Below are 136705 nucleotides of genomic sequence, written 5' to 3'. Positions count from 1 at the left end.
CACGGGTGGCTGGAGCACATTGTCTGGATTTCTTCGACACCCACTTTATTGCGAAACTCGCCCGGGGTGGCCCGGGAGAGCTTTCGAAAGCCTTCGACCACGCCGTGCACCGACCTAGGCCTCTTAGGCCTAGCTCGAGTGCGGCCGCCTGCACATCAGCTGACAGACGGAGCGACCGCCCGGCCGCCCGCCGCTGCCTCGTCGCCCATCTCCTAGCTGTCCACCGCTATGGAGTATATTGTCGAAGGACAGGACGTGTCCCCCGAGGAACTCTCGGACGAATCCTGGCAGTCGCCAGGCCTCCGCGCCCAAGAGCAACGCCGCGCAGCCTTGCGCCTTGCCACCGCCGCAACTAAGCCCACCACCACGCCGGCTTCTCTGCCCTCGTCGAAGCGGGTAAATACATCGCCTCCGCAGCACCGCCGCCGCGCTCCGCTCCCTCGTCTCCCGGCGGACACGATTCACATCGTCGGCCGCCCAAAAAGCCCCGTAGAACTCACCAAGCTACAGCCTTGGCACTTGTACACCGCCTTGCTGCAAGCAGCGTTCCTGCAAGACCTCCCGCCCGCATCTCGCGACACGGTGCGGATCCACCCCGTCAACAACACTTTTACGCTCAGCGTCGCGGACTCGGCTCGTGCACAAGCATACCTCCGCATCACCTCCCTCACGGTTTCCGGCAACACTTTCACCGTCCACCTTTACGCCCCACCGCCAGACGATGCCCTCAGGGGCATACTGTACCACGCCTTCGACGACTTCACGGACCAAGCCATCCTTGAAGACCTTCAGGCAAGCAATCCTACCCTCTCTGTTGTGGGCGGCCGCCGCATGGGCAAGGCCCCTCACATCTTGGTCACCCTCATGGAGCCGAAACTACCGCGGTGGATCTTCTACCACGGTGTCCAGCTTCGCCTCCTTCCGTTCCGCAACAAGGTGGAAGCCTGCTACAATTGCCGCTCGACCGGCCACCGGACCGACGTGTGCCCCAAGCCGCGGCAGGAGCGGTGCCATCGGTGCGGCGCTGCTCACCCCACACCGCCCGAAGGATCGCCACCCACTTGCAACCCCCGCTGCATCGTCTGCAATGGGAATCACTCCACGTACAGTTCCAACTGTAAACACCGCTACGTGCAGCGCCCTCAACGCCAGAAGGCCCCGGCACCTGACACACACCCCCCGCCACAACAGCCTGTTCCGCCCGCAGCGGTAGTGCGCTCTTCCCAGCAAGCAGCAAGTGGTCCCTCACCAGCTCCACCGCCCAAGTCGGTTACTGCCTCTCCGCCCCCCGTACCAGCGGTGCCTAAACCCACATCACAGCCCATGAATTCGACATGGCCCCGCGGCGCCCCCGGCTTGCCCTCGGAGCCGCAGGTTGTTGCACTGCAGCAAGAAAACGCCTCCCTCCGACAGCAGGTCACTGCACAAAGCGCTCAAATTGCAGCTCAGAAGACCCAAATTGATTCCCTCCAAGCGAAACTGCAAGCTCTTGAAGAGAAGCTGGAATCAGCCATCACAGTGAAATCCTCTCTGCCCTCTACCATTTGCTCCTCCTCCGACATGGACGTTCAGACTCCCGAAGGATGCACTGGCAAGCGCCGTCGACCCAACACTCCCCTTGAATCTCTTCACTTTTCTGAAGAGGTCCAGGTATCCATCAAGACGGCCTTGGTGGATCTTGAAGAGCGGTTGGATAGCCGCTTCAACTCCGTCCACCAGCTTCTCACTGCACAGCACGAAGCTCTAAATTCCCTGCGCACAGACTTCGCCGCCTACCCCCCCGCCACGTCCTTCCAATCTCTACAGTCAACAGTTGATAGCCTACAAACTGCCATGCTTGGAAGCATCCGAGCAAAGCTACCCCTCCATGCCCGCACCACCACCTCCTCCGGCGCCGCCCGAACCTCGCAAACACCGGTCGAGGCAACATCTTCCGCTGTTAAAAATGGCTGACCGATCCATCGTCACCATTTGGCAGTGGAACTGCCGTGGTTTTCGTCCCAAGCGTAACCACCTCCTTCTCCACCTACAACAACTAGACCCCTCGGACGCGCCTGATATCATCGTACTACAGGAAACTCACGCCGACGTCTCCCTCTCGGGTTACGTCGCCTACAACCAAGTAACTCACCATCCTCTGCCCCATCCCGTGACGGCCGTCCTCACCCGGCGGACGCTCGCTGTCAATCGACACGATCTACCCTTCCCTGCAGTCCATCACGTCTTTCTCGAGACACTACCTCAGCAACGTGAACAGCCCTCTCTGTTTATTCTCAACGTGTACAACCCCCCTCGCTCCACTGAAGACGCGTCTCTCCTAGCCTTGCTCCGTGCCGCTGCAGCGAAAGCAGCCAAATCACCCCTTCTTATTCTCGGCGACTTCAACGTCAAGCATCCGGACTGGGGTTACTCGAAGGCAGATGGCCCCGGAAGGAGGCTGTGGCAGCTCGCTCACGATCTCAACCTCTCCCTGCTCACCGACCCCACGCAACCAACGCGCATCGGCAACAGTGTGTGCCGCGATACCACCCCGGACCTCAGCTTCTGCCGCAGCGTGCCCGACGCGCGCTGGTATAACACGCATCAGTCCCTCGGCAGTGACCACTATGTCCTCACCATTCAAGTTCTCACCTCCCCCAGCAAGCCGCGCCCACACACGGCCCGCTATACAGACTGGGACGCTTTCCGAGAACGCCGGTTGCACTCCGCCACTTCCAACATCGAGGACCTCTCGACGTGGACCGACCAGCTGCTAGAGGACCTCGACGCAGTCACCGCCTCGATCCCCACCACGAAGGACTATCCGGCAACTGACGCCCGTCTTGCCCACCTGTGGGCCGCCCGCACCGGCCTTTGCAACCGTTGGCAGAAGCAACGTCACAACCGTCGCTTACGCCGCCGCATTGCGCACCTCGATCGTACGATCGAGCAACACACCACCGCGCTCGCCCGCCAACAGTGGGAGCAGCTCTGCTCGGGTCTCTCTGGTCAGTTGGGCTGCAGACAGTCCTGGCATCTCCTCCGCCACCTCCTCGACCCTGCTTCTGCCAAGTTGGTCGCTCGGCAGCAGTTACAACGAGTGGTCCGGGCTTACCCCGGCGACACTCCGTCGCTGATGGCAGACCTGTCCGCCAAATACCTTCAGCTTCTGCCTCCTGGCACACCTCCTCCCCCTCTCGCGTCCTACTCTGGGGCCCCCAACCCAGTACTGGACGCCGATATCACGGAAGCGGAGGTCTACGCGGCATTACAGAAGCTCCGCACCACTTCCGCCCCCGGCCCAGATCGCATCCCCAACAAGCTCCTCCGAAACCTCGACGCCCCTTCGGCTGCTACCCTCACTTCGTTCCTCAACGAGTGCTGGCGCTCCGGCAACCTCCCCCAATCATGGAAACACGCTCGCGTGGCTTTCATCCCCAAGCCGGGCAAGAAACTCACAATCGAGAATCTCAGGCCCATTTCACTCACCTCGTGCGTCGGCAAGCTTCTAGAACATGTCGTTCTCGCTCGCTTGCAAACGTACACGGACGCACACCATCTCCTTCCCCACACCATGCTTGGTTTCCGCCCCCACCTATCCACGCAAGATGTCCTCTTACAACTCCACCATGATCTCCTCGACCCACCCACATTTTCAGACACAAAGGCTCTCCTTAGCCTGGACCTTCACAAGGCGTTCGACCACGTCTCCCATTCGGCTATCCTTGCCGAACTCGCAGCCCTCAATCCCGGCACCCGCACCTACAACTACATTCGCGCGTTCCTCACCGCCCGCACGGCCGAAATCATTATAGGGGACCTCCCGTCTCCCACGTACGAGCTTGGCCCTCGTGGCACCCCTCAGGGCGCCGTCTTGTCGCCTTTTCTATTCAATCTTGTCCTCCGCTCGCTTCCTGGCAAGCTGGACCGTATCCCCGGTCTTAAACACACCCTGTACGCGGACGATATTGCTCTCTGGGTCACGTCGGGCTCTGACGGCCATATCGAGCAGACGTTGCAACGCGCAACCGACGTCGTCACGTCCCACGTGCACGCGGCCGGTCTTACTTGCTCAGCGGCCAAATCGGCCCTTCTTCTCATGCGGCCTCCCGACCGGCGTCGCTACAAAACTCCCCACCCCACCATCACGGTTCATGCCAACTCTACTCCTGTCCCCGTCGTTTCGCATCTCCGCGTGCTCGGGCTGATCCTACAGTCCAACCGCCATAATACACACACCATAGACAAGCTCTCGCTCTCGGTGCAGCAGACCGCACGTATGCTCGCCCGTGTCCGTGCGCGGCGTGAGGGCATGCGAGAACACGATCTACTTCGCCTTGTCGACGCTTTCGTCGTTTCCCGCCTCACGTACGGCCTTCCTTATACACGTCTCCTAAAATCGGAACGCGATAAAATTGACGTCCTCATCCGCCGGGCATACAAGACTGCCCTCGGCCTTCCCCCCAACACGTCCACCGATCGTCTTCTCCGTTTGGGTGTACACAACACGCTCGACGAGTTGATTGAGGCTCACCGCTCCGCTCAAGTGCAACGCCTTTACCGTTCGCCGACCGGTCGCCACATCCTTTCCTCCATCGGCCACGACACCTCCTCCCACCCTCCGGATCTGGTCTCATTACCCCATGCTATTCGAGCGGCGTTCTACATCAAGCCGCTACCTAAGAATATGCTGGCGGGCCACCACGACGCTCGCCGCCAAGCCCGTGCCGCCATGCTTCACGCAAAGTACGCCGACCACCCGGCCGTCGCCTACGTAGATGCGGCCCGATACAATGCACGCAGGGACGCCTTCGTAGTCGTTTCCGTGTCGCCCTCCTCAGCTCCTTTGGGGCCGACCATCACGGCTGGCACCGTCAGAACGCCTTACGCCGTCGAGGCGGAGGAAGTGGCCATTGCTTTGGCCGCGACCTCGGCTGACGCAAGCGTCATAATCAGCGACTCGAAACAAGCCATCTCGAATTTCGCGCGAGGTCTCGTCTCGCCTACCACCTTACGGCTACTTCGGCCCCTACTGCAGCAAGATGAGCAGTGCCGCATAGAACTGATCTGGGTCCCCGCCCACTCGGGTCACCCCGGCAACGAGACAGCTCACCAACGCGCTCGAGGATTCGTCGACCGAGCGGTGGGCCACTCAGAGTCGGACGCCCTGGTGCCGGAGCCCCTGGTCACCTACCACGACATCACTCAGCACTATCGCCTCGAGCGATATTTCTATTCACATCCTCACAGCAGCCTTCCCAAGCGGTCCGAGATCGCCTGGCGTCGCCTACAGACCCGCACCTTCCCGTGCCCCCTCGTGTTTTCATACATGCACCCAGGTGCCATCGATCCACGCTGCTGCCTGTGCGGCAACGTTGCCTCGTTGAACCACATCCTCTGGGGCTGCCCGGAGGATCCCCCGCCCGCCGACCTCCTTTGCTCACCCCCCACCGAGGGACAATGGGAGGCCCTTCTCTCCAGCAACGACATAGACATCCAGACACGGGTCCTGAAACGAGCGGAAGAAGTCATCGAGAAGCACAGCCTGGCAGCCTTCGTGGCTTAGCCTCCCTTACCCCTCACCCCTTCGATTAATAAAGTTGTTACTCACTCACTTACAATGCCTCGAGCGTGTAGCGAAGGCGAAGGAGCGCATCGAGGCATGTTAGACACAAGTGCCATCCGGCAGTTATCTTCGAAAACGAAGGCGTGCAGCCCGCGGAGAATGATGCGCGCCAGTCTCGGAGGTGATATGGTGTAGAACGCAAATCGACGGGCAGGTGCCACCACCGTGACGTCGTAGCAAAGCGTTGGAAACACCTTTTTGAGCATCGCGTTGCACCGTCAGCGCAGCGCGATCAAACGCTACGTTCCTTAGAGTCACTTGTGTGTGCCTCTTCTAGTATAAAGACAGACATACAAAGCATCGAAACGTTGTTGTGGCGCCTCAGATATGCGCAATAATTGCTTTTTTATTGACAATCGCACAACTATGAACGCTAAACCTTGAGCAATAATGGTGGGCGCTGCGGATAGGGTTGGCCGTTTGGTGCCACTTGAGGTATCGTTAGGGCAGACAGACAGACAAATGTACAGACAGACAGACAGACAGACAGACAGACAGACAGACAGACAGACAGACAGACAGAAATTTTTCCGTCGAAGGTCCACAAGAAAGACTATCGTCTTTAAAATGCACAAGAAAACATTCGCCGCAGTAGGGAATTCTCAAAATGGTACCGATGACATCACGCGAGCCACCTACAAATAATCACTAGTAATCGATCTAGCTGGACTAAATAAAGAACCTTCCGTTCATACAGAGATGCAATAAAATGCTGCTTGTTCGTTCCTGCTCATTCATGCAAAAAAATAACCGCCAGACCTCACTATGGAAAATAGCGCGAGTGGTTCAATCATTTAATTTTCGTGTTGTTACAGTTAATGAGCCTACATGACCACCTGTTTTAAGGTGGTGCCAGCCTTTGACCCACTACATGCTGCCAACGCTCCACCACCCACCAAAACACAATGTTGCCAGACGACAATGCCCCGCTATCGCGCCATATTGCGGTGCACACTGCGTGTACGCCTGGCTTCATTTCGTCCTCGAGAATACGGCCCGGCGGCAAATTTGCGAAAGCGAGCGGATAGACCCCCGCACAATGCACTGCGCCAGGTGGCTTCACGAAGCTCCCGGAAGCTGCGCGCTCATTGATTCATGCGTAATTTCGTCATCAAACAAGGCTGCGCCCACGACGATGCTGCAGGGTTCGTGTGTCAGGCGTGGGCACAGCTGATGCTGGCGCCGCGGTGAAGGCGACAACAAAGTTGGCGCTCGCACATGTACTGGCAAACCACGTACGATGACTGCAAAGACGGCGCAATCGAGTAGTTGGTGCTACCAAGTTGTTACAGAAACGCTGTGCGCACGCCTGTGTCGACGCTGCCTAAAGACTCGTCGCTCCGTTTGCAACGATCGCCGAAAGCATTGAAGTGGGCGCAGATTATGCAGTGAAAAATGGAAGATGACGCTGTAAACAGTTCATGCGCGGACTATATAGCAACAACCGTAACTCGGTAAGCCTTTGTTCACGAGTGTTGAAGATTGGGCAAGTTGGTTCATCGTACTTGAACTGGTATAGCGCATTACGGGGAAGAAGAAACGGCCGAGCAGACCGACACAAGAGGACAGAGCGCTAGTCACAAGACACAAGAGGACTAGCGCTCTGTCCTCTTGTGTCGGTCTGCTCGGCCGTTTCTTCTTCCCCGTAATGCGCTGTACCAGTTCAAGTAAGCCTTTGTTGCAGCTCAAAGAGCCGGTGTCGGAGCACTTGAGTACCTATATACGTCACTCGATCAGCCACACAATATAGGCTCAGCTTGCACTCACTCTGGCATATCTTAGGCCACTCGTAGTGAATGCTACCGCTACTCCTTATGATAGCGATGCGAAATGAGAAGCACGGATATCTGTAGGAGCGCCTCCACAGACTTGCAGACCAAAATCTTCGCAGTGTCACTCTATAAAAGTGCGAAGCAATTCCGTTCGTACTTTTAGGCCACGCTATTATTAGAAGAGTAGGACGCAAATGACAGCGTATTCCCTCTAGGGCAAATACTCTTCGAAATATACTGTACGTTGTGCATATAAAGAAACCGCCTCCAGACATTTTTTTTTCTTTTTTTGCTCACTTCACCGCGATGCATTTCTGTAGAGCGGTGAAGAGTTTACAGCACGAGCATTGTCATATTACAAAACGCGCGCAAGCAAGAGGTTTGCGAGAAGTGAATTTCAGAGCGAATTAAATTTGAATGCAATAGTGGTATAATCAAATAAAACGCCTAAACGAATCTAATACTCTTCTGATAGTTTCCAAATAGTAAGGAAACCTTTTTGAAAATACTCATAGAACTCCACAACAGTTTATTTGAATTAAGTATTCACGAACTGTCACCAAATAATACTGCAATTATGAAAACTGTGATAAGCTGGATACAGAAGCGACCAGAGCCTTCGAAATACTTTTCAACTGTATGTTGAAATACCGCAGAAACTACATTATTCAAGTTGAAACTCTGTTGCCAGCTTTGAAGTAAAAATGCGGCATAAAATCTAAACAATTTTGAATGGTTTCGCTCGCAGGATTTCAAGCTGGACGGTTGTGCCCTCGCGATCTCCGACTTCAGCGTAGCTCCCGCCGACTGGTTCGCCCTCCGCGGTCTCCTGACGCCGTGTAGCTCTCGCATTGTGGCACCCCGCCCTTGGACTGCTTCGACCGGATCCCCACTTTCCTATCTCCTTCTTTTTCCTCTCGTTGGCTGTCTTCTTCTGCTTCTACTTTCCTTCTATTCTTTTTATCCCTCCTTCCCCCCACCCCCTGTAAGGCACTGCGCCGTGTCGCCTGAAGGCAGACAGAAATTAGGTGCCTTTTTCCTCTTCATTCTAATCACTACCACCACCACCACCACAATTTTGAATGGAGCACCATGCATTCAGCTAAAGATTTATTGGAACAGGCAATCACAACATATATATACTCTGGCACAAAGATCATGTAAAAATCAGGCGTTGAAACACCAGCGCTGGTGTTGTTCCCTCTCTTTGCCTGTGTGCACTAAAAATAAGTTACGAAGGAAATGATCAATGCAAAGCAGCTCCACCATAGTAAACCAGAGTGAAAGTGCAGTTTACAGCGAGAATGATACATATGGTAGTGGTTATAGCATCAATATAGCAGCCAATACTTGGGCTGCATTTATTGTGGTAATTAAAGGATTACATGAAGAACAAAAACCTTCAGCTGATCCTATGTTTAGGCTGCTTCAGGATTATCACATAGGGGCCAATTATTTCTAAAATATTTGGTATTTTGTATATGTACCATTCAATTCGGCTAGCGCATGCTATTTGATTCGTTATTCAAATATTCGCACGCCCCTAGTAATGTTGGCGCCACAAATTAGCCGCCATCTTTTTGTGTGAATATAATTGCGCACTTGTAAATAACACGAGTGTTTTTTTTTGTGCTGTATCCCGCCCTTCATTGAACACACCCTTGCACATTCCTCAAGGTACGTAAAATACAAAAAAGAAAATGTACTTGGCTACACGTGATGCCAATTCGTGACATGAAATGGGAGTAAAAACATAGGTGTATTTGGTGAAAATTGCTCTGAATCTTGTCATCCATTAGCGAGAAGGATCAGTTTAGAGCAAATTCTTTTTACTCTTGGCTTACATCAGTAAACTAAGCATGGGCCTGTTCATAAGCACATACTTGTTTATTATTGTATTATTTGTACAATAACTATAAAAACCCAAGGTCATGCAGCACAATTCTGCTGAGATAGCAATGAAATCAACCCAGCAAGTTACAAAAAGTGCCTCTTAGAATTCAGCACATCCAGAGAGAAAGTGCAGTGAGTGCTGATACTTTAGGGCGATTCTCGCCTAAATCACGAGTGGCAACCTGGATAAATTATAATTTTTAGTGTCAATAAAATATATTTCCTGGGAATGTTTGGAAGCACCCAGTTTCTGGCTCAAGTTGAGTCTAATGCCTACATACTCTAGGTGCTTTGTCGCTAAATAAAAGCAAAACCGCACATGAACATTTGAATGTGGTCCTGAGCACAAAAAAAAATGAAATTGGTAATTGTTTTGGCAGAAAATTCTGGATATGTGATGATTAATTAAGGCTGTCAGAAGATGGGCTGAAAACGAAGACAATTACTTGCCATTGCAAAATGCTTGGGGAATGTGAAGTCCACATATATTGCTATTTCAGCTATGTGAATTGCCACATATATTTGTCATGACAATAACACATGCAGCACAACACACCACATTCGAGTGCCTTTTTTGCCTTTGGGGATAAAAATATCTTTTTACTCGGGATAAATTTAGCATAGGCGAGCCTGATGTGTTTTATTTAGATCAAATCGGGTTTCACTAACAAACACTATCAGCACCACTCAGCACAGGCGGCGCAGCAGTGTTTGAGAAGCTCCGCGATAATTTGAGATCACACTGTTAAGTTCGTAGACAGGATGCGAATAGTCTAGTGCTTACAGCAATAACCCCGAAATTTTCAACAGTACTTGTATAAAAGCACATACACCGTACTGCTTGTCAGAATATTGATGGTCGACGCACTGATTACCGTTATCGGGGCAGACTACGTATTGCTAGTAGTTTGACTTTCCATACTTCAGTCAGCGGTTCGCTGAAATAAAAATGTTGGTATCAATCCCTCAACTACAGCAGTCTTCAACATCAGTACTACAACACAATATAAGTTTTCATGTCTCTCCAAGAGATGTTTACATTATAATGTAAATGCAAGGTAAACAGCGGTAGCGGCGTCGGTACCGAAGCAGCAAGAGCAGGCCGAGTATACCGGCAGCGTCGCAGCAGCAATCAGGCAGTCCTAGCTTGTGCCTCGCGCCCACGTGTCGATGTCGCTGCAGTAGTGGGCATTCCTCTTCACTACAACATATATAAATCCAGAAAGATGAAATTTCATATTTTCAGAAATGTGCAGACGTACAACTGCAAAATTTTAAAATGGGATACTAAAAGGTATCTTTTTTTATTTTAATGTGAATCCATTTGGTGAAGCGGAGCAGCATACGAGTGCACAGTTAATGGAGACTATGTGACAAAGCCTATAGATCCTTAGAACAACTTGCATCCCTAGCTGTCTAGCATGGAGTAAGAGCGAATTTTTCGAAACAAATGCCGAAATGAAGCAATGACGTGCTGCTCACAATGACCTGCTTGTGGTCCCCCATTTTCTCGGATTAACAATGGGATGTAAGGAGCTTGTACTACTGCACAGCAGAAGTCCTTGCACACTATTATTGTTAAACAACTGGCGCGCAGCTTATGGTATAACAATTCACTCAAATAAAACACAGTTCATTGTCTTCCGTACTAGTCATAACGCTCTTTCACCTACCCACGCTATTACTATCAACGGCCACAGACATCTTTGTACCAATGTGTTCACATTCTTGGGAGTAGTACAAGATTATGAACTAAAGTACCGTCATCACATTTCACTTACAGGACAGGGAATGGCTCCAGGTACCAGAGCAATAATTAAAACACGACCATTCTTCAACTTTGTTTAAACCATACTACGCCTTTATCCACAGTCATGTGACGTACTGCATCACGTCATGGGCCAACACCTATCCATCTCAAATTCTTTCACTTCAATGTCTCCAAAACCAAGCCATTCGCAGCCTAACATTCCGTACTCAATTCACCAGCATGTCCCCACTTTTTCAGCAACATAGCGTACTAACAGTGTGTAATTCATTGAAATTTAAAATGCGGATTTTTGTATTAAAGTATATTGATGGTTTCACAACAGTAAATGTCTTGCAAAATTTTCAATTGGTGAACGCTAATCTCACCAGGTTTACCTTTAGGAACAAGTTTTTACTACCACAAACACACACTAACTACGGCAAACACACTACCATATGTGCTGCCATACACTTTTGGAGCTCAATACCACTATGCACTAAATAATTGTCATTTAACACTTTTCAAAAAGAACATCATCTCGACAAGCACTGCTGACTGGGCGAGTTGGTGCACGATAAAATGATATTGCTTTAGCGCAGCTCAATATTCAGCATTGTATTGCATTGGCTGTGCATTGTATGACATGTGGATGCACTCCCTTCTTTGATCAGTGTGTCATCTTGGGCCGCAATCGTAACCAGTTGATGAGGGAAATTATTGAGGCGAACGCTATCGAAAAAGGCGTAGGAGGTCGCGGACGACATAATCGGTCAGCGCGCCATCTACCAAGCGAGTACTGCCTCCTAGGAGGCGTTGCTACAGACGTGCCGATGAACGCAACGTAGCAAAAAAAAATTTGCAGATCCCACATACATTGCGAATCGATGATATGTGAAGCACGAAGGAGAGATGTTGATATGTCACTGTAAAATCAGCACAACGTTACAAAGTGGAGGTAAATGATGCCGTACATGACTTCCGTGTTGTGATTATAATGTTTGGATGTGTCGGTTACCTTCCTCATCTATTCACGTCACGTGATACCAGATTTAGTATATGTGGAGCAATCGAAACGATCACGAGCACGCTGTGAACGTGGTATGTTGTCATGTTCTCAGAGGACACGCATGTCAGGATTATCATGTTTGCATCAGTCATATACCTTCGTCATCTATTGACGTCACGTAATACCAAATTTAGCATATGTAAAGCTAGAGAAACGGCCGCGAGCGCTTCATGAGAGTGTCATGTAGTCATTTTGTTACGTGACACGTATGTCATGATTATCATGGTTGTATGTGTCATTTACTTTGTCGTCCGTCCGTTCACGTCGCTTGATGCAGTTTGGTACATGTGAAGCTATCAACACGGCCGCGAGCGCATCATGAGCATAGCATGTATTCATGTTGTTACAAGACACGCATCTCATGTAATCATGTTTGCACCAGTGTCATACCTTCGTCATCCATTCACGTCCGTAATACCAAATTTGCTATAAGTGAAGCTGGCAAAACGGCCGACAGCGAATCATGAGCGTGGCATGAAGTCATGTTGTCACATGACACATTTCTCATGATTATCATGTTTCCACCAGTCACATACCTTCGTCATCCATTCACGTACCGTAATACCAAATTTGGTATATGTGACGCTAGCGAAACGCCCGCGAGCGCGTCATGAGCTTGACATGTAGTCAGGCTGTTACATGACACGCATGTCATGATTTTCATGTTATGGTCTGTCGCTTGTGTTGGCCATGCAATGATGTCTTACCATACCAGTTTGGAACATGCCATGTGATTGAAACCACCGCAAGAGCTGCACGACCATGACATGTAAATCACAACATTCATAACACATATCATGACTTTCATGTTATGACTAGTCATATATGTCCTTCATACAGTCATGTTGTGCCATACTAAGTTTGGTATTGATACCTTCGTCGAAACGGCCAGGAGAGCTAAAAGTCGTAGGTAGCTAGATTAGATAGATAGATAGATAGATAGATAGATAGATAGATAGATAGATAGATAGATAGATAGATAGATAGATAGATAGATAGATAGATAGATAGATAGATAGGTACGCGAAAAGTCACCGAAGTTCGCTAAGAATTGCTTCTCATTTCAAGAAATTGGCAGATCTTACGTACAGTCGGAATCGATGACATGCGAAGCACGAATGAGGAAGGCTTATATGTCAGTTTAAAATCGGAACAACGTTACGAGGCGGAAATCAGTTATGCCGTACATAACTTTCATGTCATAATTATTATGTTTGTACGTGTCATTTACCTTCATCATCTTGTAGTGCCATCATCACCATCATCATTTCCCAATCACCGCGCCGCGCCTCTCGCGCAGCTGGTGCTAGCTCGAGCTGCGCGAGGATTAGAACAAGCTAGCGCACTTGCTGTGTCGGACGTGGAAAGCCACGCGGCTCTGCTTCGGGCGTGGAATAAAGTGGCGAGAGAACGACACAACCACGTTGGCCGCCGTCCCGTGTTCCTCTCACGCTACATTTGTGACCCGGACGTGATTCGAACACGCACCCTTCTGATCTGTTGCCGCACCCTTCTGGCACTACAATCTGTTCACGACACCTGATAACAAATTCGGTATATGTGGAGCGAGCGAAACGGCCGCGAGCGTGATATGAGCGCAGCATGTAGTCATGTTTTACATGACACGAATATAATGATTATCATGTTCAGACGTGTCATTTAACTTCGCCGTCTATTGACGCCATGCAATAGCAATTTGGTCTATTTGACGCGAGAGAAACGACCGCGAGCGCATCATGAGCATGGCATGTGGCCAGGTTGTTACATGACACGTATCTCATGATCATCATGTTGGCACCAGTCACATACCTTCGTCATCCATTCAGGTCCAGTAATACCAAACATGGAATATGTGAAGCTAGCGAAACGGCGGGGAGAGTATTATGAAGGGCCCAATCAACGCCTCCTAGAGGCGTTGGCCCATTATACTACGACGTAACGTTAACGAGCGCACGCTGGGCGCAGCAACGCTACGCTAGCAAAATGCGAACACAATTATCATCGAGAAATAAAAAAAAAGGTTAAGAGTGGACACTCCCGTAGACCCCAGTGGCCCAATCGACCCTAGCACACCTGGTGGTTGGTGAGAGCAAGTGGCGTGTGCTTCCTGTTTCGGTTTCACTGGCGCAAACGTTGAATTACTTTGCGTAACCCACGTTTGGCTATGACGAAAGTTCATGATTTCAGACCACTTTTCATGGCCCAAATGGATAGTTCTTGTAGGTAGTTTTCATTTAGCGATTCCCTGTTTTGTTTTGTTCAGTGGTTCGTGCAAATTGGTCGTGACGTATTTTTATTTCGATTAAGTTATAATAAAAAGAGATGCAGGTAATGATAATTCACTACGATTTTATTCATCGCGCTTGTGTTTTTCTTTTTGAAGAAGTGATCAATGTATATATCAGTCAAGGAGACAAAGTATCCGCAATGTTTTATTCAAAGGCAAGGTAGAGTCTGAGAATATAAAAAGCAAAATATGACAAAGGTAGACAACAAATGCATCTCGCCTTACAAATAAATTGTAACAAATATTGTAACAAATACAGAGAGAACACAGACAACGCGCACATCGCTAGAGTTGGCAAAAGCCGAAAAGCTGGTGAAGTATGACACACCGGGCCAGTGGGTAAGTAAGGGTCTAGGCAAAAACACAGCGCACAATGCTGATGAAGAAGGAAGAAGTGACATATACACAGCAATGAAGTCGCGAATCACGCCTGGGGTTAACCGAAATTATGCATAGAAAAAAAGAGCGCACAGAAACCACACGACACAATATAGCAGAAAGGCAAAGGTGCAGTGCGCTGGCTGTGCTTAACAACAGCTAGCCCAAAATTAAAAAAAGCAGACTTGATGCCTGCTTGTCCTCAGAAAGGTAGGGCTTTGCAGCTTGCTCACTACGTGAAAGACAAACTTTATGCTACAACACTGGCAGGTCTTGTGGCTCTTCTTATGCATCGCCTTCATCAAAAACTTAAGATCCCAAGTGATTTGCATCTGGGTGTTGCTGTGACGCTTGCGAGCTAAAATAGATTGTAGTCATCACTTATCCAGAATTGTGAACCTTAATTGGTGCTACGAGAGCGGAAGAAAATAGCAGAAGGAAACCACTTTGGCTCATTATTTTTCACAAAGGCTCTAGATCGTACGTTATCACTCACAAGCTATATAAAAATAAAACGGCAGTGACCGCAGCCCCATCAAACGCTACAAGTTTGGGTATTCTTTTGAAAATTTTGATGGGCGAGATGAGGAGGTTGATGAGAAGCTAAAATACGAAAAGCGTGATAACGTGAACCGTTCCCACTTCATACTGTGTTCCTTACCCGCTCGAAGACATTTCAAAAAGCGTTTTTGTTATCGATATATTACTTGAGCTGGAGAGATAAAGCATACACAGTGACCAAGCGACCCACAGTAAAGTGTACAGTTCGCCCGCATTTGCTAAAAGATACAGACAGGATACCCAACATTCTTTTAAGGTTATGCAAATCACTTCGAGCGAATACACAGTGTCCTTACTCCTCATAGCGGGTAACCAAAACAATGTATGCAACGAAGGAGTGGTTTGTCCAGTTGAACTGAATATAAGCATATAATACCATAATGAAGTCTGCTGTAACGAAATAACATAACAAAGCTATTGTAGGATTCGGTTCAACTCGAATACTTTAGTGTAAACCCGCCGCTAATTGCTAACCTTTGAACTTGTCAAGCTGTATGCCTGATATTGAAGACTGGAACCTAACCCTATCTAAGTTTCGGTTCACAAAACGCACATGCCAACATAAACGAACCCTGCAAAACATTTTCAGAAACTTCGCGCGACACCCAGCAGAGCAGAAATGAAAAGTGCCAACACTTGACAGATGGTGATACAAAACATCGCACACATTTAGGTGATGTGCAGTGGCCTCAATCATGGCAAGAAAGTGAGATTCAAGTTGTTGTACGTATGCAAAAGCTGCTTCTGATGGCACAGTGAGATTCCCAAAACGTTTGCTGGGGACGTGGTATGCTTTGAGCATTGTGAAATACTGGTGGGTGCCCTTAAGCGTCTCACTGTCGTCTTTCAGTAACTGTGGGCAACTGCAACCGTCACATGCATTCCGAAGGAAGTGTTTGATGAGAAAACCAGCTACATAATATGCAGCGGAGTCATCGATAATATGGGAGTGAATATTGGTCGCAAGTTCAGAGAGACCGTCTAGAGCGGGAAAGTCGTCAGGCTGTGGCTGTGCACACTCCTCATTATCCACAAGAGACGCACTGGTGAGGGAGAATGGCGAGAGCTGCTCCTGGAAGAGGTCACATTCATCATCCTCGACATTTCCGTATTCTGACAGCTTGAAGAGTTTTCTTATGCAGATGTGCTTCAGGCCACAAATAAATTGTGCTACATTGGGGTTGGTGTTGCAACCCTGTTTTTGCCTAATGTGGCCAAATATGTTCTCCAGAGGATCCTGTTGAAGCCTGCGTGTTAACAGGTATTAAAATTGTAATTTTTGGAGAGGTCATCCAATAGTTGACAAATAGCCTGAATTGTAATTTGCCAACCTACGATGGTTTGTGGTTGACATCTGCCAACAAACTGCCATGATGCAATCCAGGGAAGCTGGCCTCGGAGGAAGTCAATCAGCTCTGAATCATTTTTTATGATTGCATGCCGCAGCTTTTGCGAAGTTCTTTTTTTACTCGAGCTGTTCAAGGCATCAAAAATCCTGTCCATACGGTCACAAAATTGAGCTGTAGTGATGGCCGAGGCAGGCAGCACCTTCGCATACACCATTGCCGTGATAGCAATTGAAACTGATGCACTGAGGACCTGAGTTGCTCTGCTGACCTTCATATTGATTGATATGTGGGGTTTAACGTCCCAAAACCACGCTATGATTATGAGAGACGCCGTAGTGGAGGGCTCCGGAAATTTTGACCACCTGGGGTTCTTTAACGTGCACCCAAATCTGAGCACACGGGCCTACAACATTTCCGCCTCCATCGGAAATGCAGCCGCCGCAGCCGGGATTCGAACCCGCGCCCTGCGGGTCAGCAGCCGAGTACTTTAGCCACTAGACCACCGCGGCGGGGTGACTGCTGACCTTCATATTAGAAAAAAGGTTTCTGATGAACGTGCTGTTCAGTCAACTTTCGAGCCAATCGCAACCGCAACTCATGTGAGGATTGTTAAAGGCTTACAATGTGCGACCAGTTAACGATGTCATCCCCAATGTATAACTTGTGCACTTGGACATAATGGTGCGTTGTTTTAATTAAATTCGGAACATCAAAAATGTATTACACCCGCTCACCATTAATTTCAAAAAAAGGCTTTGCTACAGTCACTCTTAGTTGGTTAGCGAGACTTACATTTGAACTGCCCTGGTCACAAATGACTGCTTTCACTGCAATACTAATGCTCCTAAGCTCCAAAATGAGTGACACCAGCAAGTTATGCATAACAGATGATGGTGTTGATGTGTGCCCTATAGTAAAAGCAACCGGTTGAACCCACTTTCTCGAAACACCAACAAGAAGAAAAACCAGCGCTCGATCAGCATTGGTTGAAGTGCGATGAGTGCCATCATCTCTAAACCCTGGGCAAAGTCTCTTACAGCATCATAGTACAAATTCTTTTTGAGTGCTATTTCGTCGAAAACTAAAGCGCACACTCGGTCACGTTCATTCCAAGCTTGAGTATTTGTTGCAATGGAAGAAAGGATTCCTGGAATTGTGTCTGGAGTCATCTTTACATTAGCTAGCCACCTCCTTAATGAACGCCGGGAGGGCAAAGAAAAATATGGAGCCAGAAATCGGTATGATCACGGACTTCGGAAGTTTAAGTGAAGAGAGAATTTCTTGAACCACACGGGAAACCGCTTGCCCTTGCGTTTAGGCCTCAAGCGAACATGTGCAGAAAGAAGTTTAAAAACCTCCTCGGTGACGTGCGGTCGGATAACTCCAAGGGTCTTTGAAGTCGATGACGGTGCTTGGTGAGGCTGTCTCCGCAGTCTTTTGATAGTTTTCCGCTGTGCTGCTACTTTGGCTTGCAGATGTTTAATGGTTTGCTTGTACTTCATTGTTGGAGACATTGTCGCTGGCATGCAGAAACGCACTGCAATAAACAAAAAATGGATGTAAAAGCGAAGAACAACAAATCCTATACGAGCACTTTCCTCGCTCTTTCAGACCCAAGGTGCACAACTTTCTGTGGTGCAAAGTTTTCGATTCCACTACCTAAAAACAAACCATTCACAATGTTGACAATGCACACACAAAAAAAATGAAAATCACTGAGAGCCCACCCTTACATTTTGTAAGTGCACACGTGGTGTCCTTTTGAGGATAGTTTCCTCAGAATGTCGTAAACATAAAATAGCACATTAAAAACAGCTGCAATAAAAGCATAGTCACCATTTTCTCTAGGGCACTGAGGCGTGGAGCTGTTGGCGGAGACGTCTTCTGGAGGGTCTTGTGAAGCTTGTTCAGTGCCTCGGACAGTGCTGTCGGAACAATCTTGCGAGCGGCCTGCGGAAGTCTCTATATCAATCCACTGTGGTGTTGAAGTGAACATACAACTTACCGGTCACACAAGTTCCTTTTGTGACAGCTGAACGACTGGTTAAGGTTTTCTCCGGCAAGACGAAGTCAGCAGAAATTATTTCACCAGCTACAAGGGAGCTGCCACCTGCAGAGGCTTGGTCAACAGTCAATTTGGGTAAAAAAAAGGAATCGCGACACTGAACGCACCCTCCTCATCGGGGCACCTCAATGTGGGGGAGCCGCTTTTTGAAGCCTCTACCGCAGGTCCTGAAGAAATGAAATTATGGCAATGTGTCAGTAAGAGGCTGGAAATAACACAAACTGAAGCTCATCCGCACCTTGCAGTGCAGCTTCTGCAGTCATGTCACAGTCACTATTTGAAGCGACGCTCAGAGAACCTGCATATATGTGCAGTTGGTAAAAATTACAAAGCTTGTAGCGTGGGGAAACTGAAACAGCTCTTTCAAACGCATAAATTGGTCGAACGTGGAAAAAAAGAGGAGGCACTAACTAGGAAACAAGTAATTTGTGATTTTTGGAATTATCAACAGTGCCAGCTTTCACTGATGAAAGGTATATGTACATGTTCACTGAGGCTTGAAGATAACGTGAAATAGCCCTTTAAAGTCTTTCAAACCAAGTTGCGCAGGTCAAGAGCATCAAAAAACGACAGAAATGTAAAGCTACTGTTAGGAAGGTAATAGCCCACTATTCACAAAAATTAGGAGTTTCCAAGGGTTACTTCTATAGTGAGGTTTCTCCATCGGCTACAAAGATCTTCGCGGTTAACTGTCGCCACTGATTCAATACAAGTGGCTGCTAATGCACATATTTTAGTTTCAGTCAATCACTTACATGGTGCAGCTGGTTGCACACTGGGAACAGCCATTCTTGTAAGCCTTGTGTGCCCAGGGTCCATGAAACTTTGAGCAGTAAAATGGTCGCTACAAACCCTGTACGTTGCGTACAATAGGCTGGCCGGCTTACTCAGGAGATCATCGCGTCCAGCATACTGCATCCATGCTTTCATACTGCATAGGCAATGAACTATCAGCTGAAAGGGGACGTGCTTGAATAGTGATTTTTTATTGTTACCCTCACGGAGCAAGTACGAACAGTAAGCCTAAAGACATGCAAACCATACAAAAGCTTTAACACACCTGCTGTCCCGTGGTATGCGGAAGAAACTCGTCCCAGGCTTCTTGTGGGTTCTGCCATTGTTGAAGCACCACGATACACAGCAGTAGCTGCCGTAGCTTGGACCGCCGGACGGCATGGCATCAGCGTGGTCTGAAAATGTTAGTAAGTGATGGCATCAGCGTGGTCTGAAAATGTTAGTAAGTGGATGCTTCGCTGTCACATTACGAAAAAGATATGTGCACGTCATAAGTATACCAGCGAACCCCATTGAATGATTAGCAACTCAATGCACAATACAAAACCAGTGATACATCTCTGACCTATAAAACTCTGACTTACAAAGATCTTCAGAAGTTTCCAGGCCGCTATCCCTTGTAATGCAATGGTATCGCGGCCTGGGAATTTTAGAACACCTTCGTGCATACGCAGTATCAGCAGTGAATTGGGAAGCAAAAACGTAGTTGAAGCTTGTGCGGTAAAATTATATTGGAAACGTCATAAAAAATTGTGGGAAGCTTGCACTAGTGGCACAAGCCTAGCGAAGAAACGAAGATGATGGCCACTTGGCTAGTCCAGATTTGCCTCCGGCACACCAAAAATTATTCGTGTTCCGAGCCTTCGGGAAACGCGCCGTGAAGCATGCGAGGCCCAGCGAATGCTTCTCAATATTTTGCACCGAGCCTATGACCTAGCTGCCCAACTATGCTCAGCGCACAGACGCTCGCGTCCGAGGCAGACGCAGCACGCGTCGCCTCGGCTTGACGCCGTGCTGCCTTTGCTATACTGCATACGTTGCACAATGTTCTTATCTAGCCGACGCATAGAGCCGCAAACTTTCTTTTTAGCGAACCTCCCCGTCCTTACAAGCTTCAGAAAAAGGTTACAACTGCGTGAATGAGACGCCACGTAAGAAACAAACTCGCACACTCGAAGCGCAACGTGTGTGTGTGCATCTTTCTATGTTTGTTGCATGGTGTCTTATTCGCGCAAGTGTAACCGTTTTCTGAAAAAATGACCCAACAAGCCGAACAACATGTCATTCAACAAGCTTCGCTTGAAAACGTGCCTCACCTGTTATCTCACGCACGAAAACGCCGACGTTGACGAAAGCGACGAAAGCTTCCCGCTGTCAGTCATGCATGGGCTTGTCGCTGGGTGGATGGTGTTTATGACAGTACGGCTGAAGAAAAATAATTGCGTAAGGTGTGTTGAATAAATTGTTTTTATGTATAAAGAACCTACCAGATTTGGGCGTATATTTATTATTTTGTAAAAACAATTCTGTTGCATTGATTATAACTGTTTTTGTTTTGCGCTTGCGTCCTCTGACGTTTGGTGAGAGCACTTGTTCGTTACGTAGTCGTGACGCACTTCCTGAGGCCAGGTTTCGCGGAGTGTCCTCTTTTGTCTTTTTCTTTCTCTATGACAATATAGTCTGACACCAGACGCGACCAGCGTCTGTTGGCGCAGCCCTGCGGCAACCCGTGCGAAATGCCAACCACGTTACCCAGGATGCACCACGTCTGTCTTGCTTCGTGACGAAGGGACGCCGGACTTGTCAAAGCAACGCAGTACCGCACACGCGTCAAGGCAACGCAGTGCGGCACATGCCTACATGCCTGCGAGGATATGCCAGGCCAACGCCTCCTAGATTTTTCGTGCCTGCCGAATGAGAGCGAAACGCCGGTCATCTGTGACAACGCTGCCTACGTAGAGGTAAGGGTCTTTGTGCTTGGCCTATGCGATCGGCAATTTCGGCATTTGCAACTAATTTCAGAGGATGCCTTGTATTAAAAAGTTGCTTGCTGAATGACGGCGTCACTTACGTAGGGATAATTATAATTACGTTTACGCCTTTTTAAAGCTTTTTACGTTATTTTTGTTCCATATAAGCTCCAAAAACGTAAAAACCTATTTGAAGACACCCCTACACTCTAAAAAAAGAGCGAGTAAAAAGGGTGTCTTTTTGTCCCCCCAACAATAATCGTCATCTATATTGCGTTCCATCTTTCCGCTATCGCCCCGCGCCCGATACATTCCGGTCACGATCGACGTGCCCGTTATCAGGGTTACATTGCATACTCGGAAGGAAAGTGGCCAGCGCCGATTTTTCAAGATAGGAAGCGCACGCAAGCCTGATGACGATTATTGTTGTGAGACAAAATGACACTCTTTTTACTCGATATTTTTTTAGAGTGTACTTGAGCGGCGCCACCACCGTAGTTCCGACAACTACCGCTTCCAAAGTGATCGCCGATAATATGGCAGGCACGGGAAATCTAGGAGGCGTTGGCCAGGCAGATCGGCGCCTGGCGTGGCATCACCGGCTTGAAGCAACGAAACCAACGCTGGAGCACACGCGCACCGGGTCACGTCTAAGTTTATCGGCGCCATGAGTGTGGCATGTAGTCATGTTATTACATGACAGGCATCTCATAATTATATTGTTTGCACCAGTCACATGCCTTCGTCATCCATTCACGTGACGTAATACCAAATTTGGCATATATGAATCTAGCGAAACTTCCCCGAGCGCATCATGAGTGCAGCATGTAATCATGTTACATGACACGCATGTCATGATTGTCATGTTTTGACATGTCGTTTACATATGTTCGCGTCACGTACTATTGAATTTGGTACATGTGAAGCTAGCGAGACAGCCGCGAGCACAACATGAACGTAGCATGTAGTCATGTTGTTATATGACACGCATCCCATGATTATCGTGCTTGCACCAGTCACATCCCTTTGTCGTCCATTCACGTCCCGTAATACCAAGTTTGGGGTGTGTGTGAAGCTAGCAAAACGCCTGCGAGGGCATCATGAGTGTGGCTTGTAGTCATAATGTCACATGACACGCACGTCATGATTATCGTGTTTGCACCCTTCACATACCTTCGCCATCCATTCGCATCACGTAACGCCGATTTTGTATATGTGAATCTAGCGAGATGGCTGCGAGCGCACCATGAGCGTGGCGTGTAGTCACGACTCATCACTTGCATAACATGTATGTCATGATTTCCACATTAGGGTCTGTTGCCTGTGTTTGCGATGCAATCATGTCATAGCATACCAGTTTGGCAGCATGTCATGTGAACGAGACCACCGCAAGAACAGCAAGACCATGTAATGTAAATCATGACATTCACGACATACATGTCATGATGTTCTTGTTATGACTAATAAAATATACTCGTCATACAGTAATGTTATGCCATACAAAGTTCGGTATCGATACCATTATGCAAACGGCCAGGAGAGGTAAATGTCGTAGGCGGATAGATAGATACATAGATAGATAGATAGATAGATAGATAGATAGATAGATAGATAGATAGATAGATAGATAGATAGATAGATAGATAGATAGATAGATAGATAGATAGATAGATAGATAGATAGATACGCTCAATGTCGCCAAAGTTCGCTAAGAAATGCTTCGCATTCAACAAAAGAGGAAAACGAGGAAATGCGTGCAACTCCGGCAGCGTTCGCTGTAGACTCGCGCACAACTGCGACGCCACAACTAATGGTGTCATCGATTGGCAGATTAGGGGGGGGGGGGGCAAAAACTCAGCGCCAGAGCACTCCACTCTGGCGGAGAGTAACAGGAGGGAATATGCCAAAGGAACACACGCTCTTCCTCACGAGCAAATGGCAGGGCCAGAATGGAACGCGCCACGCGCGTCTCTCTTCTTGCATGAATGGGTACGCTGCGCACAGTGACGCTACGCTAGCAAAACGTGATCTCCGATGCAAGGCGCAACCGACGCGAGTGGCGTTCCTGGGCGCGTTGGCACCATTTCAAGGCACGGAGCGCTAGTAACTTCCGGTTGAATTCGCCGATTTTCGCGAAGTAGAAAAATTTGCTCCGTGGAGTAGATCGCGCGACGAAGCTGCTGCTCCAGATCTGCCAATGGAACATACAGGGAGCACTCTCAATTTGCGAATGAAATAGACTTGCTCCGTATGTAGAAGAAAAACTACTACCGGAAGTGCTCCGAATATGCCAATGGCATAGGGTTTCACACAATAATAGCTAGATAGGAATCTCGCACTGCGATCGTGTACCTCTATGGGAATGATGGGAAGTACAGGCTTAAGATTGGATAGGGTTAACTGGCGAAGTGTCTATGGACTTTTTTCTGCAGTTTCAGTTTCGTTCTTTGCACAGCGTGGGTAGTGGGGTGCGGTGAAAGAAGATGAAGCAGTGCCTTTGTTTTTCGAAGAGGCCGACGACTACTTGATCTCCTGATTTGCTGCGACGTTGGAACTTTACGAGTCGTATTTGACGGTTAAGAGAAGCGTCGTCCCCTCACCGCTGCACATAGATGTAGCGTCTCATGCCAGTACAGGACATTGCCTCGAGTGAATATTTTTCACGAGCGCGTCTTGCCTAAGCTCGTTTTAAATCGACTGCAAACTGATGACGAAACAAAGGAGAGGCACCATCACGCTCCACTGACTCGACTTCACAACAAAACCAGAGGTGCATTGAGGGCATACCACTGGGACTACTGGGACAGACGCACCTAGCGTCGCAGAAGACGAAACGATAAGTCGAAATGATAAGTGTTTCACGCTTAATCCTGTACTGTTATTTCTATAAACAGATAATACATACTTCTGAGACAAAAACAATGAAGTTTGTTTTCAAGTGTTGTGAAAAATAATTCAATAAAGCTTGATGTCAAACCTGGAGTGCAATAGGACAGTGATGCGAACCCCGATGATTGAATTCGTCCAGGTTTCACTTTTGCCGTCTGGTAGCGAAAACTTTTTGCAATAAAGTTCTTGCACAAATAATTGAAGCAACATTAAATTAAATCTGAGTTCATATCACTTTGTTTTACCCCCGAAAAAGAAGCGTCGCGAATCTCAAGAACGTAATCCATTCAAAGCGGATCCGAAGCCTGTACTTCCCATAATTCCCATGGGGGTACAAGCGCCGCTGAAGTAGCACGCCTAGACACTAGCGCCAGATTGTGCTCTGGGTATTATTGAATGAAACTCTGTGGCCAATAGATCACACCATAATTTTCGACCTTTTGGCAATTTAGGGGCCCTTTAAAATTTAGCATAGTCAATTTATGATTAAGAAACACTGAAAAAAATTCACCTAACAATCGGCCAATCACCTGCATTGCGTAAGAGCCACGAGAAGAAGTGAAGAAGAAGAAGGCCTTGCTTGCCTGGTCGTTACTCTGCCGGGACTAGGTTCGAGTATCGACTGCCACATCCTTGCAGATTCGGCATCCGTCAACATGACTGCCTGGCCCAGATCTGTTGCTGTCACATCGTTTCAACGCTGTCGTCCTAAGCTGCCATCTTCCGTTTTGCCTCTACTCGCGTACTGATATCCACAAGGTGAGAAACTACACCATGTTTAATCGTACGTCTCCGATTATAAATAGAGCGGTGTTTACCAAGTTTCCGCAAATTTTGTCCAGTACCTGTGAGCTGCGTGAAAAAGGTTCAGAGCCAATAGCGGAAGGTTTTAATTTCAAAGCGGAAGGCATAGTCAGTGAATACAATCTAAATTTTGAAATTAATTTCATTGACGCAAACAAAGTGGAAAGAGTTGCGAATCATGCAGAAAGTAAGAAATTTCGGCATTTAGTTTTACAGCGTTTGTGGGCTCAAAACTAGTAGTTAGCAAGCAAAATAATAAAAGCCATTCACTAGCTGTCAATGATCGCTGTTATCTTGAGGGAGAGTAAAGTAAGAACTGCAGTCCATCGCCTTTTCGAAGACACTGCTTGTCGTTGTGACCAGCATATACATTACGCGCACAGAGAGGGGTGAGTGTTGGGAGAATAGCTGCCTCTTCAGTCACGCTAAAGAGGGGGGGGCGTAGGGGGGGGGGGTTACTGAGGCGCAGCGTGCAGCTCCCATATAAGACCTCACGACCACTTGGGGTGACCGCTTTTCTTTTAAATGCGAATGCATTTCTTATGGTGTCATCCATTGACAAATTCGCAGGACTTCCGGTAATACTTTCGTCTGCTTCATCTGGAACAAGTCTCTTTTATTTGAGCATTGAAAGTGCTCCGTGTATGTTCCATTGGCAGATCTGGAGCAGTTTTGTCGCCAGATCCACTCCATAGAGCAATTTTTTCTACTCCACTTAAATTGGTGGATTTGATCGGAAGTCTCAAGCACCCCGTGCCTTCAAATGGTGCCACCTTCGGCCACGCCAACGGACGCTGGTAGCGTCAGTTTTGCCTCGCGTAGGAGCTCACGTTTTGCTAGCATAGCATCGCTTTGCCCCGCGTACCCATTCATGCTAAAAGAGAAAGGCGTGCATCGCATTCCATTCTGAACCTTTATTTGTTCTAGATAATAGAGCACGAGTGTTCCATCGGTGGATTCCCTTCTGTTGCCCTCCGCCAGAGGGAAGTGCTTCGGCGCAGCGTTCGTCGGCCACTCCGAATCTGCCAATCGATGACTCCATTAGTCGGGCTATGGCAGGCATCCGGCGGCGGCGTCCGCGGCGGCGGATGTTGCCGACAGGTGTTATGTTTCCGCTCTCACTCCCTCTCCTATTGCAACAGCTGTGGGCGTGCGTAAAGGCCCTTGGTGCGCGTGGTTATCCTCGCCCCTAGCCGCTGGATCATGTTTTGCGAGAGAGTGTAGGAAAGGGTAGTTGCAGTGCTTCGCCTTCCTTCTCTCGCCATTCGCTCTCTCTTCTCTCTGCGCACGCGTCTCACTCTCGACCGTTCACTGGCTGGGCGCCTCTCAAGAACAGCCGGAAATGTGTGCTCGAGATGCTGCTGTGAAACGCCAAGGCAGAGCCGAGAACGCTGGCTCCTAGCTCTCGACCGTTCGCTGGCTGGGCCCTTCTCAAGGCGATTGCCGAAATCTGTGAAAGCGAATGTCAGACGGCAATGGTGCCCTCTTTTGGCGCAATAAATGCATTCATTCGCATTTCCTCACGATTCTCTTCGATAAGGCAGGGGCATTTTTTGCTGTAACATCTGCAAACCAAAGCCACGGCTGCGCATGATGAGATTGCTCCTGCCTATGTTATTATTTATAAGACGCTATCAAACTCCCCAGATAGCGTACCATAGTTGTGCTCCGTTCGTACGTTATTTCTCGCGTCAGCTTGCTATAATCGGGAGCAACTTCCTGTGGCAATGAAGGGAAAGCTATGGGGGCAGAGCTACTGCACATGAACTTCTCCGCGAATAAGTCAGGTGCGGCTCGCATCTCGAATGACGGCCGCTTTCGAATAATGTCATTGCATAGAATTTTCTACGCCTACTTATACAGACATTTGTCAGTGAAATTCGCCACAAGCTTCTTCGGTGAGTAGCCTACACAATAGATGGAGGGTGACGACCGCTCACCGAACGGTGAGTACGTCATTTTCACTGTGAGATGCACCTAAAACGTGCGGCGTTTTCTGACGATCAAAAACGTGAAATGACGCTTCATAAATCAAAACAAATATTAGTATCTCCTTGGTTTTTGGGACTATATCGTTGCAACATCTCTCTATAAATAGCATCCGTAGAAAACAAAGGGATGTTTTTTTGTGATTTTTCACACCAAAAACATAGACGCATTTGTGGGACTATATACTTCAGCTGAGGCATACACCCACTTTGTTCGGTAGCCTTACTATCCATGCCACAGAAAGTTGTCCCCAAATCTAGCTGAAATAGTTGAGACGTAACTGCACGATGACTTCTGGCGTTTCTCACTGTAATGAGGCTTCTGCGGTCGGAACTTATTTTTTGCCCTAATTCCATCTCAAGCAGTAACATGACACATTTAATGTAAAGATTTTCTTACGCCCGTCAACTTTACATTTGTTGTCCGCCTCGGAGGAAAAATGGCTAGAGTCCTCGGCTGCTCACCCGAAGGTCGGGGGTTCGACCACAGCCATGATGGTTGCAATTCGATGAAGGTGAAATGGTGGAGGCCCCTGTACTGTGTGATACGATGATGATGATGATGATGATATGTGGGGTTTAGCGTTCCGAAACCACCATATGATTATGAGCGACGCTGTAGTGAAGGGATATGGAAACTCCGACCCCCTGGGGTTCGTTAACGTGCACCCAAATGTGATCACGTGGGCCTAGAGCATCTTCGCCTCCACCGAAAATGCAGCCGCTGCAGCCGGGATTCGATCCCGCGACTGGCGGGTCAGCAGCCCAGTAAAGGTAGCCACTGGACCACTGCGGCGGGGCACTGTGTGATGCCAGCGCACGTTAAAGATCACCAGATGGTCAATATTTCTGGAGCCTTTCACTACGGCGTCCCTAATAAATATAGCACGATTTCAGGACGTAATACGTACGATAATATTATATTCTATAAATATAGTAATATATATTTCTTATTTTATACTATATATAATATTATATATAACAATATAATATATAATATAGTATCATATATTTATTATATATATTTTACATTATAGCATATATTTTTCAGTCACACTAGATTACTCTGGAATGCGGCTGACTGTTCTGGACCTGCTGAGCAACCATGGAGGTCTAACGCTTCATCATATTCCATAACCAAGCGGGTGCGTCATCATGGAAGGCCCGCAAGGAGGAACCGGTGTTCACCTCTTACCCTGCACAGCTTCTGATCAAGAAACGTGTCAGATCGTCACCGAGCTGGTTAGCTGGAACAATTTTCTCCGCGGCTTGCGAGTCGAAATCCGAGAAGACCACGAGAGATGTAACCAGCTACACGTAACTAACACTGCCACCGCAGCACCGTATGTGGAAAGTTCCGTCACAAAACCATGGTCAGAATGCCTGGAACTTCTTGGGTGGATATTGACGACGCACCGGTGCATAGGCAGCGTCAGCCTTGCGCTTTCTTCAACGGAGTGTAGAAGCCTGCCCCTCCTGAGCGCCCTTTGTCAAAACAGGTGTATCAAAAGCGTTACAGTAGCTAGGATGAATACTTGGACCGCTAGCGCCATTTCCACTATACTGCCTTGCCTGACCAACATTGAAAAACTGCAACTCACGCCCGTGGAGGTACCTCTGGATGTCCTTGTAGGCCCTCTGTGTGCACTTCTGGAGTCGTCGGTGTCTCTCAGTAGCCTACACGTAGAGGGCACGTTTGCGGAAGACAGGATAGTTGACACGCTCTTTAAAGCCTTGTTAAAAAACCCCACTCTAACAGAGCTTCACTTCCAAGACATGTCAGTGCACGGTAGTCTGTATCCGCAATCTGTAAAGGAATTCCTCGCCTCCACTACAATGCTAAAGGTTCTTTACGTGAGCACTAAAACACCGTCAATACAAATGGCTGTACTCGAAGGCCTCTTGGAAAACTGGAGCATCGAGAAGCTATCGCTCGACTTGTTCATGGTGATAGAAGAGACCACGGCTCTGATATCGCGAATAATCGAGACTAAGCCAGTAATACGCATGCTAGAGATTTCGAGACCACTTCCTTTACCACCTGTTCATAGAACAGTTTACGACTGTTGGATTCGTCCTCTTATGGAGAACGACACTCTGGAGGAAGTGAGACTCCCCTTGTACGCACTGCATCCCGAAACGTGGTCCGCTTTCTTCCGGGCGCTGCCAACTAAGGAAAACCTGAAGAAGTTTCACATCAGCTCACCATTTTACCTTTCTCGATTAAACTGGCTTTGCGCAGAGCTGAAACAGAGTGGATCGGAAGAAAAAGTTTCCCTCCAACGTTACACTAGTGCGTACGACATTGAATTCCTACAGTCGAAGGTGTTTTCGGCAGTCGATTTGTCGTTGTCGCAGTATGAACAAAAGTTAGCCGTCTTGGTTCAGTTACCGAATTGTCAGCAGCTAACGTCCGTCCGAATCGATTTTAGGTTTGACGACCCCCGGATATCAATTCCATTAGCCGAATTTTTGAGATCGACTAGAACCTTGCAAAAACTAGACATTCGCGTGATGTGTGTTCGTGGAGCAGGTGGGCGAAACCAATGGTGGAAGCACGTGCTTGAGTCGCTGTCTCTGAACAAGACGTTGACGAAATTGGTGCATACGTCTTATAACATGACCATCCAAGACACCGAGGACATGGCCGATTCGATCAAGCGGAATACGTGCATACGGCGACTCTCCCTATTCTACACACCGCCGGAGAATAGCAGCGCATTCATTCGGCGCCTTTCAAAAGGTATTGAGGAGAATTACAGGCTAACCGACGTTAAATACTCGGGATACTGTGAAGAGGAACTGGCCAGGGACTGGTTTGCTGTCCAGGAGACAACATGGCGGAACTCAGGTCTCGTCTCACGAGCGGCTCGGATAAAGCAAGCATCTTCATTGGACAGGTAAGTGTAAAACAGAAGCGAAGCCATTTTTTTATGTATCATGTGTCCAGAGTTGTAGGCTTCTTGGCGTCTGCTTCTTGTAAAGACGAGTTTTAACTAGTGTTTAGTGGTCCAGTCTCTTACTAAAAATATTAAAATACCACGGGTCGGTTGAGTACTGCATGTATGCCTGTCTTGGGACGTTTATGGTGAAAAATTCGTAAACAGGTGGGTAGAGGCTGCAGTTGGCGTTTGAACAAGTGATCTGTTTGAACAAGGCTTTCAAGGCTATAACAAAAAATCAAGTTCATTTGCCGAAACGTTGACTGCAGTACTTACCTCCTGTTTTCAAATTTGTCATCGCAACCATCGACTGTCTCTTTATTGCCTTGTTTAGGAAGTTTATTTATTTATTTATTTATTTATTTGTTTATTTATGTAAACCCTCATGATCAAGGATATTGAAGATGGGAGTGATTATAATAAACGACGTACTATATAGAAGCAGATCAGATTATCATAGTACACATTTTTCTAATTATACAGGTTCAGCTAGTCGTAACAAGGACATGTATAGTGTTCACAAACTAATTATAAATAATGATTTGAGAAATGTGCTAAGGCTACAGGCATGTACGCAGCAAAATAAAAATCTAGTCATGGATAACGAAATGCATACACTTTGCGCAAAAAATAGAGAAAAAACAAAGGAAAGAGAATCCAGGTATACAATGCTAATTAAAGTTCCTCCAAACACATGATTGTGTTGAATTGTTACATTGTTACAATCTAATCAGCAAGGTTGTTCCTTTCAGTTGATGTTGAACGGATGAAGGACTGAAAGAATCCTATTGTGTGCTATCTTTCAAGGCCAACTTTGTAACGGTGGTCGATACTAGAAGGTATGCATTGTGGCCACAAAATCATTTCGTTCTGAATAGTTTAATGATATACGTTATCAAAAAGAGCGAGACGGGCAATTTTGGACGATCAGATAGCGGTGTTTGTGAACGATGGAATTTCTTGACAGACACACATTTGCGGTACGATTCTAGTTAGACAAGATGGAGCGAGCTGATTGCACAAGTTCCAAAGAGGTACTTAGTTTGTCAGTAATAGAACCACAAACAGCGCATGCATATTCTAGTTTTAGACTTACGAGGGTTATATGACGAAGTATTTTTCGGGATGAAGGGGTATTCAGAAAAGTTACGGCGTAGATAGCCATCTACGCCGTAACTTTGCAATCTGAGTCACGTAGTCAATGTGGGTGTTCCAAGATAGGTTAGAAGTTCTATGTGCGCCTAGATATATATACGAGCGAACACATACAAGACGAAAATCTTTGAGGAGGTGCGCGTGCATGATGTAAGAAGAACTGGACACGCGCATGGATTTACATTTAGGGTCGTTGCTTCATTAACTATTGTTTACACTAGTTACCTACGATAGGTAAATCAGACTGACCGTGAAAATAATCATCGACACTGGAAATTCCGCGAAATAGAACACAGTCGTCGGCGAAGAAATGAATGGTAAATGTTAGTGAAGGAAAATCCTCACTATAAATCAAGAACAAAAGAGGTCCGAGGATTGAACTTTTCGGTGCACTGGAGTTAACGTTTCAGTGTGATGAATTATGGTCGTTAGCAACTGCGAACTGTGTCCGGTCAGATAGAAAGCACTTAATCCACCTAAGAATGATAGTGTCACAATTTAGTAGACTTAGTTTACAAAGTAAAAATAAATGTGAGGCTTTATTATATGCTTTGGCAAAATCCAATCGGCCAAACATGAATGAACGAGAAGACGGTGAAGTTTGTGAGTAAAGATCGCGAGTTGAGTTTCGCAAGATAATGATTTTCTATATCCCTGCTGGGTTGGAAGGAAAAATGTATTGTAATCGAGAAACCTAACGAGATGGTTGGAAAACATGTGTGTTCAAGTAGTTTACAGCTAGTACTTAAGAGTGAAATCAGACTGAAGAAAACGTCCAAGAAAGAGCCACACAGTTCATCTGTAGCGATTTCCGATGCAGCTCAGTGCGAGACCGGCAAGCTCGAGCTAACCTAATGCCATTAGCCGAAAGAGACCGCTCATCACGTTTAAAATTTTTATATCAGTTAATCAAGGGGCACTAGAATGTCAGCGCTAGTGAATGGATTTCATTCTTCTTCGGTTGTTTAACGCGTGAAAGACACGAACTAACAATCACTCCTTTCTGTTCTGATAACGACAGCTTTAAGTATTTTTTCCGAGAGCAGTGACAGAATTAAATAACATTAACAGCAACATCATTTAAGCAACTTATTTCTCAGCGTCTTCATCGTTTCTTGATGGCTGAAACGGGATCATTTATTTTTCATAATTACCGTCTGTTTGCTTCTCCGTTTCCTGTCGCTTTGTTTCACTTGCAGTTACTGTAAATGCAATTTTTGGAGTCATTTAGCATGATTTTGATATCTTTAGTGAATGTGCTTGGCATTATTATTATTATTATTATTATTATTGTTGTTGTTGTTGTTGTTGTTGTTGTTGTTGTTGTTGTTGTTGTTGTTGTTGTTGTTGTTGTTGTTGTTGTTGTTGTTGTTGTTGTTGTTGCAATCTTCCTGTACAGAAATTTTATAATAAATTTTTATTCATGCATTGAATTCCACCCTACTAAAACTCCTGAAAATGGGTAGTGCTACCAATAAATAAATAAACAACTAAATATATAAATGAATAAATGGGACAATAATTAGTTGCGAGACATTATTGTCTGGCTTGTGAAGTGGCCCCACTTTCCCGATTTTCCATTGTATAGCCAGAGTAGATGAATCCAAAGGCTGCTGAAGAAGTTTAGCGAGAATAATCTAACCAATGGCCTTGGTGTTTTTCTTCGAAATTCGGTGCTCATAAGTCATAGCTCACTGATGAGTGATTGCTCAGGGAATCGATAAGTTTGGCAATGCCATCTGTGTCAACAGTCACTGGAGGCATAACACAGTACCACGTCACCGAAGGTTTTTTTTTTTGTGTGTGTGACGAAGCTGACGTTAGCCAAGCCCTTCTCAGCATCCGAGAGCAATATTCCGAAGCGGCGCCAGTCCTTTAGCCCGACCGACCGATCGCCTAGAACAACAAAATCGTACTGGCGAGTGGGTGGAAGGCGATCGCTAGAGGAGGCGGAAAATTTTTTTTTCGCAAATGTATTGTTAAGAGCTGAAGCGTATTGTTTCATTGGTGCATGGTTGCCTCTATATATAGCAATATGTGTTTGCCACGTGAGGGCTTGATAACACTCCAACACTTTTTGGTGTTTATCTTTAACAAAGTAGGAATTTCGGCACATAGAAAGTTGGATTTCGCGTTTTCTAGTGCCGCTAAGTTGGTGTCGAGTGCAGCTTTATAGTCGAACCAGCGTGTAGTGTTAGGTGCGAGTTTGGCGGAGCGATATAGGCGTGTACGATATATGCGAGCTTTCCACACCAAGTGAACATGTCTTTTGTGCTGAACTGATCAAGGAGTAAGACCGTTCTGAAAGTGGTAGGCAAAGAGACTGCGTACATTCAGGAACGTTAGAATTGTTGTTTGAATCGCTTTGCATGCTCACGACTGTCTTGTGGCTATAACAATGGTGCGGCATACTACTGCGGAGCTAACACTCAGAGGCACCTGGAATTGGGCCAAACGATCGTCTTCGCCATAGAACGATTGGTAGTGCAATTGGTGCTTAACTCGAAGGTGGGTTACTACATTAGCCGAGCCTGTTTGCTTGGTCTTTAAACTTCTTTTTTATTTATCACATAATTTCTGCTCTTTAAATCAATGCCAATACAACCATGATTTCATAATAATTTCTTCGTCCCTTAAAATTGTGTGAAATAACGGTTGCGTGAATCCATGCCCATCGTTTTCTTCATGCATTTTTTGGAGATAAAAGTGACAACTAAACTGTTCAATCAATCACAATGGAGCGAGGTGTGGACGTTGGTAAATAGGCAATTGATGCTGCCTTGTACAAACAATTATGCAACATTTTTATTGACAAGAAACAGCGTCCTTTTTTTATGAGTAATGCCAATTTTATGAAGCTATTTTTTATTTATTATTATCAATGTCAGTTATTGAACTTTAGCAGAGTGTTCACAAGAAGGAAATGAGTACTGCCATATCGAGGGGAACTGGTCTGGCAGCAACATCTGTTTTCGCTCTTATCGGCTCACAAGCCTGCAAAATATGTTACACCAGAATACGTAATCAGTGGCTTCCATTACCGACGAAGTTTTTTGCCGGAGAAGTAGGTGCATATTGTGCGACACTTTTTTGTAGCCGATATTCCTTCTGCCGACTGTTAGTCCCCCTGAAAATGCGTCTGATTTTTTTTAATTTACATTCTCCCATTCATGATTATTGCCTTCCATTCACCTGCTATCAGACTTGTTTCTCGAGCTATATTATTCAAGCCTGCAAGTGCTAGTACAAAGTCTACACTAGCGTGCCTCGTATGAGAAAACGCGACTTTCTCGAATGGCAAGCAATGGACCCGTGCAGGTACGTGACGGGAGCCGTGGAGCGCGTCGCCCGACACCCCGCCCTGCTGGACGAGGTCGCCCTGAGAGCTAAACTCGACCGTGCAGAACTCGCGGTCTTGGTACGAGACCGCCTGACGCAAATACGATCCATGGACGGTTTCATGAGGGCCGTTGGAGTAGTAAAGGAGCGTGTCATTTGCCACCCTGCCGAGGACGGCCGCATGCAGCTGGACGACCTGAATGAGGACTGCTGGAGCCACGTGCGGCGGTACCTCGTGACCGATGATGTCAGGCGCGGTGCAGTACAGGCTGATAGTGCATGAATACGGAAGCAGCTTGCTTCTCACGTGGACGTGTGGTGCCCAGTTTAACGTGATTTGACCTGTATTCATTAAAAACGTAGCATCTTAATCTTTGAGGGCTCTTGGGCTTTTTTTTTTTCAAAACGAACCGCCACGGTAAGTAGTCTGGTGGTGATGGCTCTCCAGTTCTGACCTCGACGTCACGTGGTTTAATCCCGGTTCCAGCAGCCGCATCTCGATGGAGACTCGCTGAGAATCTCGTGAGTCAACTGATACTGAGGTGCGCGTTAAAGAACACGTACTTGATGGACAAATTTGTGGAACCCTTCGCTACGGCATCGCTCATAATCATTCGTAGTTTTAGGACTTAAAACGTCCCGTGTGGTGGACTAGTGGCTAAGATACTCGGCTGCTGATCCGCATGCCACGGGATCGAATCCCGGCTACGGCAGCTGCATTTTTGATGGAGACGAAAATATTGTAGGCCCGTGTACTCGGATTTGGGAGTACCTTGAAAAACTCCAGGTGGTCGGAATTTTTGGAGTCCTCCACTACGGCGTATCGTAATCGTATGGTTGTTTCGGGACGTTAAGCCCCACATATCAGTCGATCAAATCAACCTCGGTAGGTATAAAGACAAAAACCCAAGATGCCTCCCGAAACGCAAAAACTTGGCCACAGACGTCGACCGTCGTGCCGCGGCGTCAGCGTCAACGCGAGCAACGCAAAAATTCGTCGAGTGATGACACCTCATAATATCATACCAACGTCACATATCGACAAAAATTGTTACTTCAACACGACGTGACGTGACCACGCGATTTCATGTCGTCCTAACTTGGTGATAGCCTGACGAAAATTCGAAGGAACGTAGAAACGGCGGCAAGGGAGGTCCAGACCATCCGCTGCGTTCTCGTGCTCGTTTATGTGGCCTCTGAATTTCGTCACGCCGTGAACCAACTAGACCAAGAACGGGTTTTAGCTTAGTGAAAGCATAGAGTTTCCTGAAATAAGTTGAGAGGACTTGGTAACTGTGATCGTTCAGCGACTATGAGAATGATCGGTAGTACACGCATTTTCCTATAGTCTTTGAACTTGCGAGCTCCGAACGCATTTGTGACTTGTTTATTGCTGTGTTTGGGTCTCGTTTCGAAGAAAACAATGAACCGTTTTGAAATTCGTGACCCAATTTGAATTGGTGAACTTAAATGGCTGAGGGGGCGAATTGCAACTGCTGATAATTTGCTGATTGCCGTTTATCGGCAAAGCAGCTCCAAGCCACGCGAAGCCAAACAGAGCCGAAAGTATGAAGATTGGGCAAATCCTTGTACTACTCATAATTCCCATGCTCACTGAAGCGCCATGCGTTGCAGCTCCCCTAGACACTAGCGCCAGAGTTCCCTCTAGCGTGTTTATAGGTAACTCTATGGGTGAAAGGTGGGCAGATCACGGACGCCGTGCAAAACCAGGTGATGTGCAGAAAGCTTGCAATGCCTCCGATCCCGAAGGTAGTGCGAAATGATTATGTGAGCAAAAAAATAAATAAATAAACGCCACCCGCATCTTCCCACCAGGGGAACTCGAGTAAATACGGCCCGAAGGTTTAGAATAACGTTCGCAGGCGTTGCGTGCGTTACTTTAATTGCGGTCACCATATGAGTTTTAGAAAAGCGTTTGATCCCCCTCGGGAAAATTCTACGGACTTTTGCTTGCCCCGACCACAAACCTAAATGCATGGAAGCTACACAGAGAACTTTGCGGGTCGCGATCGCCGCATGCTATTTCAAAATTTCTGCGGGCAGGCCACAAGCGGGAACGGCGGCTCGCATTACGACGCATGCGCTGTGGCAGTGACCGCACCGCAAGGGCTTGCGGTGTGCTATTCTAAATCTCCCTAATGCGACGCAGAGTGGTAAGGGTATGTCGTGAATGTTGCGTAAATGGGTATGGTTTGGGAATGCTTCATTGTTATTTTGTCTTTATTATGCTTATTTATGAAAATGAAGAGAACGCGTTTCTTAGTCGCATGATGTCACGCTTCGTAAGTCAGTGCGGTCCACACCATCCCTGCACATTCTCACGCCTCGCGTATCGTGCCGCTTGCTTGCAACTCGTGCCCACTGCCCATGCGTCCATGCTTCCGTCCGTCCGTTCGTTCTTGCTTTCATCCGACCGTGCGTCTGTCTGTCTGTCTGTCCGTCTGTTCATCCGTCCATATGTCTGTCTTACACTAGTGCCACCTGCTGAGCGAGTCATGCAACTATAGGTAGTTACAAACCGGTCACAGACACGCATGGACAGACACTCAGCTTCAGAAACTTGGCCCTTAAAATTCACTTACTACTCGGCCAATCCCCTCCATTGGGTATGAGCCATCTTCGGAGGAAAACTACAACAAGAAATACATCAGGTACTCTTGTGAGCTTTTATTTCACCTTCTAAAAGTGGCTAAGTACGCGAAGCATTCAATTGTTCCAGTGGCAGGGCATGAAACTTTCTCACCACTAGCGTCCCGCTGGCGGGACAACATTGTCGATTGTGGTATGTTATGCGAGAGCAAAAAAGCGTTCACGTTCGCCTATCACAAGCATTCCTCGGTGCCGCTTCCCATCGCTGGAATCCATTCTGTTGCTCTTTGCTCGCTGGTGACACTAAAGAAGCGGGTTTGATCCCGCGCTCGGCAGTCAAGCTTGAAGAGTGACGGAATCGGAAGGATGCGTGCTATGGGGTGTGATAGCTCGTTCGAAAGCATCGGGTAGTCGATATTATTCGCAGCTCCACAGTACGGCATGCCTTATATAGGCTCATAATCATATCATGATTCACGAGCGTAAGACTCAAGAAATAATAATATTGATTGATTTGTGGGGTTTAACGTCCCGAAACCACCAAATGGTTATGAGAGACGCCGTAGTGGAGGGCTCCGGAAATTTATACCACCTGGGGTTCTTTAACGTGCACCCAAATCTGAGCACACGGGCCTACAAAATTTCCGCCTCCATCGGAAATGCAGCGCCGCAGCCGGGATTTGAACCCGCGATCTGCGGGTCAGCAGCCGAGTACCTTAGGCACTAGACCACCGCGGCGGGGCAGAAATAATAATATTATTATCATTTTGTCGCTTTTACTGATTACCAATTTCCTGTGTTTCTCACGACGGGAACGATCCAGGTTCATTTTGTTTCACTTATAAATGGGGATATTAGCCACACTTGACAAGAACTTAGCCGTCAGGTATGTGTTTGCAAGAACATTTGTATGTTTGCTTTTCTCTTTGTTCGGTTGCCTCGCCGTAGTGGTCTAGTGGCTAAGGTACTCGGCTGCTGACCCGCAAGTCGTGGGATCGAATCCCGGCTGTGGCGGCTGCATTTCCGATGAAGGCGAAAATGTTGTAAGCCGGTGTGCTCAGATTTAGGGGCACGCTAAAGAACCCCAGGTGGTCGAAATTTCCGCAGCCCTCCACTACGGCGTCTCTCATAATCATAAGGCGGTTTCGGGACGTTAAATTCTACTTATGATCATCATCTTTGTTCGGTAGTTTTTGTTCCCAGAGGTTATCGCGTGCGGGCGTGCAAAGGCAGCGACGACGATGACGTCAGCGGACGCGCACGCAGGGCGAGTGCTTAGGCATGCAGGCCAAGATTTTCTAGGCGACAAGAACAAGAACGAATCGGCTGATTCAGTGATAGCAGCATCATTCTTCTTCTGCCTTCCCCCGGGCTTCTCCCACGTCTCTGGACAGGTGTCAGCACTCACAGCTATTCCTGGAAGCGTTTCGTGCGCAAGTCTCTAGCTGGCGCCTGTCGTGTCAGACAACGGAATCGACCACCGAGAAGAGGGCTACGTGAACACGTGCTGTGCAAAAATCACCCTGTCGTGCCGCACTTCTGTCCGTCACTGAGCGTAACCTTTAGTCGTGGTTATCAAGAATGTGATGACGGTGAGACGGTCACCACCCGCGTGCCTTCAGCCGTCCCCGTCCGAGCCTCGCAGCACCGTGATGGCTACGAACCAGTTGCGCGAGCGAAAAGCAACCAGGTCGTCATGGAGCACGCGGGCCGTTCACGAAGGATTTCTTCTTCAAGTGAGCAAGTTTTAACTTTATTTCAACTGAATGCAACGTTCTTTTCATGTCTAACGGCGGAATTTTGACCATTGGTTCCACAAGACGAGCCAGAAGGAACGTGTAAGAGAACACACTGGCGACCCTCCCTGCACTACTCCGTCCTTCGCTCGGTTCCTTAACGTTCCCTGAACCGAACCCGGAAATGGAAAGAACGAGCGCGTTAGTCTCTTCCGGCGTATCCAGTCTCAGTTGCAGCTCGATTCGTGATGCCAGCCGGTCGTTCACGTGACGCGAGGAGTACCTGTCGTGATTGTCGCCTACCCTGGTTCGGTATGCCGTTGCATGCTCGGTCTCTCTTGTCTCGCAAGATCACACGACTGTCGTGCGCGATATATTTATTACACTTCGTTTCCTCCGCTTGCGACTGAGCAACAGCAGCGTGTAGTATACGCGCGCACTCTGTCTGGTCCATCCAATCAATACGAGTGGAATCGTTGCGTTAATCCCCCCCCCCCCCAATACTAAATATCACTTTTGGATTCATTTGTGTGTGACAACTGATTTAAAGAAACGGCAAGGTAAGAGTTTGCGACGCAGTACTGCTTTTTGCCTCGCGTGAGCCCTGCAGCAGGCAATATCAAGCTGTTACTACTGTCGTATGTCTCGCACATCCCAAAGGCAGACGCGGGGCTGCTGCGCGGGAAAGCTTCAACCTTTCAATCAGCTTTAGTTTTGACAGTGCCATCCGAGTGTCTGTCGAATCAGCATTTGAGGCTATTAGCCACGCACTGGTTTGTTTCCCTGTCACATGTGCTCACGACAGTATACAGTCGTCAGCATTGTTCGCGCCAACATGGGAGTGCGTGCCAGACACTTTTGACAGCGACGCCTATACATCAGCTCGACTCCCGGCCCATGTAGCAGTATACGTCTGCTACGAGAATATTTTAATCACACGAACGACGTCATCTTAGCGCAGCTTCATCGAAGATGCTACCTTATGGTGCTCTGCGACAAATAGAAAGATATAACCTCACTGCAAACAAACCGCGCTTGTGCGAAGCTTCGTATCATCACAGGCATACAGTTTCTTAATATACACTAGAGGCAATTCTGGCGCTAGTGTCTATGGGAAATGCAACGCACAGCGCTTCAGCGAGCATGGTACACACATTTGTCTAATCTTCGTACTTCTGGCCTGCTTCTGGCTCCGTGTGTGTTCGTGTGGCTTGGAGCTGTTTTCTCACGAAACAAAAAATCAGCAACTGTTCAGTGGTTGCGCTTCACCACCTTGTTCTTCCAGACTTACCTTTCCTAATCGTGTCACGAAGTTCAACGGGTTGAATCCTTCTTTCGAAACAAAAGCGAAACACAGCAATAAACGAAGCAACAAATACGATTCGCCGCCCGCAAGCACGAAGACTAGGCAGATGTGTGTATTACCCATCATTCCCTTGGTCGCTGAACGATCGCAGTGACAGAGCCCCTCTAGTTAGTTTTAGGAAACTTCATGAGCGCAGTTAGGCGTCGCTGATATAGACATGTGGCCCGCGCTCCTATGTTCACGCTAGGCGTGTCCACGAGTGTTAGTAAGCAGGTGCTATTTCTCTAGAAGAAAGCTAGCATTATATTTTACCCGCTTTCATTGCTAGGTCAATTGTAGTAATGTCCTTCGGAGATAGTACTCCATTCGAGACGAGCTCGAACTGGCCCACGTTGATGATGTATAATGATGAAGAAGTTATACAAGCGACGATGAAACGTCCAGTTGTTCACTACGCTCACTATATCTGGGGTTTAACGGCCAAAAACCATCGTGCGATAAGAGACGACGTAGTGGAGGGCTCCGGATATTTCGACCACCTGGGGGTTCTTCAAGCTGCACTCACCTCTTGCAGTCCACTGGCTACTATCGTTTTGACTCTATCCAAATTCGACCGCCACAGCCGTACGTCAATCCTGAAATCGAAGTTTAGCAACCAGTATCTGTAGTTAGGGTCGCTAACACAGTAAGTTGAACTAGTGGATCATTGTTCATGTTGAAATCCTGTGCAGTGCCAGCGCCCACGAATAAGAACAAAGGACGGGATAAAGGTGATGTTGATTTTTTCGGTGTTTGACGTACTCGTGAGCTCTGCGTAGTATTTTAGTCGTGAAGTTAGAAAAGGAAAGCACGTGAGTGCAGACATTGACGGTACTAGTGTTGTCCAATACGTCATGCATTGGTCTTGGTGTCATGCCCGTGCATTCCACCCATGCCTTCGAATTCCAAGATTTATATATCCACTAAGTCAAAGAGTGTGTTTACTAAAGTATAATTCACATTGAACCTTGTGTCATAATTTTTACTTAACCACCCGCGAAAATAAAATATGACCCGAAGTAATTTGAGCGCATTAATTTTTATTTTCTTCGTGATATCTGCTCTTTTCCTTCGATAAATGCCATTGTGGTATTAAAGCCTTAAGGTAACCGTGTAGTTTTAAGGTCCACACAACTGTTTTTAAAGTAAAATAAAATGCATACTATATTTGTTCTTTATCTTTTTTTCGCTTTTTATTACCTCGCCGAAAGACTGATTGTATTCTTACTGTATGGTTATGTCGGTGTTAAGTATGTCATGGCGAATTCATTTCCGTCTAGATGGCATCATACGTGCCAGTGTCAGCTTTCTTCTCTCACGCACTGTGTTACGCGCGCATCTGTTTTGCGTGTTGCTCGAATAAAATTAAATGGAAAAAATTGGCCCCGTATTTGCATGTAGTCTGCAAATGTCGTCGAAAGACGATAGTCTGGCGTGTGGAGAGAGTGAACAAAACATTTGTTTGATGTTCTGCGCAAGAAAATCGGTGTATGGTATTCTGGAGGCGCTACGTTACAGTGCCTCGAGCGTGCAGTGGAGGCGAACGAGCACATCAAGTCACGTCACACGTGAGACATAAGCGCCATCTGGCAGTTGTCTCAGAAAACAAAGCACGTGGGTCTGAGACGGGTGTGCGCGCCCATCTCCGAGGTGATAAGGTATAATAGAACGCAAGGCGATGGGTAGGTGCCGCCACCGTTTCGTTTTAGCAAAGCGTTGGAAGCACTCGCCTTTCCGTGCAAGCGTTGCATGGTCAGCGCAGCGTGATAGGCGCTATGGTTCTTAAAATTACTTATGTATGCTTTTTCTAGTAAGAGACGCACATGCAAAATATATACGTTTTATGGTGCCCCAGACATGCGCAATAATTGCTTTTTAATTGACAATCCACAAACATGAACACTCAACCTTGAGCAACATAGGTGGGCGCTGCGGATGGGGTCAGCAGTTTCGAGTACCCAATGCCGTTCAAAGTGGACAAACAGACAAAGGTACAGACAGACAGACAGACAGACAGACAGACAGACAGACAGACAGACAGACAGACAGACAGACAGACAGACAGACAGACAGACCAAAATTTTTCCGTCGAAGGTCCCCAAGAAAGACTATCATCTTTAAAACATTACTTTTGTCCTGCAGGACGCGCTTATCGTATATCGGGAGTTTCCCACGTCAGGGTATACCTGGCGGCCGCTTCGTGGACCTGCTGCGATAAAGGAGCTTTTGAGGGACATAATCCACTGGTTTCAGGTAGCATCGGCATGAGCGTTTCTAGAAACACTCCCAGAGCATGTGTGCGAGTGTTACCGTGTGTCCGCACGAGCGGCACGTGTCGCTGGCGTACACGTCGGGATAGAAAACGTTAACTTTGGTGGGGTTTGGGTACGCGTGCGTTTGTAACAAGCGTAACCCAATTCCTGACTTTTTAAGGGCCGAACTCGGTAGGGTGTGGGTCCTTACCTCGCAACAGAGGATTGCAGTGGCAGCCACTTCTAGTTAGTTTCAAGAAGTGCTCACTAGATGGCGTCGTGCGAATGTGTTCTTGGAAATAATATAACTCGATGACGTCAGTGGTTTTTGCATAGTTTACGTTTAAAGAGAATAGATGGCGCTGTCCTTAGAAATTCACTGCATATGCACGGAGTTAATGATCATGAGTGAGGCAAAACGTCCATCTGTCCATCACAGACAGACAGACAGACAGACAGACAGACAGACAGACAGACAGACGCTTCGCCCCACTCATCATTATTCACTCCGTGGATACGCCGTGATTTTTTTTAAATCTGAAATTGTGTCTGCTGTCTGTCAGTTGTCCGTTTTAAGCCCAATGAGGCTACGGCAGGCCAAGTCTGCATTGTAATCATGCTCTTTGAAGATGATACTAAGCTATGTCATTAATATTATTTGAATGAATATTTAAGGGATAGCTGTAAAACCTCCTGGCATGGCTCCAGCTGTTTTGCAGGTGACGCTACACCAGTCTTGGTCCTGCGTCTCTACCACGGCACTTTTGATCGTGTCTCGGAGAGGACAGCCTATCTGCAGCCCCAAGAACTGTGGTCACGTGACCTGGAACGAAGAATCACGTGTGACGTCATAGGTGGAGTGGCACGCCGGTGTCAATCCTGGAGCTGGCACTGGTGATCATAGAAAAATAGAACCGAAGTGGTGATGCGTTGGTTTTTATTTACTTAATTATTCAAATTGCCTGCAGCGCCAGAAGGCATTATTACAGGGGGGGGGGGAGAGATACACAGGATAAGGTATTCTTACATAAGAATAACGATGAAAACAAGATTAGCATAAAAAATGAAGCTATAACTGCAACAGTATGTCTTTGAGCGATCTTTCAGTGTGACACTCACAATCACCGGTGGAAGCCGACTCCAATGGGAGATTGTGTGGAGAAAAAAAACTAGTTTTGGTTGACATTTGTTTGCTTCTAACTTTAAGATGCGAACTAGCTCTTCAACTAGCCTGTGTAACGCTGTCCCTCCATCCGCACCACGCTCCCCTGGCCGCAGGTGTTTGGGCGGTGCCATGTAGCTCATGCCTTCCCTGGCAGTGCGTGCGCGTTGTCGTCACTCTCTCCCTACAGGCTGTCACCGCCAATATCCTCCTTGGTCACCGCTCGCCGCGTCTCGCTTCACCCTCTCCACCACTCGCAATGTTTGAGCACTCATCGAGCGAACAGTCTATCTGCGATGAAACTCGTGTAAACGCAAGGAGTTTCGCTTCAAACGGTTTTTCCAGCGCCCGCGTCGACACGTGTTTCAACCGGGTCAATGCCGTGTGCACCGCTGCTGCTTCGCATTCCATCAGGGTTCCCTTCGGGGAGATGGTCCATAATTTTTCTCTTATTTTCAGAGAGTGGTCACATCTGGTTAGTGCCCCCTACTAAGATATATTACAAGGACATGGGGTTGTAACCGATACAATTTGTACAATGAAGCAGCCGCTGATTTGTGTTTATTAAGGCAGTTTGCCTTATTTTCCCGAGCGTCATAAGGACAGCACATCATAGAGTTTCTGGTTTCAGGGCCGACATAGTCGGGGAATTCAGCTGGGTGCTCGTGGTGTTTGGAAGAAAATACTGAAATTGAGAAGGTTTTCAAGAGGAGGAAACCAGATTGCGTATCGAAGCTTTTCCAGTCGATAAAAATGTCACAATCGTGGATTTGGCGTTTCTGTTGATATCAACTTTGATCAGCATTCTTGAACATGGTGTTTGGGTGCTTCACAATTGTCAATAATAATATTGAACTTCGAGGAAACTCACGCCAGCACATTCCCTTTTTCGCGTATGTTTTTCTCATTCGCAGGAATAACACAAGTGAAGCGACGTTCACTGTATCGTCTAGTCACGCTCAACAGTTTTTGACTGAAGCATCCTTCAAACGGCAACGTTCTGCTTCAAGTTGTGCGCCATCTCCGGCTGCTGCTTCCTGTCATCCACCTTGTTGTCACTCTTCGCTCTCCAAATCGGCTGGCGAACACGGAGCAAGCCTTTTCGGGTCGATTCGAACTTTATATGTGAACCTCTGCTTTTTTGTCAATGATTTTGCTGCTCTTTTCTAAGCAACGCGGTATCGCTTTGACGATTGCTTGATGCTTTTTTTTCACTGTCTTCTCGTGGCATGTCAACACGTTTGACATGCGTAGAGGGCTGCGTATCGAATACGATGCTGCATTTGTGTTGCACAGTTCGTGCTTTTGCGTTCTCTTTATTGGAAAGCACACAACATACGTTTATAAGTACGTCGTATCACGATACTACATACTCTTTACCGCGCGGTGCCAGACACGCTTACAATTATTTGCTTTTGCATTCACTGTTCTTGTTTCATCAAAAATTGATGTTGTTGTTCTGCTTGTTATTTGTGTGTGTGTGTGTGCAGCGCATGTTAACATTCCAAGTAAGTAGAACAAGCGTTTTTAACACTTTGAAAAGCTATATACACAATTTTGTACATGTTTTTGTTACATCCCCTAGTGGCCCAGAAGGAGCCTAATTCATCTAACTTTGATGAACTAAACTTTTTGCATAATAAATTCGTCTTCGTTTAACTTAGTTGTGCAGTGCTGCGTTGCATGCACTCACTTTTCCGAAATTGCTACTCTGTTCAACTAGTCCTTCGACGAGCCGTTTCCCGCGAGCCTCCTCAAAAGCATAACTTTTCTCTGCTCGATGACTTCAAAATAGGTAGACGTTTAGCTACAGTTTAATTGGAAAGAGCTACTATGACGTATAAATTAGCGTATTATGATGTTTAATTGACGTTTCATTGGCGTATTAGAATTGGCGTATAATATTGTCACAGTACTTTCGTCTCTTTTATTTTTCAATCAGACGTCATAAAATCTACAAAAGCCACAACGACAACGGCACCGCCTACTACGACGCCAAGCAGTCAAACTACTACATTAATGGCTTCGAGCACCACCACAGCGGCCAGAGTCAGAACTACAACGACCACTGCGAAGCCGTCCAGCCCGGCGACGACTCCGACAAGCACGACGACGCCAGTGAAGACAACTTCTAGTACGACGCTTACGAGAACGTCGACTAGGACAACTACAACCACGACGCCAAGTACAACCACGACGCCAAGTACAACCACTACGCCAAGTACAACCACTACGCCAAGTACAACCACTACGCCAACTACAATCACGACGCCAACTACAATCACGACGCCAACTACAACCACGACGCCAAGTGCAACCTCGACGCCGCCACATTCAACCAGGATGCCAACTTCAACCACACCCCAGACAGGAGGTCTTTTCAGTAGTGAGTCTGACTTTTGCACAACGTGGGCGTTTGTTTTCACTATGCTTGCCAGGTCCATTGTTATATTGCCCATCACGAGAACAAAAACTGTGACGAATGTATTTTGTATGTATGACAGATCACAGCAACTTGGTAGAGATTCTGTTCAATATTCAATAGATTTTAATAAAATATTCCCGAGCCTCATATCCGCTTTTACACAAAACTAAGCAAGTTAGTTTTGAATGTTGATGAAATTTAGAACGCTAGATTGAAGATCGACAAAAAAACGTGAAAAAAGCCGCGAGCACCAGTTGCAATAAAGGCTTATTTTGGACGTAAATTTACACCATCTTCCCCGAAGGAACCCTGCTTGGAAGCCAAGCAGGGAGTAGTGAAAAGGGTGAAGCAAGAGAGAAGTGGCACGCACGAACATGTGTCGACGCGTACGTTAGACGCGCGTCAAGTTTATTGCGAGTGAACCGACGAGACCGCGGTGTAGCCAGCGGAGGTAGCGAGCGGTGGTAGGGAGCGGTGGTAGCGGCACGTGTTGCGAGAGAACGGATGAAGTGGCCGCTGCGGGCGCTGCGGCGAACGCGCGGCAGGTGAGGGAGAGAGTCACGTCAGCGCGCACTGCCAAAGGAGCGTGACGGCAACGCGCAGCTGCGGGGTCACCTACTTGGCACTGTTTCAACACTTGTGGCGAGGGGAACGTGTTCGGGCAAGTACGTACGGATGCAAGTGCGTATGGCATTACGCACGTAAGTCAAAGAGCTGCTACTTATCTAAAAAAAGAGTAATTTGGTCGTAGATTCCGTGTGGGAATACCTACGCAGAAAAAGTTTTCGTAGGAGAAAATATCCAAGAGAACAGAGAATGTCATATACCCATCTGTTAGACGCCGAATTATGATGCAAGAGTTTATCATTCAATATGTTCTGATACATATCGAAATTATCATGTGACGCAATAGCATTGAGTCATTGAAAATTTTTAGTATACAATCCTCCATTTTGTCGAAAGAAGCCTACAGTTGCGGGTCACCAATCGTCGTGTGCTCTCCTTATTCGTATTCGCAGTTAGAGGGCTAAACATTGAGTGTATAACATATTTATTAGCTAGTATTTGTAACTTCATTACTCAGTGACGTATATAAGCCAGCGCGTCCAAGTAGTGCACGTACTAGATTAAGTTTCAGCATCAAAAATAGGTCCATAAAAGTTTTATTATCCTTCACCCAAAGGAGTACTGACGCGAATTTCGAATATTTTCGAATTGTTGTTCTGAATAAGAGCGATGTGGTCGAGCAACCTATAAATAGTTTTGTGGTGCCTCAGCATTCATCGCATATATCTCTAATACCGCTGCCTTAAAAAAACAATTTCTGTTTAAATATTGAGAAAGCGACTTCTCGATGACGTGTCATGGTAGCGTGACGTCACAGGGAGACACTGATTTGCGATGAACTAGCGAAGTATTCGCCCACCGCTCGTGGTGCGGGTAAAGTGACCCTCGCAGTGATATCTGCGATGTCAGCTTCATTCAGGACACAGATTTCGTAAACTCAGTGGAACTGGGTTGACTCGTAGCATGGCTTGTAATTAAATTCACATCAAATCTTTCTTGGTCAGAGCACATCACCTCCGTTACAGCCAAAGCTTCCCAATCCTTGGGATACCTGCGTCAATGTCTAAGAAATGCTCCTCCAAATGTTCGTAAACTAGCATACCTCCCTCTTGTTCGCCCTCAAATCGAGCACGCCTCGCCTATTTCGTCTCATCACTAAAAACATCTGTCCGACATACCAGAACGAGTTCAGAACAGTGAGGGTGGCAATTTGGGCTTGTTGGTAGGGTAGCATGATTATATATGGTAGCGCAGGCAAAGGAGGTATATAACAGCTACGGAGGAGCTACGGAGGAGAAACCTGAAGACTTACAAAGAGGGTTCAGCTTAAATTGAGGATGACGCAGCGAGCAATGGAAAGAAAAATGGTAGGTGTAACCTTAAGAGGCAAGAAGAGAACAGAGTGGATTAGGGAACAAACGGGGGTTAAGGATATTATAGTTGAAATGAAGAAGAAGAAATGGACATGAGCCGGGCATGTAGCGTGTAGACAGGATAACCGCTGATCATTAAGGGAAACTAACTGGATTTCCAGAGAAGGAAAGCGGGTTAGGGGGAGACAGAAGGTTAGGTGGGCAGATGAGAATAAGAAGTTTGCGGGTATAAATTGGTAGCAACAAGCAGGCCTTTGTCGAGAGGCCTTTGTCCTGCAATGGACGTTGTCAGGATGATGATGATGATGATGATGATGTTGATGATTATGATGATGATGATGATGATGATGATGATGATGATGATGATGATTGAGGACTCTCTATAGATATTGACGGATTCATATAACCAGAAGTTAGTGCCCGGCTGGATAGGTTTGAAAGAACAACAAGAATGTCACTCGATGCGCGTGCCACTAAAAGCTGACACCTTATTTGCTAAAGCACCACAAAGCTTCTCCGTTTGCGAGAGCTTCTTTGTCGCTTTTTTTTAAATCCGAAGCATTTCTTGGCGAACGTCGGCGACTTTGAGCGTATCTATCTATCTATCTATCTATCTATCTATCTATCTATCTATCTATCTATCTATCTATCTATCTATCTATCTATCTATCTATCTATCTATCTATTAAATGCGAAGCATTCCTTAGCGAACTTCGGCGACTTTGAGCGTATCTATCTATCTATCTATCTATCTATCTATCTATCTATCTATCTATCTATCTATCTATCTGTCTATTAAATGCGAAGCATTTCTTAGCGAACTTCGGCGACTTTGAGCGTATCTATCTATCTATCTATCTATCTATCTATCTATCTATCTATCTATCTATCTATCTATCTATCTATCTATCTATCTATCTATCTATCTATCTATCTATCTATCTATCTATCTATCTATCTATCTATCTATCTATCTATCTATCTATTAAATCCGAAGCATTTTTTAGCGAACTTCGGCGACTTTGAGCGTATCTATCTATCTATCTATCTATCTATCTATCTATCTATCTATCTATCTATCTATCTATCTATCTATCTATCTATCTATCTATCCATCTATCTATCTATCTATCTATCTATCTATCTATCTATCTATCTATCTATCTATATATCTATCTATCTATCTCTCTATCTATCTATCCACCTACGACTTTTAGCTCTCCTGGCCGTTTGCATAATGGTATCGATACCAAACTTGGTATGTAATAACATGACTGTGTGAAGAACATATTTGACTAGTCACAACATGAAAACCGTTACATGTATGTCATGAATGTCATGATTTACATTTCCTGGTCCTGCAAATTATGCGGTGGTTTCGTTCACGAGGCATGCTGCAAAACTGGTATGGTATGGTATGGTATGATTGCATGGCGAACACAAGTGACAGATCCTAACTTGAAAATCATGACATGCGTGTCATGTAACAACATGACTACGTTCAATGCTCAGGATGCTCTCGTGGCCGTTTCGCTAGCGTCACATATACCAAATTTGGTATTATGGTACGTGAATGGAAGACGAAGGTGTGTGACTGGCACAAACATGATAATCATGACATGCGTGTCATGTAATAACATGACTACATGCTATGCTCACGATGCGCTCGCGACCGTTTCGCTAGCTTCACATCTACCAAACTCGCTATTACACGACGCCAATGGATGACGAAGCTATGTGATAGGTACAAACATAATAATCATGAGATGTGTGTCATGTCAGAACATGATTACGTGCCACAGTCAAGACGCCAATACATTTCGACGTGACGTGGTGCACGTGCTCGCCGGTGTTGATTTCGTCACGTCCCGCAGGCGTTGCCACGCCAGGCACCGGTCCTGCCATATATATACTCGCAGGCACGCGCCACGAAGCGTTGCTTTGACGCAGGCGCGTTTCAGCGCGTCCTGCGTCACGAAAAGAGGAAGACGCAGTGTTGTCTGGGTAATGCATCGGTGTGAAATGCAGCATGTTGCATTTCGCACAGGTTGCCGTCGGGCCGCGCTGACGGACGCTGGTCGCGCCTGGCGTCAGATTATAAGTGCTAGCGTTTTGCTAACGTAGCGTGGCTGTGCCCAGTGTGCGCACGTTTCAACGCTGCATTGGAGTATATTGGGCCCTTCATGATGCGCCCGCGGCCATTTTACTAGCTCCACATATACCTAATTTGGTGTTCATGATATCAATGGATGACGAAATATATGACTGGGGCAAACATGATAATTCTGACATGCGTGTCATGTAAGAACACGACAACATACCACACTGATAGCGTGCTTGTGGCCGTTTAGCTAGCCCCACATATACTAAATTTGGTATCACGTGACGTGAATAGATGACAAAGGTAAACGACATATCCAAACATGAGAATCATGACACGGAAGTGATGTACGGCATCATTTACCTCCATCTCGTAACGTTGTGCTGATTTTAAAGTTACATATGCACATTTCTCATTCGTGCTTCGCATATCATCGATTCCCACTGTACGTGGGATCTGCCAATTTTTTTGTGTATGTGGTACGCAGAAAAGCCGCCGCTGGTGTGTCACCTGCTGTCTCCCGTCTACGCCCAGAACAACTCGGACAAATCGTACCTAATGTCTCAATCTATACCACAACCAGGAGTGTGCGACTTCGTTGTCTTGGACCTTCCACTCCAGTCGCCGGGGATGTATTCACGTAGGGTTTATTCGAACGCTCTCCTAGCTGTCATTAGCTCTGAAGAGAAATCTGTGTACATGAAATGAAAACTTTGATATTTATTTCAATATGCAGTAACGCCTTGCAATTCATAATGATATCGGTTTTTTTTTTACTGGAAGCAACTCGACGTGTAGTCGTTCTTGGGGTACTTTGACGCAACAATTTAGGTCTGCCAGTCTGTGAGTATGTATGTACGTTTGTCGGTTTTTCTGCCGAAACGTTACACCAAACGGCCAATATCTAACCCCATCCGCAGCACCCACCATAATGCTCAAGTTTCAGCGTTCATACTTGTGCGATTGTCAATCAAAAACAATTATTGCGCGTATCTTAGGAACAATAACAACACATCAACATTCTGTATCTGTGTCTTTATGCTAGAGAAGGCATACATAAGTAACTCTAAGGACCGTAGCGTTTATCACGCAGCGCTGACAATGCAACGCTATGCAAAAAAAGGCAAGTGTTTTCACGACAATTGGCTAAGACGACATGGTGGTGGCACCTGTCCGTCGCTTTGCGTTCTACACCTTGTCTCCAAGACGGGCGCGCACACTTTTTAGATGCGGAGCATCTAATACTCGAGGCTTGTAGCGCGGCGCCGTCCGCAAGCTTCCTCCTCCTTCTTCCACCAACTGTGCATCCCTTCCTCCTCTACACACCGCGCGCGCTTCACTCCTCCACCATCTGTGCACCCTTCCTCCTCTACACACCGCGTGCGTTTCTCCTCTTCACGAACATTCGCTAGCTGTATAATGTAGCGCGCATGCGCCGTCACGCTTCGAGAACATCGGCAGCTGACGCGCGCGCATGCGCCGTCGCACTTCGAGAACATCGGCAGCTGACGCGCGCGCATGCGCCGTTGCGCTTCTCCCCCTTCTCGAACATTCGACAGCTGACAGTGCATGCGCCGTCGCGCTGTATATATACTCAAGGTCGGCGCTCGCTCGCTCAGTTGCCGCTCGTCGGTTGGTTTGTACGGCGCGTCGACGTCCAAGGTCGCGGTGAAATGAATTCCAACGAATCCACAAACACAATGATCGACGTCCCTTCGACCAGCGCCGCCCTTTCGCATACGTGTGTACGTGTTCACTCATTTAACACCCCCTCCTACAACCACGTTAACCAATTTAGCCATCGACCCAAGTAAGTCGCAATTTAACACCCCATTTCACAACCACGTTAACCAATTTAGCCATCGACCCAAGTAAGTCGCACTTTAACACCCCGTTAACCAATTATATGCTCCGCATCCTCCTCAGTGTTCCCCCGAGGGAAGCTGCGGGCAATTTTTTTTTCGTTTTCGAATATGACTGACAGACAGCGCTCGTGTCTCACGTGCCTTAAAACGAGCCTCGATACGCTCGTTTGCCTTCGCTTGTGAAGGCGGCTATCGGCTTGCCTCCACACCCATCTACACAACGCCTCCTTCAATTAGGAGTCCACAACACCATAACCGAACTCATCGAGGCCCAGCACAACAGTCAGCTCCAACGGCTCAGGCAGACCCGTCAGGGCTGCGCCATCCTGTCTCGTCTTGGCTACCCGATTCCTCAAAAACCCGCACAAGTACCGCGACATAAACTTGCTTCTACTGTCCGCACACTCATCAAAGTGCCTCCGATTCCACGCAATATGTATCCCTCCCGCCACGCCGGTCAACGACGTGCCCGAGTTCAGGCTATGACACGCGTCTTTGGTGATGGTACATCAGACTTACAAGTACTTTACACTGATGCAGCACGCTACCCAGAGAAGTCAGCCATGTGTTTAGCCGTGACAGATGACACAGACGCCCTTGTGGCGTCTGCCACACTTCGCACTGCAGACAGTGGTCTAGCAGAGGAGGGAGCTCTCGCTCAGGCAATTGTTTACGCTACGACACTGTCACATGACTCCCCTGTCGCTACTGTAACAGATTCACAAGCTGCTTGCCGTGCTTTCGCTCAAGGACTTGTGGCTGCACGTGCACACAATATCCTCTCTTCTGTCTCACCGTCTGCATTACGTCCTGTGCGTATCGTCTGGACTCCTGGACACGCCTCTCTCCATGGTAATGAACGCGTTCATGCGGTTGCCCGAGAGCTGACCGGCCGGGCTCCATTGGAAGAGCTGTCTAATCCAGACGACGCATCGACAGAACCACTAAACTACAACGCTACGCTGCAGTACTATCGACAGAGCCGTTATATGTATCCTCCCCCTCATCCTTCACTTAACAGAGCAGATGCTGTCGCTTGGCGGCAACTACAGACCAATTCATTTCCTTGCCTTTATATGCTAAATCGCTTTCATCCGACTCTCTACCCCTCCTACTGCCCCTTCTGTGAATCCGTACCGACGGTGTACCACTCCACGTGGGAATGCTCTGCCCCACAGGGCGTGCCTCCCATTCCTAATCCCACCACTTCCTCTTGGGAGTCTGCACTGCTCAGCTTACGCCGGCAGGAACAGCAGCAGCTGGTCCAGCGGGCTCGCAGGGTCGCGCAAGGCAATGGAGCCCTGGACTGAGGGCCCCACCCAAAAAAGGCTCAGTGTGCATTTGTTATTAATAAATGTTTGTTCTCTCTCTCTCTTCGCCTTCGCTGCACGGATCGAGGCACTCTAACGCAGTGCCTCCAGAATACAATTCAGCAATTTTCTTTCTCATAACATCAAATAAACATTTTCTTCTCTCTATACAGACGCAAGACTAGCGTCTTTCAACGACATTTGCAGGGAAACCTGCATATACGGGGCCATTTTTTTTTCGAGAAATCAGCCTTTTAAAGGAGAGAGCAGCCCTTTCTAATTGAGTCATTTGTCAAGTCTTTGGCTTGTGTAATGCGGGTTTCTGATCAAACACCGCACAACTCTGGCTACTGTTGTGTCGAACTGGTGAAGAGACATCTAAACGGCAAGCTGAACAGGGATCGTGCTCAACTTCGTCTGATGTCAGAGTAAGGACAACTAAAAGCTTTCACGGAACATTCAAACGAATACGCCGAAGTCTGAAAGAACGCATGTGCCGGACACATGCAAACGGCTACGGCATCCACTTTTCAATCGTAATTCACGTTACGCGGGTCAATCTTTGTACGTCTACGAAAGTGTTGGGGAAAATTTCATTGCATTTGGTTGGGCATGTCAATAATAAATGATTATTTCTAAGGATGTTAGTGGCCTGATAGTCTGGCAGCAATGGCGCGCTCACGAGTTGTGACGTAGTAAGTAGCTTGCTTTTGCAAGCGTTCAGCACGTCACTCATTGTAGAACGCAATCAGACGATTGCGTTCTACGATGAGTGACGTGCTGAATCGATTAATTTCAGCGTTTTTCCGCCCGGCCTCGAAAGTAAACGATTAGCAAAGTTAAAGTTACGGTAAAAGACGACGACTCTTCTTCATTGCAGCATACGACGTCACACATGCCGTGTTAATACGGCGGTCCTGGATGGTTAGTGCAGCTTATAAGCAGTGAATTCTGGGGGCTTATGTTGAACTGAAATATTCTTGTAGGGTTTATTTTTTCATAGAAGTGTAAACGGAATAGACTTTCTACTTCTCTTACTCGTAGAAGACCCCAGATTGTTGGGTGACCAAGTCACATCCTTTTTAATGGTCAGGTTGTCATATTCATACGCAAAATCCACGTACCTAAAGCTGGCAGATGAACAGGCATTCTATCAATGAATCTCTAGTAAGCAAAGTATTTATTCACTTCAAAAAGTGCGCATTTTCTACGTCTAAACGAACATTTTTGAAATGTGTCGTCTACTTCCGAATTACTGCGTCACTGAACGTTTCAGGCGTGCAATCATTGGACCAGTAAAGCCAGTCGACGACCAGAACAATTGTGCGTCATTTGCGTTTGCCTTCGACTTTGCCAATGCTTGGGTCGTGTATCTTGGGGTAGCAACCTGCTTTCTGCAAAGAGTAGAAAGATCAATGTGCAGTGAATCGAAACAAAAGAAGGTGGCTTTTTTTCTCTGTGTGAGATGCAATTGCGCGAGTACCTTGGCCTTGAACACAACACACAATGTACGGCTGGAAGTAGTTGATTATTCCATTTAAGCCGAAAATGCCATGCATATGTGCAATCGGTATTCACCAAGCATGTTTATATTTTCTTGCCTCTGTCGATGATTCTTTCTCACTCGAACATTATTCGAACACGCCATCTCACCAAATAATAAACTTTCACAGCATTACTTTGATGCACTTGATCAAAGGCATCATAGATTACGATAGGCGTTATTTTTACTGCGATTACGTATATGGCCAGACTCTGAGGGACTGCGCCTGTGGACAAAACGGGGCGTATTGCGCGCCAGTCCCACCACAGGAGGAACGGACGCTGCAATCGCTGTGACGTGCAGGGTTGAATCACGTTATCTCGCCTCACTCTGACGAAGAGAAGCGGGTGGCATAATGCGTAGTTTTTAAGCGCAACTTCGTGGTGTTACCAATTATAAACTGCTTTGTTTTGCTCTCACTTCATGCGTGCGAACTACTGCAGGCTACACAATCAGAAAAAAAAAATGCGAGAAAGGCTAGCAACGGCGTAGAATAGAGTTTCCTAATATACACTAGAGGGAACTCTGGCGCTAGTGTCTATGGGAGCTGCAACGCACGGCGCTTCAGCGAGCATGGACATGATTCGTACACAGATTTGTGTAATCTTCTGGCTCCGTGCATGTTCATGTAGCTTGGAGCTGTTTCCTCACGAAACAAAGATCAACAAATATTCAGCGGTTGTGCTTCACCAGCACCTTATGTTTTTAGGCTTACCATTTAAAATCGGGTCACGTAATTTGAAAAGATTTGTTATTTCTTTCAAAACGAAACCGAAATTAGCAATAGACGAAGCTGCAAGTACGGTTCGTCACCCGAACACTAGGCAAATCAGTGTACTACCCATCATTCCCATTGTCACTGAACAATCGCAGCGCCAGAGTCCCCTTTAGTTAATTTGAGGAAACTCTATGTGGCGTAGTACTATTCTGCTCCGTGCTACATATATACAGTGCGCTCCGTAGCAGAAGGAGCCAGATGTGCTATTTCACTTTTACCCCTACGATGCTTTGCAAGAGTGTCATGCCATGTCACCTCTCATATTTCATTGTTGTGCATATTGTGCTTATTGTGTCTATAGGGTCAAGTCGAACGACGACCGCAAATGTACACATAAAAACGGAAGGTGTATGTCCCCGCACTGGAGCCTCGTTCACAGTGTGTGAACGAATATGTGTGTTAAACGTATATGTATGCTTTAAAATACGACGTAGCAACATGCGTACATGTGTGGGACGTGGCCGTCGCTGAGCTTAAGAATGTGCGTCAATGTATGAATTGTCATAAATTCAAGATATATCCAAGAATTCGAGTTCTTTTCTTTCCGTTGTCTTTAACTTACTCTGGTCTATTTCTTGTCTGGTGTCTTCCGCGCGTTCGGCCAGCGCGTTCGATCAAACCTTCTTTCTTACATCGTATGCATGTGCTGCTTGAGCCTTTTTTGCTGAGGATTACTTCTCTTGCTGAGGTAACGTTTAGCACAGTCTGCGCCTTACAACACCCCCTTTTCGGGTGTCCATGTTATACGTTGTCCTCGCGTGGGGTCCCGAGCACATGGATTTCGGGCGGTTTCCGTCCGTGACTGTAGACTTCAGCTCACAGTCCTCCTTGATTATAGATTACGCCTGTAGAGTAGGCCCTTAAACACGGTCACTTGTTCTTCCATATGTTGTTTTAAGCGACAAGAGAAAACGTATTCGGCTTCCTACAGTTGCCGCAAAATCTCATACAGCTTATCAAGGAAGGTGTAAGCGCTCGACAGGGATATTTGTACTGAAACTCTAAATTGCCATTTAGGTCGCGGTAATTAAAACCTTGCCGCATGCTCCTTGAAGGGTGCGAAGTAATATGGCCGTCTGGCACATAGTGCACTTGCTATCGTAATCGAGCCCGGTCAACACCGCATTTTTCGATTGCCATTTACACCTTTCCAAAATGTGCAGAACTGATGCAATCCTCCGAAAATTTCCCCCCTGCTCGATGGCGATCAAATGGACGCTGTGTTACAACCGTACAAAAAGCTTGCGCAATGGGGGTAACAGATAAATATTACGATTGTACCACAGCAAGTGAAATCATGTGAAAGTTTACCTATACCTACAACTCTGAGTGAGGCTCGCCTGTATACGTTTTCCTCCAATCATATACAGAAAGGTTGCTGCTGCATGCAGCTGTAAAAATGTGGCTTCCTTCCCAAAAGTGGGGAATCTGCCTGTTATGTGCCTCATAGGGCTATGCATGCTAAACAAGAATATTTACAACCTGCGCATGCTTGTCGCGTCAACCACGACCCGTTTTCAGACGCTAACCTAGAAGGAATGTAATAACGCATTTTATTGAAGAAAAATATGTTGTTGTTGTTGTTGTTTTTTTTTGCCACAAGCATGCGTTAATGCTTTATTCATATACTTCAGTTCGACGCAGAATGACTGGATACAGTTGATAAAAGCAGCTCGCTCGACCCCAAGCTTTCATGCAGGTGGATATAACAGATAACGCCGGCAGTCAGGCAGTAAAAAAATGAGCAGCATTTTTTAAAGCAGTTATTTGGCATTTCGTAGAGTCTATGAAGAAACCACCACAACATTTTACTGATTTCGACGAAGTCAACTACAAAACAAGAATAAAATTGACCTCACATCATCATGTTACACAGCAATAGTCGTAGAAAGACAATAGTCTTGCGTCTGGAGAGAGTGAACAAAACGTTTATTTGATGTTTTCTGCAAGAAAATCGGTGAATGGTGTTCTGGATGCACTGCATTACAGTGCCCCGAGGGTGCAGTGAAGACGAACGAACGCATCAAGTCACGTCACATGTGAAACATGAGCGCTATCTGGCAGTTATTTATATTGGAAAACGAAGCGCGCGGCGTGCGTGCCTGTCTTGGAGGCGATAAGGTGTAGAACGCAACGCGAGGGGTAGGTGCCACCACCGTGTCGTTTAAGCAAAGCGTTGGACACACTTGCCTCTTCGTGCAAGCTTTGCATTGTCAGAGCAGCGTGATAAATGCTACGGTCCTTAGAATGACTCATGTACGCTTCTTTAGCAAAAAAGCACACATACAGAGTATTGACTTGTTGTTATGGTGCCTCAGATATGCGCAATAATTGCTCCTATTTGACCATCAAACAAATATAAACGCTGAATCTTCAGCAACATAGATGGGCGCTGTGGATGGGGTCGACCGTTTGGGGTATCGTTTGGGGTTTAGTGCCGTTTGGGGTATCGTTAAGGGCGGACAAACAGACAAGTGTACACACTGACAGACAGACCAAAATTTTTGCGTTTAAGATCCTCAAGAAAGACTATCATCTTTAATAAAGAATGGATACGCGAAAGCGCGCTTTGGACTGTGCGCCAGAAGGCTGGCGTAGCAATCTAACCATGCACATCTCAGGCTGTCTCCGCATGGTGACGCCATGGTGTGTCCCCGCACCCGATAATTATATCGCTTCCGGGGGCATATTGACGCGTAAAATTGCACTGTTCGGTGCCCCCGACCCTTTCGCCACCACCGATGCCTCTTTCACGAGCGTCGTGATACTCGGTGGTGGCACCTCCCGCCAACTGTAGTGCCCCTTCACCTCGTGTCATTAAGGGCCGTTCCATGCGCTAGCCGCACAGCCGCAGTGCATGTGCTGGCACACCTGCCGCACCCAAGTGAAGGGTGAAAGAGCGGCTCCAATTGGCTTATTTGTCCCCCGCTTGCGTGCGGCAGGGGTCCCGGCACGTGCGTTGCGGCTGGGCTGCGTAGAACGTCCCTAAGCGTGTTTCACATGCGAGCGATTTCGCCCCAAGAGCGGAGCGGCAGCCGTCGCGAAGACGTTTATAGAGCGTCTACAAGACGCTGCAACGAACATCGCCCAAGTTGGAAAAAATTCGCTCGCGGCATAGCGTTTAACCAATGGGGCAGTAGTGGCGTGGGTGGCACGTGACGGCAGGGGCGGAGTCGAGGAGCGGGGGCGCGCGCCGGGAGCAACTCGCTTCCACCCCTCAGTACGAAGAACGCTGCCCATCAGAGCGGCGGGCATCGCGCAAAAGCAGCGCATGTGAAACAAACTCGCGTCCCAGCGTCCTGCTGTCGCTCACCTCCGCAACCTGCACCACTCAGTATTTCGCATGGGGAAAAAGAGTTAGCGATAGCAAAGATAGCAAAGACCTGTCTTATTACATGGAAGCCATGTGATGGGACCGACGTGTTTAGTTCACTCGGAGCAGGAATAACAGAAATCGGAGGAGCACCGAAGTGCACAGAAGAGTAGAAGGGTGCCGCAAAGATTTGTAGCCGCTGCCACACAAGGCGCAGCCGCAGCCGTTGGCTTGCCTCCTCACAGTAGCGGAAACACTTAGTATTAAAACAAACGCGTTTTGTGCCAGGACCCCTGTGTAGATGCGGTTTGCTTTCGTGTTATACCGATTCCCACAATGAGTGTGATGAAACGAGTTTGTTGTTGTTGTTGTTGTTGTTGTTGTTGTTGTTGTTGTTGTTGTTGTTGTTGTTGTTGTTGTTGTTGTTGTTGTTGTTGTTGTTGTTGTTGTTGTTGTTGGCAAGATGTGGAGCTCAGCTTGTCACTGCGGATGTCTCAATTTGGTGTAGCTGCGTGCTATAATTGATTGACGTTCACTGGGCCAACCCAAAGCCGCACGTTGCGTTGTCTTGCTTGTTCCGCATAGTACGAGGGAGGCAAAAACCGTACAACAGTTAGCAAGCAAATCTAACTTGTTTATCATATTAGCCTATGTGACACAAAGTATAGAGGAGTTCCATTTGTGACAACTAAAACGCGTTCTGGGCCTAGTCGCTCCGTGGACCTATGGAAATGTGGAGGCACAAAGCAACAAGGGCAAATACAGGAATGGTGCCCCACTTCGGTCCTTTCTTTTCCTGGTTCGCTTGCACATCTAAATTTTTATGCGACCGCTATTTAAAGACACGTAAACGATATTGAAGCGCTTTGCAACAACGAAAAGTTTCACCTTCGGAAAACATGACCCTAAAGCTCCTTCATGTGCATTGCTAAGCTGACTATACATGCCACCTTATTCGAATATATTTTAGCCCGTCAAAAAGAAGAGTTCTAACACGTACTGTTACCGCGCACGCCTTCCATGTGTTTATTTTCATCTCATTTCCTGCAGCCGACTCGTATGATTTCCTGCCGAATGGAACGGCGTACACGTTTCTCTTCACCGTCAACTTAATTCAGAATAACTTTGCACCGACAAAAACGGCGCTGAAATCTCTATTCTTCAAATTCAGCGTGCGAAACATCCTAATGAAGCAGGGGGTGCCGCTGTACGGCTTCGGATTCCTCCGGGATGTGCGAATACCGAGCGATGAAGGAAATGTAATGAGATCAGTGGAGACACTTACTGAAACCTATCAGGTGGGATATCTCTCTCTTTGTATGTATGTATATATATAGGCAACATCTCAGCAGCAATCATCTGTTTTGGCGGACAATCATAGGCGTTTGTGGATGGGCACCACATCTCAGGATCTGTAGCGCCTGTTTGCTCCCGAGTTCACAGCCAAGTAAATTTCGTTACCATATAGTCATTATCACGTCGCTATATATATATATATATATATATATATATATATATATATATATATATATATATATATATATATATATATATATATATATACGCCGAATCTGAAAGTTCGCATGTGCGAACTTCAGATTCAGATATATATATATATATATATATATATATATATATATATATATATATATATATATATATATATATATATATATATATTATACTATGTCCTGTTTGATGTTTTTTGTGTTGGATGACACTACAATTTTAGCTGCTTTACTTCTAAGCTGAATAGCGATATTGAAAGCATAGTTCGCTGTTTTCATCAAAATTCATTAGAAATTAACCCCTCTAAATGTTTTTTTACGCTATTTCACCCAAATCGAAAAACGGTCGTTGAATTTCTGTTTATTACGGTGAATAATTAATCCATCAAAGCTCCCAGTTATTGTCGCTTTCAGGGAATGATTCTTGATTCAAACTTAGAGTAGACTTTTCCTGTACCACGCTTAAAGCAAGAAGCTGCCTATGGCATCAGAATTCTCAAGTTGCGTACGTACTGCCGTATAAATGCCTGGCTTTACTCTGCCTTCATTAACAGTCACTTCACTTACTGCATTGCGTCCTGGTGTAATACTTATAGCACTCATCTGCCTCCTTTACAACATCTTCAAAACCAGGCCATTCGCATTGTCACATTTCAGTCGCCACGATGTAGTGCATCTGCTCTATTACAAGATTACAAGAGCATCGTTTTAGAACCATTGAGAAACTTTTTTTTTATTTTAGAATGACATTCCTTACAAACCATTCTCTTCACTGAAACATGCCATACATAAGAGTTGAGTGTTAGGCACGAGTTGGTGCTTTGACATAAAAAGCACCGTGAGAGTATCACAAAACACGACACACAGAAAGAGACAACCAAGGAAAGGTGAAAATCAAAATTTTTAACAAAGAACAACTCGTGAATCAAAATACCACTCGACTTGCATCAAATAATAACTTCTCAATAGCAAAAGTCAGAGCTGGTTATGGCAGATTCCCTTGAATATTCACAGCGATTTCCGTCGGGAATTGTATTCCAAGCGACATGAATGTCTCTGAGCACTGGTAGTTTTAAAAGAAACACTTATTACGTATATACCTAACGTTTGAGTTATTTTCTAGTTTACGCTGTTCAATCAGAACTATTTTGCCCATTATATTTGTTATGTATAGTGAAGAAGATGAGTGCTACTCGGATAGGCAGGGGGTATCACTCAGTCTGTGAAAAGGACGACGTTTGGTTGGCTGGATTCACAGGCTGGTTCCGCCATTACCACTTGACTTGTCGTGACCGCTCTCCTGATTGATAAAAGAGAGTGCCGCTCTAAAACGCCTCATTTTAGTTATATATTATACTAAATTCATTTATAATTTTTCGTCGGAAATCGTTGCCGCTTTGGGGCACAACACTTTTACCTTTTTTTTTATTTGCCCATTATAAATCATCACATGTGATATCTCGTATAGCAGTATTCGATTCAGGACTATTTTATTGTAATGGCATGATAGTGTTCGGACTTTATTGTTGCATTGTAGTTTGTATTGAGCTGATTTGTATCGTTCGCTTTTCATCTCACATGTATTTTGTTGAATTTGTACATCATTGGTTTAAGTAGTTTGCTATCAGGTGTTGTTGATTCTCTGAAACTCATTTTTTTATGTTTGCCAAGTTGCTCTGCTTCACTCATTTTTTTTTGTTAAACCAGCACAGGAGGTCCCCTTGCAGCCAAGAGCTTTGGAACCTCCTTTTGTATATTATTTCTGCTATGTATGATCTTTTTAATCCATAAAATCATTTCTTTGTTTGCATCTGCATATGTTCGGTATTGGTGTGCAAGTGCTTAAGCCTAACCTTAAACAGACCCTGCACAGAGGAAGGAAGAAAACGAGAGGGCATGCCCAGGCGGCGTGCTACGTGAAAAGTGTGGGGAAATGACATCTTGGCAGCCATATTCACTGGGCACAATGACGGCGTTGGTATATGGTTACGTGTTGCGCAGTGTAGCTGGTCTAGCAGCGAGCAGCCGCGGCTGGCGGCGGCATGTGTGCTTCCGCAGGTCTCATGCTGAACCGGGGCGAACAAAATCCGTGCTCTGCGCCGCGTTATTGGTTCCGCACTGTTTTCCAGGCAGTTACTGCACTCCTAGCAACGTTTACAAAACAGTTTGTCCACCGCGGGGCCTCAACAGCGCGTAGAGCGAACGCATATCCATGCGTCGTGCGGCGGATTCCGCGGATGAGGCATTTGACGTGTTGAGCGAAATTGCGTTGGGCACCATGACGAAGCGGAACGACGACGAACGCCTGTAGGTCAGTGACGGTTGGGCAGTGCTCCTGCTTGTGACTATGAACGAAACTCTTATGCTCGGCAAGACGCAATGAGGACCATGTGCACATGCGTAGTTTGTGTTCGCTATGTGTACAGTAACAACCTGCGTGTGCGTATTAAAACACCTTTTCTGATGAGTGCGGCGAGTTGGGCAGGTTGGTAACGATGCATGACTAAGAAATCTTAGCGCCACAGAACGGAAACAAAAGAAAGAAACGTAGACAACACGAGCGCTAACTTCAAACCAAGTTTATTAGGAAACACACATGAATATATACGAACTCAAATCACAGAAATCTCACGCCTACTTTTTTACACATATATTGTTATACAACGTCATACAAAAACAAAAAATGTAATATCAGGAAATAAACAGGTAAACGCGCATGTGTAAATGGAACCAAGAAAACTTAGAAACACTTAACATCCCCCCGAAAAACCCTACAAACGAAAAATGTAACACCAACTGCGCATGCTTACCTCGGTGAAACTATGAAAACGTGCTCATTAGGAATGAAAATTCTTTATCGTGAAGGAGTACAGACGGATGACTCACGCACTTCTCGCCACGTTTTCGGATGAAGCAGGCCTCAACTAATTCTCGGGTTAACTGCTCTCTGTGACGGAATAGCACAGCTGTTTGATCGAACATTGGAGTACAGCCACACTGACGGCAATGTAATGCCAAGTGGGATGTCGGTGTGCCTTTCAAAGAGCTGTGGTGCTCGCGTAGACGGATATTGAGACACCGCCCAGATTGGCCCACGTAAACGTGTCCGCACGAAAAGGGCGTCTCGTATACCACCCCTTTTACACAAGACACGAAACGAATGCCATGTCTCATTGTGCACTTGCCTTTATTACCACTTTTTTTATTTTCACGGTGCTGCAGTCTCGGGCAAATATCCTTCAGTTTACTTTTGGCTGAAAACACCACGTTGACGCCAAAGCGTGCCGCCACTCTCTTAAACCGGTGGGACACTCCGTGAATATAAGGGATTACCGAGAAAGGTCTGCTCCCTTTGCATCTTTCCGTCGCCGCCAGCTTACCACCTGCTCTTATGGTTTTAAGCAACCTTTCACTAACAGCGGCTATAACAGCATCAGGGTACCCTGCCTGCTGCAACTTAACTGCTTGTTCACACATGCTTTGTCGAATCAGGTGCGGGCATGACTTTGAGATGGCAGACCGGATACAGGAGCTGGCTATTCCATTCTTTACAAGTCTGGAGTGACCAGACTGGTAGTCAAGTAAGCCCTTTTGAGACCTTGGTTTATATCGCCAGCATAAACCATCAGGGCTAAATGCTAACTGGAGGTCTAAATACTGCAATGCATCGTTCCGGGGTACCTCACATGTGAACGTCAAACCGTGCCCTTGCTCCCTGAACACCTTCATTACATCAATCATTTTTCTGATAAAAACACACCTGTCCACGAAAACCAAGTAATCATCAACATAACGAAACACTTTGATTGCCAGATCAACAAGACTACCCTGTATAGCCCTGTCCACCTTTGCCAAAAATATTGTGCTCAGAATAGGCGCGACACACGAACCGATACATACGCCAGATTTCTGAGCAAATACCTTCCCATTCCAAGTGACGAGTGTCGCTTCCAGGTAACACCTCAGTACCTCGAGGAACCCCTCAACTGACACACCTGAACGAGAGGTGAACTCAAATTCGTCCTCTTGATTCCCAATACACTCCTTTACACTCTGCAGAAGAGGGGCTTGCGGTAAGGAGTAGTAAAGATCCTCGATGTCGAGGCTAAATGCCCTTAAGCCTCCCGAGTCGTTGTTCCTAAGAAAATCTACGAGTATATCCGAACTAGCCACTTGAAAAGGGTCAGCCACAACCAGAGATTCAAGGTTCTTTTGAAGATATCGGGACACTATTTGAAGATGGCAAAATGGTTGATTGGGCGAGTTGGTGATACATGATACAAACCACGAGTCAGAACCACGAAGTGTCCGACAAGGAAGGGTTCTTCGTGGTTCTGACTCGTGGTTTGTTTTCCGAGAAAGGAAGCGTGGCTATTGCTAAGAATTTTCGCGAAGTGTCGCACAACCCTTCCAAGATAAAAAAGCAAGCAGTGGAACTGCTCAAAAGCCTAAGTTTAGATAAACTGGTCAATAAGGTAAAGAAAGAAATGGGTGATACTCTAGATGTTTTCTTTACCGCTAAGACTCATAAGCCTGACATTCCCTTCCGTACAATAGTTTCTGAAAGGAACACTTGGCTTCAAATAGTGTCCCGATATCTTCAAAAGAACCTTGAATCTCTGGTTGTGGCTGACCCTTTTCAAGTGGCTAGTTCGGATATACTCGTAGATTTTCTTAGGAACAACGACTCGGGAGGCTTAAGGGCATTTAGCCTCGACATCGAGGATCTTTACTACTCCTTACCGCAAGCCCCTCTTCTGCAGAGTGTAAAGGAGTGTATTGGGAATCAAGAGGACGAATTTGAGTTCACCTCTCGTTCAGGTGTGTCAGTTGAGGGGTTCCTCGAGGTACTGAGGTGTTACCTGGAAGCGACACTCGTCACTTGGAATGGGAAGGTATTTGCTCAGAAATCTGGCGTATGTATCGGTTCGTGTGTCGCGCCTATTCTGAGCACAATATTTTTGGCAAAGGTGGACAGGGCTATACAGGGTAGTCTTGTTGATCTGGCAATCAAAGTGTTTCGTTATGTTGATGATTACTTGGTTTTCGTGGACAGGTGTGTTTTTATCAGAAAAATGATTGATGTAATGAAGGTGTTCAGGGAGCAAGGGCACGGTTTGACGTTCACATGTGAGGTACCCCGGAACGATGCATTGCAGTATTTAGACCTCCAGTTAGCATTTAGCCCTGATGGTTTATGCTGGCGATATAAACCAAGGTCTCAAAAGGGCTTACTTGACTACCAGTCTGGTCACTCCAGACTTGTAAAGAATGGAATAGCCAGCTCCTGTATCCGGTCTGCCATCTCAAAGTCATGCCCGCACCTGATTCGACAAAGCATGTGTGAACAAGCAGTTAAGTTGCAGCAGGCAGGGTACCCTGATGCTGTTATAGCCGCTGTTAGTGAAAGGTTGCTTAAAACCATAAGAGCAGGTGGTAAGCTGGCGGCGACGGAAAGATGCAAAGGGAGCAGACCTTTCTCGGTAATCCCTTATATTCACGGAGTGTCCCACCGGTTTAAGAGAGTGGCGGCACGCTTTGGCGTCAACGTGGTGTTTTCAGCCAAAAGTAAACTGAAGGATATTTGCCCGAGACTGCAGCACCGTGAAAATAAAAAAAGTGGTAATAAAGGCAAGTGCACAATGAGACATGGCATTCGTTTCGTGTCTTGTGTAAAAGGGGTGGTATACGAGACGCCCTTTTCGTGCGGACACGTTTACGTGGGCCAATCTGGGCGGTGTCTCAATATCCGTCTACGCGAGCACCACAGCTCTTTGAAAGGCACACCGACATCCCACTTGGCATTACATTGCCGTCAGTGTGGCTGTACTCCAATGTTCGATCAAACAGCTGTGCTATTCCGTCACAGAGAGCAGTTAACCCGAGAATTAGTTGAGGCCTGCTTCATCCGAAAACGTGGCGAGAAGTGCGTGAGTCATCCGTCTGTACTCCTTCACGATAAAGAATTTTCATTCCTAATGAGCACGTTTTCATAGTTTCACCGAGGTAAGCATGCGCAGTTGGTGTTACATTTTTCGTTTGTAGGGTTTTTCGGGGGGATGTTAAGTGTTTCTAAGTTTTCTTGGTTCCATTTACACATGCGCGTTTACCTGTTTATTTCCTGATATTACATTTTTTGTTTTTGTATGACGTTGTATAACAATATATGTGTAAAAAAGTAGGCGTGAGATTTCTGTGATTTGAGTTCGTATATATTCATGTGTGTTTCCTAATAAACTTGGTTTGAAGTTAGCGCTCGTGTTGTCTACGTTTCTTTCTTTTGTTTCCGTTCTGTGGCGCTAAGATTTCTTAGTCATGCACCTTTTCTGTTTCGCTTGTTATACTCGCCCCCAGCATTGCAACCCCAATGTTAGAGCAACCGCGTTCAAGTGTCACTTCCACCGTGCTCAAAGTCACCACGGTCGCAGAATGCTGACGCCGGTGAGTTTCACGCGGAACATGGTGGTGGTAAAAGACATTTATTTCGGAAAAAGTCTACTAGAGAGTGCCGACGTGGCCCATCGGCGTGCTAGAGTGGCAAGACCCTATTCCGGGACGCCAGTGGAGCTGGAAGCTGCCCGTGCGCGCTCCACCAAGGAGCGTTTGCAGCCAAGGTAGAGCAGCCGAGCAGGTGCTCCTCCCAAGCCTCTCTAGTTCGAATAGGAAAAGGGGATGAGAAAGGGACGGGATTAACTGGGCACGATGCTACGATGTGATATGTGTCGGCGAGGACATGACAGGTCGAGCAGGTGCCATTGATTTCCGGCAAAAAGTGCCTGGCGACCGCCGGACTGATAAAGGTGTTAGTCTGCAGGCGGCGTAGCAGTCGTTCGTCCGCTTTCTCCAAACCACGTGCGGGGTCCGCGTAGAGGCGGCGCGAAGCCCGGTAATAAGCCAAAATTTCGCGAAAGCGCGTCAGGTTGGTATTGCCAGATTCCGTCTCGGGACATGAAGGGGCAACGGCCCGGACAGGAGAAGCGCGGGCAGCGGCATTTGCCGCCTCGTTGCCGGGCAGGCCCGAGTGGCCTGGGGTCCAGACTATATGAATGGGATGAGGGTTAAAGCGCCAAGAGGCTGCCTGTAGTAGGCTAGCCGCCAGCGGGGCACTGGAACCCTGAAGGTACTGAGAACAGGCCGAGCGCGAGTCCGTCAGGATGGTGCGTGAGGCAGGGTGAGAGGCGACCAAAGCTATGGCAACCTCTTCAGCGTGCGTTACTGTGTCTGCTCGAAAGGAGAGGCCATCGACGTGTTTGCCCTCTGTAATCCCGGCAGCCGTGAAGTGACCCGAGGGGGAGGGACCCAAGACGTCCACGTAGAAAACACCAGGACGATCGGAGTGTCGCGTATGAAGGGCCGCGGCGCGTGCTAGTCTACGGCCAGGATGAAGGTCGGGGTTCATATTACGGGGTGGAGGTTCCACCCATAGCTTATGACGCCAGAGCTCTGGTACCGGCTGCAGAGGGTCTTTGTCAGATATCGGGTTAAGGCCAAGTCTGTGTAGAAGACGGCGCCCTGAAGGCGTCTGCGACAGTCGATTGATTTGGTTAACGCGATGAGCTTCGCGCATCTCTGCAAAGGTGTTGTGTACCCCCAGAGCCGCGAATCGGCTGTTGGAAGTCGCAATAGGTAGGTCCAGAGCGCGTTTGTATACTGAACGAAGAAGGACGTCCAGCTGGTGCTCGTATCGACGACGCAGGCGAAGGTAAGGCAAGGCGTAGAGGACGCGACTGGTCACAACGCGTGGACCAATCGGAGGGACTGAGACGCGCGGAGGCCACCGCGCTTGGTATAGACACTCGCCGTATCATGCGGCTCACCTGCTCGCTGGTGCGTCTGAGGCCTGCTGTTGTGCCCTTTGGATCCAAGGACGATGTGAGGTGAAGGCCAAGAACCCGAATATTTTGCACTGACGGGACGGGACCGGACGGAAGAAAAATTTTAGGCGGCGGTAGTGGAGAGACTGAAACAAGAGCCGATTTAGCGGGAGAGCACTCCAGGCCACATGAACCAGCGTAGGTATCTACCAGAAGGGCAGCCTTTTGCAGGCGTTCTTCGATTTGCGCTAAGGAGCCGGTGTTGGTTCAGATTGTGATATCGTCCGCATATAGTGCGTGTTGTATTCCCTCGACTTCGCTTAGAAGAGAGGGGAGGTTCATCATCGCCAGGTTAAAAAGCAGAGGAGACAGGACTGCCCCTTGAGGTGTACCCCGCGTGCCTAATAAGTACGGGCCGTGTTCGGTAGAATTAAGGCGAATGAAGGCGGTGCGATGTGATAGAAAGGCGCGAATGTAGTTAAAAGTCTTCTGCCCGCAGTTTGTGGTAGACAGGTTAGTGAGTATAGTGCTGTGTTTGACGTTGTCGAAAGCCCCGCGGAGATCGAGAGCGAGCACGGCTTTATCGTTATGGCCTATAGTAGTCGGCTCTATGATATCGTGTTGAAGCTGGAGCAGGACGTCCTGCGCCGACAGATGCGGGCGAAAGCCAAACATCGTGTCGGCAAAGGTCCTCCTGGCCTCCAAGTAGGCGGAAAGGCGTTCGCGAACCATGGTTTCCATGAGTTTGCCTGCACAGGACGTAAGTGAGATGGGTCTCAGTGCCTCGATACTAACGGACTTGGCCGATTTGGGTATGAATGTCACGACCGATGTGGTCAATTCCGTTGGCAGCGGAGAGCCGTCCCATATTGAATTTATAAGGTGGAGTAGCGAGAGGTGTGCTTGGTCAGGAAGATTTGCCAGGAGCGATACTGTGATTCCGTCGCGTCCAGGGGCCGTGCCCCGTCGCATTTTCGTGAGTGCAAATCGTAAATCGGAAAGCGTGTATGGGGCGTCTAGGTCGTTGTTAGGGGCGCCGGAATACGTATATGCTGGGCCCGCGGGATCAATTGTGCGGCAGATGTAGCGGTCACAAAGTTCTCGTGCGAGTTGATCCGTAGTGCCCTAAAAGGCATGCAGAGCACGGTGGAGCTGGCGTTGCGTTTCTCCCCTGGTGGTGGAGGGATCGAGAAGGCTTCTAAAGAGTCGCCACGCACTCTTAGAGCTCATCTGGTTTGCAGCCTTCGAACAGGTGTCTGTCCAGTTAGCATCGGAAACTTGTGCAGAGTATGCGGCCGCCTCTGCAGTGAGCGCCTCAATGCGAGCGCGAAGTTTCCGATTAAGTTTCTTGCGTTTCCAGCGCCTTACGAGCCCGCGGCGAGCGTGCCAAAGATGTAGGAGGTGTGGATCGATTGCAGGAGTCAAATTAGAGGTTGCAAGGGTGCGAGTGTTCGCTTGTTTCAAATGGAGGGCGTATGATGCCCACGCTGCATATTCGGTCGAGGAGAGGACGGCGGGAAATGGTTGCATTCTGAACTGAGTCCAATCGGTGAGACGGGTTTGGCCCCAGTGTTGGCGCATTTTCTGCCGCGGTGTGAATGAAATGCGGAGTAAAAAGTGATCGCTGCCTAGGTTTTCGCCTAAATTTTCCCATGTAGCATCGCGGATGTGACGGGTGAGGGAGAGGTCGGGGCATGTGTCTCGCGTGACCGAGTTGCCGGAACGTGTGGGTTGTGCCGGATCGGTAAGAAGCGTCAGGCTCAGCGAGGAAATGAGCTCCTTGAGCTCTCTGCCCCGGGCCTTCTCGTAGTGGTAGCCCCAGTGAGGGCTGGGGGCAATAAAGTCCCCGACAATCACCAGTGGTTGTCGGGCCGCTATACGCAGCGCCCGATGGAAGAGATGCGCAAACGAAGCCCTCGCAAGGCGAGGGGGACAGTACACGTTTAAGATATGTATTGATGGTTGGCCCCTCCGCTGAGACAGCACTGATATCATGCAGTAGTCGTAAGGAAGATCCAGATCGAGGTCAATCTGTATCGCCGTGTAAGCTTTATGCACGAGGAGACATGTGGTGGTGCCGCCTACATAGGAGCAGCATCCGGAAAGGGATGGAGCAGGGCCAGATTCTTGGAGCGCCAAGACGGCCGGCTGAGAGTCAAGTGAGCTGAGGAAAAGGGAAAGATGTGAACGCTTTCGCCTGTTCCCGAAGCCTCCAGGGTTCCACTGTATGATCTCGAATTTAGACGAAATGTTTGAACGGGACGTACGATTGGTAGCCATCGGGATTGTCTTAGGTTTTATATTTGGCCCTCCATGTCCCGCTCGGAATCCTCAGAGGCAGGGAGGGGCACAGAGGCCGGATTGTCCGACGGCGGGGTGGTGGTAGCCACCTTACGACGACGCCGTGGAGCTGCACTTTCACTGCTCACCGAGCAGGAGCGGGAACGCGATGCCTTGGGTTGAAACTGGGTGATTGTCCAGGCTTGAATAGCCTGGGTAACCTCTACTACCATGCGTTGGACAGAGAAGCTGGTGTGAGAGAGAGAGAGAAACAACTTTTATTGAAACGGCAAGTGTTAGAGGAGTTGACTCCCCTCCCTTAGATGGCAGCTAGGAGTCCTTGGGCCCTAGCGGCATCTTCGGCTTGCCTGATGACCTGTAGTTGGTCCTCGATGCTTGAGCTTAGCAGCGCGGTCTCCCACTGCTCCGTATTCATGTATGTGTTTGGCCCCTTCACGATGTTGGGGCAAGCCCAGATAATGTGTTTGAGGTCCGCCCGCTGATTGCAGTGTTTACATCTGTCTGAGTAGAGGTCCGGGTAACAATGATTATAAGCGATTGGGTTTGGGAACGTGTTTGTTTGTAATAGGCGCCACGCTGTCGCCTGCTGCTTATTTAATGAGGAGTGTGGTGGCGGGTAATGCTGCCTCCCTGATCTGTAGTGCTTGGTAATTTCGTTGTAACTGAACATGCGGTCTCTCTCCGCACGCGGGCTCCGCGTCATTCCTGCCCCTGCTCGGCTCGCTAACTCTCGAGCTAGGGTGTGTGCGGTTTCATTGCCCGGGAGGGAGGAGTGGGCGGGCGTCCATATAACATAAACGTCGCGCTCTCCGCGAAAGTTATTTAAGATTCTTAACGCCTCTTTCGAGACCCTTCCGTTAGCGAAGTTATGAATCGCGGTTTTAGAATCACTGATTACGACGCTGGCCCTTGTGGACGCAAGCGTCAGCGCTATGGCCGTTTCTTCAGCGATTTCCGAATTTCCTGTTTTAATGGTGCCGCTAGCAAGCAGGTGGCCCGCTTGATTTGAAGCGACTATTGCCATGTGTCGACCGTCTGTATATTCGGCTGCATCTACATATACCACGTCCGCGTCATGTTGAAACTTCTTGTGCAGTGCTCTCGCTCTTGCATTCCTCCGCTCCCGGTGATGTTCGGGGTGCATGTTTCTGGGTAACGGAGGTATTATGATGCGCTCTCTGGTTTCTTTTGGGATATCGTATTTATTGCCGCTTTGGCCAGCGTACGTTATTGCAAGTTTGTGCAGGATGTGTCTTCCCGTGTTGCTTTGCGCGAGTCGTTCATATTGCGCTATCATATGAGCCTCAATAAGTTCGTCTAGCGTGTTATGCATTCCTAACGCTTCGAACTTTTCGTTAGACGTGGTGATCGGTAATCCGAGGGCTTGCTTATATGCTTTTTTAATTATGCATTCTATCTTTTGTTTTTCCGCCACTTGCAACTTGAGGTATGGGGTCACATACACTATGCGGCTGACGACGAAGGCTTGGATGAGCTGCACTAAGTTATGTTCTTTCACGCCGTAGTTTTTGTTGGCGATTCTTCTAATCATTCGAATGGTTTGTTGGGTGTTGTTATCCAGGAACTTTATTGCTTCCCCGTTATGTCCGTTCTCGGATATTCGGAGTCCCAGAACTCTTATGTGTTGTACCTGAGGTATTGGGTAACCTCCTGCTAAGATTGTGATGTTGTGTCGTTCGTGAATGCGCTTGCGACCTCTGCTTGTAGGTCTGTAGAGTAATAACTCCGATTTTTGAGGAGAGCATTTTAGGCCATTGTTCTCCACGTATCGCTCTACCGCATTTACTGCTTGTTGTAAAATCTCTTCTATGTGACCGTCGCTCCCGCCCGTCACCCATAGGGTGATGTCATCCGCATAGATACTGTGCTGAAGCCCTTCGACGCGTTCCAGCTCTGAGGGTAAACCAAGCATCGCCACGTTGAATAGGAAAGGGGAAAGCACCGAACCTTGTGGTGTTCCCTTGTTGCCTAGAACGAATTCTTCGGATTCCGCTTCCCCGGCCATGATTGTAGCTTTACGGTTGGTGAGAAAATCTTTTATGTAATCGTACACTCTCCGACCTACGTGTAGGTTTTGCAAGTTGCGCAATATGGCCTCGTGGGTGACGTTATCAAATGCCTTCTGCAGGTCAAGGCCCAGAATGGCTTTTGTATCCAGGGTGTGCGTTTCGGCGTCTATGATTTGATTCTTTAGCTGCAACATGACGTCTTGCGTCGAGAGTCTTGGTCGAAAGCCGATCATGGTGTGTGGGTATAGCTCGTTGTCGTCCATGTATCTGACGAGACGCGTTAAAATTACTTTTTCCATGAGCTTTCCAATGCAGGACGTCAATGAAATGGGCCTGAGATTTCCCATGAGCGGCTTTTTGCCCGGCTTGGGTATTAATATGATTTTGGCGGTTTTCCATTGCTGGGGTATGGCGCCCTTCTCCCAGCATTCGTTTATGTACTTTGTGAGAGCAGTGACGGATTCGTCATCTAAGTTGCGAAGTGTTTTATTTGTTATACCGTCGGGACCCGGGGCGGACTTGGGATTGAGTCGTCCGAGTTCGTATCGAATCTCTGCCTCTGTTATGGAGGCGTCGAGGTCGACGTTATCCTTCCCTTCGTACTCTGGGAGTCGTGCCTTTGTGGCATCTCCTACGTATGTCTGGCGTAGCTCGCGTAAGAGCTCTGCTTCTGTACCTGCGTAGCTGTGTAGTATCCATTGCAGGTTTTGTCTTTGTGTTGTTTTCGTGCCTTCTGGATCAAGGAGGCCTCGGAGAATGTTCCAAGTTTTGGACATTCCGAACTGCCTGTTCATTAAAGTGCACATGCCTGCCCACTGCTGCTGGGACAGCCTATTTGCGTAGTCTTCTATGTCTCTGTCGAGCGCGACGATTCTCTTTCTTAGACGCCGGTTGTGCTTTTGACCTTTCCAGCGCTCTTGCAGGCTGCGTTTTGCCTCCCACATGTGTAAGAGCTTGTTGTCCATTTCTTCCATTCCTGCCTCTTCGGGAACATGTTTGGTGGCTTTCTGCACGCTACGCTGGAGTGTGTCTGTCCACTTCTGTATGTCTTCGATGGTCTCTGTAGCATCGTCCTCTCTTATCTTACGAAAGGTGTCCCACTCGGTTAACATTATTTTTCTACCTTTCTTTTTACGCGGACCTGCTTGTAAAATTGTGCATACAATGTAGTGATCGCTGCCTAGATTTACGTTAGTGTTGGTCCAATGAGGGTTGGATATATTCTTTATGAATGTAAGGTCCGGCGTGGTGTCTCTACTGACGCTGTTCCCCATTCTGGTAGGGTCTTGTGGGTTAGTTATTAGCGTGAGCTCCTCGTGCTGCGCGTCGTTCCACAGGTTGCGGCCTTTAACGTTTTCGATGGTGTAACCCCAGGCGGCGTGTGGTGCGTTAAAGTCGCCCACGACGATCAGTGCTTGTCTGCCCGCTACGTTTAGCACTTTGCGGAAAAGCGAGCCAAACTTTACCTTTTGTCGTGGTGGACTGTACACGTTCAGCACAAACAAGCTTCCCTCCTTTTTTCGAGACGGGAGAATTTCTAGTAGGACGTGGTCTATGTTGCGTACGTCAGTATCGTGTTCTACAGCCGTTATATTACGATGTATCAGTGTGGTTACTGTTGCTTTTTCAGCTAAAGTGCTATATGATTTGTATCCTGATAATTTTGTGGTCCCCCCAGTTTCCTGGAGGGCGATTACATCTGGTGCTTGCTTGGTTTTTACGAATTGCTGCAGGTTACCCCACTTACGACGAAACCCACGACAATTCCACTGCCAAATCGTGTATTCATTAGGCGGCGCCATGTTGGCTACTCGAGTTTTCTATGCAGCTGTTCTCAGCCGCAGGTGGTCTGCTGTACGGCTTGCTCTTGACCGGCCTCGCTCCTGCGGGTCGGGCGTCTTTCGAGACGTTTTCCAGCTGCCCTACCCTACCCTCGAGGGTGTCGAACCTCTGAGACATTTCATCTCGCATCTGCGTTATCTGCTGTTGTAGGTCCGCGCGCATCTGCATGAATTGCTGCTTTAAACCTACGAACATTTCCTGAAACATGCCTTTTACTTCTCCGAGTGTAGAGTCGCTTTGCTCATCGGCGTTTTCCTTTGCCCTTCGTTTATGCGGTGGCGTTTCTCCACTCATCGACGCGGGAACGGGCGTCGCCGGAGCTCGAAGAGGTGTCGACGCCCTAATGGGTGTTGGCGTGGTATGGGTCATCTCTGAGTGTTTTGGGTTCTTAAGCTTAGCGTTTTCTACTTTAAGCATTTTTACCTCTTCCCTTAGCGTCGCGTTTTCTCGCTTTATTTGCTCTAACAACTGTCTGATCTGTGTTATTTCCTGTTCTAAGGCGGACCCCGCGCGTGTAGGTTTAACAGCAGTGCCAGAGACCGCGTCTGCAAAGCTCACCTGTGCCTGAGTTTCTACCGCTCCTCGGCTGGATTGCAATCTTGACGTTGCCCTGGATCTCGATCGGGTTCTCGATCGGGTTCTCGAACGGGTTCTGGACCGGGTCCTCGACCTTGGTCTGCGACCGGGCTGCTCCCGACTGTCCCCCTCGTATGGTCCCGGGGGTGAGCCTTCTGTGCGATGGCCTTCTGATCCCTGGGTGTTCTCGCTCGTTGCTTTGCCAGCTCGTTTGTTGTAGTCGTTGACGCCGTATGGTGTTTCGGCCTCCGCTTCTTCTCTTCTTCGTCGCTCCCAGCGTCTTCGCCGGACCAAATACGGCATCTTGTACTTTGCCTTGCAGCGTCTGTCTCCCGTAAAGTGAGCTTGCCCGCATAGCTGACATCTTGCTTCACACTGGTGTTCTTGCGGCGGGTTGGCCACGCCGCATCCTCTGCATATTTTTTCGTCTGGGTTGGGGCAAACGTCCGCCCTGTGTCCCAGCCTCCCACATTCGTAGCAAATGTCAATGTGTTTTCTGTATAGCGAGCACCGGACGATGAGCGCTCCGTATTTCACGTATCTCGGCACGTGAAGTCCGTCGAAGAGCACGATTACGTTGTCTGTGTTGCCCATCCTCTTCGCGTGTAATATGCTTGGGTTTCTTGCTGTCACTAGGTTGTCTATAATATCTTCGGAACTTTCCTCTTGGGATATCCCTCTTATGAGTCCCTTAGATGTGTTTTCCGGCGCTGCTCTGTAGGCGCTGGCTTCGTGTTCTTGCTCTCCCACTCGGATCTTCGTGATGGCTCCGTACCGCCTGGCTCGCTCTTCGGACGGCGTGCTGACGACCACGATATTCTGCTTGTAGTTTATGCATATACTGTCTTCTTCTGCTGCTTCGCGACCGACGCCAGCGGCGTTTCTCAGGCAGCAGTATATGCGTGCCTGCCTGTGCTCCGAAACGCTGAGTCCTCCTCGTGGTCGCACGATCACTTTGTAGTCTTCTGCCGGTAGACGAGGAAGTCTGCTTGCATTAGCAATTTGTCGTATGGTTCGTTCACCTTTCCACTTGCTGTCCCCAGGCGCGCCCGTCGGCGCAGCAGCGTCTCTTAGCATGGTTCTCTTCGGGCCTGAAATCCCTCCAGATGTTTTCGTGATGTTTCTTCTGCGGACTTCGCACCATCCGGCGTCGTTGGTAAAGTCCTCCGGTTGCATATCTTCTCCTTCCACGCTTACAACCTCCATCGTGGTGCTAGACGCGCTGTCGAGGCGTTCCGGGGTCGCCCCAGGCGTCCTCGTCGACGCGTTGGACCTAGCTCTCCCCGCCGCTGCGGCGGCAGACGCAATGTTTGATCTTCGTGGCGACTCAGAATTATCGGTGTCAGTGCCGAAAAAGCGGGCCCACCTTGCAATAGTTGGTATCCAGGTGTTCGGCTTAACTTCCTCCTTCGATTGGCGTAGAGACTTTAGCCAAGTTTTGCAATTTTTTAACAAAAATCATTTGAAAACTGCGGAGCCTACACAACGTGCGTCCGCACTCTGCGACTCCTAGCGTCCAACCCTGGTGAGGAAGTGATTAATTGAAGCTTCGACGGGCGTAAAGCGTTCCTCTATGCGCGGGGCGCGCTCCTCGCTAGGGAGAAATCGGTTAGCGGGCAAGAGAACCTGAGATGCCCCAGGAGCCTCAAGAGCTTCTGGAGTAGATGTGGCACCGGTTCCGAGTGCTGGAGTACACATGGCTGCTTGAACCGGTGGTTTAATGGAAGTGGACATAGCGCAAGGACTAAGCTTGGACGTAGCTGGCGTAGCCGCCTGGACAGCGGAGGCAATACCGGATGGCCTTGGTATCCACTGTTGTTGAGGTTGAAGTCGCTTATTTAAGAGTTCGAGTTGTTTAGTTAAAAAAAAATTTGCTTTTGAAGTGCCGCAACTTGCTGGCGAAGGGCCGCAAGTTCGGGAGAAGGAGGATCGACAGAAGGGGGTGAGAGAGGCTTAGAAGCAGCATGCCCAACTGCTCACTTGAGGTACCGCCGCCTGTGCTTCGAGTGGTGGGAATGCCTGAGTGTCGCCGTGGAGTGGTGGAGCCGACTGATGCAGGTTGGTGCCGCTGTCTGGCTGTGACGAATATGAGGTGGTTCCTCGAGGAGATGTTGAGGGCTGCTTGCGTTTCCTATATTTTGCCGTGCAGCCACTGGTCCCAGTCTCATGGGCGTCGTGGCAGAGGAGGCACTTGGGGTGGCAGTCGTGGGCATTGAGACCTTGCAGGTGCGGGGGTTCCACATTTGGCACACTGCGTTGGAGAGGGGTGAGGACACTGAGGTGGTCGATGGCCGATAGTACCGCACTTGGTGCAAACAGGGACCGTTTTCTTGTAGGCGCGGATATACGTCGCCACGCAGTGGTAGAAGAGGAAGTGGGGTAACTTTGTGCCCTCGAAAGTCACCACCGCCGCCGCGGAATCTCCGAGTTTGCGAACCGCAAGGATAGTACCTCGAGGCCAATACAGTTCAGACTTTATCTTCTCCGGGCTTTCAGCAGGGTTTACGTTGATGACGCCCTTGCATGTATCCCCTGGTGCCTTGGCGTGGCCTCGAACGGGCAGCTGCTGATCCCCCACTTGCAGCTGGAAGTCCCTGAGGAGTCGCTGTGCCATAGGCAAAATGGTGGTGCTACAGACCAAGATGTTCTGTTCCCAGATTGGCCACACTTGAATTTGCGTGGTAGTCCGGTCGCCGAGGTAGCTGCGGATGGCATCGCCCGCGCGATCGGCCGGGACAAATGTGCGTAGCTCGCAGGGAACGCGACGTTTCACTACTACGGTGTAGTCGTCGCGAGAGAGGCGAGGAGTCTGACGCGGACGCCACTTGCGTTGCTTCGCTGGCTGCGAGGACGGAGCAGAGGTAGGCACACCATCGGAAGGATGGCGCGCCGGCGTTCCTTGCAAGGCTGGGGAATGGCGGCCAGCTGTGGCGTCTCGTTGTTGTTGAGACACAGACTTTGATTTGGCTTGCTTGCGTTGCCCCAGTCTCACCATGTCGTCGAGGTATTCGTCTTCTGATGGCATAGTGTTTACGGAGGATGAAATCTCCATGGACAGTACTTGGCTTGAGGTAGGATCATAGCCCGTAACCACGTTGGCGGCTGCCAACGCCGGGCTGAGAGCCCTTAGCGAGGCGGCGGTGTAGCCGGGAGTGAAGGATGTCCCTCAAGTTGTCAAAACTGGACCCACCTGGACGAAAGTGTTGTCTAGGCGAAGCGGAGAACTTGGCGGTGACGATTAACCCAAGTTTCAGGGGTACCAGGGTGGATGTCTACAGAAATAGCCACGCGGAACACGGCACAGGGGCCGGGCGCTGCGTCGACCGCGTGGCGAAATGCAACCGTAGAAGACGCACGACCAATCCTGTTGTCTGTACAGTCGCTAAATTATTGACCTGAAAACAGTCACCGTTGTCGGTGCATCTAGCGCGCATTCTCTTGTACTTGCTTCGTTATCGGCGAGCTGTTACTCGCTGTTAATACTCGGACGAAATGATTTCGCCGAAGGTGTCGTGCTGTCCCAGAGTGTTGAGCCCCGTTCCATCAGTTTCGGATCGACACGACACGTGCGCTGCGCAGCCCACGTGCTTTCCGAGTCGGAGAGGGAGTCGCGCCTTCTGCTTTACATTCGGATGAAAACAATAGAGGAGAATCAGCCCCGTCAATATGACCGACTTCCGGCATCACCACGGTTTCACAACGAGTGACGTCAGTGCCTCTCCTAAGTTGTTTCTTTCCCCCATGAGACCCTGTAACACCTCTTGAGCATGTTCAGCAAACGTTCCTGATTGGTAATAGAGGCTTTTTTTTACTTTCGAAAGACCGCTATTTCTGAAAACAAGTGAACCTAGTAACAAAAGAGGTTCATTAAGCATAACCGAGTTGAACTCGTGCACAAAGTTTAACAAGGATCGGTGGAATGGTCTTTTTAATTGATTGATTGATGATTGATTTGTGGGGTTTAACGTCCCAAAACCATCATATGATTATGAGAGACGCCGTAGTGGAGGGCTCCGGAAATTTCGACCACCTGGGGTTCTTCAGCGTGCACCCGAATCTGAGCACACGGGCCTACAACATTTCCGCCTCCATCGGAAATGCAGCCGCCGCAGCCGGGATTTGAACCCGCGGGAAATGGTCTTTTTATCCACCCGTGTAAGTCCGGAGGGCGGACTTGCGTGCATGCGAGCTAAGCATCGTGGCGCTGCACACGGCCTGTACACAATTCTAAAAACAATCGATGGAAATCGTTCCCAATCCCCTTGTACAAATGAAGCCATAAGCCCAAACGACTGCGTCATAAACACAGTACAAGGTCATTGAATCATTTGAGCATCATGGTCTGCACAGCTACCGTGGCCTCCGTAGGATGCCGCCACCTGCCCGCGCGCGTACTCACGATAGCCCTGAAAGTAAGGATTGCATTTGAAGGGGAAAGAAGGACGTAAATAGCTCAAGGTCATGTCGCGCGCTGATGAACGGACGCACCTTTTCGCACTTGCTGTTATCCTCCCACTCGCTGCTTCGAAATGAGAAAGAAAGCACTTGACGCACGCGGCAAACTGTAACTGTATTTGGTAGACTCAAAAAAATTTTGCTGGACTAGATTTGTAACGCAATAAGGGATTTCCATGACGCCACTCGAGAATTACCTGAAAGATTGTCGCATTTTACCCCTTTAGCAAAGCGTCATAAATCGAGCCACACTTTTGTCTATAGCCTCAAAGTGACAACTGAAATCTACTTTTCTCCAAGCAGTTAGTTAAAATTTCACACTGGTGGAAGGCTTTTACCTCGAAGAGGCGCTTGGTCAACGAGAAAATGTGCTTAACGACAATCAACGCGGCGACGCCACCTTAAGGTTCTCGCATCATGCAGCTCAAAATGATGTCGTTTATTTAGACAGTGTCAACTAGGTCCTACATAATTCTTTGTCGCCGAAAATTGTCCTCATTATTTTCTATTGTACACTGCTTCTTAACGTAAGTATTATCTTTCACAAAATCTAATCGAGCCAACGTGGCCTAAAAATGTGCAAATAATTTGGATTTCTTGACTGTTGATGGACTGAAGTTTCTGATCGAATTTCAGGCATTAATTTGGGAGCTTATATTTCTTATTTATTAATCTATGATGGAGGGAGAATCAAAGGCAACGAAGTTCTGAGTACTGTATCTGTTAAAACTGATTTACTGTTTCACCTTAGTATTCTATTAAGGTGCGCATACCTTGAGCCGTGCAAAACCCGGTTGGCTCCGGGTATCACACAAGCTTCGGGCACTTTAACACGAGTGTGCTGGATCGAACTAACTAACGATCTAACAACGAGCCAAGGAAGGCGAAGGAATAAACTATATATAGGTCAGACTCGCACACGCCAAGCTTCTCTTGGCCCAACTTCGCCGGTAGACCCCGGGCTCCCTAATTTTATTATTCGTTGCAGCTGCCAACTTGCCAACTTTCTCCTTACCTTGTCTTTTGCAGATTCTGACCGCCACTTTAACGGCAGAGGGAGTGCCTTCCTCTAAGATCAGCAACTTCGTGGCCTTCAGACCGTCTAGTTTCACCGCGCGACGAGGCATCTACAATGCCTTGATAAATGGCATTAGCGGGTAAGAAGTTGGTGCAAGCTTGAATTTGTCTTTAAATTTATCTCAGGTGCCACAATTCGTGAAAAGCTGAAAAAATGAGCCTTAAGCAGAACGTCAGGTTATGTCGGATGAGAACGCACTATTCGAGAAGCTAGCAGTACTTTTGTCGAGGTATAAAGAGGCATTCGTAGGGCACAACGAACAAACTTGTATTACTTAGTAGCTCATGCGCAGATAGCCAACCAAAAGCAAAAAAACTAGCACGCTAATCTAATCTAATCTATCCGCTACACGCAAACATTTTTTCCTGGTGAGATAAGCTGAAGCTACTCTAACACATTTGTCTGGACTAAGTTTCCAGATATGGAATACCTCAATAATCTCCCGTTCACGCTGCATCTTACTTAGCCTTACCTAGAATATTAGGCTGAGGGCGCATAAAAATCCACTATTCTCGGGCACTGTTTGTAACTAGCCGTGGTTGTACGTGTGGTTGTACGCCCCTCTTCGATAAGGGGGCGTTTTTCGAGTAAGGCTAAGACGCAGCCTGAATTAGAGATTACTGAGGCATTCCATATCTGGAAACTCAGTCCAGACAAATGTGTTAAAGCAGCTTCAGTTTATCTCACCAGGAAAGAATGTTTGGTTCTAGCACAGAGGTGATTCGCTTAGATTAGTTTGTTTGGTTTTTATTTGTTGTTTTTTTGGTTTGTTGTCTGCCTGAACGGGAGATCACTGAGGCATTCCATATCTGGAAACTCGGTCCACACAAATTTGTTAGTGCAGCTTCAGTTTATCTCACCAGGAAAGAATGTTTGGTTCTAGCACAGGGGTGATTTGCTTAGATTGGCTTGTTTGGTTTTTATTTGTTGTTTTTTTGGTTTGTTATCTGTGCGTGTGTTATACGAACTTCGAAGAAAAGCTTTTTCCGAAATGAACGTCAGCTTAGTAGCTTATTGGAAGACCTATTTCTATTTACGTTGCCGTCTTCCTATGCACTGTGTTAAATATTGTGTGAACAACAAAGAGCGCCACTAAGATGACAGTAGTGCATTCGGATTATAGAAGAGGTGGAGGGCTGGGTTTCACCATAAGCACGGTGACTCGTTTCTTGCCTCAACATTTTGGTGCCGTGAAACCACGGGAAAAGAACCTTCGGAGGTGAGACGGAGCGGACTTCACAAATTTCGACCGCAGTCATAGCCTTGAAGACTTTTGTGAAGCCGCCGTGGGTAAAGTTGATGTGCGAGGCCTAACTACTGCTGGGAAATCGGAGCACGACTCGTGTTGCAACTAAGGCCACTAGAAGCATCCATGGGTTTACATGAGTACATGCATTGTCTAAAGGTTCGCGAGATGGGAGCCCTCACGTTTACTTCAGCTCCGCCCAGACTCGCCCTTCACGACGACGGCCCGATATTCACAAGTAAGCCAGTCCATTGATCAATGACGTGCGTCTTGACAGTGCAGCCCCGTGAGTGCAGGCATCGTCTGGAGGCTCGCGAGACGGGAGCCCTCACGTCTTCTTTAGCTCAGTTGTGACTCGCCCTTCACGACAATGGCCCGATATGCACAAGATCATGAAAAACGACAGCCTGACAAGTGACGCATATTCGTTGTGTGAACCTTCTGCAATGGATGCCGTGTTGACTCCGACTTCGCCTTATTGCACGGCCGGCCAGTGATCTCTCCCGTTTCCGACATTGGACCGGAGTATGGAGGCCCTCTACGAAAGGCGGAGTCAAGCACGCAAAGCCGTCACGCAGGTCATCGCAAATATCGAACACCTTTGGCATATAGACCACACCCATCAATATGTCAGTTGAAGAAGTTTTACCGAATTTTGACCGAGTAGTACGAGCTTCTCAGATGAATTGATGAGTAGATTGAAAACACAGTTGACATCGATCACTTGGAAGCAGAGATGGAGGAAGCTGACGTTTACGAGCACAAGATTATTCTAGCAAGGGTAAGAGCAGAATATAATATTGCAGATACATTAAAGGCTCGGCGGACGCACCTAGACCTAATAACAACGTATGAGAATGGAGGCCCAGAAGAAAGTACTCTCTCCGACAATGTCACCACAATCTAACAATTACGTTTTCAACAGCCATCTTGTCCCACAGAACTTAGAAGAGTGTACCACAGGACAAATAAAGGAAAAAATGGCAGCACACAAGCTGGAACTTCAACTATAGAGAAGGCCTCTTCCGCGCCGTTAGAGATCTCATCAGCGTGCTGCACCCATCAAGCTATTGACAAGTCTACAATAACTGCAGTGTTCAAGGTGGAAAGCATTCCCATGATTGAGAACGAAGAAGACTTTGCAGATCTAAAAGGCCATTCACGAGATATCAATAATGCATACAAGCGAAAGCTGGCAGACTCAGACGTTACAAACGCTTTGCAGTTGGTGACTTAATCGGTGACCTTGACGAACAGTTGGTCCATTTGTTGCCTTCCCGACTTGTATACTGCAGTCGTGTCGTACTGTTGAAGCCGTAAGCTCCATCGTGCCAATTGGGCAGATGGGTCTTTCATATAGTCGATTTTTCTCCGGGCTCTCTCGTGCTACTATGGCTGCCATCCCGTCGTGTCGGCCTGTGCGAGAAACTTTTATCGCAATACGTTGGGCCTTACCGAGTTCTGCGCCAAGTCACACCTGTCCCCTATGAAATTTCTCCTACTACGAACCCCACTGCTACATCCAGAAGTGACATTGTGCATGTGTCTCGCCTGAAGCCCTATCACAGTGACCCGTCCGTCTAATAACAGCAGGCACCGGGACAGGGCTTTGCCGCCCGGGTTAATGTCACGGGTATAGAAAGGTACATCGGGCACAGGTGCAAAAACGACGCAGACGGAATAAAGATGACGATGTTGTTGTAAGGCCGTGTCTGAACTATCCTCTTGTCCTGCATCCTTGCATACTGTGTGCAGTGTTAGCCCACCCGGCGTTCACTTATTAAATACTCCCCGTTACAATATCTTGCTGAATCAACAAAGGGAGTGGTGGTCGCTTACGACTGTAAAGAGCGGCCGGGTTAATACCGGCGAAACTTTCAAACTGCCCAAACGATAGCCAGACACTCCTCCGTTGTCGAGCACGGACTCGGCATATTTCAAGGTTCTGCTAGCGTAGGCAGCCACCCTCTCCGCACCATCTTGGCACTGGACAAGAACAGCCACTAGGCACATGACTGGAGTCTGCACGGATGGATGTTGGTGCATCCTCATCAAAGCGAGCAAAAGCAAAAGGCATTTGTAGACGCTGCCGCAAATCGTTGAACCATGCTTTTTGCTCTTCGCTCCTTACAAACGCAATAATATACGTTTTTATTTTCAGCGGGCTTTCTGGACAGCTCACAGCGGTACTATACGGGGTGGTTTAAGCAAGTATAGTGTCACTCCTCTCGCGTGTCACTAAGCAGCTTTGTAATTCAGAAAGAACTATTCGATCGTGCAAGCTAGTAAAATGAAGCAATATGGGGTGTGCGTTCCATGCCTGGTTTCTTGCGCGCTCACCTCATCTATTATCTATAATCACACACTTATCTCACACATTTGTCTCTTGTGGTTTTGCCTTCACCATGTGGGCATGGAATGAAGAGGCCTTCAAATTTCAGTTGCCTGTCATACATGCGTATTAGCTTTGGTGTTACTGCATGCAATACAATATGCTGATGCCATGGCATACAAAGCGCTTCTTCTTTCTAACAAAGTGCTTTCTATTCCGCAGCATCGAATATATCAGCTTGGTTTTCTTGCTTACGGTGACCGACGAATCCACAAAGAATGTGTTGCCGTCATCAGGATGGGACAAGTCCTGCAAGCCGCTTGAGAGTGAAGTCAGAATGGTGCGTCCATGGTCGGAAAGTTGTGCCTATGTACGTTTCAACAGGTGCCGCAAGCATTGCGCATACACGTGAGGAAAATTTCCGTCGTTGCTGTTGAGGTTGCGCCGTTTGGCAACGCCAGCACCTTTTCAAGCGGGGAAAAAAGTCACCTTCACCGCAAGGATGAATCAGCGAGTTCCATAGCAACAAATTTTAATGCTAGAGGACGTAAAGCTGGCAGCTAGCTCTTTTGGATCCGACATCGCGCAACTCGATAAAACGCTGATGTATGAAAAAAAGACAACGGCCGCTCCAGGGACACTTTTCACGAGTATCTTCACGTTGAGAGAGTAGCACCTGCAATTACATATGAGCCGCTCGTTGATGCATGCCGAGATAGCGAGATCGCGCGTGCGCCAGCAAGGGTGACCTCTCCCCCAGAGTCGAAATTCGCAGTTGCTGATCGAGCACCCTCTCCCCCCCCCCCGCCACCCACACGCGCGCTCGCTTCTTTCAATGTTCCTTAAAGACAGGCGGGGTGTTTCCTCTCTCCTTGAGCATTCGATTTCCGGTTTAACAGGAGGGGCATCTTACCATATGAGTCCTCTGAATGACTTAGATGGGCTGGCTTGTTTGATGTCTGCTTCAGCCGTGTTCGTTGCACCCACAGGCGCCCTATTGCCCGCGGGTAGACCGTATGGTGCGCCGGGGAATCTTCTCATTGAAAACTTTGAACGGGACGTGACGGCGATGCTATAACGCGTCCAGACTGTCCATATAATTGATGTCACAATAAGATTGTTTGCGTCTTTGCCAGAATCATTAATACAAATGACTGTGAACCCTCAACCGCAATGACGGCAACATTCCTGATGTGTACGCGTAATACATGCGGCGCCTGTGTCAAGGTATATCTTGGTGTAACTTTTCTTACTTCATTGTCATCAAGGCTCCCGTGCGAAGTATGAAAATTCTGGTTCGTTTTTAAAGTGTTTTTTTCATTGTCGATGTTACTTTCCTTACTTTTTACAGCGCCTTCTCTCAATCAGACAGGATTCATGGTTGTGTTCACTATATTCATAGTCCCAGTGCGATGAACTCATGATGAAACAAGTGCCAATATGTATGCAGACTTGGAAAAAAACACAGGACGGAGCGCTCACTAGCAAGTGAAAATTTTTATTTAGGAAAGAATCTCACATGTGCACAACACGCACACACGTCACCACAAACCACTCCTATTATCACGAACGAAAGACCACTACCATAACCGATGGCATACAACCGGAAAAACACATGTCACATCCCCCCTCCTCCCAAAATGGTCCTGTGTCCTTTGAAGGTCTTCGTACATATTGATGCTTGTTTCATCATAAGCTTACACCAACATGGCCAACCGGCAGTCATCCTAAACAATGAACACCTTGCTATACTGTATAACAGTCGCCACTATAAAAAAATATTAACGTGCGATTCCGATGCTGCGTCGTCACTCTGCCTTTCAGAAGTTGTGCTTCGATAAATATCCGGAATAATTTGGGCTTCAGGCTGAGCCCTTGGTCAGTTCTGTTTATATCTCGCAGTTAGTTGTAAGCGCTATCCAACCTAAAATACGTTCCCTCAAAGAATTTCAGTGATACAAGCAATCTTTTTACCCGGAATTGCACCTATATACGAGATGTTTTATCACGCCTCCGTGATCAGTTGCAGCAGTACAACGATCGACGCGCTGCCGGAGCTAATCACCGCGACCACGGCATCACATGCGTGGACAGTAGCACGGCGTCATTTAGCCAATGAGTGAAGAATTACACCAGTTTGCTGTATTTTGTTTCAATTGTTCAAGATGTGCGCATTGACGTCTCGCACCAGACCTAACGCATTACGTATCGTGCAAGAGTATTCCATGTCGTGCCGTCGTATGAACAATGTCGCACCACCATCGTCTTTACCTAGCATTGGATTGGATAAACCTAGCATGAACACGCCGTTTTATGGAAGTCACACAGACACAGAGAGACAGATGGACGGACGGATGGATGGATGGAATGATCGATTTGATTGATTGACTGATCAATCGATTTGATTGATTGATTGATTGATTGATTGATTGATTGATTGATTGATTGATTGATTGATCGTGTTGGGCATGCTTCCTCATTTTGCCTATATGAGTAGTGCTGCTCAGTTTTATTTTTGCTCGTTCCAGATCGATGCCGTTGATCTCATAGCCAGCGTCACGATGCCAAGTAGGGTGAAGTTCACTGTGGCAGTCAGTCTGCGCTTCGACACGTTCGACAGCGTAGGCATAGCTGATTTAGGCCACGGTGACGTTGATGTGATGCTCTCAAGCCATCACTCTGCCGGCTTTTACGAAAGGGTAAGTAAATCTACAAAATTCAGTTGGTGGCACTTACGGGGCACGGCTTGCCGTCTGTGCCAGAGGATCTTGTGTAGTGCGTTCACGCTCAAAATCAAGTTCTTAACACAAGCATTAAACAACGCTAGCAGTGCTGGCAGCCGGAATAAAAATAAGCTGCCAAGTTCGAAAATAACATAATGAACCAAATGCAGAAGTACTCTGAATAATTCACTTGAAATGACTGAATTTGCTTCGGGAACATGCGCATGATACCCGCGACACGGGAAAGAGGGCGCCACTACGTCACCGAGGGCTACCTCATTGGCGCTTCTCCAGCGCCACATCTGAAGGGGCAAACAACTTGGTGGAGCTGGCTGTAGTGACGCCTATCTCAACTCTACGGTTGGGAATCGTTGAGTGCTCTTGCTACGGGCTTTCTCAGCTTCCATAGTAGTGTAGCGGTTTTTAGCGCAGGGTTTGTAACTACGCTAATCGCTACACAAGGAGAAAATTTAAGCTTGTAAGTGATTATAGCTGAGCAAAGAAATATACCACAATGCGCTCCCAAGACTGTGCACTTTTTGGCAGCCAGAAGTCTTTCCTACAGTGATAATCACATCTAGGGTTTAATGCGCCGAAACTACCGTGGGATTACGAGGCATTAGTGGTGGTCTCCGGAAAGTTCGACTACCTGAGATTTTTTTAACTTGTCCTGAAAGCTACGTGCACGGGACCATATTCCGCCGCCTTCATCGAAATACCACTGCCACACCTGTAATCGAACCCGCGACAACTGAAGGAGCAGCTTAGCGTGTGTTTGTGTAAGTGCGCATATGCGTGTTCAAACTTGAAAGTTTTTCAAAGAGGGGGAGCAGTGTTGTTGAACGCCCACCTCCCCCCAAACACCAATGGTGTTGAACATCTGTGAACACAGCTATGAAGTCCAGGAGATAAGAAAAAAAGGAGGTTATTCGCAACGAATTACCAAAATATTTTCACAACTGATAGGCTTGCAACGTAAAGTTTGTTTTGCTTTTAGTAAGAGACCTTTCCGTCTAGTTGGTTCACACTGAACGGGTGACGCACTGCGCAAGTATGAAAAAGAGAAGCAGAAAAAAAAACGTGGCTGATCCCTCTCTTTAGAAATCGGTTTATGTGTTCACAAAGGTAGGTGAGCGTTTATTGTTCATTGTTTTGCAACAAGTGCGAAGGAGTGTATGCTACAGCAACAAATAACGGCAAGCAGCTCGATACTTGCCGCATGCACCTCAAGTATAAAGCACGCACTAGCTGAGCATACACAGGACCAGCGCGGACAACCAGCTGACACAGTCGACACATAAAGCACGCTGCTCAGAAAGGAAGAAATACGCACGAAACGAACGTACAAGTATGCACAAGACGAGTGCGGACAACTGTTGAGCAGCGCGCTCCTTCCGTAATCGCGGCCGTGGCAGCGAGCGAAGTGATGACGTTCGTGCTCTCTTTAACTACTGTAACTTCGAAGCAAACTTTCAACGCAAGCACAAGAGGTAAAAAAGCACTCGAATTACAAGATAAGTGCACGCGCGAGTGAGCCACAAAAAAAAGATAGCATTTAAACACACTTTCATCACGTGATAAGAAGGCGAAGCGGGGCGATGACCTTTTGAGCGAGTGCGCCCAACGCGCGCTTCTCGCGCCATCTCGCTAGGATGACGAAACCGCGCTGAAGTTGCTGAGCTTTGCGGACCGCCTACAGTGCATGGTGTATATAAATGTTTTAACATTAAGATACTTGATGACGTACGCTGTAATGCATAAAGAAAAAGAAAAACTCCTCGCGGCCTAGTGGTTTGCGCCACGTGCTGCGAATTGAAAGGTCGCTGGTTCGACGCCACATAACAGAAATGTTTTCTTCTCGTTTTCTTTTATTTGCAATCTTTTAGGATTTATTTTACAACGTCACATTAGTAACGGAAGTGCGTCAGCGGAGCTATGGTGAACCCCGGCATAAAACACTGTCATGTTGAAATATAGAGGGAAGAGCACAGTTCTTTCTCCAGTCCCGACGTACGTTAGCGGGAAGAGGACAATACTAGCTTAATTATTCATATCTTTCAGATATTGTTCATATCTTTTTTAGCGTAATAAATAATGCATTTTGTCAAACCCCTCAATGACGTACAGGCGTTGGTAAATAACGTCTGTCTATCTCATAACCCGTGCGTTTTCTTTTCCGGTCTTTCAGGAATGCGAAGACTTCTTCCAGCATGACCGCAAGGTCAAGTCCGCAGTATACTTCGGTGGTGGAGGCTGCATGTTCGCCCCAAAGCATGGCACACGCAGCGTGGTGTCCTTCGAAACGCCCGGCACATTGCGAAACAAGGTAATAATAGTAATATCGGTGTTATGATTTTACGTCCCAAAACCACGATATAATTATTGGTGGTTCCGTGGTGCAGAAATTTGAAAATTTTCACCACTTTGTCTTACCAAAAATGAAGCATTTATTATCAAACGAAAGGCACATTGCCGTTTCTATTTACGTATTTATCTGTCTATCTATCCATCTATATAGCCGCCCATGTCTGGGTGTTCTCAGGGTCACCTGCTTTGCTTGGGGTAGTGGCATAGGAACGTAAGAAAGTTGGACGAATATGTCTGGCTAGTTATAACATGAAAACTTGAAAATTTCGTCGCGTACATCCTTTTTTCTGGCAACGTGTACACCACAACAGGGTTGTATGCAGAACTATTTTTCTGGGGGAAGGGGCAGGAGGCACAACCTTGATTCAGAAATCGGGGGCCGGGCAGTAAAATAGTCAATTCGTGCTATATAAAGCATGGCGAAAAAAATGTAGGTGGGGGGGGGGGGGGGAGGCATAGATTTGGAGTGCCACCTTCTGGCTTCCCCCTGCATCATGGGTGGTGGAATGCGGATATTCGCCACAAGTGATTGCTAGTCTGCCTACCCAGGAACGGCGAGAAGAGGGTTTGGTAATTTAAATGCGAGAACATCAAGAAATAAGGTGGGGCATCGGCAGCGTTGACCCGACAAATGCAGAGAATCTTATCATATGGTTATATATCAGGGCCAGAACCAGAATCTGGGAAAATTTGCACTTAGTGCCATCTGTCGTCAGCAACACTGACGTTGAGCCGTAACTGAATGGGAAATAGGCATAAAATATTCCACCATCTCCTTCTAGAGAGAACCAAAACGGGATGCGAAGCATCCTTTGGGGTGCACACCAAGTTTCCATTTACGTTCACTCAGAGTTTCCGTAAATGTGTGCGGTTTGTTTTTAGCGGTTATTTTACGATTACGTTGTGTCTGTATGTTGTCGAGGTAGTCTCCTTTGAATCGTGTGGTCGATCCATCGGATTCCAAACCCTACAGTTGCCTCGAAAACTTCGTGGCCTCGCCGAAGACTCGCGTTGTCTCTCAGTAGCGGAAGCGGTAGCTCGATGCTGACACTTGCCCTGCGCTTCTCTGAGCCGGAGTTCAGAATAACCTTGCCTGTTCGAGCTCCGCATTGTGAGCCCCGTGCTGCTGGTACTCCACGACGATTTCGATTTCGGCAGAGGTTTGAGTGCTGCTGCAATGGCGCCGACGCTCTCGTTAGAACTCGTCGGAAAGGGGTTGATGCGAGAATGACAGAAGCCGACTGAGCGCACGCGGTTACAAAAAAGGGGGTAGAGAGAGGAAGGAGTCGGTTTACAGGCTGCAGCGCACGCGGAGGAGAGAAGGCAACCGAAGACCTGCGCAAAGGAGAGTGGGAGAGAGAGTTCGCGCATGCGCAGTGGAGCGCAGACGTCACCGGATGAAGCTCGCTCATAAGATGCTTTGTATCTCAAAAACTCATGTGTGACGAAAAAGGCTGGTTATCAAGAACGATTCCAGGTTCTACCCGGCAGAGGGCTAATTGAACATTCTGTTAGAATTGCATTGTGGCACCACAAACCGCATGACTTCCCAGAGTGTTTAATTGTAATTTCTTTGGGTTGTGTTCAATTGTCTTTGGAACCCGCTCGCTCTGCAGCGTGATACTGAAATTTCACAAAATTGTTCCAGTAGGTCTCTGCTGTATATATTCCGGAGTCGTTTTTGATAACTAGCTTCTTTCGAATGATATGAACATTCTAGCCTATTTTCCATTCCGTTGTGGAAGCGCACCGTTATTGCCACCGAGAAATGGCACAACATACAGATGTCCCCAAACCCTGCGAATGCTCAGCATGAATCATACCCAAGGATTCTTTGAGACAATCAAGTGTTCTACCACATAGTCACGCCAGGTCTCGAAGCTGCTTTGCAAAGACGCCCTATGGAGACGCAGTGGGGGGAATGTCAATTGTGGTTGCAGTGCTGGCTATCGAATTTTATAAGCATTAAGTATGCATTTCTATGGCACATGTATTACGTCGGCTTAAGGCCAATTGTATACTTAAGCGCCATCTACTGAAGTTTGTCCACGTAGCAATATATCCATGACTACCATCCTCGCAAGCGTTGGTGCTATATATGCGTCCTTCATCATCACGTCCTCGTTTCGGTACATTAAACTTCATTATTGTATATCATTATTACAAGCGCTAGCTATCAGCTTAACTCTTCTTGTGTTGGTAATACCCATGTTGTCGTTGGTCCCGTTACAAAACTCTAAACAACTGGTAATATGAGGCACATGCGTCTGTTAGACATATGTTTTAGCGCACAACATTTGTGAATATCTTTAGCATAATTTCTTCACACTAAAAACAATAATGAAATTACGCCAAAGTCACCTTCCGTTCGGACGCTTCGCATGATATCGATTCCCATGGTATGGGGGATGTGCTGAAGAACACAAGCACATCATTAATTGACGCCCATTCTGCCAATTTGTATTGTTCAATTATACGCAGTAGGAATATCCTCATGGGTACTAAACGATGGTTCAAGATACCATGGTTATATGTACTAGATTGTCGGCTTGAGGCTGTGTATCGCGAGTGCTCCATCAAAGAGCGTTTTACAATATGCTGCGTTGTGTGTATGGATGGATTCGCGCCCTCACCTACGCTTATGACATCTTTGATGGAATGTCCTCCGACTGGGGGTCTTTATTCGTCAGTATTTTAGTGGTAGGGGTGTTATAACGATTGGTACACCCGCGTGGCATGAGGGTTTTGATTTGTGAAAGTGCCTTAATAAAAGGCAGTAAGGGTACGATATACAGACACGATAAGAGCCCTTAAATATTTTAGCTAGCTGGTTTAACGCGAACCCGCCCAGCTTTCGATATTTTTGATCTTCGGCGTCGGTCGCTTAAGCAAGCCAATTATCAGAACTGGGGCGCCCACTCCACGCAGATGGTCGCCGTCTACCGCCGCCTGGGCTGGAGTCTAACCGCGGCGTACGTGATTGGCTGGAGTGTTTTCAACGTTACGCGAGGTCTTGCGCCTCAGCAGTGCAATGGGCCCGACAATAGGATCAAACAAATCCGCAAAGTGCTCGACAACAACATTTGACAGGCCTCCGGCGAATCCGTGGTTCTGCACTCCACATACGGTCTACCAGATCGGCCGCGTTCAACGGACCATAACAGGAGGGACATGTTTGGGACATGTTTTTTTTAAGTGACCTTCTCAAGAATGTCATTACTGTGAATAATTGTTTCGTTTCGTGAAACACTTGCCCCGTTTAAGGTGCGAATGACTTGCTGTTTGAGGTCCAAGTTTGCACGTTGATTAGGCTTGTGCGAATAGTGAATTTTAGGTTCGAAGCGAATTCAAAGTGAATAGAGATTTTGCTCGAATAATTTTTAATCGAATCCAAATGGTATGTATGACATATAAAAAAGGAGCATTCAGCCTGAACAATATTTCTTTTGAATGGAAATAGGGGCTGTATGCAAATGCCATTTTATTTGTTCAAAGGAAGTCTAAACTTCCTTCAGTAGTAGTTGCCGTAGGATGCGAGTGATAACCAGTAAGATACTTAATGTTTTAAGATTTATTATACTTGGACCAAGTAAGCCGCCATAACAAGCTTAATAAAATGAAGAATTGATTTGAAGGTAGCATGTTTCTTTTTAGGGGACCTGCAACGCTTGTTCAACTAGCCATGGAGCCAGTAGACATGCTTGTTGCCTCACAAGTTTACCGCCGCAAAAGTTCTAGAATCAGTGCAGTGCGAGCGGAGTTCCAAAAATTTGTCGCGCGCTGCCGTTGCATTCTCTCTTCTTGTCCCGACGAAATAGCTGGAAGTTAAGCAGGAAGGAATGGCACGGTGAATGAAAATACGTCACACGCACCTCGTGACATTGGGCACCTCTGTTTTTTTTTTCTTCGAATACGCGGCTTCTCAGTGCAATCGCGCATCTATTCGTGGACAAGCGGCGGCCTCCCGTGGCGGCCCCGGTAACGACAAGCGCGCCATGCTCAAATCAACCAACGGCTGTGACAACTGATTTTTGAGCCTTTAGTGTCAATTGCCGAGGGAAGGAAGCAATTTTTAGCTATGAAAATTTATTGGGAACTACAGGCCACGTGCTGCGCTAAATTATTTGGCTCGCGTGTTCTCGGTAGCCTTGACTACCGAATGGCAGTGTTTTCTGACCATGCTCAATAAGTGTTGCAGAGCCCTTTTAAATTTAAAGAGGGACTTCGCGGCAAAACGAACTTTTTTGGACAAGTGTGTTCACGGCTATACATTACAACATTGCAGCAAAACCACCTTTACAAGCGATTACATGCGCATCAATATACCTCTTTTCGTTCATTTTGAATACTTCGATATAATTTAAATTTAAATCGAAGCGAATTCAAATACACAACTATTCGTTCGAATATTCGAAGCATTCGAATATTCGCACAAGCCTAACGTTAATACGTGTGCAACTCAACTTCAGTAGTCATTTTGTAAAGACGCAATGGATGCTAAGAAATGCTGTCAGAAGCCATATCACAAAGACAAATTTTACCAGGAACTTCCCCCTTTCTTTTGCTTTTTCCGGACGGTCGTGCTTGTTTAGCTTCACTTTTTCTACATAAACACAATAAAAAACAAAAGAGCGCTTGTGTACAATGCATGTAAAGTGAGACCTGAAGAACTTCCAAAGGCAAAACATTACCCTTCAAGCAACTTAGTGTGGAAGCTTTTGCGTGTTGGTTAAAAATTCGACGGAACATAGTGCACAATACGGATACAAGAAAAGGCAATGCACACGCAGCGGTGACACACAACATTTTATTCATAGGAACGGCAAAATGAACTTTTATAACAAATGCCAATGACATGCAGCACAACCAGTGAAAAATTACAAAAAAAGATTGTACTGAGTGTTATACATAGTGCAAACACCATTGCACACTATGTTGTGTCATTCATGAACTACTTATATATCGCAGTTCGTGACATGAAAGTGCTTTTGAGGGAGTACTGGCACATCAATCGTTTTGATGAAGTATACCTCAATTATTTCACGTGTCAATTGAAAATTGTGCTTAGCCAGCACCTTGACTTTTTTTTTCTAAGAGGCTGCGAAACCACAGACGCGATGATGGGCACCCCGGTAGCCTTGCACCATGCTGTACACAGCTGCTTCGATGACCCTCTTAGATGGTCATCGAAGCACCTCCCAATTCTTTCCACATATTTTTTCTCTCGCGACAGGCGAGTCACGTTTACCGCGCCAGTGGTTTTGGTCACAGAATGCTTTCTGTGTTTCATAAAACATCTATTATGGCTGCCCCTTGAAACAACTTGAAATAAACTTGTCAAAATTCGACATTTCTGGTGCGGAAAACACTACCGTAACGCCAGCACATTGCCTGACCCTCTTCGGTTTGTTGGACACATCATGTCTGCACAAAACTAATGCAAGTTGTTTTTTTTTTTGGGCAGCAGGCGCATCTGGTACACGTTATAGTAGCCCCGCTTGATTTGCCTTCAGAGATTTTTCGCAACCACTGAAACTAGAGTCTTGGTATACGTGGCAGAAAACACGTGGATGACCTGGCTGTCAAAGTTTTTTCGCATAGAATGCAGACACGATTTCCTAAGGGTGTCACACACTTCGGGTGAGGCCCCGCCGATCCAACAATCGACGTGCGGCAGACTCGTAGGCTTCCTCTTTACGCTTCGGCCTGCGACGCCTGAAAAGCCTCGAAGTGACACATCTCAAATTTATTTGCAGGTCGGTCAACTCGTGCGAGGTTGCACGTGTGGTGACGTATGGGCCTGACCAACGTACTCAACATTTGCTTAAACGCAAACAAGCATTTATTTAAAACACAGGGCAATAGGCAGGAGATTAAGTAAATTAACGGAGAGGAATAACACTGATACGCGATGAAACAGAACAAAGCAAACTATGCTCTAAAAGAACACTACAACAGGTACAAACAAAACACAAATACGTGGAATGTTAATAAAAATAACAAGATGGAAACGAAAAAGATAGAAAGAAAAACTACGACAAGCTCAAAATGGAGCTTCTGTATCTCTAAGTGCAACGCAGCGCGCACAACTACAATTAATTAAAAAGTGCTTAAAATAAAGTAACAGTTGAAAAAAAGTCACAATAAAAGGTTCCATATGGACCAGGCCAGCCCTTGGTGCACGTAGGGGAGTTGACGGCGTGTCGCTGAAGACCTCGCCTGCTTAGTAGACGACGAGGGTACCCGGTATTGCAGCCATCTCAATACGTTGCGCGGGTCAGTCCATACTAACCGCCTACGCGAGCTCTCTCGACGCTGACGACCACGCTTCTTGCCGGTTGCAGGTCAACTGCCGATTTCAAAGAAGTCGAAACTCTTTCGGGACGTCCCGTACCCTCTCTAGGTCATTTATTTTTCCTCGAGCACATGTCTCTCTTTTCGGTACAGGTGTAGAGAAGACGCGGCGGCGCCGATGCTGTATCGTTAGTCGCCGGATGTCGTCCTTCTAACACAAAAGCACCCTTCCTTGGGTGATGTGGCGCGTGGGCGAGACGAAAATTGCAGTCGTTTGTGACAAAGGGCATTCCTCTATTTGTTAATTTTGTAGGTCTGGAACGAAAAAAAAGGAAAACGGATTTCCGCCCTTATAGGTTCAAAAGACCAACGCGTATGTTTTCTAGTGGGGCTCTGTCTTGATGTCGAAAACCTTGAACTATTTTCAGCTAGTTTGTGTGTCAGCTCTAACTGATGCACCTTCTGCAAAAACACATATATCTGGAGCTTTCTCGAACAACTCCTTCGGACAATAAATGAAAATGAAGATATCACCCATGTATCTGCGCACTTTTCTTTCTACGGACTCATCGGAGTTGAATTGAATATTGACGACCTTTGTGAGTGAGCGAAATGTCGCTTACCGTAGGTACCAAACACGCTCTTCCCATGAGACAACCGCAGACCTCAGGTGCATTGTTAGCGAAATCATAAGCCCGTTAACTGCGATGCGTGTGGCGTTCTGTAATGCTGCTGACTCGAAACCACCAACGCATTCTTCCACACATTTTAACAAACCTTCACCCGGCGGGGAATAATGCAGATATTGCGCACTAAACTCCATTGACAGTTTCGGGTCAACACCAATCCAGGACGCCACAGGCCTTTCGATTAGTGAGTCAATGAATTTCTTGACAATGTACCTCAATATCTACGTTTTTTTTGTGGGAACATAGCCAGTACAAACGAAATTACATGGTTAATCCATCTATCATACGAATCAGTATAACACGAAAGTAATACGACCCGTACATAAGTAATTGAATGTTAACTGTACATTGATAAAGGAAATTCGCACAATGTGTTTTGATGTTTGGCAGATATAGCACCGGTTAATGTCGATGTGTCGAAGTCTACACCTGGTGGTAATAACGTCGATGATCGATGATGAAACGAGACCTTGTGTAAGCTTGCATGTCAACGGCAAGAGTGTAATCAGAGAAAGAGGCCTGATAGCTAGACAAGCGTCCCATACTCGATACAAAACTCTGGATATGGTGGCCCTTTTGTGACTACTTAAAGTGTGATTATGCACCACGGCAGGACTGAGGAAAACACTAAGCGCGTCAGACCATCTCCGTTGCCCGCCTATGGTGGCTAGCCCGGCCGTAATTTTTCTCCGGGCGAGAGTAAGTTAGGAACGCGATAATACAACCTGGTGTATCAGGTAGGCGTTGCAGATCTGATTTCGGTTTGACAAAAATGGTTGATGAAATCTCACTTCTATCGAAAGCACGCCAAATCGGACGAACGTGTAGCAACGCACATTGCAGGTGCTAATCGCGGAGGCCGCATCAACGATGAATTACTTCAGTTTACCGCTACAAGAGGGAGACACTATGCCACTGACAAAAAGCACTACGAGAGGAAAGTGTGACATATAAAAGGCACGTTTGTAGCCGTGGCGCAGTGGTTAGCTGCTCGCCATCTGTTGCTGCGGGCAGAGAAGTGGATGTTTTCGTGCCCGTGGAAATATCATTTTTTCTTTGACATCAGATTGTGTACATTTTTGACGTCATATCCGCAACAGGAATACGTTAAGAAAATCTTGTTCGACCCCAGCATAAAACACTTTCGTGTTAAAAAATTGCGTTTGCATAGGGTCATGTTTAGCTTCTCTCCTAAGCAACAACTACCTTGTCCAACAACTACCTTGACCCGGAGAAGACTGTGACCGTGGGGCTGTTTCCCAAGCCAAAAGACAAGAAGGAAGTACGCCGATTTTTGGGTTTATGTGCTTATTATAGGCGGTTTGTGAAAAATTTCGCGAAAATTGCCGAACCCTTAACGAGACTCACAAGAGAGGACGTGCCATTTATTTGGTGCACCGAACAAGACGTTGCCTTCAACGAACTAAAGAAACGTTTGCAAGCTCCACCTATCCTGGCCCACTTTGACGAAACCGCAGACACGGAAGTTCATACAGATGCCAGCAATCTTGACCTAGGTGCGGTCCTGGTGCAATGGCAGAATAGAGAAGAGAAAGTAATAGCATATGCTAGTCGCACCCTCTCAAAAGCGGAAAGAAACTACTCTGCAACAGAAAAAGAATGCTTGGCAGTCATATGGGCGATCAGCAAGTTCAGGCCATACCTCTACGGCAGGCCTTTCCGCGCCGTCAGCGACCACCACTCACTTTGTTGGCTGGCGAGCTTGAAAGACCCATCGGGACGGCTTGCGAGATGGAGTCTCAGGCTCCAAGAGTATGACATTACGGTCGTATATAGGTCTGGCAGAAAGCATGATGATGCTGACTGCTTATCACGTTCACCAGTCCACTCAACTCTTTCAGAAGAAGAGGACTTCCCACTCCTTTGTGTGATAAAAACCTCAGAAATCGCCGAACATCAATGGGCTGACATGGAACTGCTCCCATTAATAAAGTATCTCGAAGGGCACGACGAACAAGTTCCTCGCGTATTTAAGAGAGGGTTATCCTCATTCTGCCTGCGAGATAATGCACTTTACAAGAGGAATTTTGAACACAACAAGTAGAAGTTCTTACTCGTTGTACCATCAGCCATGAGGCATGAAGTCTTAGAAGCCTGCCATGATGAACCGTCTGCGGCTCCCTTGAGCGCGAGTCGAACTTTCGCTAAAATTCATCAGAAATACTACTGGCCCAAGTTGCTAGCGTCCGTGAAGCATTACGTCAAGACATGTCGCGAATGTCAAAGGCGAAAAACACCGCCCCTCAAGACGGCCGGCCTTCTCAAGCCTATAGAGCCACCTGCGACTCCATTTCAACAGGTTGGAATGGACCTCCTCGGACCGTTTCCAATGTCGGCATCAGGAAAAAGGTGGATAATAGTTGCGACTGACTATTTGACACGATACGCTGAAACCGGCTGCCTTGAGTGAGGAACGGCAACGGAAATCGCGAAGTTTTTTGTTCAGAATATTGTTCTTTGCCATGGAGCCCCACTCGTCGTGATTACCGATCGAGGAGCAGCGTTCACGGCTGATTTGATGCAGTCCTTATTGACAATGACTAACACCAGCCATAGGAGGACCACTGCATACTATCCCCAAACCAACGGGTTGACAGAACGCCTGAACCGCACCATCGCTGACATGCTGTCGATGTACGTTGACATTGAGCATGAATTGTGGGACGAAATCTTGCCACACGCAACTTTCGCCTACAATACGGCAGTGCAGGAGACCATCGGCGTCACACCATTTCAGCTGGTTTACGGTCGCACTGTCACTACGACACTAGATGCCATGTTGCCAGTATACAACGACCATTACGAGCCATCTGAACTTGACGACTTTCTGCAAAGGGCTAAAGAAGCACGCCAGTGGCACGACATCGAATACATCAACAGCAAAACAAGGACGCAAGACACTACAACCTGCGCCGCAGAAAAGTTCAGTACAACCCAGGCGAGCGAGTGTGGATATGGACACCACTCCGACGCCGCGGCCTATCAGAAAAGCTTCTTTGTCAATACTTTGGCCCCTATAAGGTTCTCCGACGAATTAGTGACCTAAACTACGAAGTCATCGCCGATGAACACATCTCTTCAAAGCGGCAAAACAGCGCAGAAGTCGTACACGTCGTTCGTATGAAGCCCTATTATGAGAGGGAATGAAAGCGCTCCCTTTTTCTGTTTGCCTCCCTCCATAGCGCATCGGGACGATGCGTATTTCGAAGGGGGACTAATGCCACAGAGACTGTTGACAATATCGGACATTATGAAAAATCAGCGTCCACAGTCTTGTGTGCACTCTTGCTTGGGGCCGCATGACTCATGCCTCTTGTTCACAGGCACGAGCCAGTGTGGGTTGGAGCTGCGAAGAAGAAGACGGTGCCTGGGCGGAGGAACAGTTTTTGTTTTTGGAACGCTCTAGCAGACTCTTCCATCTTTTCGCACATAATTTTCAAGGCACAAGTTCACCCATAATAAACCAGTTTTTGACTTTTCCTCTCTTACACCCATTACAATATGTGCACGTCATAAGTGCGCCAGCAAACCCCATTGAATGATTAGCTAATCGATGCACAATACAAAACCAGTGATACATCTCTGACCCATAAAACTCTGACTTACAAAGATAGACGTCAAGACCACGTACAAAGATCTTCAGAAGTTTCCAGGCCGCTATCCCTTGTAATGCAATGGTATCGCGGCCTGGCCTGGGAACTTTAGAACACCTTCGTGCATACGCAGTATCAGCAGTACATTGGGAAGAAAAATCGTAGTTGAAATTTGTGCGGTAAAGTTATATTGGAAACGTCAAAAAATTGTGGGCAGCTTGCACTAGTGGCACAAGGCTAGCGAAGAAACGAAGATGATGGCCACTTGGCTAGTCCAGATTTGCCTCCGGCACACCAAGAATTATTCGTGTTCCGAGCCTTCGGGAAACGCGTTGTGAAGCATGCGAGGCCCAGCGAACGCTTCTCAATATTTCGCACCGAGCCCCTGAGCTTATGACCTAGCTGCACAGCTATGCTCAGCGCACAAACGCTCGCGTCCGTGGCAGACGCAGCACGCATCGCCTCGGCTTGACGCCGTGCTGCCTTTGCTATACTGCATACGTTGCACAATGTTCTCATCTAGCCGCCGCATAGAGCCGCAAACTTTCTTTTTAGCGAACCTCCCCGTCCTTACAAGCTTCAGAAAAAGGTTACAACTGCGTGAATGAGACGCCACGTAAGAAACAAACTCGCACACACGAAGCGCACCATGTGTGTGTGCATCTTTCTATGTTTGTTGCATGGTGTCTTATTCGCGCGGGTGTAACCGTTTTCTGAAAAAAATGACCAAACAAGCCCAACAACATGTCATTCAACAAGCTTAAAAACGTGCCTCACCTGTTATCTCACGCACGAAAACGCCGACGCAGCCGACGTTGACGAAAGCGACGAAAGCTTCTCGCTGTCAGTCATGCATGGGCTTGTCGCTGGGTAGATGGTGTTTATGACAGTACGGCTGAAGAAAAATAATCGCGTAAGGTGTGTTGAATAAATTGTTTTTATGTATAAACAACATACCAAATTCGGGCGTATAATTATTATTTTGTAAAAACAATTCTGTTGCATTGATTATAACTGTTTTTTTTTTTGCGCTTGCGCCCTCTGACGTTTGGTGAGAGCACTAGTTCGTTACGTTGCCGTGACGCACTTCCTGAGGCCAGGTTTCGCGGAGTGTCCGCTCTTGTCTTCTTCTTTCTCTATGACGAAAGCTTCCCGCTGTCAGTCATGCATGGGCTTGTCGCTGGGTGGATGGTGTTTATGACAGTACGGCTGAAGAAAAATAATCGCGTAAGGTGTGTTGAATAAATTGTTTTTATGTATAAAGAACATACCAGATTTGGGCGCATATTTATTATTTTGTAAAAACAATTCTGTTGCATTGATTATAACTGTTTTGTTTTGCGCTTGCGTCCTCTGACGTTTGGTGAGAGCACTTGTTCGTTACGTAGTCGTGACGCACTTCCTGAGGCCAGGTTTCGCGGAGTGTCCTCTTTTGTCTTTTTCTTTCTCTATGACAATATAGTCTGACGCCAGACGCGACCAGCGTCTGTTGGCGCAGCCCTGCGGCAACCGGTGCGAAATGCCAACCACGTTACCCAGGATGCACCACGTCTGTCTTGCTTCGTGACGAAGGGACGCCGGACTTGTCAAAGCAACGCAGTGCCACACACGCGTCAAAGCAACGCAGTGCGGCACATGCCTACATGCCTGCGAGGATATGCCAGGCCAACGCCTCCTAGATTTTTCGTGCCTGCCGAATGAGCGCGAAACGCCGGTCATCTGTGACAACGCTGCCTACGTAGAGGTAAGGGTCTTTGTACTTGGCCTATGCGATCGGCAATTTCGGCATTTGCTACTTATTTCAGAGGATGCCTTGTATTAAAAAGTTGCTTGCTGAATGACGGCGTCACTTACGTAGGGATAATTATAATTACGTTTACGCCTTTTTTTAAATTTTTTACGTTATTTTTGTTGCATATAAGCTCCAAAAACGTAAAAACCTATTTGAAGACACCCCTACACTCTAAAAAAAGAGCGAGTAAAAAGGGTGTCTTTTTGTCCCACAACAATAATCGTCATCTATATTGCGTTCCATCTTTCCGCTATCGCCCCGCGCCCGATACATTCCGGTCACAATCGACATGCCCATTATCAGGGTTACATTGCATTCTCGGAAGGAAAGTGGCCTGTGCCGAGTTTTCAAGATAGGAAGCGCACGCAAGCCTGATGACGATTATTGTTGTGGGACAAAATGACACTCTTTTTACTCGATATTTTTTAGAGTGTACTTGAGTGGCACCACCACCGTAGTTCCGACGACCACCGCTTCCGAAGTGACCACCGATGTTACGGCAGGCGCGGGAAATCTAGGAGGCGTTGGCCAGGCAGATCGGCGCCTGGCGTGGCTTCGCCTGCATGACGTGACGAAACCAACACTGGAGCACACGCGCACCGGGTCACGTCTAAGTGTATTCACGCCTTGAGTGTGGCATGTAGTCATGCTCTTACATGACACGCATCTCATATTGTTTGCACCAGTCACATGCCTTCGTCATCCATTCACGTGACGTAATACAAAATTTGGCATATATGAATTCAGCGAAACTTCCCCGAGGGCATCATGAGTGCAGCATGTAGTCATGTTGTTACATCACACGCATGTCATGATTATCGTGTTTGGACATGTCATTTACATATTTTCGCGTCACGTACTATTGAATTTGGTACATGTGCAGCTAGCGAGACAGCCGCGAGCACAGCATGAACGTAGCATGTAGTCATGTTGTTATATGACACGCATCACGTGATTATCGTGCTTGCCCCAGTCACATCCCTTTGTCGTCCATTCACGTCCTGTAATACCAAATTTGGGGTGTGTGAAGCTAGCAAAACGGCTGCGAGGGCATCATGAGTGTGGCTTGTAGTCATAATGTCACATGACACGCACGTCATGATTATCATGTTTGCAGCAGTCACATACCTTCGTCATCCATTCGCATCACGTAACGCCGATTTTGTATATGTGAATCTAGCGAGATGGCTGCGAGCGCATCATGAGCGTGGCGTGTAGTCATGACTCATGACCTACATAACATGTATGTCATGATCTCCACATTAGGGTCTGTTGCCTGTGTTCGCCAAGCAATCATGTCATAGCATACCAGTTTGGTAGCATGTCATGTGAACGAGACCACCGCAAGAGCAGCGAGACCATGAAATGTAAATTATGACATTTATGACATACATGTCATGATTTTCTTGTTATGACTAATCAAATATACTCGTATTACAGAAATGTTATGCCATACAAAGTTTGGTATCGATACCATTATGCAAGCGGCCAGGAGAGGTAAATGTCGTAGGCGGATAGATAGATAGATAGATAGATAGATAGATAGATAGATAGATAGATAGATAGATAGATAGATAGATAGATAGATAGATAGATAGATAGATAGATAGATAGATAGATAGATAGATAGATAGATAGATAGATAGATAGATAGATACGCTCAAAGTCGCCAAAGTTCGCTAAGAAATGCTTCGCATTCAACAAAAGAGGAAAACGAGGAAATGCGCGCAACTCCGGCAGCGTTCGCTGTAGACTCGCGCACAACTGCGACGCCACAACTAATGGTGTCATCGATTGGCAGATTGGAAGGGGGGGGGGGGCACAATCTCAGCGCCAGAGCACTCCACTCTGGCGGAGAGTAACATGAGGGAATCTGCCAATGGAACACACGCTCTTCTTCACGAGCAAATGGCAGGGCCAGAATGAAACGCGCCACGCGCGTCCCTCTTCTTGCATGAGTGGGTACGCTGCGCACAGTGACGCTACGCTAGGAAAACGTGAGCTCCCATGCGAGGCGCAACCGACGCGAGTGGCGTTCCTGGACGCGTCGGCAACGTTTCAAGGCACGGAGCGCTAGTAACTTTCGGATGAATTCCCCGATTTTCGCGAAGTAGAAAAATTTTGCTCCGTGGAGTAGATCGTGCGACGAAGCTGCTCCAGATCTGCCAATGGAACATACAGGGTGCACTCTCAATCTGCGAATGAAATAGACTTGCTCCGTATGTAGAAGAAAAAGTACTACCAGAAGTGCTCCGAATATGCCAATGGCATAGGGTTGCATACAATAATAACTAGACAGGAATCTGGCGCTGCGATCGTGTACCTCTATGGGAATGATGGGATGTACAGGCTTAAGATTGGATAGGGTTAACTGGCGGAGTGTCTATGGACTTTTTTCTGCAGTTTCAGTTTCGTTCTTCGCACAGCATAGGTATTGTTGGGTGCGGTGAAAGAGGCTGAAGCAGTGCCTTTGTTTTTCGAAGAGGCCGACGACTACTTGATCTCCTGATTTGCTGCGACGTTGGAGTTTTACGAGTCGTATTTGACGGTTAAAAGAAGCGTCGTCCCCTCACCGCTGAACATAGATGTAGCGTCTCATGCCAGTGCAGGACATTGCCTCGAGTGAATGTTTTTCACGAGCGCGTCTTGCCTAAGCTCGTTTTAAATCGACTGCAAACTGATGACGAAACAGAGGAGACGCACCATAACGCTCCGCTGACTCGACTTCACAACAAAACCAGAGGTGCATTGGGGGCATACCACTGGGACAGACGCACCTAGCGTCGCAGAAGACGAAATGATAAGTGTTTCACGCTTAATCCTGTACTGTTATTTCTATAAACAGATAATGCATACTTCTGAGACAAAAACAATCAAGTTTGTTTTCAAGTGTTATGAAAAATAATTCAATAACGCTTGATGCCAGATCTGGAGTGTAATAGCACAGCGATGCAAACCCCGATGATTAAATTCGTCCAGGCTTCACTCTTGCCGTCTGGCCGCGAAAACATTTTGCAATAAAGTTCTTGCACAAATAATTGAATCAAGTTCAAATCAAATTTGAGTTCGTATCACTTTGTTTTACCCCCGAAAAAGAAGCGTCGCGAATCTCAAGAACGTAATCCATTCAAAGCGGATCCGAAGCCTGTACTTCCCTTAATTCCCATGGGGGTACAAGTACCACCGAAGTAGCACGCGTAGACACTAGCGCCAGATTGTGCTCTGGGTATTATTGAATGAAACTCTGTGGCCAATGGATCACACCATAATTTTCGACCTTTTGGCAATTTAGGGGCCCTTTAAAATTTAGCATAGTCATTTTATGATTAAGAAACACTGAAAAAAATTCACCTAACAATCGGCCAATCACCTGCATTGCGTAAGAGCCACGAGAAGAGGTGAAGAAGAAGAAGGCCTTGCTTGCCTGGTCGTTACTCTGCCGGGACTAGGTTCGAGTATCGACTGCCACATCCTTGCAGATTCGGCATCCGTCAACATGACTGCCTGGCCCAGATCTGTTGCTGTCACATCGTTTCAACGCTGTCGTCCTGAGCTGCCATCTTCCGTTTTGCCTCTACTCGCGTACTGATATCCACAAGGTGAGAAACTACACCATGTTTAATCGTACGTCTCCGATTATAAATAGAGCGGCGTTTACCAAGTTTCCGCAAATTTTGTCTAGTACCTGTGAGCTGCGTGAAGAAGGTTCAGAGCCAATAGCGGAGGGTTTTAATTTCAAAGCGGAAGGCATAGTCAGTGAATACAATCTAAATTTTGAAATTAATTTCATTGACGCAAACAAAGTGGAAAGAGTGGCGGATCATGCAGAAAGTAAGAAATTTAGGCATTTAGTTTTACAGCGTTTGTGGGCTCAAAACTAGTAGTTAGCAAGCAAAGTAATAAAAGCCATTTATTAGCTGTCAATGATCGCTGTTATCTTGAGGGAGAGTAAAGTAAGAACTACAGTTCGTCGCCTTTTCGAAGACACTGCTTGTCATTGTGACCAGCATATACATTATGCGCACAGGGAGGGGTGAGTGTTTGGAGAATAGCTGCCTCTTCAGTCACCCCAAAGGGGGGGGGGTAGGGGAGGGGGGTTACTGAGGCGCAGCGTGCAGCCCCCATAGAAGACCCCACGACCACTTGGGGTGACCGCTTTTCTTTTAAATGCGAATGTATTTTTTATGGTGTCATCCATTGACAGATTCGCAGCACTTCCGGTAATACTTTCGTCTGCTTCATCTGGAACAAGTCTCTTTTATTTAGGATTAAAAGTGCTGCCTGTATGTTCCATTGGCAGATCTGGAGCAGTTTTGTCGCCAGATCCACTCCATAGAGCAATTTTTTCTACTCCGCTTAAATTGTTGGATTTGATCGGAAGTCTCAAGCACCCCGTGCCTTCAAACGGTGCCACCTTCGGCCACGCCAACGGACGCTAGTCGCGTCAGTTTTGCCTCGCTTCGGAGCTCACGTTTTGCTAGCATAGCATCGCTGTGCCCCGCGCACCCATTCATGCCAAAAGAGAAAGGCGCGCATCGCGTTCCATTCTGAACCTTTATTTGTTCTAGATAATAGTGCACGTGTGTTCCATTGCTGGATTCCCTTATGTTGCCCTCCACCAGAGGGAAGTGCTTCGGCGCAGCGTATGTCGGCCACTCCAAATCTGCCAATCGATGACTCCATTAGTCGGACTATGGCAGGCATCCAGTGGCGGCGTCCGCGGCGGCGGACGTTCACCGACAGGTGTTATGTTTCAGCTCTCACTACCTCTCCTATTTCAACAGCTGTGGGCGTGCGTAAAGCCCCTTGGTGCGCGTGGTTATCCTGGCCCCTAGCCGCTGGAGCATGTCTTGCGAGAGAGTGTAGGAAATGGTAGTTGCAGTGCTTCGCCTTCCTTCTCTCGCCATTCGCTCTCTCTCCTCTCTGCGCACGCGTTCATTCTCGACCGTTCACTGGCTGGGCGCCTCTCAAGAACAGCCGGAAATGTGTGCTCGAGACGCTGCTGTGAAACGCCAATGCAGAGGCGAGAACGCTGGCTCCTCGCTCTCGACCGTTCGCTGGCTGAGCCCCTCTTATGCCTAGTTCACACTGAAACATCCGCTTTCTACAGTGACCGAAATTCCCCTGCCGCCGAAACGCAGCGTCGTTCGCACTGGACGCGCCCCGCACCGCCGAATATGCCATCTACTACGGGGCGAACGCGGGATGGATGCGCTGTCACCCGGCTGTTGTCGCGGCTCGCAAACGCTACTACGATATCCGGTGGTGTATACTTCGACGATTCTCGTCCGCAAGAAGCAAGAAAAGACAGTACTGCTTACTTTGCTGGCAAGTGGCTGTCTTGTAATGCACGAAGAGCAGAAAAACTACCGACGCCAGCGGCGTTGGTGGGTTCGTTTTGCTCTGCAAGACCACAACAAGCTCGGTCACGCCAACAGCAAGCTCGGTCACCTCTTCCACGAAATACGGACGCGAAGTAGGCACAGAGTAGGTTAAACTCCCGTTGGTTTCAACGTTCAGTTACGTGCACTGCGGCAAAACAAGTGAGTAGGGCTTGGCCGCCATTTTTCAAAATTCCTTGACTAGCGCCCCTATTGGTCCGCGGTGACCGATTCGGCGGCAGACGCCACAAAAATTGGTCCGAGAGCGACCGGCGCCGAGAGGGCCCTTTCGGCGGATCTCGCCGCCGCCGAACCGGATTCGGAGCACTTTCGGCGGCCGGAATGGTCAGTGTGAACGCGGCCTTAAGGCGATGGCAGAAATCTGTGAAGGCGAATGTCAGATGACAATGGTGCCCTTATTTGGCGCAATAAATGTATTCATTCGCATTTCCTCACGATTCTCTTCGATAAGGCAGGGACATTTTTTGCTGTAACATATGCAAACGAAAGCCACGGCTGCGCATGATGAGATTGCCCCTGCCTATATTATTATTTATAAGACGCTATCAGACTCCCCAGATAGCGTATCATAGTTGTGCTTCGTTCGTACGTTATTTCTCGCGTCAGCTTGCTATAATCGGGAGCAACTTCCTGTGGCAATGAAGGGAAAGCTATGGGGGCAGAGCTACTGCACATGCACTCCTCCGCGAATAAGTCTGGTGCGGCTCGCATCTCGAATGACGGCCACGTTCGAATAATGTCATTGCATAGAATTTTCTATGCCTACTTATACAGACATTTGTCAGTAAAATTCGCCACAGGCTTCTTCGGTGAGTCGTCTACACAATAGCCGGAGGGTGACGACCACTCACCGAAAGGTGAGTACGCCATTTTCACTGTGAGATGCACCTAAAACGTGCGACGTTTTCTGGCGTTCAAAAACGTGAAATGACACTTCATAAATCAAAACAAGTATTAGTATCTCCTTGGTTTTTGGGACTATATTATTGCAACATCTCTTTATAAATAGCATCCGTAGAAAATAAAGGGATATTTTCTGTGATTTTTCACACCAAAAGCATAGACGCATTTGTGGGACTACGTACTTCATCTGAGGCATACACCCACTTTCTTCGGTAGCCTTACTATCCATGCCACAGAAAGTTGTCCCCGAATCTAGCTGAAATAGTTGAGACGTAATTGCACGATGACTTCTGGCGTTTCTCACTGTAATGAGGCTTCTGCGGTCGGAACTTATTTTTGGCCCTAATTCCATCTCAAGTAGTAACATGACACATTTAATGTAAAGATTTTCTTACGCCCGTCAACTTTACATTTGTTGTCCACCTCGGAGGAAAAATGGCTAGAGTCCTCGGCTGCTCACCCGAAGGTCGGGGGTTCGATCACAGCCATGATGGTTGCAATTCGATGAAGGTGAAATGGTGGAGGCCCCTGTACTGTGTGATACGACGATGATGATGATATGTTGGGTTTGGCGTCCCGAAACCACCATATGATTATGAGTGACACTGTAGTGAAGGGATCTGGAAATTCCGACCCTCTGGGGTTCGTTAACCCCAGGGGTTAACCCCAGGGGGCCACGCGAAGACCAAATGTGATCACGTTGGCCTAGAGCATCTTCGCCTCCATCGAAAATGCAGCCGCCGCAGCCGGGATTCGATCCCGCGACCGGCGGGTCAGCAGCCCAGTACCTTAGCCACTGGACCACTGCGGCGGTGCACTGTGTGATGCCAGCGCACGTTAAAGATCACCAGATGGTCAATATTTCTGGAGCCTTTCACTACGGCGTCTCTAATAATTATAGCACGATTTCAGGACGTAATACGTCCGATAATATTATATTCTATAAATATAGTAATATATATTTCTTATTTTATACTATATATAATATTATATATAACAATATAATATATTATATAGTATCATATATTTATTATATATATTTTACATTATAGCATATATTTTTCAGTCACACTAGATTACTCTGGAATGCGGCTGACTGTTCTGGACCTGCTGAGCAACCATGGAGGTCTAACGCTTCATCATATTCCATAACCAAGCGGGTGCGTCATCATGGAAGGCCCGCAAGGAGGAACCGGTGTTCACCTCTTACCCTGCACAGCTTCTGATCAAGAAACGTGTCAGATCGTCACCGAGCTGGTTAGCTGGAACAATTTTCTCCGCGGCTTGCGATTCGAAATCCGAGAAGACCACGAGAGATGTAACCAGCTACACGTAACTAACACTGCCACCGCAGCACCGTATGTGGAAAGTTCCGTCACAAAACCATGGTCAGAATGCCTGGAACTTCTTGGGTGGATATTGACGACGCACGGGTGCATAGGCAGCGTCAGCCTTGCGCTTTCTTCAACGGAGTGTAGAAGCCTGCCCCTCCTGAGCGCCCTTTGTCAAAACAGGTGTATAAAAAGCGTTACAGTAGCTAGGATGAATACTTGGACCGCTAGCGCCATTTCCACTATACTGCCTTGCCTGACCAACATTGAAAAACTGCAACTCACGCCCGTGGAGGTACCTCTGGATGTCCTTGTAGGCCCTCTGTGTGCACTTCTGGAGTCGTCGGTGTCTCTCAGTAGCCTACACGTAGAGGGCACGTTTGCGGAAGACAGGATGGTTGACACGCTCTTTAAAGCCTTGTTAAAAAACCCCACTCTAACAGAGCTTCACTTCCAAAACATGTCAGTGCACGGTAGTCTGTATCCGCAATCTGTAAAGGAATTCCTCGCCTCCACTACAATGCTAAAGGTTCTTTACGTGAGCACTAAAACACCGTCAATACAAATGGCTGTACTCGAAGGCCTCTTGGAAAACTGGAGCATCGAGAAGCTATCGCTCGACTTGTTCATGGTGATAGAAGAGACCACGGCTCTGATATCGCGAATAATCGAGACTAAGCCAGTAATACGCATGCTAGAGATTTCGAGACCACTTCCTTTACCACCTGTTCATAGAACAGTTTACGACTGTTGGATTCGTCCTCTCATGGAGAACGACACTCTGGAAGAAGTGAGACTCCCCTTGTACGCACTGCATCCCGAAACGTGGTCCGCTTTCTTCCGGGCGCTGCCAACTAAGGAAAACCTGAAGAAGTTTCACATCAGCTCACCATTTTACCTTTCTCGATTAAACTGGCTTTGCGCAGAGCTGAAACATAGTGGATCGGAAGAAAAAGTTTCCCTCCAACGTTACACTAGTGCGTACGACATTGTATTCCTACAGTCGAAGGTGTTTTCGGCAGTCGATTTGTCGTTGTCGCAGTATGAACAAAAGTTAGCCGTCTTGGTTCAGTTACCGAATTGTCAGCAGCTAACGTCCGTCCGAATTGATTTTAGGTTTGACGACCCCAGGATATCAATTCTATTAGCCGAATTTTTGAGATCGACTAGAACCTTGCAAAAACTAGACATTCGCGTGATGTGTGTTCGTGGAGCAGGTGGGCGAAACCAATGGTGGAAGCGCGTGCTTGAGTCGCTGTCTCTGAACAAGACGTTGACGAAATTGGTGCATACGTCTTATAACATGACCATCCAAGACACCGAGGACATGGCCGATTCGATCAAGCGGAATACGTGCATACGGCGACTCTCCCTATTCTACACACCGCCGGAGAATAGCAGCGCATTCATTCGGCGCCTTTCAAAAGGTATTGAGGAGAATTACAGGCTAACCGACGTTAAATACTCGGGATACTGTGAAGAGGAACTGGCCAGTGACTGGTTTGCTGTCCAGGAGACAACATGGCGGAACTCAGGTCTCGTCTCACGAGCGGCTCGAATAAAGCAAGCATCTTCATTGGACAGGTAAGTGTAAAACAGAAGCGAAGCCATTTTTTTTATGTATCATGTGTACAGAGTTGTAGGCTTCTTGGCCTCTTCTTCTTGTAAAGACGAGTTTTAACTAGTGTTTAGTGGTCCAGTCTCTTACTAAAAATATTAAAATACCGCGGGTCGGTTGAGTACTGCATGTATGCCTGTCTTGGGATGTTTATGGTGAAAAATTCGTAAACAGGTGGGTAGAGGCTGCAGTTGGCGTTTGAACAAGTGATCTGTTTGAACAAGGCTTTCAAGGCTATAACAAAAAATCAAGTTCATTTGCCGAAACGTTGACTGCAGTACTTACCTCCTGTTTTCAAATTTGTCATCGCAACCATCGACTGTCTCTTTATTGCCTTGTTTAGGAAGTTTATTTATTTATTTATTTATTTATTTATTTATTTATTTATTTATTTATTTATTTATTTATTTATTTATTTGTTTATTTATGTAAACCCTCATGATTAAGGATATTGAAGATGGGAGTGATTATAATAAACGACGTACTATATAGAAGCAGATCAGATTATCATAGTACACATTTTTCTAATTATACAGGTTCAGCTAGTCGTAACAAGGACATGTATAGTGTTCACAAACTAATTATAAATAATGATTTGAGAAATGTGCTAAGGCTACAGGCATGTATGCAGCAAAATAAAAATCTAGTCATGGAAAACGAAATGCATACACGTTGCGCAAAAAATAGAGAAAAAACAAAGGAAAGAGAATCCAGCTATACAATGCTAATTAAACTTCCTCCAAACACATGATTGTGTTGAATTGTTACAATATTACAATGTAATCAGCAAGGTTGTTCCTTTCAGTTGATGTTGAAGGGATGAAGGACTGAAAGAATCCTATTGTGTGCTATCTTTCAAGGCCAACTTTGTAACGGTGGTCGATACTAGAAGGTATGCATTGTGGCCACAAAATCATTTCGTTCTGAATAGTTCAACGATATACGTTATCAAAAAGAGCGAGACGGGCAATTTTGGACGATGAGATAGCGGTGTTAGTGAACGATGGAATTTCATGACAGACACACATTTGCGGTACGATTCTAGTTAGACAAGATGGAGCGAGCTGAATTATATTGCACAAGTTCTAAAGAGGTACTTTGTCAGTAATAGAACCACAAACAGCGCATGCATATTCTAGTTTTAGACTTACAAGGGTTATATGACGCAGTATTTTTCGGGATGAAGGGGTATTAGAAAAGTTACGGCGTAGATATCCAAGGGTGCGGTTTGCAATCTGAGTCACGTAGTCAATGTGGGTGTTCCAAGATGCCAAGTTCTATGTGCGCCTAGATATATATACGAGCGAACACATACAAGACGAAAATCTTTGAGGAGGTGCGCGTGCATGATGTTAGAAGAACTTGACACGCGCATGGATTTACATTTAGGGTCGTTGCTCCATTAACTATTGTTTACACTAGTTAGCTACGATATGTAAATCAGACTGACCGTGAGAGTAATCATCGACACTGGAAATTTCGCGAAATACAGCACAGTCGTCGGCGAAGAAATGAATGGTAGATGTTAGTGAAGGAAGATCGTCACTATAAATCAAGAACAAAATAGGTCCGAGCATTTAACTTTTCGGTGCACTGGATTAACGTTTCGGTGTGATGAATTATGGTCGTTAGCAACTACGAACTGTGTCCGGTTAGATAGAAAGCATTTAATCCACCTAAGAATGTTAGTGTCACAATTTAGTAGACTTAGTTTATAAAGTAAAAATAACTGTGACGCTTTATTATATGTTTTGGCGAAATCCTATCGGCCAAACTTGAATGAACGAGAAGACGGTGAAGTTTGTGAGTAAAGATGGCGAGTTGAGTTTCGCAAGATAATTATTTTCTATATCCCTGCTGGGCTGGAAAGAAAAACGTATTGTAATCGAGAAACCTAACGAGATGGTTGGAAAAGATGTGTGTTCAAGTAGTTTACAGCTAGTACTTAAGAGTGAAATCAGACTGAAGAAAACGTCCAAGAAAGAGCCACACAGTTGATCTATAGCGATTTCCGATGCAGCTCAGTGCGAGACCGGCAAGCTCGAGCTAACCTAATGCCATTAGCCGAAAGAGACCGCTCATCACGTTTAAAATTTCTATATCAGTTAATCAAGGGGCACTAGAATGTCCGCGCTAGCGAATAGATTTCATTCTTCTCTGGTTGTTTAACGCGTCAAAGACACGAACTAACAATCACTCCTTTCCGTTCTCATAACGACAGCTTCAAGTATTTTTTCCGAGAACAGTGACAGATTTAAATAACATTAACAGCAACGTTATTCAAGCAACTTCTTTCTCAGCATCTTCATCGTTTCTTGATGGCTGAAACGTGATCATTTATTTTTCATAATTACAGTCTGTTTGCTTCTCCGTTTCCTGTCGCTTTGTTTCATTTGCAGTTACTGTTAATGCAATATTTGGAGTCATTTAGCATGATTTTGATATCTTTAGTGAATGTGCTTGGCATTATATTATTATTATTATTATTATTATTATTATTATTATTATTATTATTATTATTATTATTATTATTATTATTATTGCAATCTTCCTGTACAGAAATTTTATAATAAATTTTCATTCATGCATTGCATTCCACCCTACTAAAACTTCTGAAAATGGGTAGTGCTACCAATGAATAAACAAACAAGTAAATAAATAATTGAATAAATGGGACAATAATTAGTGGCAAGACTTTATTGTCTGGCTTGTGAAGTGGCACCACTTTCCCGATTTTCCATTGTATAGACAGAGTAGATGAATTCAGAGGCTGCTGAAAAAGTTTAGCGAGAATAATCTAACTAATGGCCTTGGCGTTTTTTTTTTTAGAAATTTCGTGCTCATAAATCATAGCCCGCTGATGAGTGATTGCTCGGAGAGTCGATAAGTTTGGCAATGCCATCTATGTCAACAGTCATTGGAGGCATAACACAGTACCACGTCGCCGATTTTTTTTTTTTTTTTTTTGTGACGAAGTTGACGTTGGCCAAGCCCTTCTCAGCATCCGAGAGCAATATTCCGAAGCGGCGTCAGTCCTTTAGCCCGACCGACGGATCGCCTAGAACAACGAAATCGTACTGGCGAGTGGGTGGAAAACGATCACTACAGGAGGCGGAAAATTTTTTTCGCAAATGTATTGTTAAGAGCTGAAGAGTATTGTTTCATTGGTGCATGGTTGCCTCTATATATAGAAATATATGTTTGCCACGTGAGGGCTTGATAACGCTCCAACACTTTTTGGTGTTTATCTTTAACAAAGTAGGAATTTCGGTACATAGAAAGTTGGATTTCGCGTTTTCTAGTGCCGCTACGTTGGTGTCGAGTGCAGCTTTATAGTCGAACCAGCTTGTACTGTTAGGTGCGAGTTTGGCGGAGCGATATAGGCTTGTACGATATATGCGAGCTTTCCACACCAAGTGAACATGTCTTTTGGGCTGAACTGATCAAGGAGTAAGACCGTTTTGAAAGTTGTAGGCAAAGAGACTGCGTACATTCAGGAACGTTAGAATTGTTGTTTGAATCACTTTGCATGCTCACGACTCTCTTATGGCTATAACAGTGGTGCGGCATACTACTGCGGAGCTAACACTCAGAGGCACCTGGAATTGGGCAAAACGATCGTCTTCGCCATAGCACGATTGGTAGTGCAATTCGTGCTTAACTCGAAAGTGGGTTACTACATTAGCCGAGCCGGTTTGCTTGGTCTTTAAGCTTCTTTTTTATTTATCACATAATTTTTGCTCTTTAAATCAATGCCAGTAGGACTATGATTTCATAATAATTTCTTGGTCCTTTAGAATTGTGTGAAATAACGGTTGCGTGAATCCATGCCCATCGTCTTCTTCATGCATTTTTTGGAGATAAAAGTGACAACTAAACTGTTTAATCAATCACAATGTAGCGACGTGTGGACGTTGGTAAATAGGCAATGGATGCTGCCTTGTACAAACAATTATGCAACATTTTTATTGACAAGAAACAGCGTCCTTTTTTTTATGAGTAATGCCAATTTTATGAAGCTATTTTTTTATTTATTATTATCAATGTCAGTTATTGAACTTCAACAGAGTGTTCACAAGAAGGAAATGAGTACTGCCATATCGAGGGGAACTGGTCTGGCAGCAACATCTGGTTTCGCTCTCATTGCCTCACAAGCCTGCAAAATATGTTATACCAGAATACGTAATCAGTGGCTTCCATTACCGACGAAATTTTTTCCAGAGAAGTAGGTGCATATTGTGCGACACTTTTTTGTAGCCGATATTCCTTCTGCCGACTGTTAGTCGCCCTCAAAATGCGTCTGATTTTTTTAATTTACATTCTTCCATTCGTGATTATTGTCTTCCATTCACCTGCTATCAGACTTTCTTTGCACTTGTTTCTCGAGCTATATTATTCAAGCCTACAAGTGCTAGTACATAGTTCACACTAGCGAGCCTCGTATGAGAAAACGCGACTTTCTCGAATGGCAAGCAATCGTCCCGTGCAGGTACGTGACGGGAGCCGTGGAGCGCGTCGCCCGACACCCTGCCCTGCTGGACGAGGTTGCCCTGAGAGCTAAACTCGACCGTGCAGAACTCGCGGTCTTGGTACGAGACCGCCTGATGCAAATACGATCCATGGACGGTTTCATGAGGGTCGTTGGAGTAGTAAAGGAGCGTGTCATGTGCCACCCTGCCGAGGACGGCCGCATGCAGCTGGACGACCTGAATGAGGACTGCTGGAGCCACGTGCGGCGGTACCTCGTGACCGATGATGTCAGGCGCGGTGCAGTACAGGCTGATAGTGCATGAATACGGAAGCAGCTTGATTCCCACGTTGACATGTGGTGCCCCGTTTAACGAGATTTGGCTTGTATTAATTAAAAACATAGTATCTAATCTTTGAGGACTCTTAGGCTTTTTTTTCAAAAGGAACCGCCACGGTAAGTAGTCTGGTGGTGATGGCTCTCCAGTTATGACTTCGAAGTCACGTGGTTTAATTTCGGCTCCAGCAGCCGCATCTTGATGGAGACTCACTGAGAGTCTCATGATCCAACTGATACTGAGGTGCGCGTTAAAGAAGACGTGCTTGATGGACAGAATTTGTGGAACCCTTCGCTATGGCATCGCTCATAATCATTCGTAGATTTAGGACTGGAAACGTCCCGCCGTGCTGGCCTAGTGGCTAAGGTACTCGGCTGCTGACCTGCATGCCACGGGATCAAATCCCGGCTACGGCAGCTGCATTTTTGATGGAGGCGAAAATGTTGTAGGCCCGTGTACTCGAATTTGGGTGTACCTTGAAAAAGCTCAGGTGGTCGGAATTTTCGGAGCCCTCCACTACGGCGTATCATAATCGTATGGTTGTTTTGGGACGTTAAGCCCCACATATCAGTCGATCAAATCAACCTCGGTTGATTTGATCGTCGAGTGATGACACTGTCGAGTGATGACACCTCATGATATCATACCGACGTCACATATCGACAAAAATTGTTACTTCAACACGAAGTGACGTGACCACGCGATTTCATGTCATCCTCACTTGGTGATAGCCTGACAAAAATTCGAAGGAACGCAGAAACGACGGCAAGAGAGGTCCAGACCATTCGTTCCGTTCTCGTTCTCGTGCTTGTTTATTTGACCTCCGAATTTCGTCACTCCATGAACCAACTAGACCAAGAACGTGTTTTAGCTTAGGGAAAGCGGAGAGTTTCTTGAAGTTAAGTAGAGAGGACTATGGAACTGTGATCGATCAGTGACTATGGGAATGATGGGTAGTACACGCATTTTCCTATAGTCTTCGAACTTTCGGGCTTCGAACGCACTTGTGACTTGTTTATTGCTGTGTTTCAGTTTTGTTTCAAAGAAAACAATGAATCATATTGAAATTCTTGACCCAATTTGAATTAGTGAGCTTAAATGGCTGAGGGGGCGAAACGCAACTGCTGATAATTTGCCCATTGCCGTTTATCGGCAAAGCATCTCCAAGCCACACGAAGCCAAACGGAACCGAAAGTACGAAGATTAGGCAAATCCTTGTACTACTCGAAATACTCATGCTCGCTGAAGCGCCATGCGTTGCAGCTCCCATAGACACTAGTGCCAGAGTACCCTCTAGCGTGTTTATAGGTAACTCAATGGGTGAAAGGTGGCTAGATCACGGAAGCCGTGCAAAACCAGGTGATGTGCAGAAAGCTTGCAATGCCTCCGATCCTGGAGGTAGCACGAAATGATGATGTGAGCAATAAATAAATAAATAAATGCCACCCACATCTTCCCATGGGGGGAAGTAGTGTAAATAGGTAAGTTTACAATAATGTTCGCAGGCGTTGCGGGCGTTGCTTTAGTTGCGGGCGCCATATGAGTTCTACAAAAGCGTTTGATCCCCCTCGGGAAAATTCTACGGACTTTCGCCCCGACCACAAACCCAAATGCACGGAAGCTACTCAGAGAACTTTGCGGGCAGCGATCGCCGCACACTATTTCGAAATTTCTGCGGTCGGGCCACAAGCACGAACGGCGGCTCGCATTACGACGCATGCGCAGTGGCAGTAACCGCACAGCAAGGGCTTGCGGTGTGCTATTCTAAATCTCCCTATTGCGACGCAGAGTGGTAAGGGTATGGCGTGAATGTTGCGTTAATAGGTATGGTTTGGGAATGCTTAATTGTTATTTCTTTTTTATTGTTCTTATTTATAAGAATGAAGAGAACGCGTTTCCTAGTCGCATGATGTCCCGCTTCGTAAGTCAGCGCACTCCACACCATCCCTGCACATGCTCACGCCTCGCGTATCGTGCCCCTTGCTTGCATCTCGTGCCAACTGCCCAGGCGTCCGTGCTTCCGTCCGTCCGTTCATTCTTGCTTTCATCCGTCCGTGTGTCTGTCTGTCTGTCCGTCTGTTCATCCGTCCATATGTCTGTCTTACACTAGTGCCACCTGCTGAGCGAGTCATGCAACTATAGGTAGTTACTAACCGGTCACAGACACGCATGGACAGACACTCAGCTTCGGGAACTTGGCCTTTAAAATTCACTTACTACTCGGCCAATCCCCTCCATTGGGTATGAGCCATCTTCGGAGGAAAACTACAACGAGAAATACATCAGGTACTCTTGTGAGCTTTTATGTCACCTTCAAGAAGTGACTAAGTACGCGAAGCATTCAATTGTTCCAGTGGCAGGGCATGAAACTTTCTCACCAGTAGCATCCCGCTGGCGGGACAACATTGTCGATTGGTATGCTATGCGAAAGAAAAAAGCTTTCATGTTCGCCTATCACATTGCATTCCTCGACGCTGCTTCTTATCACTGGAATCCGTTCTGTTGCTCTTCGCTCACTGGTGACGCTAAAAAAGCGGGTTTGATCCCGCCCCCGGCAGTCAAGCTTGAAGAGTGACGGAATCGGAAGCATGCGTGCTATGGGGTGTGATAGCTCGTTTGAAAGCATCGGGTGGTCGATGTTATTCGCAGCTCCACAATATGGCATGCCTTATATAGGCTCATAATCATATCGGGATTCACGTGCGTAAGACTCAAGAAGTAATGATTATTATCATTTTGTCGCTCTTACTGATTACCGATTTCCCGTGTTTCTCACGACGGACCGATCCAGGTTCATTTTCTTTCACTTATCAGCGGGGATATTAGCCACACTTGACAAGAACTTAGCCGTCAGGTACGCGCTTACAAGAACTTAATGTCCTTTCTCATTTGTATGTTTGCTTTTCTATTTGTTCGGTTGCCTCGCCGTAGTGGTTTAGTAGCTAAGGCACTCGACTGCTGACCCGCAAGTCGCGGGGTCAAATCCCAGCTGTGGCGGCTGCATTTCCTATGGAGGCGAAAATGGTGTAGGCCCGTGTGCTCAGATTTAGGGGCACGCTAAAAAACCCTAGGTGGTCAAAATTTCCGCAGCCCTCCACTACGGCGTCTCTCATAATCATAAGGCGGTTTCGGGACGTTAAATTCTACTTATGATCATAATCTTTGTTCGGCAGTTTTTGTTCCTAGAGGTTATCGCGTGCTTGCACGCAAAGGCAGCGACGACGATGACGTCAGCGGAGGCGCACGCAGGGTGAGTGCTTAGACATGCAGGCCAAGATTTTCTAGGCGACAAGAACAAGAACGAATCGGCTGATTTAGTGATAGCAGCATCATTCTTCTTCTGCCTTCCCCCGGGCTTCTCCCACGTCTCTGGACAGGTGGCAGCACCCACAGCTACTCCTGGAAGCGCTTCGTGCGCAAGCCGCTAGCTGGCGCCTGTCGTGTCAGACAACAGAATCGACCGCCCAGAAGCGGCCGACGTGAAGACGTGCTGTGCAAAGGTCACCCTGTCGTGCCGCACTTCTGTCCGTCACTGAGCACAACCATTAGTCGTGGTTAATAATAATGCTATGACGGTGAGACGGTCACCACCTCCGTGCCTTCAGCCGTCCCCGTCCGAGCCTCGCAGCACCGTAATGGCTACGAACCAGTTGCGCGAACGAAAAGCAACCATGTCGTCAAGAAGCACGCGGGCTGTTCACGAAGGATTTCTTCTTCAAGTGAGCAAGTTTTACTTTTATTTCAACTGAATGCAACGTTCTTTTCATGTCTAACGGCGGAATTTTCAGCATTGGTTCCACAAGACGAGCCAGAAGGAACCTGTAAGAGAACACACTGGCGACCCTCCCTGCACTACTCCGTCCTTCGCTCGGTTCCTAAACGTTCCCTGAACCGAACCCGGAAATGGAATGAACGAGCGCTTTACTATCTTCCGGCGTATCCAGTCTCAGTTGCAGCTCAGTTCGCGATGCCAGCCGGTCGTTCACGTGACGCGAGGAATACCTGTCGTGATCGTCGCCTACCCTGGTTCGGTATGCCGTTGCATGCTCAGTCTCTCTTGTCTCGCATATTCGCCCGACTGTCGTGCGCGATATATTTATTACACTTTGTTTTCTCCGCTTGCGACTGAGCAACAGCAGCGTGTATACTAGACACGCGCACTCTGTCTGGTCCATCCAATCAATACGTGTGGAATCGTTGCGATAACCCCCCCCCCTCCCCAATGCTAAATATCACTTTTCGATTAATTTGTGTGTGAAACTGAAATAAAGAAACGGCGAGGTAAGAGTTTGCGACGCAGTACTGCTTTTTGCCTCGCGTGAGCCCTGCAGCAGGCAATATCAAGCTGTTACTACTGTCATATGTCTCGCACATCCTAAAGGCAGACGCGTGGCTGCTGCGCGGGAAAGCGTCAACCTTTCAATCAACTTTAGTTTTGACAGTGCTATCCGAGTATCTGTCGAATCAGCATTTGAGGCTATTAGCCGCGCACTGGTTTGTTTGTTTCCCTGTCACTTGTGCTCACGACAGTATACAGTCGTCAGCATTGTTAGCGCGAACAAGAGAGTGCGTGCCAGACACTTTTGACAGCGACGCCTATCTATACGTCAGCTTGACTCCCGGCAGATGGAGCAGTATACGTCTGCTACGAGAATATTTATAATCACACGAACCACGTCATCTTAGCACAGCTTCATCGAAGACGCTCACTTATGGTGCTCTGTTTACAATAGAAAGATATAACCCCGCTGCAAACAAACCGCGCATGTGTGAAGCTTCGTATCATCGCAGGCATAGAGTTTCCTAATATACACTAGAGGCAATTCTGGCGCTAGTGTCTATGGGAAATGCAACGCACAGCGCTTCAGCGAGCATGGTACACACATTTGTCTAATCTTCGTACTTCTGGCCTGCTTCTGGCTCCGTGTGTGTTCGTGTGGCTTGGAGCTGTTTTCTCACGAAACAAAAAATCAGCAACTGTTCAGCGGTTGCGCTTCACCACCTTGTTCTTCCAGACTTACCTTTCCTAATCGGGTCACGAAATTCAAGGGGTTGAATCTATCTGTCAAAACAAAAGCGAAACACAGCAATAAATGAAGCCGCAAATGCGACTCGCCGCCCGTAAGCACGAAGACTAGGCAGATGTGTGTATTACCCATCAATCCGATGGTCGCTGAACGATTGCAGTGACAGAGCACCTCTAGTTAATTTTAGGAAACTCTATGAGCACAGTTAGGCGTGGCTGATATAGACATGTGACCCGCGCTCCTATGTTCACGCTAGGCGTGTCGATGAGTGTTAGTAAGCACATGCTATTTCTCTAGAAGAAAGCTAGCAGTATATTTTCCCCGCTTTCATTGCTAGGTCAATTGTAATAATGTCATTCTGAGGAAGTGCTCCATTCGAGACGAGCTCGAACTGGCACACGTTGATGATGTCTACAGATGAAGTTATACAAGCGACGATGAAACATGTAGTTGTTCACTACGCTCACTGTATCTGGGGTTTAACGGCCAAAAACCATCATAGGATAAGAGACGACGTAGTAGAGGGCTCCGGATATTTCGACCACCTGGGGGTTCTTTAAGCTTCACTCACCTCTTACAGTACACGGGCCTCTATTATTTTGACTCTATCCTATTTCGACCGCCACAGCCCTACGTCATTCCTGAAATCGAAGTTTAGCAAGCGGTATCTGTAGTTAGGGTCGGTAACACGGTTAGTTGAACTAGTGGATCATTGTTCATGTTGAAATCCTGTGCAGTGCCAGCGCCCACGAATAAGAACAAAGGACGGGATAAAGGTGTTGATTTTTTCGTTGTTTGACGTACTCGTGGGCTCTGCGCAGTATTTTTATCGTGAATTTAGAAAAGGAAAGCACGACAAGTAAGTGCGGACATTGAGGGTACTAGTGTTGTCCAATACGTCATGCATCGGTCTTGGTGTCATGCCCGTGCATTCCACCCATGCCTCCATATTCCAATATTTATATATCCACTAAGTCAAAGAGTGCGTTTACTGAAGTACAATTCACGTTGAACCTTGTGTCATGATATTTAATTAACCACCCACAAAAATAAAATATGACCCGAAGTAATTTCTGCGCATTAATTTTTATTTTCTTCGTGATATCTGCTCTTTTCGTTCGATAAATGTCATTGTGGTATTAAAGCATTAAGGTAACCGTGTAGTTTCAAGCTCAACATAACTGTTTTAAAGTTAAAAAAATATGCATACTATAATTGATCTTTATCTTTTTTTTCGCTTTTTATTACCTCGCCAAAAGACTGATAGTATTTTTACTGTATGGTTAAGTTGGTGTTAAATATGTCATGGCCAAATTCATTTCCGTCTAGACGGCATCATACGTGCCAGTGTTAACTTTCTTCTCTCACGCACTGCGTTACGCACGCATCTGTTTTACATGTTGCTCGAATGAAATTAACTGGAAAAAAATTGGCCCTGTATTTGCAGGTAATCTGCAAATGTCGTTGAAAGACGATAGTCTTGCGTGTGGAGAGAGTGAACAAGACATTTATTTGATGTTCTGCGCAAGAAAATTGGTGTATTGTATTCTGAAGGCGCTGCGCTAGAGTGCCTCGAGCGTGCAGCGGAGGCGAACGAGCACATCAAGTCACGTCACACGTTAGACATAAGCGCCATCTGGCAGTTGTCTCAGAAAACAAAGCGCGTGGCTCTGAGACGAGTCTACGCACCCATCTCAGAGGTGATAAAATGTAGAATGCAAGGCGACGGGTAGGTTCCACCACCGTTTCGTTTTAGCAAAGCGTTGAAAACACTCGGCTTTCCGTGCAAGCGTTGCATGGTCAGCGCAGCGTGATAGGCGCTACGGTCCTTAAAATTACTTGTGTATGCTTTTTCTAGTAAGAGACGCACATGCAAAATATATACGTTTTATGGTGCCCAAGACATGCGCAATAATTGCTTTTTAATTGACAATTCACAAGCATGAATACTCAACCTTGAGCAACATAGGTGGGCGCTGCGGATGGGGTCAGCAGTTTCGAGTACCCAATGTCATTCAAAGTGAACCGACAGACAGACAGACAGACAGACAGACAGACAGACAGACAGACAGACAGACAGACAGACAGACAGACAGACAGACAGACAGACAGACAGACAGACAGACAGACAGACAGACCAAAATTTTTGCGTCGAAGGTCCCCAAGAAAGACTATCATCTTTAAAACATTACTTTTGTCCTGCAGGACGCGCTTATCGTATATCGGGAGTCTCACACGTCAGGGTATACAGCTGGCAGCCGCTTCGTGGACCTTTTGCGATAAGGGAGCTTTTGAGGGACATAATCCACTGGTTTCAGGTAGCGTCGGCACGAGCGTTTCTAGAAACACTCCCAGAGCATGTGTGCGAGTGTCACCGTGTGTCCGCACGAGCGGCACGTGTCGCTGGCGTACACGTCGGGATAGAAAACGTTAACTTTGGTGGGGTTTGGGTACGCGTGCTTTTGTAAAAAGTGTAACCTAATTCCTGATTTTTTAAGGGCCGAACTCGGTAGGTTGTGAGTCCTTACCTCGCAACAGAGTGTTGCAGTGGCAGCCACTTCTAGTTAGTTTCAAGAAGTGCTCACTAGATGGCGTCGTGCGAATATGTTCTTGGAAGTAATACAACTAGATGACGTCGGTGGTTTTCGTATAGTTGACGTTCAAAGAGAATAGATGGCGCTGTCCTAAGAAATTCACTGCATATGCACGTAGTTAATGATCACGAGTGAGGCAAAACGTCCGTCTGTCCGTCACAGACAGGCAGGCAGGCGCTTCGCCCCACTCATCATTCACTCCGTGGATACGCCGTGATTTTTTAAAATCTGAAATTGTGTCTGCTGTCTATCAGTTCTGCGTTTTAATCCCAATGAGGCTACGGCAGGCCAAGTCTGCATTGTAATCATGCTCTTTGAAGATGTTACTAAGCTATGTCATTAATATTGTTTGAATGAATATTTAAGGGATAGCTGTAAAACCTTCTGGCATGGCTCCAGCTGTTTTGCAGGTGACGCTACAACAGTCGTGGTCCTGGGTCTCTAGTCTCTACCACGGCACTTTTGATCGTGTCTCAGAGATGACAGCCTATCTGCAGCCCCAAGAACTGTAGTCACGTGACCTGGAACGAAACATCACGTGTGACGTCATGGGTTGAGTGGCACGCCGGTGTCAATCCTGGAGCTGGCACTGGTGATCCTAGAAAAATAGAACCGAAGCGGTGATGCGTTGGTTTTTATTTACTTAATTATTCAAATTGCCTGCAGCGCCCGAAAGCATTATTACAGGGTGGGGTAGATACACAGGATAAGGTATTCTTACATAAGAATAACGACGAAAACAAGATTAACATTAAAAATGTAGCTATAACTGCAACAGTATGTCTCTGAGCCATGTTTCAGTGCGACACTCACAATTATCGGTGGAAGCCGACTCCAATGGGAGATTGTGTGTGAAAAAAAAAACGAGTGTTGGTTGACATTTGTTCGCTTCTAACTTTGAGATGCGAAGTAGCTCTACAACTAGCCTGTGTAACGCTGTCCCTCCATCCGCACCGCGCTCCCCTGGCCGCAGGTGTTGGGCTGGTGCCAGTAGCTCATGCCTTCCCTTGCAGTGCGCGCGCGTTGACGTCACTCTCTCCCTACAGGCTGTCACCGCTCGCCGCGTCTCGCTTCACCCTCTCCACCACTCGCAATGTTTGAGCGCACATCGAGCGAACAGTCTATCTGCATGAAACTCATGTAAACGCCACGAGTTTCGCTTCAAACGGTTTTTCCAGCGCCCGCGTCGACACGCGTTTCAATTGGGTCAATGACGTGCGCTCCACTGCTGCTTCGCATTCCATCAAGGTTCCCTTCGGTGAGATGGTCCATAATTTTTCTCTTATTTTCAGAGAGCGGTCACATCTGATTACTGCCCCCTACTAAGATATATTACACGGACATGGGATTGTAACCGATACAATTTGTATAACGAAGCAGCCGCTGCTTTGTGTTTATTAAGGCAGTTTGCCTTATTTTCCCGAGCGTCATAAGGACAGCACATCATAGAGTTCCTGGTTTCAGGGCCGACATAGTCGGGGAATTCAGCTGGGTGGTCATGGTGTTTGGAAGAAAATAATGAAGTAGAGAAGGTTTTCTAGAGGAGGAAAGCAGATTGCGTATCGAAGCTTTTGCAGTCGATAAAAATGTCACATTCGTAGATTTGGCGTTTCTGTTGGCATCAATCTTGATCAGCATTCTTGAACATGGTGTTTGGGTGCTTCACAATGATCAATATTGACATAGACCTTCGAAAAAACCCACGCCAGCGCTTTCATTTTTTTTTATTTTCGCGTATCTTTCTTTCATTCGCAGGAATGACACAAGTGAAGCGACGTTCACTGTATCTTGTAGTCACGCTCAACAGTTTTTGACTGAAGCATCCTTCAAACGGCAACGTTCTGCTTCAAGTTGTGCGCCATCTCCGGTCGCTGCTTCCTGTCGGCCACCTTGTTGTCACTCTTCACTCTTCAAATCGGCTGGAGAACTTGGAGCAAGTCTTTTTGGGTCGATTCGAACTTCATATGTGAACCTATGCTTTTTTGTCAATTATTTTGCTGCTCTTTTCTAAGCAACGCGGTATCGCTTTGACGATTGCTTGATGCTTTTTTTTTCACTGTCTTCTCGTTGCATGTCAACACGTTTGACATGCGTAGAGGACTGCGTATCAAATACGATGCTGCATTTGTGTTACACAGTTCGTGCTTTTGCGTTCTCTTTATTGAAAAGCACACAACATACGTTTATAAGTACGTCGTATCACGACACTACATACTCTTTACCGCGTGGTGCCAGACACGAATATAATTATTTGTTTTTGCATTCACTGATCTTGTTTCATAAAAAGATTGATGTTGTTGTTCTGCTCTTTATTTTGTGTGTGTGTGTGCAGCGCATGTTAACATTCCAAGTAAGTAGAACAAGCGTGTTTAACACTTTGAGAAGCTATATACACAATTTTGTACGCGTTTTTGTTACATCCCCTAGTGGCTCAGAAGGAGCCTAATTCATCTAACTTTGATGAACTAAAATTTTCGCGTAATAAATTCGTCTTCGTTTAACTTAGTTGTGCAGTGCAGCGTTGCATGCACTCACTTTTCTGAAAGTGCTACTCTGTTCAACTAGTCCTTCGACAAGCCGTTTCCCGCGAGCCTCTTCAAAAGCATAAATTTTCTCTGCCTGATGACTTCAAAATAGGTAGATATTTAGCTACAGTTTAATCGGAAAGAGCTACTATAACGTATAAATTGGCGTATTATAGCGTTTCATTGGCGTATTAGAATGGCCGTATAATATTGTCATAGTACTTTCGTCTCTCTTCTTTTTCAATTAGACGTCATAAAATCTACAAAAGCCACAACGACTACGGCACCACCTACTACGACGGCAAGCAGCCAAACTACTACATCAATGGCTTCGAGCACCATCAGAGCGGCCAGCGTCAGAACTACAACGACCACTGCGAAGTTGTCCAGCCCGGCGACGACTCCGACAAGCGCGACGACGCCAGTGAAGACAACTTCTAGTACGACGCTTACGAGAACGTCGACTAGGACAACTACGACCACTACGCCAAGTACAACCACGACGCCAAGTACAACCACGACGCCAAGTACAACCACGACGCCAAGTACAACCACGACGCCAACTACAACCACGACGCCAACTACAACCACGACGTCAACTACAACCACGACGCCAACTACAACCACGACGCCAACTACAACCTCGACGCCGCCACATTCAACCAGGATGCCAACTTCAACCACACCACAGACAGGAGGTCTTTTCAGTAGTGAGTCTGACTCGTGCATAACGTGGGCTTTTGTTTTCACTATGCTTGCGTGGTCCATTGTTGTATTGCCCATCCCGAGAACAAAAACTGTGACGAATGTATTTTGTATGTATGACAGATCACAGCAACTTGGTAGAGATTCTTTTCAGTATTCAATAGATTTTAATCAAATATTCCCGAGACTCGTATCCGCTTTTACACAAAACTAAGCAAGTTAGTTTTGAATGTTGATGAAATTTAGAACGCTAGAATGGAGATCGACAAAAAACGTGATAAAAGCCGCTAGTGCCACGTTGCAATAAAGGCTTGTTTTGGACGTAAGTTGACACCATCTTCCCCAAAGCAAGAGGGAAGTGGCACGCACGAACATGCGTCAACGCGTACGTTAGACGCGCGTCAACTTTATTGCGAGTGAACCGACGAGACCGCGGTGTAGCGAGTGGTGGTAGTGAAGCGAGCGGTGGTAGCGGCAGGTGTTGCGGGTGACCGGACGAAGGAAGTGGCAGCTGCGGGCGCTGCGGCGAGCGCGTGGCAGGTGAGGGAGAGAGTAACGTGAGCGCGCACTGCCAAGGGAGCGTCACGGTAACGTGCAGCTGCGGCGTGACCTACTTGGCACTGTTTCAACATTTGTGGCGAGGGGAACGTGTTCGGGCAAGTGTGTACAGGCGCACGTGCGTATGGCATAACACAAGTGAATCAAACAGCTGCTACGCATCTAAAGAAACAGTAATTTGGTCGTAGAATACGTGTGGGCATACGTACGCAGAAAAAGTTTTCGTAGGAGAAAATATCCAAGAGAACAGAGAACGTCATAAACCCTTCTGTTAGACGCCGAAATATGATGCAAGAGTTTGTCATTCATTATGCTCCGATATATATCAAAATTATCATGTGACGCGATAGGATTGAGTCATTTAAAAAGTTTTAGTACACATTCCTCTATTTTGTCGAAAGAAGCCTACCGTTGTGGGTCAGCAATCGTCGTGTGCTTTCCTTATTCGTGTTCGCAGTTAAAAGGCTAAACCTTGAGTGTATCACATATTTATCAGTCAGTATTTGTAACTCCATTATTTAGTGACGTATATAAACCAGCGTGTCCAAGTAGTGCACGTACTCCATAAAGTTTCAGCATCAAAAATAGGTCCATAAAAGTTCTATTATCCTTCACCCAAAGGAGTACTGACACAAATTTCGAATATTTTCGAATCGCTGTTCCGAATAAGAGCGATGTGGTCGAGCAACCTATAATGAGTTTAGTGGTACCTCAGCATTCATCGCATAGAGCACTAATACTGCTGCCTTAAAAAAACATTTTCGGTTTCGATATCGCGAAGGCGACTTCACGTTGACGTGTCATGATAGTGTGACGTCACGGAGAGACACTGATTTGCGATGTACAAGCGAAGTATTCGCCAGCCACTCATGGTGCGCGCAAAGTGACCCTGACAGTGATAACTGCGATTTTAGCTTCAAGCAGTACGCAGATTTCGTAAACTCAGTGGAACTGTGTTAACTCGTAGCATGGCTTGTAATTAAATTCACACCAAATCTTTCTTGGTCAGAGCACATCACCTCCGTTACAGCCAAAGCTTCCCAATCTTTAGGATACCTGCGTCAAAGTCTAAGAAATGCTCCTCCGAATGTTCGCAAGCTAGCTTACATCACTCTTGTTCGCCCTCAACTCGAGCACGCCTCCCTTATTTCGTCTAGTCACAAAGAATACCTGACCGACATATCAGAACGAGTACAGAACAGTGAGGGTGGCAATTTGGGCTTGTTGGTAGGGTAGCATTATTATATATGGTAGCGCAGGCAAAGGAGGTATATAACAGCTGTGTCTTGCCGATACTTAGCTACGAAGCAGAAACCTGGAGACTTAAAAAAAGAGGGTTCAGCTTAAATTGAGGACGACGCAGCGAGCAATGGAAAGAAAAATGGTAGGTGTAACCTTAAGACACAAGAAGAGAGCAGAGTGGATTAGGAAACAAACGGGAGTTGAGGATATCATAGTTGAAATCAAGAAAAGGAAATGGACATGAGCCGGGCATGTAGCGCGTAGACAGGATAACCGCTCGTCATTAAGGGTAACTAACTGGATTCCCAAAGAAGGCAAGCGGGTTAGGAGCAGACAGAAGGTTAGGTAGGCAGATGAGATTAAGAAGTTTGCGGGTATAAATTGGCAGCAAAAAGCACAGGATCGGGTTAACTGGCGGAACATGGGAGAGGCCTTTGTCCTGCAGTGGACGTAGTCAGGCTGATTATGATGATGATGATGATGATGATGATGATGATGAACATGAAAACCATGACATGTATGTCATGAATGTCATGATTTACATTTCGTGGTCCTGTAAATCTTGCGGTGGTTTCGTTCACGAGGCATGCTGCAAAACTGGTATGGTATGGCATGATTGCATGGCGAACACAAGTGACAGACCCTAACATGAAAATCACGACATGCGTGTCATGCAACAACGTGACTACGTTCCACGCTCAGGATGCTCTCGCGGCCGTTTCGCTAGCGTCACATATGCTAAATTTGGTATTACGGTACATGGATGGATGACGGAGGTGTGTGACTGGTGCAAACATGATAATCATGAGATGCGTGTCATGTAATAACATGACTATATGCTATGCTCACGATGCGCTCGCGACCATTTCGCTAACTTCACATGTACCAAACTCACTATTACACAACGCCAATGGATGACGAAGCTATGTGATAGATGCAAACATAATAATCATAAGATGCGTGTCATGTCAGAACACGATTACTTGCCACAGTGAAGACGCCAATACATTTCGACGGGACGTGGTGCACGTGCTCGCCGGTGTTGATTTCGTCACGTCCCGCAGGCGTTGCCACGCCAGGCACCGGTCCTGCCATATATTCGCAGGCGCACCCCGCGCTGCGTTGCTTTGACGCAGGTGCGTTTCAGCGCGTCTGGCGTCACTCCGTCACGAAAAAAAAGGAAGACACAGTGTTGTCTGGGTAACGCATCGGCGCGAAATGAAGCGTGTCGCATTTCGCACCGGTTGCCGTCAGGCCGCGCTGACGGACGCTGGTCGCGCCTGGCGTCAGACTATAGAGTGCTCGCGTTTTGCTAACGTAGCGTCGCTGTGCCCAGTGTGCGCACGTTTCAACGCTACATTGGAATATAGTGGGCCCTTCATGATGCGCCCGCGGCCATTTTGCTAGCTCCATATATACCTAATTTGGTGTTCTTGATATCAATGAATGGCGAATTATATGACTGGGGCAAACATGATAATCCTGACACGCGTGTCATGTAAGAACACGACAACATACCACGCTCATAGCGTGCTCGTGGCCGTTTCGCTAGCCCCACATATACTAAATTTGGTATCACGTGACGTGAATAGATGACGAAGGTAAATGACATATCCAAACATGAAAATCATGACACGGAAGTCATGTACGGCATCATTTACCTCCATCTCGTAACGTTGTGCTGATTTTAAAGTTACATATGAACATTTTTCATTCGTGCTTCGCGTATCATCGATTTCCACTGTACGTGGGATCTGCCAATTTTTTTGTGTGTGTGTGTGTGTATGTGGTACGCAGAAAAGCCGCCGCTGGTGTGTCACCTGCTGTCTCCCGTCTACGCCCAGAACAACTCGGACAAATCGTACCTAATGTCTCAAACTTTACCACAACCAGGAGTGTGCGACTTCGTTGTCTTGGACCTTCCACTCCAGTCGCCGGGGATGTATTCACGTAGGGTTTATTCGAACGCTCTCCTAGCTGTCATTAGCTCTGAAGAGAAATCTGTGTACATGAAATGAAAACTTTGATAGATTTATTTCAATATGCAGTAACGCCTTGCAACTCATAATGATATCGGTTTTTTTACTGGGAGCAACTCGACGTGTAGTCGTTTTTGGGGTACTTCGACGCAACAATTTAGGTCTGCCAGTCTGTGAGTATGTATGTACGTTTGTCGGTTTTTCTGCCGAAACGTTACACCAAATGGCCAATATCTAACTCCATCCACAGCACCCACCAATAATGCTCAAGTTTCAGCGTTCATATTTGTGCGATTGTCAATTAAAAACAATTATTGCGCGTATCTGAGGCACAATAACAACACATCAACATTCTGTATGTGTGTCTTTATGCTAGAGAAGGCATACATAAGTAACTCTAAGGACCGTAGCGTTTATCACGCAGCGCTGACAATGCAACGCTATGCACAAAAAGGCAAGTGTTTGCAACAATTTGCTAAGAAAACATGGTGGTGGCACCTGCCCGTCGCTTTGCGTTCTACACCTTGTCTCCGAGACGGGCGCGCACACTGTCCTTCGTTTTCGAAGATAACTGACAGGTAGCGCTCGTGTCTCACGTTGCTTTAAAACGTGCCTCGATACGCTCGTTCGCCTTGGCTGCACGGATCGAGGCACTCTAACGCAGTGCCTCCAGAATACAATTCAGCAATTTTCTCGCGCATAACATCAAATAAACGTTTTCTTCTCTCTCCACATACGCAATACTAGCGTTTTTCGACGACATTTGCAGGGAAACATGCAGATACGGGACCTTTTTTTTTTTTTCGAGAACATCGGCCTTTTATAGGGGAGAGGAGCACTTTCTAAGTGAGTCATTTGTCAAGTCTTTGGCTTGTGTAATGCGGGTTTTGGATCAAACACCGCACAACTCAGCCTACTGTTGTGTCGAACTGGTGAAGAGATATCTAAACGGCAAGCTGAACAGGGATCGTGCTCAACTTCGTCTGATGTCAGACTAAGGACAACTAAGCTTTCACGGAACATTCAAACGAATACGCCGAAGTCTGAAAGTACGCATGTGCCGGACACATGCAAACGGCTACGGCATCCACTTTTGAATCGTATACCGCGTTACGCGGGTTATTCATTGCACGTCCACGAACAAGTTGGGAAAATTTCATTGCATTTGGTTGGGCATGTCAATAATAAAGGATTATTTCTAAGGATGTGAGTGGCCTGAGAGTCGGGCAGCAATGGCGCACTCACGTGTTGTGACGTAGTAAGTAGATCGCTTTGGCGAGCAGTTGCACTCCGTCAGGCGATTGCGTTCTGCGATGAGTGACGTGCTCAATCGATTAATTTCAGCGTTTTTCCGCCCGGCTTTGAAAGTAAACGATTAGCAAAGTTAAAGCTACGGTAGAAGACGACGACTCTTCTCCATGCAGCATACGACGTTACGCATGCCGTGTTAATACGGCGGTCCTGGATGGTTAGTGCAGCTTATAAGCAGTGAATTCTGGGGGCTTATGTTAAACCAAAATATTCTTGTAGTTTATTTTTCATAGAAGTGTAAACGGAATAGACCCTTCAACTTCTCTTTTTCGTTGAAGACCCCAGATTGTTGGGTGATCAAATCACATCCTCTTTAATGGTCAGGATGTCATATTCATACGCAAAATCCACGTACCTAAAGCTGGCAGAAAAACAGGCATTCTGTCAATAACTCTCTAGTAAGCAAAGCATTTATTCGCTCCAAAAAGTGCGTATTTTCTACGTCTAAACGAATATTTCTGAAATGTGTCATCTACTTCCGAATTACTGCGTCACTGAACGTTTTAAGCGTGCAATCATTGGACCAGTAAAGCCAGCCGATGACCAGCACAATCGTGCGTCATTTGCGTTTGTCTTCGACTTTGCCAATGCTTGGGTCATGTATTTTGTGGAAGCAACCTGATTTCTGCAAAGAGTAGAAAGATCAATGTGCAGTGAATCGAAACAAAAGAAGGTGGCTTTTTTCTCTGTGTGAGATACAATCGTGCGAGTATCTTGGCCTTCAACACAACACACAATGTACTGCTTGAAGTAGTTGATTATTCCATTTAAGCAGAAAACGCCATGCATATGTGCAATCGGTATTCACCAAGCACGTTTATATTTCCTTGCCTCTGTCGATGATTCTTTCTCACTCGAACATTTCCCGAACACGCCATCTCTCCAAATAATAAACTTTCACAGCATTACTTTGATGCGCTAGATCAAAGGCAACATAGATTACGATAGCCGTTATTTTTACTGCTATTACGTATATGGCCAGACTCTGAGGGACTTCGCCTGTGGACAAAACGGGGCGTATTGCGCGCCAGTCCCACCACAGGAGGAACGGACGCTGCAATCGCTGTGACGTGCCGGGTTGAATCACGTTATCTCGCCTCACTCTGACGAAGAGAAGCGGGTGGCAGAATGCGTTGTTTTTAAGTGCGACTTCGTGGTGTTACCAATTATGAACTGCGTTGTTTTGCTATCACTTCATGCGTGCGAACTACTGGAGGCTACACAATCAGAAAAAAAAAGTTTGAGACAAGCTAGCAACGGCGTAGAATAGAGTTTCCTAATGTACACTAGAGGAAACTCTGGCGCTAGTGTCTATGGGAGCTGCAACGCTCGGCGCTTCAGCGAGCATGGACATGATTCGTACACAGATTTGTCTAATATTCTGGCTCCATGCGTGTTCGCGTGGCTTGGAGCTGTTTTCTCACGAAACGAAAATCAACAAAATGTTCAGTGGTTGCGTTTCCCCACCTCATGTTTTTTAGGCTTACCATTTAGAATCGGGTCACGTAATTTGAAAAGATTCGTTATTTCTTTCAAAACGAAACCGAAACCATCAATAGACGAAGCTGCAAGTACGGTTGGTCACCCGAATACCAGGCAAATCTGTGTACTACCCATCATTCCCATGGCCACTGAACAATCGTAGCGCCAGAGTCCCCTATAGTTAATTTGAGGAAACCCTATGTGGCGTAGTACTATTCTGCTCCGTGCTACATATATACAGTGCGCTCCGCAGCAGAAGGAGCCAGACGTGCTATTTCACTTTTACCCCTACTATGCTTTGCAAGAGCGTGATGCCATGTCACCTCTCATATTTTATTGTTGTGCATATTGTGCTTATTGTGCCCATAGGGTCAAATTGAACGCCGACCGCAAATGTGCACATAAAAACGGAAGGTGTATGTCCCGCACTGGAGCCTCGTTCACAGTGTGCGAACAATTATGTATGTTAAATGAATATGTATCCTTTAAAATACGACGTAGCAACATGCGTACATGTGTGGGAAGTGGCCGTCGCTGAGTTTAAGAATGTGCGTCAATGTATGAATTGGTAGAAAAGCAAGATAAATCCAAGAATTCAAATTCTTTTCTTTTCGTTATCTTTAACTTACCCTGGTCTATTTCTTGTCTGGTTTCTTCCGCGCGTTCGGCCAGCGCGTTCGATCAAACCTTCTTTCTTACATCGTACGCATGTGCTGCTTGAGCCTTTTTTGCTGAAGGTTACTTTTCTTGCTGAGGTAACGTTTAGCACAGTCTGCGCCTTGCAACACCCTCTTTTCGGGTGTCCATGTTGTACGTTGTCCTCGTGTGGGTTCCCGAGCACATGGATTTCGGGCGGTCTCCGTCCGTGACTGTAGACTTCAGCTCACAGTCCTCCTTGATTATAGATTACGCCTGTAGAGTAGGCCCTTAAACACGGTCACTTGTTCTTCCATATGTTGTTTTCAGCGACAACAGAAAACGTATTCAGCTTCCTACAGATGTCGCAAAATCTCGTACAGCTTATCAAGGAAGCTGTAAGCGCTCGACAGTGATATTTGTACTGAAACACTACATTGCCATTTATATCGCGGTAATTAAAACCTTGCCGCATGCTCCTTGAAGGGTGCGAAGTAATATGGCCGTCTGGCACATGGTGCTCTTGCTATCGTAATCGAGCCCGGTCGACACCGCATTTTTCGAGCGCCATTTACTCCTTTCCAAAATGTGAAAAACTGATCCAATCCTTCAAAATCCTCCCCCGCCCCCTGCTCAATGGCGATCAAATGTGCACTGTGTTACAACCGTACAAAAAGCTTGCGCAGTGAGGGTTGACAGATAAGTGTTAAGATTGTACCGCGGCGAAGCTATTGATCATGGGAAATTTTACCTATACCTACAACTCTGAGTGAGGCACGCCTGTATACGTTTTCCTCCAATCATATACAGAAAGGTTGCTGCTGCATGCAGCTGCAAAAATGTGGCTTCCTTCCCAAAAGTGGGGAATCTGCTTGTTATGTGCCTCATAGGGTTATGCATGCTAAACAAGAATATTTATAACCTGCGCATGCTTGTCGCGTCAACCACGACCCGTTTTCAGATGATAACCTATAGGTTGGCTTCTGTGTTATTATAGGTTGGCAACCGTGTTATTACACTCCTTCTATAGAAGGAGTGTAATAACACGGTTGCGAACATGTATTGCAGAAAAATATGTTGTTGTTGTTTTTCTTGCCACAAGCATGCGTTAACGCCCTAATCATATCCTTCAGTTCGACACAGAATGACTCGATACAGTTGATATAAGCAGCTCGCTCGACCCCAAGCTTTGATGTAGGTGGCTATAACAGATAACGCCGGCAGTCACGCATTAAGAAATGAGCAGCATTTTTTTTTTTTTCAAAGCAGTTGTTTGGCATTTCGTACATTCTGTGAAGAAAGCACCGTAGCATTTTACTGATTTGGACGAAGTCAAGTACAAAGGAATAAAATCGACCCCGCATCTGCATGTTACCCTGCAATAGTCGTAGAAAGACAATAGTCTTGCGTCTGGAGAGAGTGAACAAAACGTTTATTTGATGTACCGTGCAAGAAAATCGGTGAATGGTGTTCTGGAGGCGCTGCATTACAGTGCCTCGAGGGTGCAGTGAAGGCGAACGAACGCATCAAGTCACGTCACTCGTGAGACATGCGTGCTATCTGGCAGTTAATTATATTGGAAAACGAAGCGCGCGGCGTGCGTGCCTGTCTTGGAGGCGATAAGGTGTAGAACGCAACGCGAGGGGTAGGTGCCACCACCGTGTCGTTTAAGCAAAGCGTTGGACACACTTGCCTCTTCGTGCAAGCTTTGCATTGTCAGAGCAGCGTGATAGATGCTACGGTCCTTAGAATGACTCATGTACGCTTTTTTTAGCAAAAAAGCACACATACAGAGTATTGACTTGTTGTTATGGTGCCTCAGATATGCGCAATAATTGCTCCTATTTGACCATCAAACAAATATGAACGCTGAATCTTGAGCAACATAGATGGGCGCTGTGGATGGGGTCGACCATTTGGGGTATCGTTTGGGGCTTAGCGCCGTTTGGGGTATCGTTAAGGACGGACAAACAGACAAGTGTACAGACTCACAGACAGACCAAAATTTTTGCGTTGAAGATCCTCAAGAAAGACTATCATCTTTAATAAAGAATGGATACGCGAAAGCGCGCTTTGGACTGTGCGCCAGAAGGCTGGCTAGCAATCTAACCATGCACATCTCAAGGTTGTCTCTGCATGGTGACGCCATGGTGTGTCCCCGCACCCGATATTTATATCGCTTCCGCGGGCATATTGACCCGTGAAATTCCACTGTTTGGTGCCCCCCACCCTTTCACCACCACCGATGCCTCTTTCATAAGTGTCGTGATACTCGGCGGTGGCACCTCCAGCCAACTGTAGTGCCCCTTCACCTCGTGCCGTTAAGGGCCGTTCCATGCGCTTGCCGCACAACCGCAGTGCACGTGCTGGCACACCTGCCACACCCAAGTGAAGGGAGCAGGTCCAATTGGCTTATTTGTCCCCCGCTTGCGTGCGGTAGGGGTCCCGGCACGTGCGTTGCGGCTGGGCTGCGTAGAACATCTCTAAGCGTGTTTCACATGCGAGCGATTTTGCCCCAAGAGCGGAGCGGCAGCCGTCGCGAAGAGGTTTCTAGAGCGTCTACAAGACGCTGCAACGAACATCGCCAAAGTTGGGAAAAAAATCGCTCGCGGCATAGCGTTTAACCAAGGGGGCAGTAGTGGCGTGGGTGGCACGTGACGGCAGGGGCGGAGTCGAGGAGCGGGGCGCGCGCCGGGAGCAACTCGCTTCCACCCCTCAGTACGGAGAACGCTGCCCATCAGAGCGGCGGGCATCGCGCAAAAGCAGCGCACGTGAAACGAACTCGCGTCCCAGCGTCCTGCTGTCGCTCACTTCCGCAACCTCCACCACTCAGTATTTCGCATGGGGAAAAAGAGTTAGGGATAACAAAGATAGCACTGCTATAGCAGTGCTATCCGTCCTATTACATGGAAGCCATGTGATGGGACCGACGTGTTTA

General features: G+C 47.0%; 3 protein-coding genes and 4 long non-coding RNA genes across 7 annotated transcripts; 6 read left to right on the top strand and 1 right to left on the bottom strand.

Moving 5' to 3' along the window:
- Positions 1-18790: 18790 nt before the first annotated feature.
- Positions 18791-19655, bottom strand: LOC142771323 (uncharacterized). The gene is made up of 3 exons (XR_012885868.1): positions 19482-19655; positions 18965-19024; positions 18791-18893 (listed from the first exon to the last, which is right to left on the bottom strand). It is a non-coding gene; the product is annotated as an uncharacterized LOC142771323 (long non-coding RNA).
- Positions 19656-28227: 8572 nt separating this feature from the next.
- On the top strand, positions 28228-34928 carry LOC142771322 (uncharacterized). Its single transcript, XM_075872799.1, has 2 exons — positions 28228-30072; positions 34588-34928. Exons 1-2 carry the CDS (start codon positions 28328-28330, stop codon positions 34889-34891), a joined length of 2049 nt encoding a protein of 682 aa, XP_075728914.1. The 5' UTR covers positions 28228-28327; the 3' UTR covers positions 34892-34928.
- A 3694-nt stretch (positions 34929-38622) lies between these two features.
- LOC142771321 (uncharacterized) lies at positions 38623-43477 on the top strand. Its single transcript, XR_012885867.1, has 2 exons — positions 38623-38954; positions 43260-43477. It is a non-coding gene; the product is annotated as an uncharacterized LOC142771321 (long non-coding RNA).
- A 2069-nt stretch (positions 43478-45546) lies between these two features.
- LOC142772084 (uncharacterized) lies at positions 45547-92745 on the top strand. Its single transcript, XM_075874205.1, has 9 exons — positions 45547-45551; positions 45656-45831; positions 50667-50819; positions 60039-60286; positions 80544-80671; positions 84393-84510; positions 86699-86869; positions 89082-89219; positions 92189-92745. The coding sequence occupies exons 1-9, from the start codon at positions 45547-45549 to the stop codon at positions 92345-92347; spliced, it is 1296 nt and encodes a 431-aa protein (XP_075730320.1). The 3' UTR covers positions 92348-92745.
- A 12364-nt stretch (positions 92746-105109) lies between these two features.
- Positions 105110-115785, top strand: LOC142771320 (uncharacterized). Its single transcript, XM_075872798.1, has 3 exons — positions 105110-105248; positions 109021-110869; positions 115393-115785. The coding sequence occupies exons 2-3, from the start codon at positions 109125-109127 to the stop codon at positions 115694-115696; spliced, it is 2049 nt and encodes a 682-aa protein (XP_075728913.1). The 5' UTR covers positions 105110-105248; positions 109021-109124; the 3' UTR covers positions 115697-115785.
- Positions 115786-119167: 3382 nt separating this feature from the next.
- Positions 119168-125641, top strand: LOC142771319 (uncharacterized). The gene is made up of 3 exons (XR_012885866.1): positions 119168-119427; positions 123729-123949; positions 125085-125641. It is a non-coding gene; the product is annotated as an uncharacterized LOC142771319 (long non-coding RNA).
- Positions 125642-126117: 476 nt separating this feature from the next.
- Positions 126118-130394, top strand: LOC142771318 (uncharacterized). Its single transcript, XR_012885865.1, has 2 exons — positions 126118-126564; positions 130157-130394. It is a non-coding gene; the product is annotated as an uncharacterized LOC142771318 (long non-coding RNA).
- Positions 130395-136705: the final 6311 nt, after the last annotated feature.

This window comes from Rhipicephalus microplus, chromosome 9 (assembly GCF_043290135.1).
Source record: "Rhipicephalus microplus isolate Deutch F79 chromosome 9, USDA_Rmic, whole genome shotgun sequence".
Classification (NCBI taxonomy): domain Eukaryota; kingdom Metazoa; phylum Arthropoda; class Arachnida; order Ixodida; family Ixodidae; genus Rhipicephalus; species Rhipicephalus microplus.
Note: the sequence above shows the minus strand (reverse complement) of the source record. Positions and strands in the feature narration are given on the sequence as shown.

Coding starts and splice junctions, on each gene's coding strand:
- LOC142771322 (XM_075872799.1), top strand. CDS start 28,328: ATGGAAGGCCCGCAAGGAGGAACCGGTGTTCACCTCTTACCCTGCACA. Junction 30,073..34,587: donor CAAGCATCTTCATTGGACAG/GTAAGTGTAAAA, acceptor GGACCCGTGCAG/GTACGTGACGGGAGCCGTGG.
- LOC142772084 (XM_075874205.1), top strand. Junction 80,672..84,392: donor TTGATAAATGGCATTAGCGG/GTAAGAAGTTGG, acceptor TCTATTCCGCAG/CATCGAATATATCAGCTTGG. Junction 86,870..89,081: donor CTGCCGGCTTTTACGAAAGG/GTAAGTAAATCT, acceptor CCGGTCTTTCAG/GAATGCGAAGACTTCTTCCA.
- LOC142771320 (XM_075872798.1), top strand. CDS start 109,125: ATGGAAGGCCCGCAAGGAGGAACCGGTGTTCACCTCTTACCCTGCACA. Junction 110,870..115,392: donor CAAGCATCTTCATTGGACAG/GTAAGTGTAAAA, acceptor CGTCCCGTGCAG/GTACGTGACGGGAGCCGTGG.